Source organism: Scleropages formosus, chromosome 8 (assembly GCF_900964775.1).
Source record: "Scleropages formosus chromosome 8, fSclFor1.1, whole genome shotgun sequence".
NCBI lineage: Eukaryota > Metazoa > Chordata > Actinopteri > Osteoglossiformes > Osteoglossidae > Scleropages > Scleropages formosus.
In genome coordinates, this window is record NC_041813.1 from 2,504,159 (window position 1) to 2,646,991 (window position 142,833).

The 142,833-nt window shown below is 45.3% G+C and overlaps 3 protein-coding genes across 20 annotated transcripts; 2 read left to right on the forward strand and 1 right to left on the reverse strand.

The window, feature by feature from the left end:
- Positions 1–468: 468 nt before the first annotated feature.
- On the reverse strand, positions 469–7,983 carry nsmce4a (NSE4 homolog A, SMC5-SMC6 complex component). Of its 7 annotated transcripts, none has more exons than XM_018738112.2 (11): positions 7,865–7,983; positions 5,851–6,168; positions 4,938–5,018; positions 3,949–4,079; positions 3,413–3,561; positions 3,012–3,111; positions 2,697–2,787; positions 2,416–2,510; positions 2,039–2,105; positions 1,864–1,943; positions 469–1,321 (listed from the first exon to the last, which is right to left on the reverse strand). In XM_018738112.2, exons 2-11 carry the CDS (start codon positions 6,065–6,067, stop codon positions 1,244–1,246), a joined length of 1,089 nt encoding a protein of 362 aa, XP_018593628.1. In that variant the 5' UTR covers positions 6,068–6,168; positions 7,865–7,983; the 3' UTR covers positions 469–1,243. The 7 variants fall into 7 exon arrangements, with proteins under 7 accessions (XP_018593628.1, XP_018593633.1, XP_018593626.1 ...); XM_018738117.2 differs by lacking the exon at positions 7,865–7,983 and adding an exon at positions 7,081–7,164 and having other exon boundaries at positions 2,057–2,105; XM_018738110.2 differs by lacking the exon at positions 7,865–7,983 and adding an exon at positions 7,081–7,164.
- On the forward strand, positions 7,174–63,721 carry ate1 (arginyltransferase 1). Of its 5 annotated transcripts, none has more exons than XM_029253955.1 (12): positions 7,174–7,670; positions 11,402–11,465; positions 11,890–11,952; positions 13,018–13,121; positions 13,411–13,608; positions 20,103–20,308; positions 24,238–24,366; positions 32,225–32,257; positions 37,393–37,574; positions 40,051–40,150; positions 55,786–55,906; positions 62,261–63,721. In XM_029253955.1, the coding sequence occupies exons 1-12, from the start codon at positions 7,586–7,588 to the stop codon at positions 62,437–62,439; spliced, it is 1,464 nt and encodes a 487-aa protein (XP_029109788.1). In that variant the 5' UTR covers positions 7,174–7,585; the 3' UTR covers positions 62,440–63,721. The 5 variants fall into 5 exon arrangements, with proteins under 5 accessions (XP_029109788.1, XP_029109786.1, XP_029109784.1 ...); XM_029253953.1 differs by lacking the exon at positions 24,238–24,366 and adding an exon at positions 22,459–22,587 and having other exon boundaries at positions 7,176–7,670; XM_029253951.1 differs by lacking the exon at positions 7,174–7,670 and adding an exon at positions 8,026–8,209.
- A 35,978-nt stretch (positions 63,722–99,699) lies between these two features.
- On the forward strand, positions 99,700–141,467 carry fgfr2 (fibroblast growth factor receptor 2). 8 transcript variants are annotated; one of them, XM_018738121.2, is made up of 18 exons: positions 99,700–100,484; positions 103,890–104,147; positions 110,519–110,788; positions 111,682–111,756; positions 115,610–115,779; positions 118,708–118,831; positions 121,980–122,170; positions 122,775–122,913; positions 125,574–125,779; positions 126,901–127,040; positions 129,338–129,459; positions 130,934–131,044; positions 131,621–131,811; positions 132,442–132,564; positions 133,319–133,389; positions 136,474–136,611; positions 138,061–138,166; positions 140,293–141,467. In XM_018738121.2, exons 2-18 carry the CDS (start codon positions 103,967–103,969, stop codon positions 140,455–140,457), a joined length of 2,523 nt encoding a protein of 840 aa, XP_018593637.1. In that variant the 5' UTR covers positions 99,700–100,484; positions 103,890–103,966; the 3' UTR covers positions 140,458–141,467. The 8 variants fall into 8 exon arrangements, with proteins under 8 accessions (XP_018593637.1, XP_018593634.1, XP_018593636.1 ...); XM_018738118.2 differs by lacking the exon at positions 122,775–122,913 and adding an exon at positions 123,690–123,834; XM_018738120.2 differs by lacking the exon at positions 122,775–122,913 and adding an exon at positions 123,690–123,834 and having other exon boundaries at positions 125,574–125,773.
- The last annotated feature ends 1,366 nt before the right edge of the window (positions 141,468–142,833 follow it).

Below are 142,833 nucleotides of genomic sequence, written 5' to 3' on the forward strand. Positions count from 1 at the left end.
AGGAAACCAGAGCACCCAGAGGAAAACCATGCAGACATGGGAAATCACGCGAACTCCACGCAGACTGAGCAGGGATGGAACCCACATCCTTTCACACCACACAGGCGATGTCAGGAAGCTAAGATGTTTGTTATTTATCTCATACCTTACCTTAAGGCAACTTGCAGTGCTACATTTATTTAATTCTTATCACTGAATTACTAATTTTTTTTTTTTTTACCCATTCCTCCTGCTGGGTAATTTTTACTGGAGCTATTGTCAAATACAGTATTACTAGCAAAAGTTGCAACACAAGCTTTCCTCTACTGGACCACATGTTATAGACACACTGCTATAAGGGAATAAATAACCAAGGTTACAGAAAGGATGCCAGCAAAGCAATTTATATGGGATTTAAGAAAAATGCCAAAACAGACAGACCAGAAGAGGAGGAGGGGGGGAGGAAAAAAAAAAAAAAAACCCCACTAATGCTGTGAACATGCTCCAGGACCACTGGTGGTTTATTGAAGAGACTAAACAGCTTTATTCACACCCAGAAACATACATTACTTAAGACAACACATTGCATTGTAGAATGTACATCGCAAACAATACTGTTTGAAAAGAGTAGAAAAATAAGTATATACACACAGACCCCCACACCCAAGTGTACTCCTTTCGCAGTTATTAAAAAAAATATATTATATATGTATATATAAAACCATGTACTGTACATTGGCCCTTAAATCATCTGATATCACAAACACTGGAAAAAAACTACTGCAGACCCCCTACCTCCCAATACACAGCAGCACTGCCTACTAGTGGTCAAAAATTAAGTGAACAGTAAGTATATGCCCCAAGTTGATTATTGTTGTACTGTATTTAAAAGGATCAGAGCTAGGTGGAAAAAAAGGCAATTGCTGATTTGAGTGGTTATAAAATAATACCTTGGGGGAGAGACACACTGCTGTGTAAATTATTTTCTCCTGCCCAAGAAGCATACAAGTACAAGATGCTGGGCAGATCTGCAAGGCAGACAACACATTGAGATTACCTTTTTATTACAAACTGGAAAAAAGGAAAAATCCAGTTCATCCAATATGCTCTTTAAAAAAGAAAAATACAAAACAATAGTTTGGAATTGAAAGGAAAGTGTGCTTTTGCTCGACAGCCATTCTAAGGCACTTATAAAAGTAAGTCATTAAAACAATTTAATGGTAAATAAAATATACAGTAAAACTCCTCCATAACTTCTACAGTGTTACTGGCTACCAGCAAATGTAGCTGAATTGGGGGCACTTATCATGGGTTCCTTGATGCCAAAGACTTCAATAATTTCCTGCAGGAGGAGCAAAAAAGACAAAAGTTAAGTAAGTACAAGAAAGATATTTGTATTATTAGAATATATTAGCCTTATTACTAGTCTTATCACACTGATACATAAGCTTATAAAGCAGAAAGACTACTAGGAAACTAGCAAGTGCAGTGAGAAAGTGGGTCAGAAGAGTTGAAAATTTCTTTCTTTTCTAAATGAAGCGACACTGAGGGCTTAGATGGACAGCTGTGATTATCTAGACATTCTGGGAGCAGTGACAGTAAGAGAATGAATTTATTTAAATAAAAAATAAAAAAAGATGGGACAAGAGCTTACTGTGGAGGATATACAAGCAAGTATGGCATGAGGACTGTGCAGGTTGTATATTACAGTTTGGTAAGAGAAAGAAATGTGAAGCAAAGGGTTACATACGGAAGAAGTGACTGCTCAGGTGGCAGTTTTGTCAGGTTTCTCACCTTTTGGCTACAATCAAGGTGTAATAAGCAAAAGGAAGAAGGGTGAGTGGTCAGGTGAGAAGTCAAGGGAAAGTCAGTGCTCAGGCCTACCTTCCAGCTCCTTGGGCTGATAGAGATAACACACTGCTGACGGCTGGAAGAGCCTTCTGCTTCGCCTTCTGGCACAGGAGCTAATGTTCAAACACACAAACATGGACAATCTATCAATACTGACATTATGTTGTTCCCCATACAGGTTATTTAAGGTACTGTAAAGCTTCATTACAGGACATGTCCTTTGTACCAATGCAAGGTAACTTGTCTCTGTCCTGGTAAATCTTCGCCATGCCATCCTGAAACGGTAAAACAAAAAATGCACTTAACCAGCATCAGTTTTTTTACACTACATGATAGGCAATAAATGCATCCTATATTAGAAAAAGTTATCTATAAATACTATTAGCAATTATGCTGTAATTTTTCTCAAAAAGACAATGAGAATATGACTTCAAAGACCCTGTGGATAAAGAATCAGTCATGAAACTGAAAAACAAGATTTAAAACTCAGCTAAATGATACCAAAATGTGCAAAACACAGTCACCTATTCCTTTACAAGAATGGACTAGAAAGTGGTCTTAACAGCAAGTGGCATATATACTCACTCTGATTAAGAAGGACACATGAAAGATGTTTTCCACTGTCCTGGAAAAGGAGGTGGGGTCTGTGACAAACTCATAATAGGAAATTGGTGATGTGGCTGAGGAGGAAGCAAAGTAAATGCGGTGACAAATTAAGATATTAAATAAAACTCAGTGGATGAAAGACTAAAAATGACAAACAGAAAGAGCAGGTGAGAATCACGGAACATCACTTAGAAATACATGCAGCAGTTGGAACGGTTTACTGGAGATGAGTTGCAGTGGAGTAACAGGTGTGTACTCACGGTCATCTGTATGGTAACTCTGCAGGTAACCCAGAATTCTTTCCACTTCCTTTTCTGTTGCTTCTTGGTGAGATTCTTCCATTTTTTTCAACTTGAAATTAAGAAACCAAAATTAGTTTACCTATTTAAGCAGACATTATAACAGACACTGAGTAAGTCATACAAGTACCTTTCTTAAAGCACTACACAATTATTAAGAAGTAGTGTATATAGACTGAAAACTGGCATCAAGTCACTAGTTCTGAAACAGCCTAGAAAGTGAAACAACCTTTCAGCGGCAAAAAGCACATTCATCCTCCCACAAAGCGAGTGTACCTGAGTTGGCATGATCCTCTTTGCTTCTTTGACGGGTGCCCTCCTCTGTCTCTCCACACGTTGCCGCGGAGGTGGTGGCTCTGCTAGAAAGGAACCCAACCTGCAGAATAATAAAGTACAATATGAACTTCCACTAGACAAAGCAGAATTACATATCTATCTACCTTATCACTGTGTAACTTGCTCTACCATGACATAGACAATACATTACATCACATTTACAAAGTATTTACCATCACGCATAACTACAAGACACTACAAATATTTAAAAGATTAGACAATGCTTGTCGCATTAAGTTGAAAGGGGAGAGGGAAAAGGAAAAAAAAAAAAAAAAAAAAAAAAAAACTGTACTGGATTCAGAGAACTCATGGTGGTCAACAGAAGTCCAGCATAAACTCACATGAAGTGGAAGGAGGGGGTTGTTCTGAAGCAGTTCTCAGCCCTCTTGGCTAGCTTCCGCCAAGCATCCTGGGGCAGGTAGCCACTGGACGCTCCTTCCTCATCACTGTCTTCAGCCTCTTCTAGCCGATTCAAGCCCATGAAGGACAGCTGAAAGTATTCCAGAACAAGCGAGATCAAACGCTCATTGTTCTACAAAAAGGAGCAATTCTGTTAAATTTATTTTTAGTATAATCAATGGCTGAAGACATACCAAAGGATGCAGAGTTCTCCTCAAACAGTTCTGCTCTGCTAAAATGATCAAAAGCTCACTTTGGGAAGTTACACTACACTGATTTTGCTATACACACCTATTTCATATAAACTGGGGGATAAAAATTATAATTTGAGACTGTTTGCTCAGGATACTCCAAAGACAAGTCTATCAACAAACAGGTTATGAGGGGGTCATCTTGACTGGGGAAGGGTCTCCAGACAGATGAAAAGACAGCTAACCAATCTGAGTCAACGAAAACAAGATAAATCTGTTGCTTTTACCAGGTGCTCAGCATAAGCAGAGGGGTCAAAAGCAGAGCCATCTGCATGCAACTGGTTGGCCTTCTCCTTGCCCAGGTCTGTTGCCAAAACCAGGAACTGGGCGTCCAGTGCAGCCTCTCTGGTCTGCCGGACTGATCAGGAAAGAGAACACAGAGGAACTAGGATTGGAAATACAGATGCTCCTTGACTACGAAATGTGGTGTGATACTCTCTCGTGATGCTGGGCAGCGGCAGCGATCTGCATGTCCCAGTTTGCCAGACGGTCGCTATAGAGATACTCCCTCCGTATCTACGCTGCGTTTTGTGCATCCATAATGTCACAGAAACGCCCATCTCTGTCTCCTGCTACTGGTGAGAAGAGGAAGGCAATTACTCTAGAGAAGAAACTCAAAATAATTGCCCAGAATGAAGGCGGCAAGCTCATAATGGCCATCGCATGTATGCTAGACTATGATGTTCGGTGGGTTAGGTGTATTAAATGCATTTTGGACTTACGATGGGTTTCAAGAAACATAACCCCATCCTAAGTCAGGGACCACCTGTACAACGAAAAATGCATTAAAAAAATAAATACTATCTTGGGACAAAGATGAAGGGTAATTCAGGGGATAAAAGTGTTGCTCCAGAATTGCAAGTTGAATTCTGGCACTAGCTATACCTGTATCTAACCAGAGTTCTCTTGATTTTCTCCTGGTTACATTAGATTCTGCCATAAATTGTCTGAGTGTCTTATGATGGTTGTATCACACCCAACACTGTACATGTCAAGTGACAAACAAGATCACTTGACAGAATCAACTGAGATACACTGGACAAATAAAAGAGATACCTACAAATGTGTTGGACAATGTACGACACTGGAAAACAGGAAGTGAGAAACGCAGCAGAAAAGACACATACTGAAAAGCACAGACAACGCAAAGAGAATGACACAAGCAGAAAACAAGAACACAGCTGGGATATGGTGCAAGACAATATTCCAGCATTACCATTTACAAACAGTCTGTTGGCCTCTTCCAAAACCTCAGTCAGTTTATTGTTTGTAGGGCTCAGGATATCTTCTCTGTTCTCTGGGGAAAAAAGGAAGTGACATAATGAAGATAGAAATTAAAATGTTGCCGTCACAATATTGACAATATACTGTTGCCCCAATATAGGAGCCTAACATAGTGCTGAAAACAGTCTGTAAAGCATATTCTTATAAACTGGATCTTATATGAACATTCACTTCAATGAAAATTCACTGCATGATCAAAAATGATCATTTCATCCTCCCAGCATCTGTACGTTTTCAATCTGGATTTTCACTTTTCCACACTACAAATACGTATTACTACAGTGTTTTTCACCATACCAAAATCTGTGGTTTATACAGTCCAAGAAGAAGCACCCAGTCAATGTCAGTTACAACAAGTAAAAATTTCATACTGGCTTTCAAGGTGAATGCACTGCACAGAGTTGTACGAGTACTCATGTTGGCTCTGAAAGGTATCATGAAGAATACTTACCTGCTTTGTGGTCGAAAAGAAAGGTAACTTATGATGTATTCATGAATTATATAAAAAGTTACCTTGTAAACAAATACTGTGCAAAAAAAAGAACTTTCTTGTGCTTCAAAATACTCCCAACCACCTCATTCACTTTGCGTATAACACTAATATTATTATTATTTGTGTGGTATTGGATGTAAGAAAGAGACTTGCATGGTAACTTGATCTTGTGCTCACTGTACATATTACTTTGTGTAACTAAGGAGTGAGACGTGGTGGTTTCGAAGTTGCTCGCCGTCTTTGCATAGTCATCTACATAGTTTTAATCAAGTACACCTTGCATACCTGTACACAGCCTCGTCAAGTATGCAAGGACTTTTTAAAACCTCAAAATTCCTGGACTGCAACGTACGCTGCACAGAATTGATGAGTTCCCGGTACTGGTGTCGGAGTTGTCTCCTCTCTGCTGGGTCGTCATCGTCCTCCTCAGTCATCCCCGATGACCCAGCCGCACGTGGGGCGTCCTCGTCCTCGTCTCCCGTGTCTCCGCTGTGCCCAGCGACCCCATTACGCTGAGCTTCCGGATTCTCCAGAGGCCCACGGTTTGTTCTCCGCCGTGTCTCGGACATGGCCCTCTTCCCCGTCTTCTTCCTGAATGCTTCTCCTCCACTGCGTTACCTCCCAGCTCCGTCTTACTCTTCACTGTTAGGCGCTCAAAAAATACAGTGCCCTGCAGAACATAAATCATACATATAATACAATGAATCAGGCTCCTATCTATCTTGCCCGTTAGACAGAACTAATAAGGCTCCTAATAACTAATTACAAAACACACACACCAAGACAGTTTCTAAAATATACACACACAAGAACTGCAAATACTTCAATATATAAAACATTAAAAATACACTTTTAGATTAACCTACCATTCCAAAATGAGCATATTGCTGTTGTAAGTAAGGGGAACACAATGAAATGACAAATATTACAACAGCACTGACTGACTGACTGACTCAGAGTCTCAGTCTGAGGTAGACTGTTGTAACAGAACAACTGCTGTGTCCCGCACTCACGCCAGGTAAAAATAATTTATAAGTCACAAACACATCCTGTGTTGACAATGAGTAAGCAAATTAATTCGAGAACAAGCCACCTAATTCCACAAAGGTGTTTCGGTTAGGAGCAGAAGCAAGAACACATAGCGTTTCTTCCCGCTGCCTCGGTTTCTCCACATAATCGCTGTGGCGCCAATATTCCCCAGATGACGTCAGTGCCGCTGACCGGAAGTAGGTTCAGAGCAGCGAAAACGAGTTTTTTTTTTTTTTTTTTTTGCACAACACTTACTTACTGCGCGTGACACGAACGCGTGCGACGACAGATTTCATAACAAAAGTAGTGCGCAACCAGTCAAACTCCACCGAAGGCAAACTAGATACAAATAAATTTGTTACACTGTGACTGTAACGTTAGAGAGGCTGTTCAAAATCTCGCAAATAAGTATTGGCGCGGTACTGACACTCACAGTCTCCGTACAAAACACCGAATTAACCTCCTCCTCCTCATCATTATTATTATTATTATTATTATTATTATTATTATTATTATAAAAACCGCTGGCGTTGCGCTCTACGTTTTAACTCACCATAAACACGTTCTGTTCGTGTTACCCCAAGATTTGCGGACCGGAAGCGGTGCACCCGCCTGCGGTGTTACACATTTATCTTCCCCTTCCGGTTCGAGTTCCACACGCATTTTACTTCTCATGTAGGCGACGACACTTGTAATATCACATTTTTATTTATTATTAGCTCCGAAAGAACGTATAACTGTATAGATTGTACAATATAATCACAACACTAAGGAAAATTCCAAACAATTCCACAATACGGCTGGTTATCTTAAAATTAAGACAAACAGCTTGAGCTTCTGTTTGGTCATCATTTTTTTTTTTTTGTCAATTTGTTCACGACGAAGTGAGTAAAAGCCTTATTTGAGTAAATGTAAACAGTGACTTTCGTTTAAGCACGACACCTGCTACTGCTTCGTTATATCATCATGGATGTAACCAGCCAGGGAGTCGTGTGGTAGCAGCCGAAGAAGTTAGTTTCGGGATCAGACAGGTGTTGTTCAACATCACAACAGCCGGAATGCAGTCAATCTTGGAAATTAAAGGCCTGAAAGCGGGATACAGCTGTGGGTACTGCGGCAGGTCCTGGAGCAAAGTGTCCTACGGTGAGTCAAAAAAATAAACACCCTCCCACAGAACTGCAACTTGACCTGTCCGTCTGTCTCTGTCTGTCGTAGAAGCGCATCGCAGGTTTGGCTGCAGCCACGCTGCAAAACACCTTTCTAACACATCATGATGTTATAATTGAGAGATGATTATAATGAGATTATTATATGACATGAGTCACCGTCGCACTTACCTAAATGCTGGGAAAACAAAAGAGCTCAGATGCAGGAGAGGAGATGTAGTCCTTGTCCTCCAACACACAGGTCTAGTCTCAGACACCACCCTGTCCTGTCCTCCTCCGCGTGCGCTTCGTTGCGTAGCCGTGGTGTGCGCGCGCACTCGACTCGCGCGGTGCTCATTTAACTGAGCCGCCGCGCGGCACGCGCCCGTTCCCCTCCTTCCTTCCTTCCTCCCTCCCCGGACCGAGCGAACATGGCAGCCGCCGGCGCTTCCTCGTATTCCATCGTGGAGTATTTCGGCGGAGAGGACGGCTACCGCTGCGGATACTGCAAAAACGAGACGGGGAACTTCTCTCGCGGTGAGTGTGGCGCTTCTTCGGCGGCCCTCTTGCGTCCTCGGGACGTCCCCAGCAGGCGGCGAAGCAGCGACGCGGCGCCTCAGCGCTGCTCATCATACTAGACTAGGCTAGCTAGAGCTGTGAGGTGGAAGAGAACCTGTCCTGTCGTTCACTTATCTTACCTAAACGTGTCCGCCTTATCGTTTGGAGTTATTACAAGCGGCGGTGTTATCAATATCATGTCGACAGGCTAAAGGCTAACACAGCTGAGCTACACGGCTGCGCAGGAGTAAAACTGGTCTGGAGGGAAGGCAGTCACACAGTGTGACACTCAGACAGTCTGGCACTGAGAACTGCAGGAGCCGGACTCAGTTGAGTTGTTCTCTTGTTTTCTGAGCAGCTTCCCCACAAGCTCCCCTTCGCTTTATTGTTATGGCAAGTGGAGTCATACGTGGTTTTCATTCTTGTTATTGCCGCCGAATCGGTCAGTGCGGGAGCTGCCTGTCTTTCTCGGTCCTGAGGCCCCTGCCTGTCACCCTCTGTGTGTGTCTGTTTCTGTCTTCCCATGATCCTATAGCGGAGGAGCGCTCCCTCAGGACTGGGAAAGACATGTCCTCTTTCACACAAAGGTCAGAAGGCCAGGGCACACTTACAAAGACTCTTGTGCCTTCCAGCAGCGGCTCAGCACATAGATACTGTAGTGGTTTGCGCTGCTGCCCTTGGAATTGGATCTGAATACCCAGATTATAATCTTGGAAGTCCTGCCTCTTGCTGTTGTACCCTTGAGCAAAGTACTTACCCTCAGTTGCTACAGACAAATGACCTGGCTGTATTTACTGGTCAATATTTGTAAGCGGCGTAACTTTGGAAGTCGCTTTGGAGTGAAGTCAGTGTAATGGAATGAATGGAATGAAACCCATTCACTGACATAGAAGGGACTGAAAATATTTGGGTGGGGGAGACAAAGTTACTAATGGTCTTTAAGTTTCTGAAATAGTAATAGTGATGCTATCCCTCCAAGTCTTCTGCTACACCAAATGTTGGGAAGACCATCAATCAAAGACACACTGTTGCCTGAGTACCAGACTTTATCAGCTCCTTCTTCTTCTTTTGTCATCACCATGGTGTGGGCGCAACAGTCTAAATGATGCTCTAACAAATTTTGAGCATATGGGATTCCCAGCCCTTCTACCCAGTTTCCTGATGGGGTTCCTAATGTGATGGACAAGGACCTTTACATTGTGTGATATAAATGGCTCTCATCTGTAGACCAGAAGTTTCAGAGGGGTGTTAGCATAAATAGCTTTATAAGGAGATGGAATAAGACTTTCAGCAGGACAGGTTAAGGATGCAATGTGCTGTTCCCGCACAAGGTCTATTTAAAGGTACCAGCTTATTTCCGGTTCTGCTCTTCAGACATTGCAGTCAATGAATCTGTGGCTTACTCTGAGCACAATAATCCCCAGACAAGCGCATAATCGGACAGTAGTAAGGTGAAAGCGTGGTGTCTGACAGCCTGGCTAATCAATCCTTGGACTAGTGTGGAGGTGCAGATGTTGCAGATCAAAGTGAATGAGACTTTCCAGGAAACTGTTGGCTTTTTCCCTGCCGTTGCTCTCTTTAAAGATCTCTTGATTTGTAAAGCTCCAGAAAAATATTCCAACCAAAGGCACAGGGTTAAAGACATGGACCGTTTACATGTTGGAAGTATGCAACTTGGCATGAGAACACTATTGTAAGGCTGCAGGCAGTTGAGCAGTGTTTTTCATCATTAGCCCTGTGATTGTGGGTTTTTAGGACAGGAAGCTCCAGTGACTGTGAGCACAGGGAGGAGAAGTCTGTAGAGCACTTTTGGTTCTTTCCATGTAGGAAACAGATGATAAAAATCATATGTATTGTTCGTAGTCTTTGACCCACAAAACTCCATAATATAACCCTGTTATCTTCTATGTTACTGTGCTACAGAACACTGTTCTTTTGAACAGGCCTTCTGCAGCTCTTTTGTTAGCTAATTGTATTTGGGATGCACTGACACAAGCTGTCAACTCTGTAGCCAGAGCAACACCAGGAATGTGGCATAACAGGTGTGTAGGGGAAAATAATTTTTAACAAAGAGAAATTTTACTTTTTCACTACAAAAAAAAAAAGGTATTTGTTTGTTTTTGGTTTGGGTGGTACAGTGGGTTGGACCGGGTCCTGCTCTCCAGTGGGTCTGGGGTTCGAGTCCCACTTGGGGTGCCTTGCGACAGACTGGCATCCTGTCCTGGGTGTGTCCCCTCCCCCTCCAGCCTTACGCCCTGAGTTGCCGGGTTAGGCTTCAGTTCAGAAAGTGTGTGTGTGTGTGTGTGTGTGTGTGTGTGTGTGTGTGTGTGTGTGTGTTTGGTTCATGACGTTCATGTCCTGGATTAAGGAATGCTGCTCTATACAACTGCCCAGTGCCTTGTAGAAGGGCCTACCTGTCTGATGCAGTTAACATCACTTCAGAGAATAGACTGGTTGTTTTCCAGCACCTGTCATCACTGGACTGTCGAAGGTCAGAATGAAAAATTCCAAGATCCTCTCATTTCTAAAAGTAACAAAGTACGCTATTAGCGTTAGTGCTAGTTTATTTGTGCGTGGCGCTGTTCTCTAATGTCACAGGCTGTTCCCACACTAAAAGCTCTGGAATGCTGCCATGTATTTTGTCTTGGAGCAAGTTTTACAGAGCTTGTATTAAACTCCCACAGTTTCGCTCCCCCAAGACCTAAACATATGGTCCTTGTTTATGTAGCCAGGGCCAGAGCGTTATGAGCTGGTGCTGTGCACGTGCAGAAAGGCATTTGCAAGAGAGGGTAACTTTCAGCCGGTTGAGTCATTGCAGGTGTGTGTTGTCGTAAGTCAGGGTGTCTTACAGTTTGGAGCTCCTCTCAGAAGGAGTTCAACTTTCAAAGGTAATCAAGAGAAGTTTCCAGTTCCTACAGAACCTATGAACACACTTGCTCTAGACTTTTGGGAGATTCCCCCTTCCATTTATTTAAAAAAAAGGCCTAAGAAGATATGCTTTCGTCTTGATTCCTTCTCATGTGATATTTTGTATGGTTTAATGATGAGCTTATTTATTTATAAAGGACTAATACATCTGAAATACAAACAGATTGAATCAACTTCCAGTCTTGAGTTTAAATTCTCAAAAGGCTTTTAAGGTTATGTGACCTTGTGCCCCTCTGCCATCAGGGATGTGGTCCCATACCATGACAGTGCAGGACTACCAGGACCTCATAGATCGAGGCTGGAGAAGGTAATTCTTTGCTTTGATGTTCCTGTATTTTACTTTGTGTGTGTGTGTGTGTGTGTGTGTGTGTGTGTGTGTGTTCATATGTATATATTTTTTGTGTGCAGTGTCATGTTACAGGTAAGGTGCCTTTTTTTTTTTTTAAAAAAAAAGAGAACATATAATGAAAACAATGATCTTTTCCTTCACCTTGCATTCTTCGCTATATATCAAAATCAAATATCCACTGGTAATACTATAAGTGCTGTATGCTGTCAGGGTGTTACACATGGGGTGGGGGTGGGGGGTGACAGCAGAGAAAACATTGATCTGTGTGAGTGTTTAAGCAATGAGGAAAATTGTATTTATTTATCTACTTCTGCCTGTGCTTTAGCTGAAACACTATATGTAAGACTAGTAGTGAGTTTTCTGTGCTGTCTGCTCTTCACAGAAGTGGGAAGTATGTGTACAAGCCTATAATGAATAAAACCTGCTGTCCACAGTACACTATCAGGTAAGGTCTGTCTGATACAAAACAGCACGGACCACACATTATACTTAAATTTGATATGGTGAACTATTTTTTTTGTCTGAAATTATCTTGTCATTTGAATTGACAAGTTCTACAGATTGCAGTTCATTTTCAGTAAGTACCTGGTTTTCATGTGAAACATTAAATCGATGTACCACAACCAGTGCCAGTAAGTCATCCAGTTTTTTTTTTTTTGTGTCCAAAGTTTGTAAAGTAATTGCACTCTATGCTTGCTTACTCATTACCAATACTGTAGGCAGCTAACATTTAATCAGCGTACATTTAGTTGGTTGAATTCTGACAAATGTCAATTTAATTACCTTGGTTTAAATAGAAGGATTTCTGAAATGCATTTATTGACTGAAACACGTCACTAGAGCTTCGTCCTTCTTAAAGGACCTGTACCTTCTAATAGGACAGATTTTTAGGAAAAGGCTTATGTCAAATTTAACTATAAAATTAGTTGAACCAGAACCATCATAGGGTTATGTTAGGGTTACAAAGTATTTAGATAAGTTGAAAGAACTACCTTTGAAATTGCACATAATTTTTCTCAAATAACGTTGTCCTTGTACTTCATGTGGGATCTTAAGTAGTTTGACAAATAATCCAGTCTGATGTAGTTAAAGGTGATTAAATGCTTGATTGCATACCTACATTCGTGATCTGAACAGTCCATCTACTGTCAGAAATGGCATATCCAGTATAGGGTTGTCATGGTCCAGAGCTACTTTCAAAAAACATATGAAGTGGGGTGGATCCCAGATGGGGACAGCATACTATCACAGGGTGATCACACAAAGTCACTTGATGCATTCATACAGTAAGAGCATTTTAGAGTCACCATTTTTCCCAAAGCATGTTTTTAAACTGTGGGAGGAAGCCCATGTAAAAAAAGGGGAGATCAAGCAAACTCCACATAGACTGAGTCAGATGAAAACCCACATCTCAATACTGGAATAGAAAGCAAAAATCTGCAGATTTGTAAAAAGAGTTACTTGTGTTTTTTGTATGAATACACTTGTCACCCTAATAATGTGCTTGTAGGTGCCATGCGTTACGTTTTCAGCCATCAAAAACGCACAAGAAGATTCTGAAGAAAATGAACAAATTCTTATCCAAGGGAGAGATGCCTGCAGGACAGTGTGATGGTGAGTGTTTTTGTGAACACAAGTGATTTTCCTGGAACCTGGAGTCCTTGCTTTTCCAAGGTATAGACTGAATGCACCATACTTCTGTTTGTTGTCACCAGTTAGCAGGTGAAGCACATTATGTAAATTTGAACACCATATCAGTTTTTATGTTTGTAACTTAGAGAGAAATGTAAATATTTTAATGTTCACTGTATGGTTGACTTTGTTATGCCATCTTTTGGGATTTTCTTGATATTTAAGTAGTAGTTTTTATTTGCTGCTTAATACATTGGGTCTTCCTTTTCAGGAGAGCCAATGGACTTGCATTGTGGGGATGGAGCACCCCGTGATGGACCCAAAGCTCACAGCTTTGAAGTAGAGAGGCCTGTTTTCACTGAGACTTCAGTCCAGGAGGCAGCACCCAAAGCAGCAAAGTCAGAAACACCCTTACAGGAGCCAGCACCCTCCCCCTCTGTACGGGGTCCAACTGCCACACCTAAACCAGGTGAGGGTTTACCCAGGTGACAAGTAAGAAAAAATGTTTGGTCTCAAGTAGAGCTGGAGTTTAGGGCCTTATGCAAACCTATAGGCACTGAGGTTAAATAAGGAGGTAGTTTACTTTTATTGCATTGTTTCCTCATGTAACAAATATTCACGAAACAAATGTTTTCTTGTTTATTTTTAATACCAGTTTTTTGTCCCTACCATGCTATTTTTTAAAAATTTGTTGTTGTGTTTTTGCATTCAGAAAATTGGTCTCGGAATAGTAAGGTAGTAGGCGTGTGAGGCTGGGTTTATACAGCTTGCGTCTACAATGTTTATGTTGCTTACTGCTCACATCTAGTTGTTGGCGATCAATAACAAGATGAAGAAAATTATACGTGTTTTTGGAATGAATCGGTCAGTCAGTATTTGATAGGGAGCATGTGTATTTTCAGTATAATTCTAAATTAGTTTTAATGTGGCTCATACTTAATTTTCACATTTATATGAAGTGCTGGAAAGTATATATATTTTATCTAATTGTATCCATAATTTGTACAGATCCTTAACCATAAATAGAGGGACATCTGTTTTATTAAACTTTTTTAATTTCTGTAGAAAATAAAATGATAAGCCTGTTATTGTGATGCAGTGGCATCACATCACCTATACTCTGCGTCATGTTGCGTGCTTCCAGTATCCAGTAGACCAGGACCCTCTGTTAGACAAGGAATTGTTAGATGGATAAAAGCGTTTTTTTTTTTTTTTGTGTTTTTAAAAAAAAAAAAAAAAAAAAAAAAATCTAAATCATTAATTAGTGGAGGGATGTTTGTAGTATTCAGCTTTTTTTTTTTTTGGTGACATCTGATAAAGTAGCTTTGAGAAATGCCTGTGATGTAAACAATGGTCCCCAGTGATGAATCAAAAGGCACTGAAATCAAAACTGAGCGAACAATTATTCGACTGTCTTTTTACTTTTTCAAACATACTGATTTGGCGTACCTTAAGAGGAGACGGATGCATTTTCTATTTGATTTGGCACATTTGTCAATTACTGAAGTAGGTTAATTAGACAGCAGAGGGCAGCAGGCACCAAAGAAAGAAGTGTGGCAGTTGCTTTTGCAGAAGTGCAGTATTAGAGAGTGCAGGTTCCATGGCAGCTCTGTGTTGTGAGAGTGCATATGCCATTTATTTAAAATGGAACATGATATTAAAATTGAATGTCCTAAATTCAGTTAATCTTGTTGGATTGGAATCAATTTTAAGGCCAAAAATAGCTCCCTCTGTTTCTATGGTGTTAATGACTAGGATGTTTTCATCACAACACTCTAGTAGACTCTCTAACAGCACTTTCTCAGAATAAATTTGGGTAATTCTTGTTGGACAGTGGGGATAGTTGGGTGGAATCATGAGAATTTGAGTATATGTGGACTCGGTAGTCTTTGGTATACAACATAAATGGAAGCGGCAAACTGACAGTCTTGAGGAACTTCAGCATTAACGATTATGGGGCAGGATAGTGTCATGTTTACCTTCACCAACTGCACTCTTTGTGCACACTGATGTAGAAGAGGTTAAATAGTACAGATAAATTTGCTTTATAAATTATAGTAACACTACAATACTGTGTGCTGAGGCCCCCTTTCAAATACTATAAATGTGCGGGAGGATTTCATTCTAAGAAAAATAGTTTGAACTGTGCATGATGGAAAACACCTGGAGACTTGATATAGTGTTTTACTACATCTTTTTATCACTGCAAGCATGTTCCAACAATAAAGGAATAGTTTTTCACTCCTGGAGGGCAGAAGGGCAGCCCAAGAAAGACAGAGGATGTTTAGACAGAGAATAAGAATGTGGTCTCTATTTAATGTGTGTCTTGTCAAGATAACTGCTTTTCAGACTGTATATGGCTGGAATACTGATGCCTGTGGTTTTTACCTATTCTCCTTGGTTTAACCTGATTGGTTCTAACTTCTTAAACAGCATCACTTGCCTCTCTTGTGTATGTATTTGGAATATGAAAAGAACAAAAGGTAAACAAGGTTGGGGAAACCAAAATGACTCAGTTTTACAAAATAAGTGATTATTTGGGCATTTTTATTATATTGTTTACAAAGTTTGTAAAAGTCTTAAGGCATATGAAATGACTTGAGGTTTCATAGCTGCTTTGGAAGCTTTTAAGTTGTTCTTGGACTTATGCATTGAAGGACTTCACTGAACAGTCTTGTGCCTTTTCTGTGCTTTGGAAAGACTGAGAGTGCAGTCGATAGTTGTGACAGATGAGGGCGAGTTCCACAGCCAATGGTCCCTACGCACACCCACGGACTCCCATGCTGTTACTTCCTCCTCTTGTAAACAACTGTGTCAGAGATGGCCATAAAAACAGGGTGAGATGATACAGCCCAACTCCATCAACACGGATTCTGCCGTTGCTTCAGGGAACCGGGAGGAGGCTTTTAACGAGCAGTTTACTGCCACAGTGGGTGGATCTTGTGTTCCATAGGAAAGAATCCGTCAAGTTATTTATTTGTGTTGCTTGCCCCTTGTTTCACGGTGTTGAGAAATACCCACAGCTTGCGGTGAGATAATGTGAATGATGTTAGACTGCAGACGGGACAAGCTTTAAGGGAGGGGACAGACAATTCGAGGAACAGTTAAACAGGCCCGGAAGTAAGAGCGCTGCACCGTTTTGGAAAAGTGCCCTCTGACCCTCTGTTACTTGTACGCTGTTTATATTTACTCTCCGGAAATGTTGGGTTTCTTGAGTAACAGACTAGATTAAAGATTACTGGAAGGAGGAGGCAGAAGAAACTGTTTCCATCATCTAACTCATGACACTGAGGGAATCCCAGCCCTAGCCCTTCTGACAGTCAGAGAAAACAGTGGGCCTTGAGAAGCTTAGGTCATTGGGTTTAGTGAAGTCCCTTCCCTGTGTCAAACACTCTGTTCTGATGCTCTTACTCTTCTCTCAGCTGGTATTTGCCTGTAAGCGAACAGGCTATTTTGTATATCATTCATTTCTCAATGGATGTGGTGAACTTGGAATTTTTTTTTTTTTTTTTTGGTGACACCTCCTGGCTGTTGTAATGTTACAGAAGACCTTTGTAGATGTGTAAAAGGTGACTGCAACAAGCAGCACAGAGCTAGAGTCTTTGGAGACAGAATTCATGGTCTTAGGTGGCTGATCCAGTGGAGGTAGAGAGTGGTTGTTGCTTCTGCCTTCGGGTGGTGTCTGAGGGGTGTTGGTATGCTGGTTCAACCACAGGCTTTCTATGAGTCTTAGATGTTCCCAAGGGTGTAGTGATGCTCCAGGGGAAGTAGGAAGAGAGAACAACCTGTTCCTGTTTCCTTCCTTCCTTGTTTCCATGAGACATTTTCAAAATGGTTCACTCCACTGTACTGGGTACCACATCTCACACCCTGTGCTTGCAAGGTAGATTCCAGGCAACCATGGCTCTGCATGGAAAACTGGCTATTGATAATGAATAAAAAGTATAACATTGAAAGACAAGCTGCAAGTCAAAAATTTTTTGTTCTGGGTATATGGTAGTGTCACACATGGTTTTTAAACTCAATGTAGGGCACACATTTTTTTTTTTGGTCCACCAACAAATTTTCTTCAATAGAAATAATGTTAATTCCTTACCTAGAATTTGCCTAACAGGATGATTCCGTGGAACAAATTAACCGCATTTAGTAATCCTTTCTGATTAAGCCATACATAAATGGCCCTTGAACCCAGAGCGCAAGGCACACTGCCACTTGAATCGCTGAGTTCACGCATGTTTTTGTGGCTGGCAGTATGTCAGATGGGGAAATTGACCTTGTTTCCTTATTGCTCCAAACAGGATGCTGCTGTATGAGCTGCTGACATGGAATGTGTTTTGGGTCAGGATAACAAAGTCAGTGCTGTTGCATTGACTGAGGATAACAGAACAGCAACAGGTTACTCTTCCTGTCTCTCTGTAGCATTGGTCCCTGACACATGTCCTTTCAATGTATGCTTAAGACATGCAAAAAGAACCATGTCATTCAGCTGGGGGCAACAGGTAGTGTAGTGTTTACAGCTGCTGCCCTGCAATGAAAAGGTCTGGGTTCTAATCCCACCTCCTCCTGTAGTACGTTTGAGCAAGGTATTTAGAATTGCTCCACTAAAAATTGAATAGCTGGATAAATGGGTAAATAATTTTAAAATGTTCTAAGTAGTTTTGGAGAGAGGTGTCTGTTAAATAAATTGAAGGCAAATGTAAATCTGGTAGTGCTGTGCCTGAGCGGAACAAGGAACTACAGGGCATGTGCACCTGAGAACCACAAATGACGACCGCTGTATGCTCAGACCACGATGCGCAGTCAGTGAAGATTTCTGAATGTTTATGCTGCAAGCATCAGTTATCACTTCTTGCTTAGTTGTGAGGTCTATTGAGACTCAGAGTAGCTAGCTTTTTCTAGTTAGTCAGTCCATTTGTGATTTTATGTAACAGGTCTGAATGAACTTGTGCAAATATATGTGGGTTTGTCAGTATAACAAAATGGGTAAATTAAACACGGTTGTCTTGAATATAATTAAGGCTTTCATGGATTACAATATGACTGCTCCTCTTCTGTGTTTAGTTTCACATTTAATGAGTTGTGCTTTAATGTCCTGTTGTCTGTAGTTAGTCAACTTCTTGTGAGTACAAAAACACTTTCAGCATTGTATACATTCAGTATGAAACTTCTGAACACACATATTAGGACTGCAGGGGTTTTTCCTGACTCTACACCTCATTTTAAAGAAGTGAGATGTTGGCCTGTTGTCTCTCTTCCCAGATTGACTTAATTTGTTAATAGACAAAGATAGCACTGAAGGTCATGGCTCATCCCTGACAGTATGGGAGACCCACCCCATGTTTCCAGTCTAGCTGTCCACCAGAATAACTTGAAACAAATGGAGCCCATCTCCAGACAAATGCATAAACGACAAATGGTTTGGAGTCATCAACCAGGTTTATAGTTTCTGAGACTATGAAGTCATGCCGGGCTTGTAAAAATGGACGGGGAATGAAAACTGCTAATGTTTAGTCTGGAGTTAATTTTTTGAGAAATGGACAGGGGCTTTTGTGTGTGGTGCTATATATTGGCTGCCCTGCAGTCAGAGGCTGAACAGATGAATCCCCGTCTAGTGTGAGGAGTTCCCCATTCCAGTGTTTGGTCGCATTGACCCACCTCCATACAACGTCACCATGGATTTCACAGTAACTCTTTGCGTTACACTGCGTTCTAGTGAACCTTATTGTTACACCAGTGGTTTTCCATTGATGCTGCAGCACATTTTAAATTCAAGTCACTTAGTAAAGTCATGTTCTGTTACTGCTGAATATCATAGTATGTGTAATTAATTTGGTCCTTGTCAATACTGTCCATCCTAGCAAAGAGAGACACTTTCATTTTGGGGGAGAATGTAACCCTTTTATGAGTTTCAGAGATGTTTAAAGTTTTTATTTGCATTTGTGTGTATGTGCGCGTGCATGTCTCACTGTTTGTGCTCACAGCTGAAGGATGAGGAAAACATGAGTCATGTGTAATCTTCTCTGTCTTCTCCTTTGTTCTGTTCTGTTTGCTTCCCCAGGATCTTTAATCTGGTCATGCTGGGTCTTTTCTGTCATGCATTGTGTTTATGTTTGAACAGCCTCCATCTCACGATCTTTCTTTATCAACCTTTCTACAGAATTCAGCCGGTTGACCAAAGCTCTAATTATCTGAGTAAAATTGGCCAGTAGAAAGATGACCATGAAGTCTTCAATATAATTAGCAGTTCAGGGTAAATATCTTCATCAATGGTACTGTAACAGTGGGCAGATTACGATTTGAACCAGAACTCTCTAGGTTACTGGTCAACATCTCTAACGGTCATGTTGCCTCTTGCCATAAATGAATATCTGTGTATTTCCATTAGATAAGCAAACCCAGCTATCAAATGAGTAGTTATTTTCCTTTTTGTATTGGATGTTTATCATGTTCTAGGGTACTGAACAGTATGTTTGATTCGGTATAAATAAGTGCAAGTGCACCTATGCACTTTTTCCCTTCAATGACATATACACATTTTACTGGAACAACTATTTCTGCATATATATTAAGTGTAAAATCGAGCCCCCACCTGGAACTTGAAACCACAACTCTACAAAGTAATAAGTCAAGTCTTGCACTGTAATTTCGTTTGTTTAGATTGTCTTTGTTATTAGTTGTTAATTGACTTGAGTCCCCCCCTCTTCAATCTAGAATGCTCAGGAGGGGTGGGCAGCCACTGCCACTCAGACCCCCAGGGTTGTTTTTTTCTTTTTCTTCTTCCCTTAACTTTCGATTGGGAGTTTTTTGTTCCTTTCTTCTGTTGCCAGTAGGTGTACTTATAGCTTTAATAACTGCATGCATAATGTATTACTCTAGTATATAGTCAACTGTCTTATTTGTTTTTGCCTTATCCCTTTGTTCAGCGCTTTATAAAAATGAATTGAATTTTCTGTTTTGTATCAGGTGTGGGTGCGGACCCCAACCGTCCTCAGTGTCGCAAGGCCAAAGAATTGCGGAAAGAGCGACGACTACAGAAGGAGCAGCTGAAGAAGCAGGAGGGAGGAGCCCCCTCTGGCCCCACCCCAACCACAGCTCTGTCACCACAGGCCAAAACTTTGGAAGAATTTGTCGTTGAGTCCCTCCCTGACAATGCCATCCACAATCTGGAGGTGGGCTCAGGCTATGAGAATTGTGGTTGGCTAGATTGTCTCATCAGTTTGCTCTGTGAGCCCAGGTGCAGAAAGTGTCCTGCTGTACATTATGGAATCTGAATTTTTAGTTAGTCATTACTGAAAATATATCTGCGATGTTATCCACTAAATTGATTAGTTGTAACTTACGCTTACTTGTATACGGACTGAGATTTTTTTAAAATCTTTCATCTTGAAGATGACTGAGCACTGCCCATTGGAACTGAGCTGTTATTTTTGACATTGTAAGCATGTGACACTTTCTTCCTTTTGGCTCCCAAAGATAGATCATTGACAACTGTTCCCCACAACCTCTCCACTGGTGTCCCTGGAGACATGGCAGACAGACCCCCTCTCTTAATTATCTTCAGTATTGATTGGACTAGTAAATTAATTAGCTAAAATGATTATGCGTACAAGGTCAGCCATTGAAATGAAAGGTTAATTGGCTGTTTGTCAAATTAGTTGATGGATGGGTTGGTTTCTTACCAGCTGCTGACCAGTTTTGCTCAGTCCTGCAGGATTAAGCTAATGGAAGATATTCCACAAACAGGTTTTTGTTTCTTGAGACCTTATCTGTGTTGCTGTAGAATAGACTGGGTGCCTTCACTGTGTGGAGAGAGAGAGAGGCAAGTACTAGTGGTGCAGAGATTTATTAACATGCAGCTATTGCAGGACCCCAGTGGATGCAGCAGGGGGCAGTATCACTGCACCATTCGCACCCTTTTGTCAGTTTGTAGACTGCAGGAGTAGATAGTATTCTTTCTGTCTCATCTTATTGTCCATTTCATTTTTATAAATTTTCTTATCCTGTTTTCTTTGGACACATTTTCATTTTATTCTTTCATTTTCAAGTGTCAAAAGAAATGGGGTAGATTTGAAGGCCTGTTTTGATATGCTGCTGAAATGTTAGTTTGCTCTATTAGAACAAGCAAGTTATAATTTGTTGATTAATTATTCCTTCTAAAATCCTGCACATGGCCTTAAGGATGATGTATGCTGCAGTGCAATATGTGTACTGTGTGCTGAAAAAAATGAGGCACCTTTTAATTTTAGTAGTTTAGCTTGTGAAAATTTGTGGTGTAAAAAAACTGCTGCATCTTTTTTTTCAGGATGCCATATGTCCAGTGGTTTTTAGGTAATAAGAACTCAGCCTCACTGTTGATTAAAAGCTTCTGAGTTTTCAGTTTGTACTCACAATGAGCTTTGAGGAATCACACAGCACTATCACTGCTGGGAAGTTTTTCTCTGATGAGCTGTGTATTTCTAGTTAGTTCAATTTCAGATAAAGGTTTTATTAATTCCACTTTACAGAAAACAGATCAACAAGCATGTGATTCTTTACATGAGAACCGTATTGGTTCAACTTCAGCTCCTCAGTCGTTTCAATTTATTAGGGTCTGATGTTAAATGATATGTTTTAATCATGCCAGGGGTTAGGTTATAGTTGCATTATTGCTTATTTCTCCAAAATACCAAACGGTAAGTTAGAAGCATTTTGATTTAATTTGGAACCATCTGCTTAACCTTTTTCTATTTGCATGTTATTCACCTGGTCTCCAGGGAAACACGTGAACACCTCTGCGTTGCAGCCTCATCACCCTTTCAAACATAGTTCTTGTTTGGAGGCAAAGGTGGTTCAGGTGTGGCAAAGATGCTCTGTGCGTAAACATTCAGCTTTTTATTTTTAACGAGAAAACATGCTGCACAAAATGTTAAACTGTAAAAAGAATTTTTACAGGACCATTCAACTCTGTGAAGACAGACTAATGCAAGACTTGTCAATATTATTTGCAATATTAGTGTTGGTCCTGGATATGTAGAAAGGCTGAAGAACAAGGTCTGTTTGCTTTTACTGGCATTTTTCTTAGTATCTGAACCATGACGCATGAGAGTAGAGTGCATTTTCTTTACTTGCAATGCTTTTCGCTACAACGAGAGGTTTCTGGCCTGTTTTCCAGAGGGTTGTTTCTGTCTGTCTGTCCCTCATATATTATTGTTTATCTGTGTATGTGGAAAAAAGACAGATTTTCTTTGGTTTATAATATTCCTTGTTTCATCCTTTTGTTTTTATTTCTTTAATTTCATTGAATCTTCCTTAATGCTTTCCATGGTTCTGCACTCTGAAGGTGAGGCTAGTGCGCTCCAACCCTCCCAGCTCACAGTTCAAAGCCTCATTCGACGCCTCCTACCAGGTGTACAAACTGTACCAGATGGCCATTCACAAGGACCCGCCTGACAAGCCCAGCGAGAGCCAGGTCAGGGGTTGGCACGGGCCGTGAGAGGGCGGGTGGGGTCGAGCAGAAAGAGTAAGGAAATCCCTCTTGTCGCCATTGAAATGCAGCGCCTTGGGTTTGAGAGTCAGTTGAGCATTAATGCCGAGGTATCTCCTGATTTTCACAGTTTCTCTGGATCAACATCCCAAATGGCTCCTAAGTACAACCCAGAATTTCTCCTTTTTTTTACAGTAAACATTTCAGCGGCAAAGCAGAATTCTGTTATTTCACAGCACAGCAAGGGATGATGGGGACAGGCGTAAAGAACTTGTGGTCAGACAGGTGGGGACCGGATGTCCTGCAACTGGTGGAAAAGTCTGCGCAAAGAAAATCGGGACAAGAGAGCAAAATGCACGAGAGCAGTTGGGTCGGGCATCGGAGAAACGGGCTTGCGACTGTGTGGTTACTCAGTGTTTCTGCAGGTGCCTCTCTCAGCAGGCCAGACTGTTACCCGGGAACTGTTTGGTTTTGATTCAGGTATTCCATTCCACCCTCTGCCCTCCCAGTTCGTTTGCTTAAAGTTTAGCTTGGATCCAAGTGCAGGAGTACCCCTAGACTCCGCTGGGTCCTGTTACTGGCGAGCTCTTACCTGAGTGCTTTTTGGGCTCTCTCCCGGCCCAAAAGCTGCTACATAAACAAACATCCGACGTGTCGTAAATGGCCAGGACTATAAAAGATAAAATCCTATCAGAGAGCGCAATGTCTTTGGCCAGGTCACACAATGAGCAAGAAAACAAGTCTTAATGATGACGATACACAGTGTGTGGGAAGTTATTTCAGACACCGGCTGTCCTGCGGTCTCCTTTGGCGTTGCTGGAATCGCATATCTTAATCTCGTGCTGGTGTCCAACCCTCTTGAGTTTCTGAATCCCTTTCTGGTCCTTGACTCGTAGCGTTCCCTCTGTGCTTGGTTGTGTTGCTCATAACAGAGGCACTGGAGACCTTTCTAGACTCCTTCATTATCTTATTGTTCCCATGTGTCCCTGTCCTGCCACATTGTTGGGAGGGAGTCATGTCCACAAAATCACAATGCGCTAGCCTCACCTTCGAGCCCTCCACCCTTCAAGCACCCCACCCACATGCTCCCACCCTTTGGTCATTGTGTACTTACAAAACTATAGCTGGAATCAGACTCCTGTTGCCTGCTGTGAATATCTTAGGAACATGTACACCCTGGTTTGAGCCCTATTATGCTGCAGTCTTGGAATTTCCCTTGTCTCCTTTAAACTTCATTTTCTCAAAATATTTGCTCCACAGACACTTTTTGGGCTTAAATTGGACACTTGAAACTATGAAAATTAAGCGCTGAAAGTATTTTAACAGTCTTGTTTATAGAATTTAATGGCTGTAGCATTCTGTCCCAATATCTTAACTCTGTTCCTTGTAACAGCAGTTAAAAAAAAAAAAAAAAAAAACATGGTACAACAGGAATCTGACACTTGCTTTTTATTTCAGTGTGTTTGAGTTCCACACAGGGGCTTATGTGGCAGTGTGTAATTGTCTTCATAATTGTTGGTTTATTCCCCCATAATCTACCCAAATATTTAATTTTTTCCATGCCTCTGCCCCTCTTGACCTCCTCCTGCTTTTATTCCCCATTTTTTTGTTCATTTGACCTTCTTCAACCCGAAGGTGAGGCTAGTGCCTGTGAACTTTGAGGACCCTGAATTCATGGCATCCTTTGACGAGTCTGCTGCATTGTTTGCACGGTACCAGATGGCCATCCACGGTGACACCCCTTCCGAGTGTTCTGAGAGTGAGGTACAGTATCAGTGACCACAGGATCAGATGCCACTTAAGCCACCTCTTTACACATTAAAGTGGCTGGTGTTCTCGGCATCATTCGTCTCCATCCTTCGTTGCGTGAATATCATGGTATGTTTTAGTAAAACAAGTGAGCTCCTAATCTGGGTGACAGTGAGCTACTAGGGATTTTTTTTTTTTTTTTCTCTCTCGTTCAAAGTAGCATGGCTAATAGCAGTGTTTTATTGTATAAACCATAATATTCAGTTTGTATTAAATTAAATGTCAAGTCACAACTTTAAATGCCTTTTGAACATTAGGTACAAAGGGTAACTAAATGCTGCCTGTAGGTCATAGTTTCCAGTTTTTTTGGGTTGGTCCCTTTAGGCTCAGATCTTCCACGCGTTTTTGTCCGTGTGTGTATGTTATCCAGCAAATGTAGCTGGAGGAATGTCCTTCCTGATAGTAGTCTATACCTGTCAAAGTCAATAAGCAGGCGGTTCTCCAGTCAGTGAAGTCACTGTAATTAACTTGCTGGTGGGGACGTGTCACATGAGTATCGCTGTGGCACCACTGCAATGTCCTTAATCACGCTAATGTTCCTGTAAGAATTCCTCTAAGGGCAGTGTTATTGATTTATGCTGAATGACGCTGGTATCGGAAATATGATTAACAGTGGTACAGTTTCAGTTCAATGCAAAGGAAGTAATTTCCCTCAATGTTTAATTTATTCCTGGTGATGGAAGTAAATATTGTTCTGCTTAGAGTTGTACTCTTGAGGATTTAATACAGGTAATTTGTTTTTGAAAATCATAACTGACCTGTGCCAACTGTTACACTGCAGTTTTGATGACTGATGAAGGAAATAGCTGTTTGACCTGTGTGCCCTCTGCATGTGTGTAAATTACAGTTTTTTTACTATAATGGCAAACTTGAGCTGTGAAATCTTTCGTAAGAGATAGCAGGTGGTGTATGTGGGAGAGATTAGTGAATTGGACAGATAAAATTGAATTAAGTCAAGTTTGCATAAAGTGATTTGCTGTTGAAATTCCTGAGGGGGTGGGGGGAAGCAGCAAAAAGCTGGGAAATAAAACCCAGGCTCTTTCTGTTTCTGTTGCTTTTTTGTCTTGTGACCCGTGGTATTTCTGCAGTTTTCAACCATATGTTTAGAACTACAGTGTGTCTAAAGTAGTGTTCAGCCAGGAGGTTAAGGACATGAAGGAATCTTGAGTGGTAGGACTCAGGCCTTGTGACAGGTCAGAGAGGATGGCCTTCATGTTAAAGGAACAGGCCAATAGTCACTAAGAGACAGTGGGCAAAGATAGTAAGAGCAGAGTCTAGGAATGCACATGCATGTTATTCTGTGTTTTTGTGATGGGCTTATTTTTTAAAAAAACATTTATTCATTTAGTCGATGCTTTTTCCCAAAGCAACTTACAATGTTAAGATACTTATTTATGCAGCTGGGTAATTTTTACAGGAGCAATTTAGAGCAAGTACCTTACTCAAGCTAGAGGTGGGAATCGAACGTGCAACCTTTGGGTTCAAAGGCAGTTGCTCTAATCGCTATGCTACCTGCTGTCCAATTTTTAAATAAGGCTCGATAGCAGTGGCGATGAGGAGCAGACATGCATTTTTCTTGATGAACAAGCACAGGGTGTGCTTACACGCCATCTATAAAAATCACCACAGCTGAGATGTATTTGTGCTGAGATGTAGTGTTTGTTGTCTGTGGCCATGTACAAGTCTGACTGTTCTGTTTAGGTTTCAATAGCCTCTTGAGAGATGGAGAAAAAGAGAGAAATCGAGAAAGTCCGCTGTTGGAACGGCCAGGGATTCTGGCTCTTACCAGTAACCTGTGGAAGACTTTTGTCCCGAGGATTGGAAAACTCGCCATGGCTGCCAGCAGCACACAGTCAATTACTATGTTTGTGGGGTCATAAAACAAGAGAATAAATAATAAAATTCGCAGTCAGAGTCCCGGATTCTTTCCTTGTGCCATAATAAAGCCCCATTAATGCCCTATTAATAGATTTGTGTTTGGGCTTGCTGCGTTCAGGGCTTTTCTTTTACTGTCTCCTGTCCCTGCTGGGTTGTGGCCTTATGGGAAAATGGATTAGAAGATGTGGGGATGACGTACAGCTTCCAGGAAGACCAATGTCATGGGAGTTTCTTGTCTCTGTTACTGTGCCATCACTTTTCTACTAAACTGAGAACTAATTAGCTCAACATTTGTGACACTCATGCTGATGACTTTAGGAAGGTTAAGGACATCAAAAAAAATGCAGCATCTTGACCACCAGCTGGGGTTTAAATGGAGGAATTGCAAGTTAAAGACTGAGTCTAAGAAGTATTTAACTATTGGTTTACAAATCAAGTTCAGGGATTTTTTGGAAAGTTTCATGAGCTGGAGGGTTGAAGTGCTGAATGTGAAGCCCACTCTTCCTGCGTGGTGTGTTCAGCTTATGTTTGTCTAGGATTTCTCCTGCTTCTTCCCACATTCCAAAGACATGCTAGTCAGGTGAATCAGTGACTCTAGATTGTCATTAGTGAGCAACTCTGTTAATAGGGGGGAAAAAAAAGACATGTAATCTCAAACAAACCGATTCCATCTCTCATGGTTTGAGAGATGGAAGGTCTTTAGGTCTTATTAAAATTGCTTTTACTCAAGTGGCAGATCCTATATTGTAGCCTTACACACAGAGGAGGGTGGGGGTGGAGGTGTGCCCAGAGATGGACATGGAGAGGAGAGTGTGCACGGTTCTCTGCTGATGAGCCAGAAGAAAGACTGAGTGAACTTCACCCCGTTAGGGTCTGAGTGTGTTTGTCCGGGACAGCTGGTTGCTTCTGTTATCAGATACATGCAAGTGCTTTATTTCAGGTAGAACCAATCAGAGCAGAAGTGGCTGTTTTGAAGGTTTCTGTGTTGTGTTAAGTTGCTGACACATTATGAACACTGGACTCTGTTGTGTACTACCATTTTGGTGGAATTACAGTGCTGGTAACCTTCAGGATCCTGCAAAGTGTAGCCAGTTTTTTTTTTTTTTTTTTATTATAAAAAGGCTGCCCTCTAGTGGCTGTTTGCCCTGTACAGTCTTTGAGAGGTGACCTGTCCAGAAGCAGTGCTTGCCAGACTCCAGGAGGTTGGAGGCTTTGGACTAAGTGGGGGGGGGAAAAATGCAGTCATGTTTTGCTCCCTCGGTCAGGTTACCCAGTAGGCCACTGGAGATAGCGATCTAGTGTAGAGGATTGGACCAAGGAGCAGGGTGCCAGGTCTGGACTCAGATTTTACTTATGTGTTTTAATGAGATTTAAATATGTATGGTATTGGCAGTGCAACATTACTAATGCTGTAGTTATGAAGTGTGTGCGTGTTGTCTTGAAGAATTGCTGAAAGGAGGAGTACACACAGCAAGACCATACCAACCAACATAGGACACTCGTGCAGTGGGTTCAGACAGACAATGTATTATAGTCCTTATAGTAGGATACCGACTCAGTTTAGTAATCAGGGTAAAGACAGGATGTTTGACATTTTCCATTAAGCAAATGCCGTCAAGTAATATTTTTACTGTACTTTAGGAAGTCATTAGCTGTAGGAAGTCATTACATTCAAGCTGCTTGTTTAAAGTGGTTGATTCGTACCGTTTTTCTGTAACCTTGTGAAGATCAACGGTTTTATTTTTGTACAATTCCCTCCAAAGGGCTTTAACTTCTATTTAGGTGACACTTTCATGCAGGGCAGCTTACAGTTGTAGACCAAGCTACTTACAATTATCTGCATATTCACACAGAAAGCAAGGAAGCACAGAGTCATACAGTGCTGCTTGAAAGTATGTGAACCCCTTGTGTCCCTTAGTTTTGCACAAAATTATTTAATGAGAAGCAGTTTTTCCTTCATCTGACATAATAGGTGTGTAATGACAAATTCCATATGTTTAGAAAAAATCATTTTACATTTAGCTGAACTAGCTTTTCTCCAACGCTACTTACAATTCTTTACCCATTTATGTAGCTGGGTACTTTTACTGGAGCAATTTAGGGTAAGTACCTTGCTCAAAGGTATTGCAGCTGGAAGTGGGAATCAGACCTCTGACCTTTGGGTCCAAAAGCAGCAGGTCTAATCATTAAGCTACCAGTTGTCATGCATGCAATAGTAAAGTGGAAGTAGTGCAGATGCAAACTAAGCGAACTCCAACTTGCATTGGTTACACAAGTATGTAAGTAGAATCAGGTATGTAAATAATAATCATTTATAAAATTTAAAATACTTTTTAAAAAAGCTTATTTTCATATTTTATACAAGAATGACCATCCCTGTAGGGTTCACATACTTTCTAGTAGCACTGTATACTATGGCCTGTTTAGATTCAACAGTTAACCTGATACACATGCCTTTAGACTGTGGAAGGAAACCAGAGTACACAGAGGAAACCCCTGTGAACACAAAGAACTTGCAACTCCACACAGATTGTGCTGCACTGAGCTCTGATTTGAACCCTTGGAGACACCAGCAGTCCTTGCTGTGCCGCCATGCCACCAACTTTTTCCACAGTGTCAGCCTGTCTCTTTAGTGAGACCCACGTATGTCAGTAGGCTGTTGGCACTCTGGGGGCATCCAGGAGGGGGGGTGGGGTTTCCTGGCTCCGTGGATGCTTGCGTCAGAGCTCTCCTGGCTGGTGGCACTGGATGAGCCGTCTCTCTGGGAGTGGTTCAGGTTCAAGTTTGGGCCGGATGCAGTCTTGGTCCTGAAGGAGGTGGAGGGTATTTCGACGCTCCCTTCTGACTAATTTTCTCCAGCCTCCTGCTAGGTGAAGTTCGGGAAAAGACGCTTACTGATGCTGGAGCACTTAGCGCTGCGGGAGGGGACTGTTTTTTTTGTATTTCTAGATCATAAGCAGACTGTTTTGTGGTTTGAAAGTGATTGTTTCTCCTTTCTAGCATAACAGTAATGCTAAATTAGTCCCCCCCACTGAACCCATATTTACAGAAATGCCATTTAACATTGAGCTCTTGGCATGGGTGCTTGTGAGTAGACACACAGTCCTTCATACACACACACGCCAACCCCCACACACCTAGATTCCACTCTAAGTGACTCTGGGAGACAAACCATTTGTTTATGTCCAAAATGGGCCACAGAATGAGGTACACTGTTAGAGGTGCTTTTGCTGAAAACGGACTAGTGTAAACGATTGCAGAGTGCCGCTTGACCTTCCTGAAGGGTCATAATGCCCTGAGGATGCAGCGTGCAACAGTCCTTTGTTTCGCACTAAAGCATTATCCCATTTCTGGTCCTTGGCAGCAAGCCTGTGTCGCTTTCTTGGTTTTGTGATGTACTATGCTGTTTTCTCAGTGGTAAACGGCAGCATGCCCATCGCCATACTGTCATTGCTATGTGTTGATGTCTTTCTGTGGGTGTTGTTTGTTGAAAGGTAATCACATTCATTTACCTTAACCACGTTTGATCATGGGTCAGTAACTCAAGCCATCAAGAAGGCTGTTTTAAATGTACATTTTAATCAGTGTGTGCTTTACACCTAAAAGACCCAGTGATTTGATTTAATTTCAGGCTAATTGTGTTGGTAAAGCAATTAAGACCAGATGTGCAAATAAGTTGCATACTTTGTTGTTCTGGACTTGCTGACCTGTCACCTGTAGGAGTTGCCGTCTGAGGCATGGGATTATAGACTTGTGCACTGTGGCAGAAGTGGGGGTTTTCATTTGGGCAGCGGAGGGCCAGTGATGGAGTGTCTCTGCAGGACCTTTGATGGTGCAACCCACCCCATCTTCTCCTGCAATTTTCTTCTCAGCCCCCTGAGGAGTAATACCTTAGGATTAGTAACATACTCCAAAGCCCCACCATCTTCAGCATTTCCTTTATGAAACAGATAACTGGCACAGGACTGTGAAAAGGGGTGAGGATGGATGGAAGTGTGCTCCATCAAAAATGATCTGTAACAAACTTTAGTGTTCCCTAACAATAGTGAAGGTGAGGATAACAAAAGTAGTACAGAATATTGGTTGAGAGTTGTAAATATGCCCCTACTGACAGTTTGAAGCCTCTATCATGGTATCTTCATAGTGCACATGGCCAACACTCTAATGGAATCTGTCTTAAAAAATTTCCTTTATATAACTTAGTATACTTGCATAACCAATGGGCCCACAGTTGTGCTGTGAAATGTGACATCTCATCTCTTATATCCTCAGTTTTCAGAGGGATAGAGGTTTCTGCATCCTAAGGTTAACCCTCTTGACCAATGTGGAAACAACAACATAGAGAAATGGAAGAGCTGGCAGAAAAAAGCAGTTTGGTAGAGAGGCACAATTAATTCTGGCTGTCTTTTGTTTAACATTTTCAGAGGCATGGAGGGAGAGGGACTTGCTAATGGCCACAACATTTGGCTAGTAACCCTTTGCTGAACAGCAAATATAAATACTTCCTGTTCTATGGAATTGTGTTGCTCTATACCCTCTTCTGCTGACCTCCTGTTATGTTGTTTGTCTGGAACTAATTCCTCCTGTGTGTTTTAATGTTTTTATTTTGTTGCATTTCCCCATCCACAGTGAAAGCTAACAATACTCTAGGGGGTATGAGTGTACCTTGACCAGGGCTTCAACACTAGTCTCCTTAAATTGATGGTGAGGTTTATTCAATGTTGTTTACTTGTGTAATGCGAAATGGAGGTGAACCTTGTCTGGAACTCTCTGCAATGGTGTGTGTGCGTGCGTGTGTGTGCGCATGTGTGCGCGTGCATTAGTCAGGCACTAGTCAAAACCTGTTTCTCATTTTACTTTTTTAACACTACCTAAATATGGTACCACGGTACATTTATCTTCAAGCACTCAAGGTTTTCACGTCGGTAAACAAATCATATTAGTGAGCCGTAAGGAAATATAAAGCTGGAAGAGGGAGGAAGATGTTAATCTATGCAAAATCATTGGCCCTGACCTCTCCTTGTCATAAGTTCACAAGTGCCGACCTGTCCCAGCGTTCCTTTCAGCGGTATCTCTGTAGACAGTATTACATAAAGCAGTAGGAGCTGAGAATGTCAAAGGTGGTAATATTTAAAGAGAAGCTCACCTTTGTTCCCAGCTGTCTCGTGGCATCAGACACTCCTCCCCCAGGTTCCTGTCTGGGTTTCAGCCCAATGACTTTCACAGGGCGTGCGGGTGTCTTGATGCAGACCTTCTGGAAAGCAGGGTCCCCGCCAGCTCTAAGGTGGTGGCACATGATGTCGGGGCCCCGAAACACTAGGGGTGCTGTTCAGAATACTGTCACATGGGCGGTCTTTCAAACGGGAATTTGAAAAGCAGCACAAATTTTGTGCACATGTCAGGAGCAGAGTAAGAGTGTGGTTTTCCAGGAATGTGGAATGTCAGCGCCGATCGGTTGTCGTGAGGGAAAGTGGAGAGGAATGCTTGTACATCAGCTAGACTGCTGAAACAAATACACTCGCAATGATTTAGTCACACCATATGCAAGTAATTTTACTGTTAGGAGAGATTTTTATAAGAACATATCTTAATTACTTCCACATTACTGATTAATGGCCCTTTTTTTGAATTTGTCTTTCTGACATTTGACATCTTACGGAAGATCTTTTAAAGTAACTTTTTTTTAATAATTTTTATTCACTTGTTTCATCCATGAAGTGAATTGTCAATGCTTTTCAATTCATGTCCTATAAGCCCAAATACACAAAAATGTATCTGTAAAAAATGTTATGAATGCTGTCCAAAGAGAAAAGTCCTCTAGATGGCCACTTTTGTTAACACTCTATAATTGTTGATTTCCATACATTCATTGTTCTGGTTATTAATGCTGTTGTTGTCATTTTCCTGTCTTCCTTGGACATTATCCTGACAACAGTTCAGAAGATTTCTCTGCGATTCGCCACTAGAGGTAAGGTGGGTTTTTTTTTTTTTTTTTTTTTTTAATTACTGCTGCCCCCACTTTCACAGCTCTTTTTTTTTTTTTGTAATATCCCCCTATTGTTGTAAGTGTCATTTCTAATGCTGTACTTCTGTTCACTTTGCTGTTGTACTAGGGGTTTAAGGGCTTGGAAGTAGTCGTCATCTGTGGGAATTAGACCAGAAAACAAACAGGAAGAAACTTTTGGGTTTCGTGTGGATTTTTTTTTTTTTTTTTGTCCTTCTATTCAGGAGAAAATGCAGAAGCCTTTGACTTACAACGGAAAATTATAGCAAAGCAGTGCTAGTAAGTATTTTTTAAATCCATAACGGAACTTCATCTACTGGATCAATTAAGAAGTAATAGTTACTTCACCACCGAGCTGATGGATCTGGGTAGATTTATGATACAACTAAAGAAACTCAGAACAGCAGCTATGTGTGCAGTGGACACAGTATAAAGATGGCGAAGAGATGCCACCAGACCATAGCAGGCTGGCCATCAGCACAGCAAGGGTCTGTAATTAAATTTTCAGCCTGTACCAATTACACTGGCAATTTGGTGTGTAGGGATTTTTTTGCGTTGTTTGTTCAGAGCACAGCGGTGTGGCTGAGGGGCCCATGTGATCCCGTGAGCCTCCCCACAGGCCTGCAAGCCCTGGGTCTAATGAAGATCGTTAGCGTTTATAGGGAACAAGCTTTTATCACCTCGTCAAGGCTAGCAGCCAGACCTTCTCCGTTCCCGCTCTCTGTATTTGCACCCTGCTCCCCCTCTGCTCCAAGGTTCTTCTTTCTTGATCCTCTGCTCTGTGTCTCCTCTTACACCTGTCTCCGCCCCTTGTCGCCCTCTTCCCCCCCTAAAACATTGTGCTTTTTTCCAGGAAGGTGGTGTGCCTCTTCTCATTGCTGTCTGCTTCCAATTAGAGCAAACCGTTAAACACTCTCCTGTGCTTGCGCGCACACTCACGTGTGCCAATGCTGCTGCAGGAACTTGTGCTGAGTCCTTTGTGTTTATGTATCCTAAACTGAAGGACAACAATTAGCATTTCCTGCCAAATGGTTTTCTGTGCGTGTGTGCACATTTATGGAGGTGCAGTTTCGAAACACCGCAACCCTTTGACTCTAAACAGCAGACGGTGCCAGAGATAGGAGTTAAATTTCACTCTGTCTCATGTTTGCCTTTCTGCTTGCTTCTCTCTCTCTCTCTCTCTCTCTCTCTGTGTGTGTGTGAGTGTAGGAGAGAAAGAGACTGACAGGTTATGAGAATTACTCTAGTAAATGATCTCCATCTTTGTGAACCTTACAGCTGTAACTGAGTAAGACAGCAACTGAGAAACGTTATTGTTCCCAGCAGGCCTGAGCTGTTCTTTGTTTTGGGTAATTTCTTTTTTATTGCCCCTTGTTTTGTATGTATGTGTGTGCGTTTGCATGCACTCATTGACAGGCGCTAAGCTGCCTAACAAGGGTGTTGTGTAATTAGTAGTGGAGCTTTTTTTATGGACCCCAGGGCTCAGACACCCCCTTCACCCACTGTGGCTGACATCATAGCTGTGGGAGTCAGCAGGAGTAATGCAGATACACTGCGGCTGCCCAGATGCTAGGCCCTGCGGCTTTCTGGAAAATACTGGGTCCAGACACACAGGTTCCGGTCTGGTCCTGGACCAACCTAACACTCCTTATTCTGTGTGGTGCGCCAGTGTCTCGCATCCGATTGCCGTGATGAGTGCAGACAAATTTGTTCGAGAAAATGAACAAATTTAAGGGACTGTGTAATGACCGTGGTCCTGATAGCCTTGGAAGAGTAACGGTCCTTGGGGTGTTGTACTGTGACTGACCTGGAGTGCTCTGTAAAGGCTGCAACCTAAAGAGAAGTTGATAGAACTCCTTCCAAGTAAACACGCAACTGCCTGGGAGACTTTCTCATGTGTTTACTTCATGGATATTGCGTTATTTCCACGTCAGGACAAACAAACCATCACTGAGCACTTTAACCACCTGCCTGTGATGTTTTCTGTGTAATTGAGCACACATGGCTACCCCCAACAATAAGGCTTGCCCAAATCCTTGCACTCTGACCTAGCTGCCACCCATGTGTTTGTATGTGTTATTCAGCGCTAAGGTCAGTGCAGGCCTACAGCCCTCCTGTTCTGCCCACTCCTGTCCCTCTCTTCTTACCATCTACATCTGTTTGACGTTAATTCCCCGCAGGTCCCCCTCCCGGCCGCACTTGAGAGGTCCTCACGCCTGAGAAATCCGATACCGCGGCACGATTCTGTGGGACACACTTAGAGAGAAAACGTGGAGCAAGCGTTTTGAGGGAAGGGTGGGCTGCAGGATTAGAGAGAAGGGGAGCGAGGGAACGGTGCTTTTTGTGATCAACAGTCATATCCTGTTATGACAGTTCTGACAGCAGTAGCATGTTAGCTTTGCAAAGAGGCAGTCGTACAGGGAGAGGAGGGCAGCGGACGGTAATACGTATGGGCAGAAGTAGTAGCACAGATGAGTGGGGCCCCCAGTTTTTCGTACAGCTAACGCAGTAAAGTGACGCTAATACTTGCCCATTGCTCACAGAGACAGACGAGAATGACGTACAGGTAGGCGCTGGTGTGCTTCTGTTTTTGCGGAAAAGTTAGATGTGACGGCTCTGCCGTCAGTTCCTTTTCCATTATGCACTGCTACGCATGCAAGTGTGCATTTGCACACACTGTGTGCATGTTAACAGGATTGAAAAAAATGTCAGCTGACCACTGGCACAGTGGGTTGTACATAACTATGAGTCATGGTCTGGAGTGGGCAATCCATTTCTGTCACCCTGAGACCCACCTTATAAATGGTCAGGTGCTGTAGAGACTGTGGGGCTGGGGCAGTCTTGCAGTAATGGAGAGGAAGCAAATGGGGAATATGAGAGGCACACCTGGGAGTGTGTAACCTGGGGTTGTTTCAGTGAAGTGAGTTTTTAGGTTGGATTGCCACAGTGGCAAGGCTGTAATAGTTAGGCCTTCCTATTAGGTGACAATCAGACTGTCGGTTGCAGTTCAGATTCTAAAGGACACAAATGCCCTTTCTTTTTTCCTTGCATCATAGCTGTGCAATAATACATGCATTATGTGTATTGTCATGCTTTGAAATCACCAGGTAACGTAGAGGGTCAGGCTGTGGCTGTGTACTCGAAGGGCTCAGGTTCAAATGCCACTTCTGTTCTACCTTTGAGCTGAATACTTACTTAGCATAAACTGGTACAGTAAAAATTTCCCAGCAGTTTAAATGGGTGAAACTGTAAATTCTGGTATAGAAACCTCACATTCTAAGTCACTTTGGAGAAAAGTGGTAGTAACTAAATGCTTAATTATGTTTTCAACATAAAGGCGACTTCTGAGCTATACGCAAAGAAAGACAGAGTGATACTCCTATCTGAGTCACTTACTGTGTGCCTGGTATTGGTGGGCCTTGAGGAGTGGACAAATGCACTGAAATGGTAACCTCTGCAGAACTTGCAGAGACAGTGCTAGCAGCCTGTTAATGGTTGCCACCCACTCCAACAATAACAACAATGGATGTGCACTGCACCGCCCTTCTCAGGCTTATAGTGAGAAAAGAGAGTTGGCCGGTATTAAATGTCCTCCGAATTTAGCCTGTCTTAAATGGATTGTACACAAGTTAGTCGAGACTTGCAGAGCAGCATTGTTCCTGCTTCCAAATCAGCTATGTGTGGTGACCAAACGTGAAATTCGTTTGCGTCGCATAGCGAACCCCAAAGGTCAGAAACTTTAGGTTGGGCACAGGGGGATCGTATTCTGAGTGCAGAAGAGTCGCCAAGCAGGTGTTTCCAATCAAGCTGCCATTTAATTTGGCCAAGGTAACCCCTGTTGTTGGCTCATTTGGAAGGGGGTGGCACTCTCGGTTTTCACACCATGGATTACCAAGGTATTTGCGTGGTGTTGTGATAACCATCTGAATCCAAGGGTTTAACTGAGCCCAGATGTGACAGTCGGGGGGGGGGGGGCTTCCCTTCTTTATGCTGCTACCAAGCTTTTTGAAGTCACAGTGAATTGCCCCAACCCCTTCACTTACCTGACAGGAGGCTCTGGCCAGTCTCAATAAGTAAGCAAACCTATGGCAGAAGAAACCAATTTGAGACATATGCAGACTCCCACATAAAGAGAGGTGGGGTGGATGAAAAATCTGTTATAAAAACCTCCCTTCCTGTAAAAGTAGTGGGGCTATTTTGAGATTTACTGTTTTTGCTCATGCAGGGATCATTATTAAAATGGCTTCTTTCTCCCCCCTGCATGTTGGCTGAGTGGGTGAAGGGGCCTCTTCTAATGGCACTCCCACATTTGGGGCCCATTAGTTGAGTGGGCTACTGTACAGCCCTGGTTTGTTGTTTTGTAGCTGTGCTGAGGGGCTCTCTGAGAAGTCAGCTTAGCTCTCTTTTGCTCTGTTTGCTTTTTGGGCATGGTCTCTTAACCAGGGAGGGGCGACTCGCCTCGCCTGATCTGCTCCTGTACTTAGGTGTGGGGGAGTTTGGCGCAAGCGTGGCCCCTTGGAGCTGGAGCCACATTTTGTGGCTGAAACCACTTCTGTACACCTCGGCTCTTCCTGAGCAAAAACTACAGGAATCCCTGTGGAGTGGTGTGTGTATGCACCTGGCATAGACCAAACCCTTATAAGTGGTTCAACTGATCCTGCTTTTATTGCCTCATTGGTCTGCTGTGTTTCCTTAGGCACCACGAAGTGTAATGATTAAGGGCACAAATTTGCCAGTTCAGTCCTTGGATTATTTCTGTAATATATATTTTGAAGGATGGTCATGGCAGGTATTAGGGTTGATTCCATGGTGTCTAAAAGTCTTTGTCCTACCAAATGAGATTATTAGACTAGGCTTGTCGTCCAGCTGTCATGAGCCGTATCGTGTTTGGCTGTCCATTCCTTTGTTCATGTATTTATACTTTGTCTTTGCTTCTGTCCTCTGTCATCCCTCATCCTAGCTTTTGTGTTTCGTTTTGGTAACTGACCTCTCATTTACCCTAGTCTCTTTATCTGAACATGTCAGTGCTATCATGTCCTGCTCCCTCCCCACTCTACATTCTCTTATTGTGCTGCCCTGTCTCTTTATAACCTTTGCAGGCAGAAACGGCTCCTGATGGACCAGACTGTGGCTACGGCTCCTTCCACCAGCAGTACTGGTTGGATGGACACATCGTTGCAGTGGGGGTGATTGACATTCTGCCCAACTGTGTGTCCTCAGTTTATCTGTACTACCACCCAGACTTTGCTCGCCTCTCGCTGGGGTCCTACTCCGCACTCAGGTGAGCACGTGATTTGACCTTTGTGTGTGACACTCCCTTGTCCATTCCTCAGCAAGTTTGGACTTGGCTGCATTACTCTCTCTCTTCAACATTGTTTAGGGGCAAATCGCTTCACCTGGTGTTGAGCTAAACTAGGAAAGCATACAGGGATGCAGTTCTCGGTTGCTTGAAAGGCTAACCATTGCCTTGTAAAGATACCTCATCTTAACTCGTCTATCAAACAATTAATCTCTTGCGGTTCTCTGTGTCATCTAGTGGCACCATGCTTCATTCATCGCAAGTGTGCACTCCTGCTTTCAGTTTCCTGGTTTGTCTGGCTTTTTGGTCTGAATGTGGCAGAACTGTGATCAGGAACCCACTCAAATACAACCCACACACACTCCTTTTCATGTGTATATATATATATATATGTGTAGCCTCAGATGTGAACTATTCTGGCTGTTTGTGTGTACATATGTACATGTGAGTTTGCGCTGACTGCTTCCTCTGCCAGTCTGAGCTGTTCTCAGATGGAAGCCTCACCTCTTTGCTGCTGAAGACAATATAAGCATAGCGCTCTTCTCAGAACACCCCTGTCATCAGAAGTTTACTCCCACCTCCCCAGTATTTTATGATGTCTAGTCCAAGACCAACAACCGTGTGTGGATGTGTGTGTATATACAAGGCTCTATAAAAATCATGTATAAGAGATTAAATATTCTTATGAAACTGATGAGACCACAAATCCTTCTTGTTTGTTCTTGTTCTCCCAGAGACAGTTTTTGAATACCCCTTCACCTCCCCTCCAGTGTGCATTGTGTGGATGAGAGGGTTGTAACTGAACCCCTGCCCACATTCATAGGACACCTCTTGCTGTCATATCTGGATGTGTAAATGTGGCAGAAGTGTTTTAAACTGAAGTGTGCTTCCATATAAAGATGAAACATTCAGGTTTATCATGGTTGGACAAATGAATTGCCAGGTCAGAGATGCTTGATTCATGCTTTGTGTATGTGTGTCAGAGGTTTCTGTGTATGTCTGCGTGTTTAGATGTTTTAGGTTTGTGGTTGCTGTCCTGCTGTTAGGAGTGAGAAATTGTCAAAGTCAGACATTTCCTCGCCTTTTTTCCCCAGCCCTAACGTCTTCTGTTAAACTATCACAGAAACTGCTCTAGCAGTTGTGTGTTGTTATGGATTCAGTGCTCCTCAGTAATATTCTGAAGTAGTAAATGCAGGGATGACTTCTACATTATAAAATGTTTTTGTTTGTTACTTCCTGAGTTTAAAAAAAAAATTAACAAAAATCTGAGAAGACTCTTTAGACTATTCATTTGCTAAGCCTACAATTTGCCTGCTTTCTGCTGGTGCTTGGAGTGTGTCTTCTGCTAATGAGTGATGGAGATGGAAAGACAGGAGGGAGACCAGGGGTGTCCAGAAGGGTATCCTGTGTTCTCTGGCCATGGTTGCTACATTTCTGTCTGAATGGCAGAGGAGACGTTGCTACAGCAACTGTCCTTTCTCCCTGGGCTTTTGTAAGAAAGTTGGATAGTGCTGGGATTTGGGTATGGGAGGGTGTCCTCAAGTGGACATTGTGACTGCAGTGCTGTTGTCCTAAGAGCAGATGGTGTCAGGCGTGGTGTTGGTGAGGGGGGGTATGTGTGCTTCAGCATGCACGTATGTGTGCCCTTGTCAATACACTTATGTTTTCCAGGGTTCTTGTATCTATGTTCTGATATGAATTTGCAAAAATGACTTTCCTGCTGCCAATATATGTCTGTCCTTCCATTCATTTGTGTCTCATTTTTGTGCAAAGCCCAGAGAGACAGACGAACAGCAGTGGGCCACATTAACTTCAAGCAGAGGCCTGGAGAGTGAGGCTGAGGATAATTGGCCTGTGTTGGAGTGTCAGATCAGTGAAGAGGGGATAATGGGGTTGTGGGGTGGGGGGATGCCGGGTTTTTGTGAATGGGGCGCTCGCCTTGGCTCCCCCCACAGCACTCATTCATGCCCAGCCCGGGCCTTTGTGAAGAGGGGATGGGAACCAGGGAACCTGGCAGCACCGTCTGACCTTCCGCCTTCATTCTGCACACCCCCCAATACTCTCCCTCCGGTGCTTTCCTTTTTCTCTGTTTTAAGGCTGAGAAAAAGACCACCTCCCCCCCCCCCACCACAATCTCTACCCCATCTGAACCGGTTAAAAGCGGAAAAGATGGATAGAAGGAAAAATTAAACAAAAGGAGAGTGGAAGGACAGAATGACGGATCGATAATTAAAGTAGATGGACAAAAAGAACGAGAGGGAAAGCAAAGGCACTGAATAAAGCATTTTATATATATATCTAAAAAAGGCTGAATGTTGAATGTGTTGGATAGTTTGTTTAAATCACTGTCTGTCTTGGCGTATTTCTCTTCCTTTCTTAGCCTATTGGGGGTCTGCTTTGTTCAACTTTAACTGACTCTCTATTTTTCCCCATTTCCCACTGTCTGTATTTTATCCAGGGAGATTGCCTTCACGAGGCAGCTGCAGAAGCAGTCCACCAAGCTCTGCTTCTACTATCTGGGCTTTTACATCCACTCATGCCCCAAGATGCGCTATAAGGTATATCTATCTAGCTGTTATTCTGCCCTTGTCCTATTAGCCCTTTCTCCATGGGCGCTGATGCTTAATTGAAATGCCTGATTGCAAATTTTGATAAAACTTCATTAAATCCTACCACTTGCAAAATTAGTGACCACTCTTCTCTCCATATTCAGCACTTTTCTCAACAGTGACACACAGTACTGAAGAAAGAATCAGGAGACATAGCTAAACAAATATGTTTAGCTATACATAGTTACTGCAAGAACTATATTACATCTTTTCATTTAGCTGACGCTTTTCTTCAAAGCGACTTACAATGTTAATTTACCTACAGTTACTTATCTGTTTATACAGTTGAGTAATTTTTACCAGAGGAAAGTATGGCAAGTAACTTGCTCAAGGGTACTACAGGCCAGAGGTGAGATTCAAACCTGCGACCTTTGGGTCCAAAGGAAACAGCTCTAACCACTACGCCACCAGCTGTTCCCAGAACCTCAGATACTCAAGCTATGAGTAAGCCACCTGGCCTTGTAGGGGAAGAAAACGAAGAACTCCCAACCGAAAAGCAAGGGAGAAAAATAAACTTCTGAGGGTGCCAGTGGCTGTGAACTCCTCCAGGGCATTCTAAGTAGAGGGGGGAAAGAAAAAAAAATTAAACTTATACAGCTCTTTGCAAAATTATCGTAGTCACTAGAAGCTTATATGTTGATTAGTTGATATTCAGGTTCAAATATGCAGGTTTTGACCAGCGTGGAGTGCTGGTATCACAGCTGGTCTCATCATGGGGAACCAATACTCAGCAAAAAAAAAAAAAAGAGAGGGTCAGTAACTGACGATATAACGAGACTATAAAGTTTCATACTAACAGACAACACACTTTAGATAAAGTGAAAAGGAATCGCATCCATTATGATGAATGAGCCAAAGAGAAAAGGTTAGTCTTAAGCTTGGATTTAAAGGGTACAGTAAGTAGTTGTCCAGTGCTGGGACTCATTAGTCTAGAGTGGGTCTGTCCCAGAATCGCAGGATGTGATAGAGTACACTCTCAGCAGTGCGCCAGTCCATTTCATGGAATTACATATACACACATTGACTCAGATAAATAGCCCAGTTAACCTAACCATGTCTTTGGATCGAAGGAGGAAATAGGAACACTATACCCGAGGAAAACATGCAAGTTACACTAAGGTGTTGTGAGGCACCAGTAATATCTGCTGCAGCACCGTTTTGCTCGGTGTAAACTAGTCACACTTACAAAGTTAGTCACACTTCAGAGAGTGTAGTATATTTTTCCAGTTAGTTAAAAGATGTAACCAGAAGGTATGAGGTTACCTCAGTGGGTGAGTGAATAATATTTGCTTTGTGAATGAGAAATTGTAAACATATGTACAGAAATTCACAGGCTGAAATCATAAATGTGGTGCCCTCTTGTGATTTATATTTCTGTAAAAAATATGTGGCTAATTGTATTTGCTTTGGCTCTTATATAGTTTTTTCCAGCTGGATTAATGAACTAAGGTGATGAGTGGACACATTTCAACTGGTTCAGCAGGAAAGGCTCTTGTGGAAGGAAAATACATTTCACACCGCAAGTTCTTCAGTGTGAATTAGACGGACCACTCTAGCAAGCAGAGGGCACACTAAAAAACAGACTGAAACATGAGCCCCTATTCTGTAAGATATGCTGTTTGAAAACTGAATTTGCAGATACAAGTTTTGGTACAGAGCACTGTTGCTATTTTCTTGTGGAAGGTCCCTAACCCGAATAGCTTAAAGTATTCCGTTTTATAGATGGTGGACATTGTAAGCTAGGTGCAAGTCACATCTCCTGAGAAAAGAGCGGTAGTCATTTTCAGAGTGTAAATGTAATGTGTTTTGGTTTTACCTGTTTGAAAATGCAATGCAATGCAAGGCAGGTTTCCCATGAGTGAGTGGGAGCATCATGTTAACGGGGCCTAAGGGATTTCACTGGGATCAAAAAAGATTATTCAAGGAGTAATTTCCTCAAGGGTTGTGGTGGTTCAACATCACTGTGGTGTGTAACGCCCTGCTGCCCCTAGCAAGACACGCTTGTTTTAATCCTGGAGAAGAGTTCTGACACACTCCCTGGTGTTGTTTGATTTATGGTAACGCCTTTCATGTCAGCGTTTGCACAACTGCTGATCATTTCCCTTGCTGTTTGTTGTTTTAATCCCTGCATTGAATTCCATCATCGTTTCCTTTTTATTCACTTGTGTTTATGAGACGTAACTTTGGACACTCTTCACACTACTGCAGAATTTAAGTTTTATAGTCATCGAATAACATTGCATATTTTTCCATGCCGGAAAGTACTAACGGGAGCAGAGACACCTGCGAGAAGTGTTAATTCTCCCTCCCCTGGCTCCAACTTGTCTATTCACTAAGCCCCTCCACCTCCTGGTGCCCCTTCTACCACATAAGGGGTTGAGGCACCCACAGATACACATTTGGGAACAATTTTCCCTGCTCTAGCTTTGCTGTAGGGTCCACACTGAGCAAAACAGTAGACATGCTTCCAGCTAAGAGTTCCTCCTTCCAGGTTTCGCTGTCTGCAATAAATCTGCAGGAGCCGTGAAGCATTATGGTCCATCTTCGCTGGAGCTGAGCTTGTACTTTCTAGTATGCCATGAACCAGCAAAGCATTCTGAAGTCCTTAGCGCTCTGTTCATTTCTTGCTGTGGTCAATTAAGTAGGGCTTTGAGTAATCATAAAGAGACCATTGCTGGAGACATTATTCAAGAGTTAACATAATGGTTTTGGATGCTAGTTGAGGATGTGTTGTGAAAGTTTCCTCTGCAGGGCACTTAGAGCTATCATTTTTTTCTGTAGCTCTGGGGTAAAATGGAAAGTACTTCCAAGAGTAACCTTTTGAAAGCAAGCAGCACTTCTACCACTGTAGTATAGCTGCAGAATTGCAGCCGAAACTTGTGATTTGAATTTTTCCGCCTGCTCAAACGAGCGGTACATGATGTGGAGCGAAACAGGTCCTTGGAGTACAGCCGCAGCCATGCAAATGCAGAATGTAAACAACGTAACGTGAACACCGGAGGGGCAAAAATTAGGCCCAGGATACAGAGCGGGGGGGCTGAGAAGTGTGGCAAGACAATGCTTTGAGGGGGTAAGCTATCAATGGGCCAACCGGCTAAGTAGCGCACAGGACAAGACAGGCAGGGGGAGGGGGAAGGGGGATGTAAATATAACGGACGAACCAGGCTGTCCCAGAGCGGCGCTAGGGAGCGAGGAAGAGAAGGAACTGCAGAATGCATTAGCAGTTGAGGAAAAGGTCAGTGCTGAGGCAGCTTCTGTGCTGCTCCAGAACAAGATGGGGGGGGGGGGGGGGGTGTGTTTCAGTTGTAGCAAGGTACAGATCCATGCTGTTATTTCTACAAGCATTTTTCTTCTTGCTTTTTGCCTTTAATCACATATACACTATTTTAGGTTAGTTCACCGTTAAAATAATATTAATTTGGGCAGAAGTATTTGTCTCAATTTTACATCTTGTTTTCTACTTGAGTTCAGTACCTGGTTCATGTGTAATTCGGCAGTAGCAGGGAGTTGGGGCTTGAGCTGGCAACCCTCTGGTTACGAGTCCATGTCTTTTACTGCTCCAGTACCTGTAGGTACATTTAAATAAAAATAAACATATGGATATTCCACCTGTCTTAAGATGTACAGTAAGTCATCTAGAAGGAACACATTAAGTCTGAGCATTTATTGGCTGGGCCCAGGGCTGAGGTCCCTAGACAAGTACAGGGAGCTTTAAAATACAGCAACTGCTGACCTAGCATACACTCAGAGTTCCACACCCTCCCAGCTCTCACACATACACACACAGCGCAATGGAATAATGACATGAGCCAAGAACCACTCCATTCAGTCACTCTTTCATTCATTCATTTGTTTAATCCCCCCTTCATTCCCTATCTTCGCTGTGCCCCTGGTGAATCTTAATGCTCACTATGACAAGGAGTGAATGTGGGTTTTTTTTTTTTTTTTTTTTTTTTTTTTTTTCTGTCGTCCTCCCCCCCCCCCCCCCTTCCTCAATATTTAATTCTGTCTAAGGATGTCTTTCCCTGCTGTGTGTTTGGCAACTGTTTGGTCAGAATACCAGGCAGTGGCTGCTGCAGACACACCCAGAGGTTGCCAGTTCTTCAGATAAAGGCATTTATACCCCTCCAGTTGGTATAGAGTTGTGATTGAATACTTTGGTCCTTTCCTCCCCCTGCCCTCCGCAAGTTTCTCTGGGAGCCTGTGGTAGGGTGAGGAGGTCGCTATGTTCCCACCCACAGACATGCAGATTGTCCCATCACTATACATCTGCAGACTCACCAAGTACCTAATTAATGCCTGGCCCTTCAGGGCTATTGACTGCATTCCACTGCATCCATATTGAAATTCCCACCCGTGTATTAAAAGCTGGGTTGAAGGTTCTTCATTGGTTATGCTCTGCTACTGGTGTTTTTGTACAAACGCACTGAACTTTTTCTGGTTGTGATGAGCTTTTAGAAGCCTACTTATAGTTCACAGTTGCGTATTCTCGATTTACGGCTGACTGCAGTTGAATCCGCCTTCCGTGTCATCACATTTTATACTGGTGTATTATGTTGAGTAGTTGCAATGGTGGTAAACTTGTTTATGGAGTCTGTTCCCATATCAAAGTCATGCTGATGTTAGACCAGGTGTTGCTATTTTCACAAGTCATGTTGGATTTCACACTTCCTCTGATCTCATTTGCTGAACTGAGCTCATTTTTGGTGCAAAGTCATCTCACTTCAGTGGTACATCTCAACTTAGATACATTGTCTGAAAACAGCAGCACAGATTTTCTGTTGCCTTAGACCAGTACCCATAAGTTTTCAGTTTGACATGGGCCAAGGGACCCTCTAGGGGGCACACGTCCACCTTTAGCACCATGAGAAGGACTCCAAGCCTGGACCAAAAGTTAACTAACACTGTAAGCTAGTAACAGCCCATAAGCTGCCAAACCCAAGGCTCTGCTTCGATCCCCTCTCCGGCACCATCTGACAGCCTTTTGATTTTTCCAAGGCCAAAAATGTGTCCAATCAACTGGGTAATTAACCAGAGAGCTGGACCAGGCCTGGAGCTGCTCTTTATCTGAGCAAAGGCAGGCAGCCATTTGTTACTCCTTCTTGCACTCCACCCCCCTTTCTATGAAACACACGTTTCTCTGTGCCTTCTCAGCCAGGTGTTTTGACATTGCCCCTGCTTGTCGACAGAGCTAGTCCAAAATAAGCAAACTAATTCTTTCCCAGCTCCTGTTTCTGTGAACGGGATGGGACAAGGGTATGAAAATGTTCCATTGTCTGCGAGCGGGTATAGTACGACTAAGGCCCTTTGCACTCTTGACAACATCACCGCTGTAAGTAACCAGTAGTTTAGGCAGTGTGATGCTGTGTTAAGTACAGCTTACGAAGGGTGTAACACTCTCCTGTGCTAGAATGAAGAGTGAGGAGCCAGATCACCTAGTCTTGTGGCTAGAGCAGCCTGAGGGCTACTAGAATTCATTCATTGATCACTGGATTCAACATCAATAACTGCTTGTCTAATGTCGTAGTGCTCCAGGAGGAAGAGTACGCCCTGGATGTGAGGCCAGCCAATTGTAAAGAAATTGCACATTCATTCACAGATGCACATACAGTCTGGAGTCACCAGTTTTGGAGGAAACCCAGATGAACATGGGGAAAACACAAACTCCATAGAAACCAACCCAGATTCCATTCCACGTTTGAACCCTCAGTTCAGAAGCTGTGATGCACCAGTGCTAGTTGCTGTGCCACTAAGGCTACTGAAATGATCAGTACATTCTGACTGTCTAAGTGGATAACTTTGTGTTGTGTTATAATATAAGATGCAGTGGAGGGACAACTGTGAAGCACAATACAGCCTTGCATCCCCATATTCTTGCTTGTTTCTGAAATACCAGAAATTTCAAATGTAAAATTCAGAAAATACTGTGTCCATGTTTTAATCTGGTGAACAACTTTTTGTATACTTCTTTCCATGAAAGTTTTGAATGCGAGAACTCAAGGCACAAGACGGTGTTTAATTCCAGTGGCTTTGGAACTTGACCTCTTGTGGTGTCAGAAGGAATTACATCTTACTGATTTGTTCTGATACAGTAGAAACACGGTTTCTTCGTATACGATAAATGCTAGCTCATACTGCACCAGCTGCTTGTCGTTTATGAAAAAAAATTATTGCAGAAAATGAGACATTTCACAGTTTTAGTTATTGAAGTTGGAATATTTTCCTTCAAGAGGCTTGGAATTGGAGTGAATTGGAACCAGCTGAAATCAATATTTATATAATCTCCTGCAAGACCCTTTAGTTCTCAGTTTTGATTTTAGAATATTTTGCAGTCAGTATATTCAGTGTCCTTTTCTCCACATTCCATGTAGTAATGTGGAACAAAATGCCAGAATCTATATAGTAATGAAATGCATGCTACCTGAAGTAGCACATACCTTCCTGGGATCCATACCCCACATGTCACCGTTTGCAGTGTTTCTCTGAGCCATGACCCTTTTACCTGTGACTCAAATCACCCTTTATGAAACCCCCTTTGACTTTCCTGGTGCACCTCTGTGCCCCTACCATCTGAAACAAAACCCCAGTTTCCTTTGTGGGTTAAAGCACCAAATCTTCTGTTTCTACTCAAGATTTGTGTTCTTTTTCCAGTCATCCCTCCATTTTAATTCCCAGTTACCCAGTAAATGGTTGTAGTGGTCTGGACACCTATAGCATAAAGCTGGGTATAGCCTGGTTGGGATACCAGTCTTTCACAGGAGTATCACACTCATTCACGTAAACATACTTTTTGCAATTTAGACACCACCTGAAACTCATGTCTTTGGGACAGTGGAAGGAAACCAGAGCACCCAGAGGAAAGCCATGGGAATATGAGGAGATTATGTCCGTCCCATAGAGACTAAGCCAGATTTGAATCCTCGTCCAATCCCCCAGCACCCTGCTTCTTTTTCACATTGCTGTGAAAGCACTAAATGGGTAATATGGAGACGAAGGACCAGAGACCTTTTTCTGTTTAACTTTCTCGCAATTCCACTTTGCACTGTTGCTAACATAAATTTGACACACATTTTCATGCTGTGTTTTCATTGTTTCTTTTTGTCAGTTTTTATTTTATAGAACAAGCGGCTCTGAAAATATTGCAGTGTTTTTCAGACTGAACGCGATGGGAAGTGTGTGTGTGTGTGGGGGTTTTTTTTTTTTTTTTTTTTTTTTCTTTCCCCCCCCTCAAAAAAAAAAAAAAAAACCTCCCCCTTCCCTCCCCTAAGAAATATTCTTTAACGGGAGACTTGGATGGCGCAAAGAAGAAAATAAGTCCATAAAACAGTTAATGTAGCAGAAGAGGGACAAAACACTTGGTTGATTACAGGCATAAAAAAAGTAAAGTACATTTTCTTGCTCACAAACATTTTAACGCGCACACACCCTTTTTTTCTTGCAAGTTCATTTTGCCAAGCACCAAGTCAGTTGAATGATTAATATGAACTATTTCTTTGTTGTTGCCCATACAATATCCACAGAGAGGGGAGACATGGCAACAGAGGAGACAAGAAAGCAATGCTGCTGCTTTGTGAGCAGCCTGCAGTTGGCCTGCCCTCCAAAAGCCCCACTTGTGGAACAAGCCTCTATCGTTTCCTGTGTCCTTTGGCTCCCTAGGCCAAACCTCAATGTCTGTTACAAAATCTCGGATGCAGTTCGAAACCCTAAATTCATGGACTTCACAGCCATCCGTGCATGAACAACTGCTCACATTCAAGAACCTTTCTAAGCTGTGCCTCTGAATTAATGATGTTCGCTTCTGGAGCTCGATGGCCGATTAGGGGTCATTTGAGGAAGGAGGGCTTGAGTTTATTCTCTAGAACTTCCTGTTGTTTTTTTTTTTTTTTTTTTTTTTTTTTTTTTTTTGAATAATAAATGGTTGCATTGACCCCGTTTCATGAAGCACTCCTATGCTCGTTCGGCTGACATCCTCCATCCGTACGTATCACATGGACGCTTTCCACCCTGTCAGTTAGGCCCTAGGCACTGAGATATTATTGAGAAATGACAGTTGCAGTCATAGGAGTGTGAATTCCTGTTTTAATGCCCCGCTGGTATGGTTAGTACATTCTGCCCGATAGGGGTACCTTATCCCTGGTTTCTGTTAGTTTTCTGTATGGATGTTTATAGGTGTATATAGATGATGTTGGCATTGTAAAATCAGCTGAGTAGACAGGGGTGTGATTACGTAGCTTTTCTACCAGGCAAACGCGTCGGCCGGGACACATTCTTGCAGAGCAGCTCGGCAGTCTTGAATATAATTGATATGATAATCCCCCCTCGCAGCCCCATCTGCAGTCCTGTCTGTACAATCTACACCCCATTCGTCAAACTAACAGGAGAGGTTTGTCGGGGGGGGGGGGCGTGCGAGCTGGCGGTTTGTTTTCTCTAGCAGACCGGCTTGGAGCGTGCCGATTCACGCCACGAAGGCGCCACGGCGAAGCCCCTCGCTGCACTTCAGAGGAAGGGTCCTAGCATGCACACACGCCAACTGGCTGCGTACGCCGTCCCGTCTATCCGTCGCAGTTCCTCTTGGCTTCCCACCTCACCGTCTCCTTTGTGTGTCAAACGCACGCTCCGCTCTTGTGCCCAAGCCGTCTTCCTTGACTTCTGCTCTTGTTGCTTCCCTTCTCCTTCTCCCTCGTGTCTCTCGTGGAAGTGTTCAGGTATGCGTTGGCACATGTCAGGGCGTGCTCGCGAGAGGAACTACGGAGCTGGCATGCACCACGTTCCCGTCTTTCGCAGTGCACGCATGCGTGCGTCTACATGCATGTACGTGCAGCGTTGCCCCTCATCTGTGGTGAAACTTCACCGAAACTTGTGTTTAAATCTGGAGGATGGAGGCTATGAAATTTTAAGCGCATTTCTCTATATATCCGTAGTTGTGTAAGCGTACTCCTCCTCAGGTGTGACTGCATTTGGCAGCAGAAAGCATGTTTTGTGCGTGTGCGCGTACACACGCGGCTTCTGTCATGGCACCGATTCTGTTTACGGGGTGCCATGGCGCCCTGTCGTGTTTTGGCAGGTAGAGTGCACCGTACCATTTATTTGCTATCAGAGCAGGCTTCATCCCAGGCTTGGGGCGTATTCAGGCGCGAATGTTGCGTAAACAGTCCCGAGCACAGAAAAACCTTTCTTTCTCTGGACTCCCATTCTTCTCTAAGCTCCGCTGCGGAGAAACCGCAGGGACGCAGGCGATCGGCACGAAGGAAGGGATGAAAGGGGGTGGGAGGGTAGGGGAAGGTATTAAATGGGAATACTTAAGGAAGAAAGATAAACAATTACCGTGTGTTTTCTCTGGATAGTATTTTTCTTTCCCCTTCATCTGAATTTAACAGTGACGTCTTTTTGAAGAAATCACTTGCACCCCCCCCCCCATCCATTAATTTACATCCTTCTCAGTTATTTGGCACATGTGGGTTTACACGTTTGTGGCATCGCATTGGCACAGGGTTAGTGGTGCGAGCACAGACAGAACGGCGCTGGGAAGACTTTCGCACTTTCCTTTGGTTCCCCTCGCCTCGTACAGCCCCTTCGTCTCGCCCCGGCAACAGGGGCCCCATCTTTTCCATTTAGCGCTAATGAGCGATTGTCACAGCCCACCCTGTGCCTTAATTCCAGATGCCTCTGCATTTAAAAAAAAAAAAAAAAAAAAAAAGAGAGTACATTCAGCAAGATCAAACTGCTCAAAACCCGCTTTCACTTTTTCGGACGTAAAATAACTCTCCCACTTGGCTTCTCTGCTTCTCCAGTTTGAAGTTTTCTTGACAGAAATAGTTGTTTGATTTCCCTCAACTGGGACCACCTACAATGCTGCTTTTTACAGAAACATTTTGGATACATATTATATATATTTGCCCATTTCACATAAACCACGGGCCGCTGTGAAGTGGTTGGGAGCGGTCAGCGCCAGATGCCCTGGTGATGGGTGGGAGGGATGGAGGTCAGAGTTCAAGGGCTGTGTCAGAGACATGAGCCACACAGTGAGTACGTAAGAAGTGAAAGGGGAGGGGGCGGCAGCATGTGGGGCGTTGGGGTCACAGGCAGGGCGGGCTCGATGAAAGCGAAAGTTTGGCCCCGGTGTCACGATGAGGGGAGCCAGAGCTGGCCAGCTGCCACCCGAAGGTGTTTGCTTTGCGATTAACTCCGACGTGTTTATTTTTGGGTGCCTCGCAGCTGGACCTTACCTCACTTTTGAGCGCACTGGAGTGAGCGTCTCTTCTGGGCCTCTGTCTGCCAGTGTGTAGGATGGGCCAGGCCGCCGCTGGAGAGAATAAACAGAGACGACTCGACTAGTTATGCAGGCCGGCGCGGCAACGGGTGTAGCGGAGGAAGACCGCCGGAGCTCTCTAATAAAGCGCAGGATGGATAGATGCGTACGAGTTAATGGCTCTAAAATGCTGCTCCGGTCACAGGCCACTGAAACGCAATCTTGTTAAAATATTTTCCCATCATTAACCTGTCAGCCGTCCAGTTCGTGGTGCTGGGATTGCCTGGGGAGCGGGGGACCCGTGGATACGTGCGCGCGGACAGGTCCGAGCCAAGGGGTACGGCTGCCTCGCGGACGTCTCTGGCTTTATTTATTCCGAGGCCCTCCGGCAGAAGTGCGTCGAGTTAGCCGAAGCCCTCGTGGGCCCTCGTGTCCAAACAGCGCGCCGCACTATAAATCTCCCGGGGAATGTCTGAGACGCGTTCGGGGGACCGCCGTTCCGACTTGCGCCTGACGGCGTGACGCGTTGTGTATTTGAGTGTGTGCGCGCATGCGTGTGATGTACCCAGCCTGAATCTGACTGCTGTGTGTGCCTAATGTTGACTCTTGAGTTCAGAGGTCATCCCTCCAGGTGTTTAAATCCTGATGTGTGCACGCAAAAGTCTGTGCAAGGGTGTTGTCTCTGCATGCACAGGTGTGTGAATCCGTGAAGAACATTTGTCGGAGGCTGTGTGAGTTTATGTCGTACGAGCCAGTATGTTTGTCAGCTGTACGCAAGGCTGTGTTAGTGTGTCTAAATCGTTCAGTTTTTTTTCTTTTTTTGGTATCTTTGTTTTGCTTTGCTACTAATTACTCCTTTTGCTGTCCCTGTTTTGGTGTATAGTTGAACACAGATATACACAATTTTTCCACTCTGTTTTGAAAATGTATAACTTTTTTTTTTTTTTTTTTTTTTTTTAAACATTTGCACCGGTTTGCTGGGACAAGAGGACGAGGACACAAAGATGTACTTTCAATTATAATTTTATTCACACTGGATCGCATATTGAGGAGAAGGGATTCGGAACTGCGCGAGATCTGCGCTCTCGAACTGGGATCCCTGTTACTGCACACCTCCCAGCTCCGGGTGTAGATTCTAAAGGTCTGGTCGCTGCAGGCAGAAGGGGTTTAAATCGTGGAGTCACGGTTACAAGCAGTCATAGCCAATGGTGCTAGGACATATCAGTGTTGTTCGTTATCTGCCAGCTACAAGGGAGAAATAACTGAGCACAGGGAACTGGAAAATAATCACCGTCTTTGAATGTGTCTGTCACTGTAGGTATTAGGTCTGAGAGGCGGTGGCAACGCTCATGTTACAGCAACATTGCTTTCACTACAGGGCCCAGTAAATAAACTAACACATTTTGCAGAAGTTGGAAAATAACAGGTCCCCCCCCCTTCCCCACTTTGTTTCTGCTGGCTTCACCTGTCAGACCACTTACTTCAGTCTTGAAGGAAACAGGAACTTGAATCGGGCCGTAGATTTAACTCCGCTTAAAAATGGACCCACTGTACGTCTGCCTTCTGGAACAGATTGGATTCAGTTGAGCATGTAATGCTTTATATATTGATTCCCAGGAAACGTGTGTTATAGTGTATTAACCTTCAAAGAAGAAGGAGATGGATTTAAATCCACCTTTCTTTGGCTTACGCTGGGCTCGAAGGGTTGGCGACTTGCTTGTTTTGCCCTTTGAGTTTGCTTTGGCTAAGCTACCCTGGACAAGGGCATCTGCTAAATAGATAAATGATGAATCATAAAAGTGCAAATATTGGTGGAAAAGCTCTTGGGCTTAAGGATTGCAGTTTTCAGCATGTCGGTGAAACTGCAGGAGTAGTCTTCACTTGAGCACGAGTTGTGCCGAAATCCAAACCTTTAAGTAGTGCTGCAGGTGCAGGTTAGTAGATAATGTCAGTGGTGGTGAGAGCAGTTGTAACTGACTCCATCTCTCACCCCAAATCACAGTGCTCTACTCCTGCTGTATTTCCGTGTATTCTCCCTTCCGTACTCCTGTTCCATTCCTCCCTCCCCAAAATTCCTCCCACTGAGATTGTACGCATTTGCATATATTTTGCTGACAATCCTATCTTCTATAAAGCTCTCAGACGTACAGACGGAAGCTTGCGCTTGTTTGTTTTAGTCTTATATGTTAAGAACTGTTAAATTTGATTTGTCTCAATGCTAGAAGGAATGGATGGAGTTCAGTAGAAGACGGCCCGTCTTCTTGTCTAATTGCGTATATTAGTTTTTTCTTTCTGTCCTTCAGTTCTTACTCCTTTCAGGCAAAAATCCTCAGACATATTACTGGAGACTTTATTATAATTTTTCTCAAGCATCAATAGTTTCTGAATACCTTCCATGTTAAGTTTTTATGGCATCACAGATAGATTTTAGTATGTCTTGAGCTACTTCTGTGTTGAAAAGTGTCATGCCGTATTTGCACAAATGGCACTTTTTTTTTTTTTTTTTATGTCTTTGTCATTAACGAACAAGCACAGCAATAACCTCTTTCTGTATTAGAAGCTTTGTTATTCTTTTTCACACTTTCATTTCCTGACGTCTGGAACACTGCAGCTATGCCGACAGGAGATGGAAATACAGGAAGATGCCTTCTTCACAGTGCACTTCTTTTCATTGTAAGGGCTACAGGTCTCCTGGGCCAATGTAACACCCTAGAAGGAGATCCACCTTTTGGTCCTCTAGGTGCTTCATAAGTGGAGTAAAAGGGGGCAACCAGGAAAACAGGCTGATTTGTGCCTCCGTGTCTCAGAAGGCTGGTATTATGTGCCAGGCACCCACGCCCTCGCAGTAGAACGCATGGCAATGTTGTTTCAGCAGGGGGATTTACATCGTTATTTTGTCTTATTTGGTAATGGACTGGCATTTGTGAACCAGTTACCTTCTGCCACACACCTTTTAGAATATAAGGAGTCTTTTTCTTCGGCCTCTTGCTACCCACGTTTCGTTTTTTTTTTTTTTTTTATTTTTATATCCCACTCTTTGTAGGAGGCCCACAATCGTGGGTCTGTCTTCGCTCTATAATGGGCTTGTGAAAACAGCACATAGTTTCCAGCACCGGCTTCTGACAGACGGCCCGACAAATTCGATGGCGCTTCACTGCGAATGTGCTGTAACGTTGTAGAGACGTCACCCCTGTCAAAGAGCTGTGGGCACGTTGAGAGAAATGTTCTCGCCCCGCCGGACGCCCCTCCCCGGCCTTGCTGCAGGGGTACCTACTGCATGTCTGGACGAGACTTTCCCAGTTATCCGCTTGAGATCTGTGCTCAGCAGCTCGGAAACTCCTGCCCTCCATCTCTAGGTATTTTTCTTCCACATTCCAAGACCGCAGTGAATAACATTGTGGCCCTACAAAACTCTGCCTTTTGAACTTGCTTATGACTTTCTGCTCGTGTCTCGAATTGATAAATCCTTCATTGGTTCCTATCATTTGTGATAATGTTCCATCATATTTTACCAGTGAGATTTCTTATGCAGCTCCATGAAATCAGTGCGGTCCCAGAAGCTCCTCAATAGAGACTTGGGTGGGAGGATTTTTAGAGTCGTATTACTACCCTTCGCTTGTTTTGCAGTCCCCTTGTTTTGTGGTCGTCGAGAGGGGAGCGGACTTTGAAATGAGGCATTTGCGCTTTGTGGGGGTTTGTTGTTGGTCAAGATATGTTTCTTTAGCGAGCACTGTCTTCTGCATGGGTTTGTTTGTGGCCTGTGACTGAATCTCGTTTTTTTTTTTTTTTTTTACTTTCAAAAACAGTCTGTTCTAAATTGATTTTGTTTACTTTACCTCCCTCCTTTTTTCTTTATTTTCAACTTTGATTTCCAGTGCTCTTTCGCATGACATTTTTGGTCAAAGTACTTTTTTCAAACCTTCCAAAATGCCAGTGTTTTAAGGAGTTTATTCAATCAACATTTGATCCATTTCTGGCTGTTTAAAACGCCCATAACTAAGTTGTGATGGATAGAGGTTTAGAGCCGTAATGTGGTTGCTTGTTCGGTAACCTAATCTACGGACAGTCTCGACGCTTTAGGGCACCGTGGTTTTTTTTTTTTTTTTTTTTTTTGGCCTATCGTGCAGGATTCAATAACATTTGTGCAGTTTTACTGATTAGTGCCTTCTTACCACAGGCAAAATCTGATTTGTTGGAATCTGTGACAAATATTGCCTGTGTATTAATTCTACTGCGGCTTTTATAATCACTGTTTTTGAATAGTACGACAATGGAGCTGATATGTAAACACTAAGTTATCGACACTTGTTATACAGACTTTCACTGTGAGTGCAAATAATGTCCAAGTACAAGTGCACTCACAGTCAGTGTAGAAATAACATATCTGGAAAATGCATCTGTCTGCCCAGTCGCTGGTCTCCTTACCCCCAGCTCTGCTTCATTCAGACAAGCTCACACCAGGCTTCTTGGTGCCGGTCGGTGTTTGCTTTCAAACTTTTAAGTGTTCGGGCACATTAATGAGCTTGGAAGAAACATCCAAGAAAGACGTTTGCCAAGCAACGCATTTCTCTACTTCTGCCGTCCATACAGTGTGGTTAAATACAGGGGCGGGGAAGTGCTGCAGGTGTTACTTGTGGCGCTCAATGAAGTAATATCTCATGTGCACGTGGGTAACATTTTACATGCCTGGGAACTCAGTTTTCCCTGTTCAAATAAATGGAAATAGAAATTTTGTTGTTTAGAATTTCACCTTGGGTAGTTTTCCATGTAGGGGTTGCATCTGTATAAATGAATGGTTGTGTAAAATTCTATTTTTGTGTTGTACTCTTCCCAAAATGTTGCTCATGGTGCTTTGCAGTGAATAAGAACACAAAAGCACAGCAACATGCATCAGCAAGTGTAAGTATTGATAACCAAGATGCACCTTTAAAAATTGATGTGGGAGAAAAGCCAGGAGGCAGTGGAGGAAATGAAACAATTCAAAGCTCTTTTAATTTTTTGGGGGGTATTTTGTAATTTATTCCTTTTGAAACATCTGGCAATAGCTGAAAATTTCTTTTTGTACATTTATGCTTCTCATTTGCATTAATTTCCTCTCTTTCTAACTGCGGGGTATCCTGTCTCATTTGCATACATCTTAAAATGTTTTTTGTGTGTGTTTCTATTGTCTCCATCTCTGATCTTCTTTTTAGGTTTAGCCTGATAGATGGAGTCAAAGGATTGGAAGTTCCACGAGGTGGGAGCCGTTCGGTGTCTGTCTGACTATGGCGTGCAGAATAACCTGTATGTGTCTCTGCATTTGCCCCTTGACCCCCGCCCCCCCCAAACAATGCAGGGACAGTACCAGCCTTCTGACCTTTTGTGCCCAGAGACGTATACATGGGTTCCCCTTGAGCACTGCCTGCCGAAGCTAGAGAACAGCCCATACGCCCGCCTCAACCAGGACCCCAATGCAGGTAATGGAACGCTTCCTTTTCTGAAGGGCCTCAGGACCAAGGTACACGTACAATACCATGACTGGACCAGGCCATTCATTAGATATGTGTGGAGTTCATAAAGGAAATCCTTAAGTTGAGTCCCTGCTGTGTAAATGTAATTGTTTTTCCTGTTTGGGGTTTTTGAAAACATATGGAAACCAGAAAGAGTCTGGTTTTGAAATGCTGTGAACTGCTAGTTCAGAACTGTCTAGTGTTTTTGACCCTGAAGAAGCTCGAGGTATGGCCATAACACATGGACCCAGGATCCCGGGGCCTGAACGAGAGTCACGGTGTGCTGTTGCCAGGGTCCTCCATGTCAAAAGCTTTCAACTTGTCTGCCTGGCAGCAGCTTGCGTGCTATTAGATCACGGACTCGAGGTCTGTAAATGGAATATTCCTTTCAATCCAGATAACAAATGGTGTTTTTCGTAATGCTTATGATCAACAAACTGGACTGGAAAACTAGGATCAAACTGAGACCTAGTTGTACCAAATAAGGCTGTGCCTTGGCATAATGTTTTCTTTTCCTTGATGTGGACACTGCAGTGTTTCTTTGTCCTTAGTCTCTGTTTAATGTCTGAGTGTGGCACATGGGAGAGAACTTCTAGTTCCAGCCTGTTGCATCTCATTCGTCTTTCATGCTCTGTGTCTGGGTTAGGCCCTCCACATACGCCGGGTCAGCTCTGTGGGCAGAGCTAGAATAACAAATATAATGATGGTAGTAATAATAACACCAGCAGAGTGAGGCGCCACAGTCAGCATCGCTGCTTTGGCCTGAGAGATGCTTTCACAGCTCTGGTATGCATCGGTCCATCCCCGGAATTCACCTTTTCTCCTCCTTCTCACTCTCTCCTATTTGCTCTTTGGGTTTTTTTCCTCTTAAAACCCAGAAACGCATCTATCACTTAATCTGTGCCAAGCTGGGGTAATTAATAGTACATTAATATGTTTTGGTAAAACTAGTAACAATTTAATTTCCCCTAATGTGAATATTATACAGTTTATTGTTGTTACTCTTGCTGCTCCTGTTCTGAGTTACAGGACCCTCAGAGGCCAACTGTCACCCATAGATCTTTTCAGAAAGCATGGTCTGTAGTGGGACTGTTCTCCTGTACACCTCCCTTTCCCCCATACCCATGATAGCATGTAAAAATGTTGTTCCTGTAATCTATTAAAACCGACTAACTTCTTTCTCCCTTAATCTGCCCTGGGTCTCATTTCCCCGACTGCACATGTTGTTTTCCATCTCAGAGGCAGGCAGGTTTCAACTCGTCGCTCACTCAGCCGGCCAGCTTGTGCTTCTTTATGCCACTATTTCTCAGTGATGAAGTCAGCCTGCTGCTCTTGCTAAAATATCCCTGCTTGAAAATCATCACTCATGGAGTCATGTCTGGAAGGTGAAGTGCGATGGTGCCTAATGCTTCCTGTTTGCAGTTTCATCTCAATTCAGTAAGATTTCTGGACTTGCTCGTATCCCTGGATGATCGGTGAGGAGTGACCTCTTGCTTTAGCCTCAATTAATTTTCAGTCAACTACTGAGGCCTGTCTCAAAGGTATGGGGCCCTGGCATGTAACAAATGACTTTCCCAATATTTTTACCTGCGTCATTTCTGCAGGCCAACCTGCCTCTTGCCCTTCGCCATCCTTGACTCATAACGTTGTCACATTCGGGAGGAACAGGATGGACTGTGAGCAGATGGAGCAGTGGATGTGATCGGGAGGGGTGGGGGTACAAAGGCTTTTGATATAAGGGATAGAGGTTAGAGCCAAACAGGCACCCTTGCTTCGGCAGCAGATTTCATCTAAATGGAAGCATCCCAGAGTTTACTATCATTCTCTCAGTTCGGTGAGGTCATACTTGGAATGGCTGCCCTGCAGGGAGGTAAACTCTCAAGCAGGGAATCCAAGTTCTCTGACTGCTGCGCGACGGAAAAACTGGCCCCACGAAGACCGTCTGGCCTCTACCCTTCTGTTTGTATTTTTATTCTCTTTTCCCCTCCTCTTTAGGAAAATCTCTCCTTATTCTCCTTTGAATTTTTTCTACGATGATTGTTTTCAGTAGTCTCCTCCATAAAAATGTGCATGTGCTCAGACAGCCTGCTTTCATACTGACGACACCATTTTCTTATTTTCCTCCTCCTTTTGTTGCCCTTTGAATGTATAGCATTTTAGTGAAGTATAATGATAAGAATGTAACTATACTGTGGGACTTTTCAGTAGAAATGTTTGTCCCCCCAGATGTTCCGTTTCTTACTGGGTCACACAGTCCAAGAAGCACTTCAAGAGTCGCGCCTGTCTGAGCCTTGGCGCCCCTGACTTTAAGACTAAAGTGGTGCTTTGGTTCCTGTGCCATTTATTGTTCTTGGCTGGCTGCATTTATGGTTAAAAAAAAAAAAAAAGGGTGCCAGTGCCTTCTCAGAACATGATTTGTGTGTGTTGGGAGGGTTTCTGGTCAGAGGGAGGGAGTAAAGGTTGATAAAAGCATTGAGATTGGTGGACATCCAGACTAGAGACACCACTGTCAGATAACATCCATACTGTAGATTAAAAAGACAAAAAAAAAAAACACTGTTCCCTGCCAACCCTTGTAAGAGCAGTGCATTGTGGGAGATTACTTAATTTACTGGCCTCATGACAAGCTTACACGAGTGCCTGACTTAATTTATTTCTGTAAAGCTCCAGGTATTTCTTGGAGAAATGATATCAGCTGATTAGTGATGGTAAAATTGGTTGTTGTTGGACTGCCTAATTGTTTTAGCAGATTGAACGAAATTTCTTTGCTGGAATTGTGAAGTTCTGGAAGATGTTAGGTTTTAACCCACATCCCCTCCTTCAATGCCTTTGCCTCCGCTGTGGGTTCGTGGAAGTTCACCGCGATGTAGTGCTGGACAAAGAACAGGAGATGTTCCTGCTATTAGCAACCTGCCTGCAAGCACAGTTTGTCTAGCCTCAGTTGAGAGGGGTACGTGCTTAACGCTGTAGGCCTGCGCTGTGTTTAAACAGCACTCTTTATTCCTGTCCCTTTGTCCAGCAGTACGAGTCAGCGTCGTACATGGAGCACGCTCGTAAAACCTGCGGTGGCGTTCACCCCGTGAACCTCAGTGATTTGAGCGCCGTCTCTGATGCGCATCGCACGTACTCTGTCGTACATCTCGCACGAGAGGGCCTTGCTGGCCTTTCTGCAGTTCTTGTTTATTGGAACAGTGTGTTTAAATGGTGCGAGAAGGAATCACCGTGCCAGCCCACTAGTTGGAGAAAAGGGGAATCTCCCAACTCCCAAAACTTGGCATAACAGGCCAGAGAGCTTCTGAGAAGATGAACAGCCCACTTCTTCTTGTAAGCAAAGTTCCACCCCTGTCGCCATCTCCATCACAGATGCTCACTCTCCTTCTTACAAGCATCGCTGTTCATTTGCCTTAGCCTGTGCTCTGATCCAAAGTGGCTTGGAAAGATTGCTCATCCTTCATTATTCCCACAGACCCCTGATGCGTAAGTGGCGTCTGGGACCACCAGAGGTTGAAGACAATGGTATCCACCATCATAATGCTGGACCGCAGTCAATATATTCTACAAGCACATTCCAAGGCCTGTTTCAGGGACAAACTTATGAGTTAAGACCCCTAACACAGGTTTCACATCTAATACTTGAACCTTAAACTTTACGTAAACATTAACATGTATATTACAGCTTCTGGCATACTCAGAATTCTTTTAAGAAGGTTAACTTTAGATGAGTCATTACAAGGACAATAACAGCTGAAGCAGAGCACAATGGAGACGTCCACTGCTGTGCCCTCAGCTGCTGCACCCCATTTCTCAGCCTGTGGTCCCTGTTCGTGGCCAGAATGTGATAGGGTGTGTTAAAAGTGGAAAGGGAAAACAAAGAAAACACACCACCCAGGTTGTTATATCCCTATCTGCCCTCGAAAAGCTAAACCCTCCTCTGACCTTGACCTCTGCCCTCAAAGAGGGATTCACACAAGGACTGCAGTACCAGTGATTCCCCAGATCTGGTGAAAGAGGCAGAAAGGGGGTCTGGTGTTAGTCAGCTGCAGCCCCAAGGAGAGAGGCAGCCGGGAGCAAGAAGCCGCGTGTTTATATGCTGAGCGGATGTTTGGATTGCCCCGTTGGAGCCCTTTCTCGCTGGATGGCTCTGTTCTGTGTTATTGGTGAGGGTAATTGGGCAGCTAAAAGCTTTTCATAATCACTGTTTATTACACTTGTTTAATTTTTTTTCCCCCTCTCTCTTACGTGAAGTCATCAGTCTACGTTGTTAAAAAACATCCACAGTGATCTATTCCACGCTGCGATGCGAAGAAGCCCGTGCGTCACGTCACTCAGTTTTAATCTCTTCTTGCCTTTTCTGTGCTCAGACCTCGGCAGCATGAATGCAAATTTTCTTTTCAGAAGAGGTTTTTTTTTTTTTTTTTCCTGCTAAATTGTTGCATAACGTTTATTTTTGAATGTGTTAGTTAACTGCCGAAACTCTCACAAATTGCTGATTCAGATTTTTAAAAGTTGCATATAATTTAATTAAATGCAGTAATTTCAAATATCAGCTTCTGGGGAAGCACTGGCCAGGAAAAAAAAAAAAAAAAAGAAAATGTTTTAAGCGTGGAGTTCAGAAGCATGATGAAAATAAAGAAGCAAGGCCTAAATAAAACATGAGGCACAACTTGACAAAAAATTCACTTCGTTTTATCTCTAGGCTTTTCTTTCGAACATGCAGAAGCCTAAGGGTCTTCCTTTCCCAGAAAAATCAGTGGAAAAATTTATTGGAAGAAATGTTTAGCTGTTTGGGGGAAAATAGAAAAGAGAGAGAGAGAAAAAAAAAAAAAAGAGAATGTCCTCTTTTTGGTACCATATGTGTGTCTCGAGTCCCACTCTGTTCTGGTCTTTATTTTTCATAATTTGGTTTAATGTGTCTTTGATGGCTTTTTCTCTCTCCCCCCCCCCCCCACCCCTCCCGGTTGCTCACTCATCTGCTGCGTTGGAAAGTGAGGGCGGCAGCATTCCCTCCAATCATCCAGTGAAACAGGGCAACAGGAAGTAGAGGATTGGCGGGGGGGGGGGGAGTCTGAGCTCATATGTCTTCTTTGTCTTTCTCTTGTTCTCTATCTTTGTGTCATTTTTGGGGACTTGTGGCATTTTGGCAATGCTCGTGGTGGTGCTTTAGATAATATGGGTTGAGAAGAGTAATGTGTATCCTACGGCCACCCCGTGTACTCCTCACCCTCGAAATCTCACTCAGCTGGGCACCATATGAATGTGGTTCGGGGGGGGGGGGGGGGCATGCCTTGGAGTCTACTAATAACAATAACTGAGAAATGTCTCCTGTGCGATTTGCATGACACCGTAAGCAGTGCCAGTGACTTGGAGATTTTCGTGCAAATGGTGTAACGGCAGCTTCTTTCCTCATCCGGTTAAAGTATTACCATTTTCTTTTTACTGTAGAAAAGCTGTTCCTCAAGGCAAGAGAGCCCCTTCTTCAGCCCCTGATTGTTACCCCACGCTAAAGGGCTTGAGGGAGTGATTATGTCAGCACATATTGCTTTAGCTTGTACTTGAGCGTTGCCATCGTTCTCGGGAGCCCTTGGAGGTGAAGCCCGTTTCCCGAGTTGCCGTTGAGGTGCCGCTCAGGTGTGTCCTCAGCTCCAGCGTTCAGCCTGCATCCGCACTGCAGAGCTGAGTTTTTCGCGGTAGCCGTTCCATCTTCTAGTCTCTCCAGATTTCGGTAGGATTTTTTCCTGTTCTCTGTTGTTACGTTCTTCATAAACGTGCACTGGACTCAGACTCAGCATTTCTTTAGCGAGTCTCTAGGGAGTGTGGCAGGCAGTTTACAGACTGCGTAATGAGTGTTTGCAAGAGGCAGGTCAGCCAGGAATGAGCGCTTGTAAATTAAGCTGACCCCCCCCCCCGGCGCTTACACATTGTCCAGCTAAAATCGTTAGTCAGAGCCCCCCACCCCCCGCTCTGTACCCTGGAGTCTTGTATCCCATTGAAAGTGGGGGTGTTGCGAGGCAAGAGGAGCAAGAGAACTGCCGCTCGGTGCCATGTCCACTCGGCAACCAGTCCTGCATGAGGACGGAAGGGGACAAATTGGAGGTCAACTTATTTTATAGGACGAGCCAAGAATAGAGAAACAGAAGTGTTGAGTAACAATGAAATCGATTGTTTGTGCATGTGGAAACAATGTACCGGGGATAATTATTCGAGGTGCTGAGAAATGCTGGCAGGTAGTATTTTTTGGAGGGGGTGGGGGGAGATATGATATAATGCTCTATAGGATAGTATAATGAAGCATTTAACGGTGTGTTGGTATGTGTGTTCCAGGTGAGGTGAATGTTCTGAAGAACTTGGGCCAGGTTCTGGTGCTGCACCGGCGCAGCGTTATGCCCTACGCCATCTACGCCCGTAAGCGCAAGGGCTCCGGCGACGAGCAGGAGGTGCAGCAGTACGCCGGGCTCGTGGGCCAGTCCTGCGCAGAGAGGATGCTTCTGTACCGCGCATGAACTAAAGAGGAGAGCTGCTGTGACCTCCATGCCTATCTGTGTAATGTTTGTAATTACAGTTTTGCTTATTTCACTGTGTGTTTCATGTCTGTCAGCATGTCATGCTCACGGCATTGTACTGTTTTAGCTTGTTGGGATGTAAACAAATGTTTTAAACCACTGTGTAGCTCATCATATGTGCTTGCAAGCATCTTTTGTTCAACTTTTTTTTTTTTTAATTATTTAGCAAGCATACCAGGGTTGACCTTTGTAGTCCTGGGCCATTTATTTAACTTTTTACTCCAAATAGCACTCTGCTAGAAATGCAGTTTACATTGCAGTTCTTTTTCCTTATGCACTGATTCCAGTTGATGAATTGGGTTTCAATATTATAGCAAAAAATCCCCTAAACCTACTTCTGTTAATATGGGTTTTCAGCTGATCTCTCACTTCCAGCTCTCTTATCATTGGTCACCAAACAGTGCATAATAATGAATAATTTCATACCTAATTTGAGTACTGATCGAGGATCAGTATTTCCCATGCAAGTGAGTGAGCAAATAACAGGTCTCTGGCCAGGAGATGCCCAACAAGGCAGCGGGGGCCGCTTTCTTGCAGAAAGCACTCATGTTGTAACGGGTCACCATGCTGCAGCTTGTCCAAACTGGTGCTATGCCACAAAATGCCCAAGACATCGTAGGTGGGCAGTTGCTCATTTAACTGTACACAGGATCTTATCTGAGGCCACTGTTTTTAAAGCAGAAACACAGTGGGACAATCCCATCAGGCTGGAACAAGGCGGGTCGGTGGGCGGTTCTATGTAATTGCCGTCTTGGAATTAATGTGTCCTTGCAAAAGTTAATGAGCTACAAAGGGCCACTGGGGAAAGCAGGAAAGGAGTGTAGGAGCCAGTGGATGTCTTGCTATAGCTTAACAACACTGATCTGTGGTCTGTGTGTCAAGTGTGAAGGGAGCACCGACTGATGTGGGCGCTGCTCTTCGTCGATTCCGGATCAGAGACCTCGATTGCTGTGTTCGGTGAGCAGCGTAGATATTTCTGACAAGCTGCCCTCAACTCTGCTGCTGCGGCCAAGGCCATCCAGGGCTTTGGTTAAGGAGGAGGAGGGTGTCTCTGACTCAGTCCGTTGCTATGAAATGAAACGAACCCTAATTTATATTGCTTTGAACAAACTAGGCTTTGTTTTTCTCTCTTTGAAATATGTAGCTACATTGGATCTTATTTTGCCTCTTTTATTATTTCTCTTCCTACAAAAAAATAAATGTGAAATTTTGCTTTGAAACATCTAAACATTTTATGGTTGATTTTTATATAGCAGCCTCTTTGTGTTTGGAATTTTCTTTTTTGATTCCAGAATCCATGAGGTCTTGCTGTATTAAGAGAAGCAGAGGACTGTTGCAAATGTATGAAAGTCTTGACGCAACGCACGCACACAGTTTAAGCTTAGCCTCATCATCCAGGCACAAGCTTGGATCTGAAGCATTGTGTTCTGTCAGAGAGGGCAGTAACATCTCGCCGCGCCACTGCGGAATGCTTCACAGACGCTTTCCATCTGTAGATCGGTTTAATATTGACATTGGAAGAATTCAGATTTTCATGGTTGTAACTCGCTCACGCGAGGCTGAGGGACATGGATGTTTCCCTTGTTTGTTGTCCAGTAGAAAACTTGAACCGATAGTCGCACCCACCACCCCTGCAGCTGGTGGTTACTCCTAAATGGATAATGGGTAAAGGAGGCATTTGAGTTCAAGCTGTTGCTCGGTGTCTGCGGCAACACGTGCGGATGAGGTAACGAGAACGTTACCGTTGAGCTTCGAGGCCCCGCCGGCCCGGGCTGTGTCACTGACCTGCCGTTTAGTCCGAAGGCCACCCGAGGCTGACCGATGTGTTCGTGGGACGCTGCTCGGTCATATTGCCTGGGCTGCAAGTTACCCGGCAAAGCGAAGCGCCCGCTACGGTACCGCTCGGCCGGCAGGCGTAACCGGGCAAGGGATGTGACGTTTGGAAAGCTCTCGTGCGAAGGGGGAAGCAAAGTATGCCGAAGCTCCATCTGTGGGCCAACTCTCAGCAAGCTAAGATAATTGGAGGAAAACTTTTAACGAAGGGAGCGAATTTATCGCAGTCGTTTCAGGACGGCGAAATGCCCTCCAACGTGTTCCGGCTGGAGCCAGAAGCACGGGAAAATGTCATCCTCAACTCGGAGGCCGTCGTCGTATCTGTGCCTCTCCTCCCTATGTTGTAAGCGCTTCGTAGACGAAGAGAGGCACCAACCCATTGTTGGTTTTGCTGGAAGCGTAGTTTTTATTGCCGCACAGCGCGGAGGAGAATATAAAACTTGTGTTGACTTCAGCGCGGAACCTGTCTGCCCCTGGACGGTACGCCGTCTCACTGGCTCGCCCTGTAATTGTGGTCAAAGCTGGAATTCTTGCCACGGTCACAGACTGACTGTCTAGCAACCACCCCCAAAACAAGCACGCAGCCCCCTCCGCCACCCCTGCGCACAGAAGGTGGGAATGCGGAGCTCCTAAGCGTCGGAGCCAGAGCCGCAGAGCGGGGTGGTCGTCTGGGGTTACGTAAGCGCGACGGGCGAATAATTGCGGAAGGGAGCTGTGGTGACGTGCTGGTGAGACCCGGCTGACGCTCGTTCCCCCGTCCGCACCCTCGTCTCCGCGGCCGCCCCACGGTACCTCGCTCGACCCGTCCCGTAGCGCTCGCGATGGATCGGGGCGGTTCTGCTGGAACTCGGCTCTGAAAGCGGTTTTAAACGTCACCCTATACGCAGAAAATGCACTCGCTTCAAAAATTCTCTTCCGCCGGCGAACTTTCGTCTTCGATTGTTCGAGTTTTCGTTACGACGCGTCGTCCTCGGGGACGTGAGTAAAGCGGGCGATGGCGCGTTTCTCGCGGGAGCGCGAGGAGCGGGACCTGCATCTCCAGCTGGGGAAATGCTGAGCGACGCTGCCTCGACGATCCCGGGCGGGATACGACGAGGCCCGGAGGCAAGGAGCCGGAGAGCCGAACGAAGCACGCGTTTGCACGTGACTCGCGGTTGTTCAAGTGCTGCTATCATCTCTCTCTGCGGGATTTATGGCCCCTTTTCCACATGGATATGGAAAGGCCAGCTGGTTAGAGAAAATGGTCCAGAAAGGGAATAAAGTGGAAACATGCAAGAACAAGGAACAGCGAGAAGCTAATATTTCATTATTTTACTTCTTGGAACTATAGATGGATCCTTTCTGCAGCCGCGAATGATCCTAGAACTTTGTTCTCAATGCTTTGTGCCTCTACGGCTCACGTGATTTGACGTAATTCCTCCTCGGCTACCCGTGCGCGAGCCGCGTTAAGAAGCCTCTTTTATTTTTAATGTTTACAAACGGGGAAAATGTTGCAGGAGTCGCCCGGAGCGTTCCGCAACAGCCATGCGCCGAAAGCCGAAAGGCGGGCTTTCCTTCGGGGCCGTTCCCATGTGATCCCGGAGATCCTTCTGCAGTCGGCGCAGACAAAAAGAATTGTTTGGATGGACCGGGGGCGCCATGCTTTCTTGGAAGTTTTACTTGAGACTTCCAGCTCCGGTCCAAATTGTGCTGGAATGGAAACTTTTGGCATAGACTGGCACATGCGCACGCTGACATGTAAATAATGGCAGAATGAATGGAAATTAATGTAACGCTACCTGAAGATGGAAAGTTTTTGGTTTTGGATTGAGCCGTTCCCCCCACCCCCCCCCCCCCAACCCATCTTTGTTTACTAAAGCGCTGCGAGATAAAACCGCAGGGTCTCCGTTTACGTACCGCTTCCACGATCGCCCCCGGCGACCACCGAGCACGTACTCGCATCTGCGGTCGGCCCGTTTACTTTGCGCAGTTGGCCGCCGGTCGCCCTCTCTCCGAAGCACCTCCCGTACCGGTTGGCTGCCGCGCGAATACCCGAAAGTTCGAATCCCCACGGCTGTCGGAAGCGGTTTTCCCCCCTCGCTGCCGGCGATGCTGCGATCACAATGCCGCTTTCTGAACGGGCACGCAGACGCCGTGAGAATGCGAAAGACTGGCCGGCTTGGGCATTTCTCGCTGCTCTGATGCGGAGAGGAGGCCTGCTGTCCTCCATCCTAATCTCTTTGCGGAATCGGGTTTTGAACGTGATCCACGGCTCAAACTGGGCCGCGGACAAAGTCCTCGTCGGCGGAGCGGCGAGCGCCTGGGGAAAAAAAAAAGAAACTGCGGACCCGAAAGGAGCGGAGAGGCCGCGGAGCAGCAGGTGAAAGACGGAGGCGGTCGCTTTCCCGCTTTCCCTTCCTCCTGCTCCCGCAGTAACGCAGAGCCTCGGTCGGGGTGCACGTTTCCCTTAGCTGCTAGGGTAACAATGTGGCGCAGGTGAGCGTCGGCGTGGATGACTGACCGGCTGCCTGGCTAGAACACCGGCAGCGGGCGCTGCGTGAGGAGCTGGGCATTTAGTGGGTCGGTACTCACGGTAGGCCCCCCCCCCCCCCAGGGGAACCCGGCGGAAGCTCCGCGGCTACAGGAAGTGCTCATCTCTTTTGTGAGCGAGGCCCCCGAGGATTAAGCGGGGCGCGACCAAAATGCGGGGCCTTTCTGCCGGGGGGGGGGGGGATCAGTGGAAGGGCGAGGGGGACGCTCACTCCCACGGAGTGCTGTCACAGTGATTCATCTCGCCCCGGTCTCCTCGGTCTCCCTCTCGACCCCGCTCCTCGGGCGCTCTTGGGGGCGGCTTTCTTCTCCAGCCAAAGGCCTTCTTTTCAAAAGGGTCGGGCTCAGGTACGGCCGGCGGCGTCAGGAGTAAGCGAGGCTTCTCGGTATCCTGGAGGGTCTCGCATTTTACATTTGTTCATTTAGCTGATGCTTTTCTCCAAAGTGACTTACGGTGTTCAGGTTACAGTTATTTACCCATCTATACAGCCGGGTAATTTCACTGGAGAAATTTAGGGTAAGTACCTTGCACAAGGGTACTACAGCTGGAGATGGAACCCATGACCTTCGGAGCTTATGCCAACAGCTCTTACCTCTACGTGTCCCGTGGCAGGCCGTGCTCACCCAAGATGCAACACGCAACAGTGCTCTCGGATTATGAAAATATGAAAATGACTTTATGAAAATGTCTCGTCTGTGACGAGTGCTCTTGCGCTGCTTATTTTGGCCAAGAGAGAACAAGGGCAGAGAGTTAATTCCACAAATGGCGAAGCGTAAAGAACAAATGAATCTGCGAAGCTGTCAGAAACTATTTCCATAAATGCAGTACGTGTTATGTCCGGTGATTAATTTCTGTTCAGTTGTTGTCTACAGAAACGGTCCTTGATAAATTAGTACAGCTTGATTTCCCCATGGTTCTCTGTTCTTGGATGATGTACTTTGGTCTTGAGCAGTTTGTGCGCTTCCATGTGTCATGAATGCAGAGAAGATATCACACTCTGCTGTGTATCCTTGGTTACGTTTACTCATTTTTCTGACACTTTTTTCCCCAAAGCAACTTCCAGTGAGCACTATGCAGTGTTATGAGCCCACACACCTTATTCACCATGGTGACTTACACTGCTAGATACACTACTTACACTGGCTCACTCATCCATACATCTGTGGAACACACACGCTCTCTCTGTCACTCACACACTACGGGTGAACCTGAAGAGCATGTCGTTGGAGTGTGGGAGGAAACCAGAGCACTCCAAGAACACGCAAACTCCACACAGACTGAGTGGGGCTTGAACCCACATCCTCTCGCACCACCCAGGCGCTACGAGACAGTAGTGCTACTCACTGTGCCACCATTGTTCCTGTGAAGGGCAACTGTAGCCCCTGAGGATCTTCCCTCTCTCCTTGTCCCCAGGTCCTCATGTCTCCCCATGGCAGCACACACACCGCTTTTTACATCCCCAACCACACATATTAGGAGCGGAATTAGAATATTAATGTTCTGTGAACTGAAAGGGAACTGAAGAAGGGGACACTGTCTTCTGCAGAAGTGCCTTGTGCTTTTTCCACGGTATCTGGAGAAGAGTCTTGGCATCCAAGCTGACCTCCAAACTCCAAACCGCTGCGCTTCTCTCTTTGCATCCAGAACCAACTTTTCCCGATGCTTCTTCGGCCGTGTACAAAATAAAATTTAACAGCAGAATTTCAGGTACGAGTGAACGTTCACGACGCGCATCCCTTCTTACGGCGTCGACTGTGTTTTAAATAGCTGTAAATCTCTTCCCCGATGAATGCATCATTTGCGCTCCGAGTGCTTGGCATCGCCACGGTAACCTGCTGCGTTTGAGCGGGAGCCACAAGTTTACGGCCGAAGGACGGAATAGAGCTGGATAAGTGAACTGATTAAGAAAAAAAATGTTTTGTACAACTTTTGATGGGAAAAATTTATTTGCACTTCTGATTCCTCAGAGCTGCTTGAGTTTTGAAACACGTTCGATAATCCAAGTATCGTTTTTACATCTACATTGACGTTTATTCATTTCTCAGACACTTTTCTCCAAAGCGACGAGCATCTCGTAGGAAATACAATGTGTTCATTACATTAGCAGGAAGAGACACTTAGATGCAGATTCTTAAGCACAGTTAGTTTCTTTCCACCATATAAACCATGTTCATCACACGAGTAGCTGCATAAAACTTTATCAGAATATCAACGATTCCTCATCACCTTCTTAGTAAAATATGTACTTGAGATATATATAGCATATATACGTATATAAACATTCAGATTGCGTTACAAGAGTTGCTGTATAAAGGGTTAATGAGGCATGATCTAAAAGTTATAGAGCATGAACGCTTTCTGATTTTTTTTTCATTTTTTAGGATCTGCCCCCCCCCAGCCCACATCCAAAGTAGAATCGCTTTTGCTAAACTGTCATACTTTCAGTGCGGATGTGTGTTACAGGAATTCAGGATAATTGCCCATGTTGGTTGAAAAACAACAGCGTTACCACTGCGGTCTCTTATTACAATTTCCTTTCTTCGAAAAACACACCTCGCTTCCCCCCGTTCTGGTACAAGGGGCTTCGTTTCCTTTGGCTTTTGTGTTTCTGAGAAAAGCTGCGTGTGTGTTTTCCTCCAACAGCCCTGACTTTGCCCTCTGGGCCAGAACTGCCGTGTTTGCACTTAAAAGTTGTTCATTTCTTTCATGCTAATTGTAAATTCGGACGAATATGCCAAATTGATTGTTTTATTCGAGAAAAAAATGCCCCGTTTTAGAAAATCCACTCGCAAAAACAAGAAGTCGCGATTAACGCCAGTGTGCAGACGTTATTTCATTTATTTCCGTGCGTTAATTTAGTAAAGGAACCTCCTATAAATAAAGCATTGCTCCTCCTTCCTTGATTGCACTTCCGTTTTTAGGGTTTTGTATAATGAACCTCTCGAATCGTGTGAAATCGGTGGAAACGTCACGAAGCGATAATTTCGCTCTTTGCTGGGACGCTAACCCTCGCGAACGCACCGACTTTCAGCGTCGAGCCAGATCGCGGATGCTTCGCAACGCAAAGGTGACGCGTGGGTACCGGGGTAACTTCGCGAGGCCGATCTTCCGGCGCCTGCCGCGGCGGTTTTACCGCTGGGTCAGTCGCTCGCGGGCGGCGTGATCCTGCGCTGCGTTCGGAGGCCTACGAGGGGCCCTGTCTTGGGCCGTGCCGCTCTTTCCCCGTGCGTTGCCGTCCACGGTGAGACGGCTCACGCGTCCGTCGATCTGTTGGGGGAAAAAAAAGGAGAAAAAACTGAAAAGCGTCAATATGTCGCTGAACTGGTGGGCTGGAAGGAGACAACATGGGTAGATCCTGTGCAAGATGGTACGGTTGTACTGAGGATGGAGCCAAAGATGGGGCAGAGGGGTTCACTCCAGGATGGAAGGGGCTCAGAGACTCTTGAAAAGGAAGCTGGGAGGGGGGATACCTCTAGAAAAGCCACATTACTAATAACTCGGCTCCTTTCTTGCACCCCAAGCCGGTCGTCCGCAAGACACTCGGACGCACTGATTTGCATAGCAACGTGCACCATGGTAACTTTTATCCTTTGTAGAGAAAACACGGTGGTCGCCTTTCTTGATGAGCCACATTCGGGCCTTCGAGGCTTTTCTTGGAAATCCCTACCTGTCTTTCCTCCGATTCTCGAAAATTTCCGAACCAGGACTTGAACGAGATGGAGGCTTTATTGCATCGAAAAGGGTTTTATTGTGCCCGCTGTGCGGTGGGTCTGGGGTTTGAGTCCCGCTCGGGGTGTGCCCCCTCCCCCTCCGTCCTTGCGCCCTGCGTTGCCGGGTTAGGCTCCGATTCGCCACGACCCCTCTCGGGACAAGTGGTTCTTGACGTTGCTTGGTTGGGTTTTATTGGATTTACGGTGTTTGGGGAAGGTCGTAGCGCTGGGTACAGCGTGTTCATACTCTCGAGTGGGAAAAGCCAGAGGAACGGATCATTTGTAAGGTCGCAGAGTGCGGGGCTCCCAGATTACCTTTTTTCTCCCTTGTCGAAGAGACAGGAACAATTTGAGAGCCTTGGTGGTTCCTTGCCAGTTATGAGCTGTTTTAGATTTGCTTGTTTGAGCTGATGAAGAGACTGAGAATCCCAGGTTTCCACCGCAGGATCCATAAATCAAGGCAAATACGGACTGCGTCTGTGTCAGAATTTCACCCCCCCCTGCCCCCACCCCCGCCAAATTTTGGCTTCCAGACCACATTTAAAGGGACAAATTCGCTCGCATCGGCATCCCGACCACACCGATCCTGGACAGACCGATCATCTTTTAATCGCTGTGGGTTTTGGACCAGAGCTGTCCCGTGACTTTGAAACTGTATACTACTCCCCCCTGCCCACAATTTAACTTCAGTCAGCCTTTGAGGCTCGAAGGGGACAACGCACCGAAGCCGTGTTTGCGAGCAACAAGAGTCAAGGCCGACTCAAAGAGTCTGACTCGGTTGCCAGTCCCAGCTTGAAAGACCTCATAGCTCCACCCTGCTTGTTGTTTTTCGTTTGGCGGCCGGACCTTCTTCGACTCATATTTTCGACTTGTTTATTTGTGATTTATCTTTCGCAGGTGGGTGTCGGTTCGCCTTCGCTCTCTGTCTCAGCTTCAGGCACCGGCTGTGAAAATGTAGGAAAACCCCGACCCCACCTTCCGCTGAACACAGTGGACCTTTCTTTGTGGACAGAGTAAAGGTCATGGAGTTTCAGCGGCTCGTACGGAAAGCCAAAGACGCGGGAGACTTTTTCCATTCGCACTCCTAATAACAAGCTGGGAAAATTGTTTAGAAGCAGGTTGCCATGGAATAAAAGTGGAGGTCACTTTTAAATATAGAAAGAGCATTACTAGAGCTGTCCAGATAATTGTATAGAGCGACGGTGGAATTTGCCCTGCGTGGCTTGAAATCTTTTGCACGGACTACAGTTTTGTGTGATGCTGTGTGTTTTTTATGCTATTATTTCTTCAGCAGACGCTTCTTCCAAAGCGACTTCCAATGAACTCTACGTAGTGTTATCTGCCCACGCAACTTATCCACCGCGGTGACTTACACTGCTAGAGACACTCCTTACACCGGGTCACTCATCCACACATCAGTGGAACACGCACACTCTCTCTGTGTCACTCACACATTATGGGAGAACCTGAACAGCATCTCTTTGGAGTGTGGGAGGAAACCAGAGCACCTGGAGGAAACTCACACAGATACAGGGAGAACATGCAAACTCGACACAGGCTGAGCGAAGATCGAACCCACATCCTTTCGCACCACCCAGGTGCTGTGAGACAGCAGCGCTACTCGCCGTGCCACCGTCCCGAGCGATGTAGAGATTCTTTGTCTCCATCATTGAGGAGCAAAGAGCAGCCAGAATGTGAAAGGAGATGGCTGCTGGCAGGGGACTTGTCTCGGGAATATTCTCCGTTCTCTCTGTAGAGTAACACCAGCCACAAATCCGTCACTTGGCCCGACTACTTGCTGAATGTGCAAGAAATAGAGTCTGGTCGGGGGGGCGACTAGAGCAGCCAATTGTGGAGCTTCCATGCAAATTGAATGCAGATTCTGTATATATGACTCTTTTTTATGTTGCAAAAAAAAAAAAAAAGATGAAAAATTGAAAGAAATAAACACGGAGGGATTGGCAGGGACCCTTGTTTCGTTTGGCGGAAAACCACTCGGAACGGTTAAGGCCCAATCATTACACAGGAATCCAGGGTACAGCCCTGAACGCCATGGCCGCTGCGCACTTCCAGGGTTTGGGGAACGTAAAGGCAGCTTTCGTTCTCTTACGGACCGTATTAGACCCACGGCGTATCCAAGGCTGTCTGAGCCGGTGGTGTGATGCGGGACACTTTGAGGTTAAGCGCACCACTCTAATGCAGAGCAGAAGTTCAGCTTGATGTTTACCAAGGCCGTCAGCCGCCGTGGTTAAAAAAAAAATTAAGAACAATACTAAAAATTCAAGCTTTATGGACCTTTTCTGGAAGAAACTGCCGGCGCCTTGTGTCTTGTTCTTTCTCCGTAGGGGTTCTTCGTGAGAAGAAAGGATGGTGGGTGGGAAGCTTGTGTGATGTTTTCGGTACAATTGTGCACATCCATAATTGAGGAAACCTTGCAGAGAAAAAAATGTGAGAAGTCATAACAGCAACGTGGTGGAAGCCTCAGGTTCGAGCTTCACAACGCTCTCTGGGCTACGTTACTCCGCGTCATAAGACTTCCAGCTGGAAGTCCATCTTCGCCCAAGGCCGAGATGTCTGAGATGTCTCGAGTACTTGTTGGCGTTTCTGTAGCGGTGTGGGTTTTTTACGGGATGGGGTCGCTACCCCCGTGCCCAACCCTCCTCCTTTATCCGGGCTTGGGACCGGCAGGGGACCCCGAAGGAATCCCTCGGCGGAGTTAGGGGCTACGTTACTACTCCTTATATAGTTCTAAGGATAGTTTTGTGCTTCAGAGCATTGATAGGGTCTGATGGTTCACGCTCATCGGCAACAGCAACCGTGAACTACCGATGGTCCAACAAATGTCTTCTGAAGGAAGAGCGCGAATCGTGTGTCTTAGAGATAATGCACATGGCTCAAAGTTAAAGGAGGTCTACCTGGGGGGCGATGCAGATTCTAATGGGAAAAGCAAGAAGATCTTGAGGAAGCCCATTTAGACAAAGCGAGATGGGCGGAGGGGGAGCAGCTGCATCTCGGCTTCGGTCGCCTCCACCTTCCTTCCTTTCGTTCAGATGGTCTGGAAACCAAGTGAACTCACACTGCTTACAAGCTCAAAGTCACATGCGTCCATCCCTGGTTTAACGGCAGCACCCCACTTTAGACTTGAATTTAACTTTAAAGTAGGTGCCGTTGAGTTAAAACGCCACATTAACGCGGCTCAAGAGGTGCCCGATGATGCCTGCCGTCCGAGGAAGGTGTCCGATGGGGCCGTGAGAACCTACCCCTCCGCACACTAACCCCGATCATCTTCTCGTCTCGCTTGGTGCCGGATGCGACGCGCGCGAGACGCCGACTCCGAGATCTTTGCTGCAGTCCAACCCTGGTTTCTGAAGGAACGCGCTCCCTCCAGCCCCCTCTCTCCTCGTGCCGCCCGCCGGGGTAGGACCGTGTCCCGCTGGAACGCCTGAGAAAAACAAATCTCCATGTTTGATGCAAACAGGAAGAGTCGTGCTTGTGGGCAGGACAGCTGGTGACAGGGCACCAGTTTACATGTTCTATGGACACGTACCATCCTTTCAACAGTCGACTGACTTTGTGACACTGGAAGGTTATGGGTTTGGTGCCCTGCCAGGACATAGCAGCGATTGAAATGATGGCTCTTGCAGGCATTTGGCTTGGTGCGTAAGCCGCGGGAGCAAATTCTGGGTAGAGGTCCTGTGACGCCTTGGCGGTCCTCGCGGGGGCCGCGTTGCGCGTCGAGTTCCTTGGGTCAACGGGATCCCGGACGGACTTGGACCGCATGGGTCAGAGAGGATCGGACGAGCCTTTCAGCGTTTCTCTTCCCGCTTGCTGACTGGCACGCTACTCCCCCGTCTCGCCCAAGCCAGCGTGCTGCCGTGGGCAGAAGAAAGCCGCGCAGGACACATGGCTTCCTCGCTCTCTCACGCACTTTGGCCCCAGGACTCGCCAACCCCCAGGCACGTCTCCGCAGCCCTCGTCCAGAGAACCTCAATCGAGCTCTTCAATGGCAGCTTTTATTTTTCCCACAGCGGCACTTTCCGTCATGTTCCTTTTTTTAATGAGCTAAACTGAGAGCTGCCTGACCTAAAACATCATATTTTCATTGAAAACAAACATTTATTTGTTTCAAAAGTTTTTCAAATAATTCTTTGAAGCAGAGCTGTAAATCTTTCAGGGGTCCAGGTAAACAGAACAGTAAGGGCCTTTAAAACAAGCAACGTTGTGCTTTGTGACTGTTATTACATATCCAGTTATTGTTTAAATCTGTGGAAAATCATTATGTTTATCTTTAACCCATTGCAGGTCACGGCAGGTATAGCCCGCTTTAGTACATGAGACATTTTCAGCAAAACACATATGTTGATTTTTGCAAAATGTGGACGTGGGTTCGATCTCCGCTCAGTCTGTGTGGAGTTTGCATGTTCTCGGGGTGCTCTGGTTTCCTCCCACACTCCAAAGACATGCTGTTCAGGTTCCCCCATAGTGTGTGAGTGAGTGACAGAGAGAGTGTGTGTGTGTTCCACAGATGTATGGATGAGTGACCCAGTGTAAGTAGTGTATCTAGCAGTGTAAGTCACCACGGTGAATAAGGTGTGTAGGCTGAGAGTAACACTACATAGAGTTCGTTGGAAGTCTCTTTAGAGAAAAGTGTCTGCTGAATAAACAAATGTGAATCGTAATGCAAAATCCATACATTTAAAGTCATCGAGTTACCGACATATTTCTCCTTTTTACATGAATTTCCTTGTAAATATTGGCCCACTTGCTCTTCGCCAGCTATCTGCGATGGTTCCGCCACCTGCCTGTACGTACGTTAGTCAATCTAATATCAGTCTAAGTGAGGACTTGACATAATCTCTTGGTTAAGGCATAATGGATTCCTCCAGATCCTCATGGTTTAACACCCCCCCACCCCCACCCCACCCAGCCCCCTACGCACAAACAAGCCACCGCTGCCGTTGGACGTCCACAGCGCGGTGATTGACAGCTTCACTCACCTCCGTGACCTTGGTCCTCCGGCTCTCGTGGTGGAGCACAATACCAGGCTGAGCCTTGACCAATAGGGCGAGAGCCAGTCGAGCGCTCGTCTCCTCTGGCCGGCCCGTAGCCCCATTTGATCACCCCCGGATTCTCCCCCTTCTCATCCCCCTCATTCAGCACTGAATGGCGAGGATGGAGACGGAGGGGGATTAGTGTGCGCGTACCCAGACCTCTCTGGGTGAACCTTGGCCGGCCGCTCTGCCTCCGATTGGCGTTTTTTGTGGCTGGCGGCACCGACGCGGCCGGTGCGGTCCGCTGGACCTCATGTCCAGACTCCCACGTTTACAAAAAGAGCACTCGTCCTACTGCGCTGTTCCCCTCGGTCGGTATCTGGGACCGATGGGCCGACATCGGCGGACAGAAGTGCGTTTCCGCGCATGTGGCAAAGTCACGCCCGGGCGGGGCGGCGGGGACGGCCGCTGGGACGAATGCCCACCCCGACCGCTCCGCTGATGGGCTGTCATCTCCGGGACGGTTCGGGGCGACCGACAGGCTCGCGGGCTGTGGGAACCAACGGGCCGGGGCAGCAAGGGGGCTTCACGCTGTATTTCTAGGGCTTTATGTGTTTATCAAAGTGCTGACCCCGTGAGCCCCGCAGACAGGAAACACGCTGGCAGCTCAATGGAGAGATCAACTCTTTGTGAGGGTGAGGAGGAGAGGGGCCGTCCCCGAATAATCCCTCGAAACTTTATCCGCTCATTAATAACCGCATCAGATCGGTGTAGCGTAGACGCGGAACCGAGGAGAAAGGCAGAAATTAGAAAGCGGGAGAAAAACAGGAAGGGGGGGGAGGGGGGTGAAGACGCAAGAAGAAAAAAGATCTCGTCAGAAGGCACGTTTGCGTTGAGCTGAAACGTTGCCGAGATGTTGCGATAACTTTGAAAATCGAAATTCCTATCTTGCTCCGGGAGCATGTAAACTGTAAACGCTCCACAAACGGGCCGTTAACAGTTTATACAACTCCCGCCTTGTGTTCCTTTCCGATCGACCGGAACACACGTCGCCGCTTTGAGCTCGGGATCGACGCGCCGATAACCGGAGACGGCCGCACAATGGACAATAGCTATTGTTTTTCCTAGGAGAGAACGATTGCCTAAAATGAAAAGCGGAAGGCGAACGCTCCAGCAAAGCTGTGCTCGATCTCACGTTCCTTATGCGTTAGGCGCTAACGGCGCGCGGCAGAGGAGTCGGTTTTTAGCGCACTTTCTCCAGTTGACGCGTGCGTCCAAGGGAACTTGGAGGGTTATATTTGTACCCCGGCGAGTGACTGAAAATTACAGACGGTCCCCGATGTACGATGGTGTTGCGTTCCGATAAACCCATCGGGAGTCGAAAATGCATTTAATGCACCTACCCTACCGAACATCGACGCTTCTTATCCTTTAAGATGGTCGAGATGGTCGATTGCGAAATCCCAAGTTCTCGTGCGACGGCCGTTACGGGCCTGCGGCCTTCGTGCTGGGTAATTATCTCGAGTTTCTGCTCGAGAGTAACTGCCTTCCTCTTCTTCTCGCCAGTAGCAGGAGACACGGATGGGAGTTTCGCACACATGACGGATGCACGGAACACAAGGTAGACGCAGTATGGCGACCGTGTGACGGACCGGGAGATGCGGATCGCCGCCGATGCCGGGCATCACGAGAGAGTATCGTACCGCATATCGCTTGTTCAGAAAAAAAAATCAAAATTCAAAATCTGAAGCACGGTTTCTACTGAATGCGTATCGCTGTCGTAAAGTCGAAAAATCGTAAGACCATCGTAACTCGGGGACCTTCTGCATTTGCACTTCTGCGTAGCAGGATTTTCATGCTCTTGTAGTCAAGAGTAAGTGTCTTGCAGCTGGAGGGGACCTGAAGCGGAGGACCTTCACATTGCCGGGCCGCGGCCCCAAGCGCTACGAAACCTGCCGTAGATGAACGTTCGTGTCGAGTCGCATCTACATTTTCGAGCTTCTGCGCGTGGATCTGCGTATTAATGAAGTTGCCGAAAGGGTTTGAATACTCCGTGTGTGTTTTACCACAATCTTTGCCATGGATTAATTTGCACAAATCTCTACAGTAAGGATCCAGATACATTACCTGAGATCTTATACAAGTGTGTGAACATGACAGTGAAATATAAACCTTCCTCTCCAGTGAAACAGTGCTGTAGGACTCGTGTGGCTGTTTCCCATGGGATCTTCTCGGAGCGGCACGACCTGCAGGGACACAGCTTCCAAATTCAGGTCTATTCAGCTTGGTCGCTTCACTTTCTTGGCAGCCGCTGTTGCCCTGAGCAACGTCGGTCAAGACGTGAGTCCTGCTCATGGGCGTAACTTGACTTTCCTCCTCCGGTTTGAAGCAGCAAATCTGAGGTCAAAAACCTCGCCGGGTCTTCTTCTCATCGCAGTTAATTTTATTTCATTGCCCGATCATCTGATCTCTTTGTTACTCATGACGTTGCGTCGGTCGCGATTCGGGTCCTTCAGCTGGACTATCGGTGACTCCATATTTTGTGAGAGAACTTCTGTTTGAGTTGGAATGGGTGTCCACTTTATGTTTTGTGTCTGAGACTTTCCCTAATGCCAGCCAGCAGTATGTGGGTATCTGGTAGTGTAGTGGTGAAAGGTGCTGCCTTTAGTCCCAAAGGTCACAGGTTCAGTCTCCAGCTATTGTAGCCTTGAGCAAGGTACTTACTCTCAAAATTACCCAGCTGTATAAATAGGTAAATAATTGTAAGTAGACTAACATTCTAAGTTTCTTCAGAGAAAAGTTACAGCACGGCGCTACAGCGAGTAGCGCTGCTGTCTCACAGCACCTGGGTGGCGCAAGAGGATGTGGGTTCAATCCCCTCTCAGTCTGTGTGGAGTTTACATGTTCTCCCTGTCTCTGTGTGGGTTTTTCCCAGGTGCTCTGGTTTCCTCCCACACTCCAGACATGCTGTTCATCCATAGTGTGTGAGTGACAGAGAGAGTGTGTGTGTCATCCACTGGTGTATGGATGAGTGACCCAATGTAAGTAGTGTATCTAGCAGTGTAAGTCACCGTGGTGAATAAGGTGTGTGGGCTCATAACACTACAGAGAGTTCATTGGGAGTCGCTTTGGAGAAAAGCATTTGCTAAAATAAATAAATATAAAAGCATCAGTGAAATGAATAGATATAAGATGAGTCCCAGCTTTTTGACAATCTTAAAAATGAAAATCAGCTGAACCATAAATGATGGCAGTGAAGTCCAAACAGCACTCTGGATTGGTGGGCAAGGTCTCCCGCGTATTTGTATGCTCTCCTTCGGCACATGTACCCGTACACACAGCCACTGCTATACATAGTTATTAGTCATTTTTAATTTCCCCCAAAGTGAGTCCCAGGGCACGTTTTTCTTGGAACCGGAGTTTGAAAGCCCTCCATTTATAGTTATTATTCTTCTGACTTCACAGAGATTGTATCGCTTCTTGATATCGTAACATGACAAACGGACCCTTCCTCGCCATTTAATAACCCTGATTTAGGCATCTTGGATAAAATTAAGACACGAGCATGGATATCCGTTTCCAACGCAATGTTGTATCTCCAACCTGGATTGAGTTACTCTCTAAGAGCCTCATTTGTTTGGTCGCGGGTCTTGTGCAAACACTCGGCTCAACCCATTTATCCCGCGCTAATTGCGTTTGAAGTGCGAAATAAATTCACGTGACTGCAGTGTGAAATATGGTCAGAATAATAATTACATGGGGAGAACGAACGGATAACGATTGCGTCTCGACGCCGTGGAGCGGGACTAAATCTCACGGACTCTTATCTCCGCGGCGAGAACCGGGATTCCTGGATGGAAATGTTTGCCTAGGATGGATGCGCTATTGTACGCCGTAGGAGTCGTCGGGATTAACCCACGGAAGGCCAAACTAAAACAGCTCCTCGTCCCTCTCGTGCGGTTTTTACTCTGTTTTTTTCGGGCCTCTTAACCGTGCGGCGTTGGGTCTCTTGGGTCCGTTTGTCTCAGGTGGCTGTTGCTTTCTTCCGGCGATAAATGTGGCGCCAGCGTCTACAGCGGACAACTTTCCGGCGCTGTAAATGTGCGTGTGTGTGCGTGTCCGTCCCCGTCCTGGTCGTGTTCTACTCTTGCATCCGAGCACTACTTAGATCCCCGGCAGGCCGCTATGGACTGCCCCGTGAGCGAGCGTCCTCGGTTAGGGATGGGGGGACACACACACCAGGGCCCCACCTTGCAAGTCCTGTGCTACGTGTGTGTGAGACAGGCCTCGAGGAGCCCGCCCGCACATTCCTCCGCTGGGCTGATAAGAGACCTGTGGAAAGATCTTATTCCTCCTAAAGGGGTTTTATTTCAGACCCGAATCAAACACAGAGCGCCTGACGCTCCTTTTCCACAAAGCGCTACGTGTCGCTTGCGATGTACCGGAACAGCATCTCCGCATCGTTACACGCAGGCGTTTAAAGCCGTGCCGTGCCACCAAATGTCATTTTCGCCCTGCTTCTTGTACTCATGTAATCAAAGTATCCGTCGCTTCGCGTGCATATTAATTGACAGAATTTCAGTTTGAACAACATGACTTCAAGAATCCCGCATTTACATTTTTTGCAGCCTCCGAAACAATTGTACCGAAATTTTATTTGATGTTTGTCGCGTAGCCCGGTTATTGAGCTTGTTTGTCGTGTGGGGTTACCGTGGTAACACTTGCTTATTTTCTGTGTAAACACACCGGAGAACTCAGCTTGTGGTGTAACTGCGCTAAGGCCGCGTTTGATCGGATGTTACTTTTTCGCTGACTCACCACCAAACACGCTGATCGCTGTTTTACGTGTGAGTGAAATAATATAGACAATATACGGAAAACTACACCATTATTTTAAGCAGCAGTTAAGAAACACATGCTCAGTCTGCGTGGGTTTCCTCCGGGCGCTCTGGTTTCCTCCCACACTCCTAAAGAAATAAATAAATAGATGTAACTGTAAAGCGGACTGTGGGATACCGAACGGCCGAACGGCCGCACAGCCGATCTCACATAAGCAGGATTTAAAGTCACACTCAGCTGTCCTGCCCCCCGAATCGCTGCTGGACTGGGGGTCTCTCTCCGTGGGTCAGAGTTTTCTATGAGCCCGTACACACCTGTTACCTTTGCCCTGTTCCAGATCTCGCGTTCAGAGGGCAAACTTTGCACCATGTCCAGGATGCCTCCATGCCTAACAGCACAATGGGTCCCTAACGCAGGGTTTAGAGGCAGAAACTACCATCTGCCATCTGGTGTCCCTCAGCCAGTAGGTTTCCAAGAAAAAGGTACCATGGCTCCACTGAATACATTTATGGTAAGAAAAAGACGGTGGGGGCATAAATCTAAATTCATACATAAGGTCAAAGTGGGAGAAGGCAACAGGCTGCGCTGCGGATCACTCCTGGACAACAGCCGTACTACGGGGGTTGTACTCTGGTTCACCACAAAGCATTTTAGTCATTAATAGCAGTGATGTTGCTAGTGCTGTGAAATGGCAAATCGTTGGAGGCTGAGTTGAAAAGCAGCTCATAGCCAAGTTTTGTCACACAATCAGAACATCTTACTTTAATGAAGAGAGCTGCTTCTGGTAACAGTGAAAGTACATTTGCCTTTTCTCCAAAGTGACTTATAGTATTAACGTTAGAGTTATTTACCCATTTATACAGGTGGGTAATTTTAACAGAGCAATTTAGAGTAAGTACCTCGCTCAGGGGTACAACAGCCAGAGGTGGGAATCGAACCTGCAACCTTTTGGGTCCGACCACTACGCTACCGCCTGTCCCCCGTCCGGTCTTTCGGCGGATGCTTTTCTCGAGATCTCGGAAAATAGTCGAGGAGGTTCGTTACACCGACAGACAGAACCAGGAGGGGAAACAAAAATGCTGTTTACGGGCTGTGGCTGTGAGAGGTGCGATGTGCGAAGTCGGGTGGGAATTTGCACCTCTCGCTTCCCTCTGTTAGTTCTGTAAAGTTAAATTCTGCGGAAAATCAGCCGGCACAGCAAACGAGCGAGAGTTGTTTTTTTCCCGGGCGGAGTGTCGACGGGGCACATTCCTCAGTAGATCCGTGTTAATCCCCCCATTGATTAGGGACGAATGCCCTCTGACCCTGGAATACATTAACAGATTAGCTGTTTGCGGCGCTATTCACTCGCTGAGCCGGTGCCATCGGTGGTGCCATCGCGGCCATGTAGCGCTAATGAGAAAATCCAGCAAGTCCTGCTTTTTCAGGTTTTTGAGTCGGCTGACAGCGGCGAGGCTAAGATCACCGGTTCTGGACACGTGCTTCGTACGTGTGGAATGCCTCTTCTCGAAATGAACCCGAGTTTGACGAGAAGGTCGATGAAAGCGGGGCTCGTTAAACACGCGGAGGGAAACGGGTTTTCGGAATCGAAGGGCCCGTCTCGCGTTCGAAGGGCTCCCCGAGGAAGTGCTGAACTGGGTTTGTAGTTGCCCGTCTTCCCAGTCAACCCTCCTGGGATCTATCTAGGCAGCTACCGTTTCCCAAGGCTATTAAAGGTTCTGCCGGACCAGCGTTTCGGGCGCACATTCAGGACTTGCTGCAGGTTTCTTGTTGCAGGTATCAGCAAAGCGGGGGAAGCGAATTCCCGCATGGGCTCGTTGTCACATTAAATGAGGCCTATTTTTACACCGACTTGTCAAGACCGAGGAGAAACGCGTAAACGTCATCCAGCGACGCTCTCCATTAACGGTCCTAGAGCAATACGTCTGTAAAGTGCCTGGTTTAGAGAGTTACCGAGCGTAGATGTGTCTCGGAGGATACGGAGCAGGGACCCGAGAAACCGTTTGAGTCACTTTGGACGTGCGTGTCTCCTGGCAGCCGGACAATAAAATGTAAACCCTGCTTCTCTGTAAAATGAAACTAAAGAAACGCATCAGCTGATGGAGAACGTGTTGAGGGGATGTATTTATTCCCTCGGCTGATGCTTTTCTCCAAAGCGACTTCCAGCGTTGATGCAAACACGCGACTAATTTCCAGTAGAGTCCCATTCCCTGATGGCAGCTCACTTCTTCTTTAGCAGCTTTATTCGGTGCCTTAGGCTCTGACGAGATGGCCGAGTGATGAAGATGATGGACGACTGACCCGTTGTGATCTGCACCGATGGGTTCAAATACCGTCCTTATTGTTGTTTGCTCGAAGCGCCAGATGTGTGTCTTGTCCTTCTGAAATACTTCACCTGCAGGTACTGACACAGTTGGTGGTACCTTTTCATTGACAATTTAGTGTAAAGAAGAAGTTTGATAAAACCTGTTTTGGGGAAAGAAGCAGCGTAGGGGTTAGAGCTGTTGATCTGAAGCGGAGATCCAGGTTTGAATCCCGCCTCCTCCTTGTCACGTCCACGCCCACAACTCAACCGACGACAGAGCCTCCTCGGCTCCCATACCTTTGCGGAGTCTCGTCAGGGACAACCGCCCTTCCTTGCGACTCCTCGCTCGTACGCATCTCCAGCTCTCGGTTCACCCTCTCCGGTTTTGACCCCTAGCTTTGTTTCTCGACCACGTCCGCGGATCTTCGTTTCAACTTCGACCGACTCTTCGCCTCCTGACCTCGCCCATGGATTCCCGCTTTGACCCCGACCGCCGATCGACCGACCCTCCGCCCGTCCCCGATACCGAGAACTTGCCCGATCCTCTGACTCCGGACGAACGACTCCGCACTTGGGTCTTTCCGTCCCGGTTCTCTCGGCCTGTCGTGACACTGCTTTAGTACTGCTGAACAAAACACTGAACCGGAATTTCTCCGGTTGAGAAAAAAAAATAGAGCTCCCCAATTTTATAAATGGGTAATTGCATCTCGATTGATAAACAAACCTCATATCGCGAGTGGCTTTGTATAAAAGTGTCAGCTAAAAAATAAATAATAATATTCCAAGGGGCAAGGTGCTGCGATTTTCGTGCTGGGAGGAGTGGGCTAAAGGTGGAAGGCCGTGACCCGCGAGACCTTCTTGACCCCCCTGCTTCACCACTGCAGAGAACACATGGCATCACCTCCCGTGACAGATTGGAACCCGGTGGGGGCACCTCACCCGCCGACACATCAACCTGGCACCCAGATGGGCTGTCGGGAGGGGAGGTGTACGCGCTAACTGTACACAAAGCCCCCGGACCCCTGACCCTACATACCACCAAAACTCACACATCTAAACACAGTGCAAGACAAAAGGGCTTTTTCCTGCACTTGAGTCTTTTTTGCAAAGCGCTTGTTTACACAGCTTTATGTATTGTGTGTACAAGAAGAACTCTGCGCTCAGATGTTTTTCCAGGAGTCCAACTTCTCAAGTTCTCTAAGAGAAGAGAGAAGTTCGGAATCTGTTTCGGAACTTCCCATAATGCATCAGCAGTAATTATACGCGGTGATTGGAAGATGTTTAGCTTAATTCTGCTGTATAGGGAACCACTCCTGAATCCATGAAGCTTTATTCAGAACAGAGGATGGACACGATCGCATAGAATGACCTTCATCCGCTAAAGATCTCCTAGTTGAAAAGCTGGTCATTGGCCAGTTGGGCTGCAGGTGTCATTTAACTTTCCACACAAACCCTTCTGGATATGAGAGAAAAAGCTGAAAATGACTTGGGTTCGATCCCCGTTGAGTCTGTGTGGAGTTTGCATGTTCTCCCCGTGTCTGCGTGGGTTTCCTCTGGGTGCTCTGGTTTCCTCCCACACTCCAAAGACATGCTGTTCAGGTTCACCCGTAGTGTGTGAGTGACAGAGAGTGGGTGTGTGTGTTCCACTGATGTATGGATGAGTGACCCAGTGTAAGTAGTGTATCTAGCAGTGTAAGTCACCGTGGTGAATAAGGTGTGTGGGCTCATAACACTACAGAGAGCTTGTTGGAAGTCACTTTGGAGAAAAGGGTCTGCTAAATAAATAAATGTGCTGTGATTTTTCTCGAGACTGGGACAAAACGAACACCCAGGAGTTGATTGACTACCGTGGAAATTTTTAAGACTGTTTGTTTAGGATTTTTAGCAGCCCCCCTGTTCAATGTCAGTCTATTCTTATCCTTTGAGGCTCATACCTGATTTTCAATTCTGTAGCAGTTTTTCCTTGTTTGGAAAATTTTGTCATCATCTGAAAATGTTACCGTCGTAACATTTACATAATTTTGCATTTTTTGTGACCCGCAGTTCAGACATTGACTACGCCGCCTCTTCTGAGCTCTGTGAGTCGTCTCCTGTTGCGATAAACTCACACACCGAAGGGCTGATTGTCAGGTCTCGTTCGTAGCGGAAACGCGGCAGTACCTTGTTTTACCCTCCACGTGTTCCTGCCTTTGTAACTGTGATTTACTTCCTTCAAACACTGAGATCCTTTTCCTGCGCTGTCCTCATTACATATGGTAATTCTGTTTATTAATAGCAGTTTTGCTGCCCATGAGACATTTTTACCCAACATTTTTTGCCCAATTTTTTGCTCTCCCAGCCATAGCGGGACCGACGTCTGATACGTGCCTTCCGAGAGGTTTCTTAGTTCAGTATGTGCAGAATTCACAATTACTACTTTTGCATGACAGTCCAAATATATATGTTTATACATCTAAAAAAAATAGTAGGAAGGTGGATATTCTGAATTTTATGCAGCCGCTTGAGTGATGAACATTGGTCCATATGGTGGAACATGAACACGGGCCTCAGATGGATACCCTAACCCAAGCCACGTGAGCATCGTTCACTAATGTATCCATGTGATCTACATATCAGGTGGTTTTCACTATATTTGCGTGTTTGTTTCTTTGTTTATTAATTGCAATGTGACTTTTCGGGGGGGGGGGAGGCATTACATGCCCCGCGATCGAGGATTTTCCCGTGACTTTCAGCGATTGCTTTCCGACCCAAAGATGAAACGCTCCCTGCTCGTCCGCGTTCGACTTCATTAAACGCTTCGCTTAAGAAAGAAAAACACTGGTTAATGTTTACCTTTTCACCCGACTGATCTGGGCAGCGTTGAGAAAACAAGAGATGTGTATCGCTGGTGTATCACACAGCAGCAGCCATTCGACCTGGTGGGGGGGGGGGGGGCAATTTGGCCCTTTGATTTCAAAACAGAACAGTTGGGAAATGGGGGGGAGGGGGGGACCTCGCATTTTTAAATGAGTTTCCTTGTCTTGTCTCATAGTGCCCCCCCCCCCCCCACTCCCTGCTCTCCATCCCCTACAAGTCCCCCTCTCTCCCAGGGATGAAAAACACACTTCACACCGAAAGAGAAACAAAGCGAAGGCCTCCACTGGAGAAAGTGCGTGAAACCTTCATCATTTAATCACCCCCCCGACACCTCCTCCCTACTTTCCTTGGAGGTCAAGGGGCTACGGTTACGTCCTCTTGGTTCCCCGTCGCAAACCCCCCCCCTTCAGGTAATAATAACAATCTTCATAGAAGTATATTTTGGCATGCGGGGGTTGTACTGCGTTGCCAAAGAATTTACGAGAAGGACGTTTGCCAAGGGTTCAACGCAACGCAGTGCAACGAACGGAATAAAATATTAAAGTATATCTTGTGCTGATTTTGACGGACAGAAGCGGGATGTAAGAATAACAACATAGCCGCCCTTTTGGCGCTGTCCCGTTCGCAGCCTTTCTGCCTTCTTTGTCGGCCCTCTCTCTTTATTCGGCGAGCCCCTGTCGCCCCCAACGACCCGTCGACCCGTCGACCCATCTCGCTTTCTCGGTGCGGTGCGAAGAGTCACGGACACCCCTCCCCGTCCCCCTTCCCATGCTGTGACCAGTTGTTTGTTGTCACAGTGAATTACACCGACACACAGAAGGAGTGACAGGTCCTGCTGGGATGGAAAGGGGGTGGGGTTGGGGGGGTGTGGCCAGGGGCGGAGTCAGGGGCACAGGATCCCAACTATATAGAACAAGGAAAGTGTATGTGTGTTTGTGTGTATGTATGTGTGTATACACACACACACACATATATATATATATATATATACATATATACGTATATATACACACTGTATATATATATATATATATAAAATCCAATACATAACGTATAATGTTACATATAATCCAAGGACCCGAGCTTGAGGAAGACACATACACAAGACTATATATATAGTCTTACCCCACTTTAATTGAAATTAAAATTCTGCAGACATTTTAATTTGACATTATGGGGTATTGTGTGTAGATTGATGAAAAACAAGAATGAATACGATCCTTTCTGCAATAAGTAGGTCGGAATACTTTCCGACAAGAACTCCGCATATAGGCTTTATACTGTATACACACGCATATACGCACTGCACGTTTCCTACGTATTTATTGCTTTGTGTATATCCAGCTATATCTGCGCTCGTAAATTAAACGTCAGAGCTTCGGCCCGTTACGACTACTCTCTCGGGACAACATGATAAGTGTTTCAATTTTGTTTATCTGTGGTTAAGAGGAACAATCTGGAAAAACCAATTGTTCATACAAATTAAAGAATTGCAAAAGATCTTTTGTACAAACAAGGGAGACAAACATAAACATTAAACAGTGTTTTCTGAAGACCAAATATAAATATAAACATTTGACGATTTCCCGAGGCCCAGCGAGAGTTCACGCACCAGTCGGATACTGAAATGTCGTGCATTGGCTTACGAGGGGAAAAAAAGAAAATCATATTTTCCACAATGACTGAAGGTCAGCAGACATTCGTACATTCAACTGAATAAAAGTTGGCTTCAAGTTTTGCACAAGCCTTGCTGCCGCTCGCTTTATTCATGCATCAGTACTAATGCTGAATGGCTGAAATACGGCAATATATTGATTATCACCGGATGAATAGTTGCGGAAAGACAACGGGAAAGATATTTGGGAAGGTCGATATGCTGGAAGACCGAGCTGCTGCTGGACTCCACCCTGGATGCTCTGAGCAGAAGGGCAGATGTGGAGAGGAAAGTGGCAACAAGGGAGAGTGTGTGTGTGTGTGTGTGTGTGTGTGTGTGTGTGTGTGTAACCAGGCCTTCACAAATGTTTCACGTAACCTCAGCGCATCCTCTCTATCTGCCCGCACTCCTGGGGTGAGCGTGGGGGGGACTTGTGGTCAGCCACGAGGTCTGGCGTGTCGCCCATAGCGGCTCCGATGTGGGAGGACGTTGGGGAGGACTGCAGTGGCCCCTCTTTGCTGGGACTCTACCCTCCATCCCCCATTCCCCTTCTGCACACACACCTCATTTCTATTTACTTTAAGTGCTCACAGAAGTGTGTATCTCAGCTCTACCCACCCGCTTACTCATCCACAAGTGGTTTGGTAGAGGGCCAAGTAAGTCATTCACTCATCTTTTTATTTCTAATGACACCGGAGAACAGGGCCTCTTCACTCTGTCACTCTCCCGTTCATTTATTCATTTTACCGTGGTGAAAAACATGGCCCGTTTACTCATTTGCTGTCAGCGGAGAACAGGTTCAGCTCACTCATTCATTCACTCGTTCATGCCTACTGCGGAAAGCAATTGTAACGCACACTAATTCCTGCGCTCGCTCCTTTACAGCACCTAAAATATGTTAAATGTACTGCATTTATACATTTAACTGATGCTTCTCTCTGAAACAGCTTACAGTGTTAAGCTACTTATAAGTATTTTCCCATCTAAACCATTGAGTAATTTTACTGGAGCAATTTAGCTTGAGTACTCACATCCATCCATCCATCCATCCATCCATCCATCCATTTTCTCGACCGCTTGTTCTTCTAGGGTCGTGGTGGCAATAGGGAGAGCAGAGAAGCCCAGATGCCCCTGTCCCCCCGCAACTGCCTCCAGCTCAACCCAGGGATCCCCAGCCGCTCCCAGTTGGCTGTGCCTGGTGTAGCCTCAACGGGCTCCTCTCAATGCGCACGAGTAGCGGCTCTGCCCCGGGTTCCTCCCGGATGGCCGAACTTATATCCACACGAACGCAAAAACTATGGTATGAAAGCTGGGCAAGAACCGCTTGCTTTTCGGGCTTCACGAGTTATTTGTTTTTACTTTGAATCCAGTTCTAAGTACTAAGTAGAGCACGAAAAGACTGAAGTACGGCACAAGACGTGTGTGTGTATTCTTTGTCTTCGGTGAACTTCGGAGAAGAACAGCTCTCCTTCCTGACCTTGAATGGATTTGTGTGTTTCTTTAATACGCACAACTAACTATCTGTTGCGAGCAAAGACTCAACTTGTAACCACCGATCTCCTAGTCCCTCAGTCTACTGACCCCTTAAAACTCATACTTTCCTCCATCTCAGAAGAGATGAGGGGTAAAGCTCAGCTGCGCAGCCAAGGCCAGCAAATTCCAGCAAATCTGGAAGCAAAATGATCAATGCATGGTGATAATAAATAACAGAAATAACAGAGTAAAACCAGATTGGTAGAGTCTGGAAGCAGTATTTCCCCAGGAGGTAGGGCATATTGCTGTACTTATCTGAAGTTACTCAGCCATGATTGATGCAATATTTTCTCAAAAGGGACCCCTGTGGACTCTGATGATACTGGAAGCTTGCGATACTGAACTTGATTAATCTATTTGTACAGTGGATTTATTAAGCCGGGCATCATTCGAACGTCAAAATCACGGTTCACATTATACCTCTGTTTGCACAGTAAAGGTCGGGAATTTCATGCTCAAGATGTGTTGAGGCCTCTTTATCTGAATTAAAATTGTTACCTGTGCAAATTTGGGCTTTATTTCACTTCTGTCTGGTCTTGAAAAGTATTTGATGTGCGTATTGCTTTGGAGTATTTCAAGTACTGATTAAATGCATAAATATCTCCTACTCTTTCTTCATACAGGACCATCCTGTAAAATCACGTCTTCAGTCCTTCAGCCGATTCAGAGAATTGAGCAAAAAGACTGCTCAGCTCTCCGAACACCTCGCTAAGAGATGATTTGGATCATCTAGGTCACATATACCCCTAGACCTAATATTGTGAGCCGGATTGAGCGGAGTAGCTTTGACCCCCCCGGTCCCACGTTTCTAGCTGCATACACTTCACTGGAATGGAGCACTTGACCAAAGCTGTCACGTCACCTCTTTCTTAAAGAATTGATTGCTTTGAAGAGGTAAAAACTGGCACCGTCGTCTACCTCCAGAGCCACCCACCCCACGCGAGCGACGAGAACCCCAGGGCAAATAGACTAACGGGACGAATATCGCTTCTGCTCTGCCTTGGTCCGCTGATGACGACAGAGATATCCCTGGGTTTTGTGGTGAGTAATGCATCTTTTCTCAATATGAGAATAAATTGCATTTTGATGTTCGGGTGGCCTCTGGGGAGAGTCTTCATCTGGCTGCTGGATGCTGTTCTGCAGAAAAATTAGGGGAACGCTGGAGTCCTCGGTATGGGGGGAGGGGTTTGAGAGCGACACGGCCTGTCGATAAATCTTTCATATCATTCGCATTGATTCCTTTGAGGCGGGAAGATAACCCCCCCATTACACACTCTCACCCGCAGGCCTCTTTCAAGTACATGAATGAGCTCCCACCGCATATTTCTGCAACGAACTTCAATCGCTTTCTCAGACCGAGCTGCTGCAGCCCCACTAACGCTCCACTTTGCTTTTATTCGCTTTATCACATGTGCGAGAAGGCATTAAAGCTCCAGCGGCTCGTGCTTTGCCCCGATCCGTTTGCCAGGCGGACGCGCTTGCGGGAAGTTTCGAGGACGGCGATACCACACGGCTTGCGCATGTTTTGGTCTTCCTGCTGCGGAACGCAGATCGTTCTTGTCTAAGAGTGGGAATGAGATAACGCACACTTTTCCATTTTCTTCTGAGAAGCTCACTCTAATGCAGGAACACACACACACACACACACACACACACGGCCTGAAACCACTTGTCCCCAGCCGGGTCGCGAGGAGCCGGAGCCTAACACGGCAACGCAGGGCGCAAGGCTGGAGGGGGAGGGGACACGCCCAGGACGGGACGCCAGTCCATCGCAAGGCATGACTCCCGAGCGAGACTCGAACCCCAGACCTGCCGGAGAGCGGGATCCGTCCGAACCCGCCGGCCCTCCCGTAAATGCAGGAACAACAGGTAACAATTTCCCCTTCTCTCCTGTCGGACCCCTGCGCTCTCCCTTTCTCACTGCTGCCACGTTGAGACACGGTGCAGCAAGGTGCTCTGGAAAGTTCTTGGCCACAAAGAATAAGACTCGCTGCTCATATCCCACACAGAATAAGTGTACATACTCTCCCGTGGTCAGAATGTGGCCGAGTATTTAAACTTCAACGGCTCCTCACGTCTCGGTCGTCTCAAAGGGACAGCTGCTAGTGTAGCGGAGGGCTACCGCCTCTGGGCGTAAAAGGTTGCCGATTCGATCTCCAGCTTTAGTACCCTCGAGCAAAGTACCTAAGAAGACCCTAAATTACTCCAGTAAAATCACCCAGATGGGTAAATAACTGTAACCCTAACACCGTAAGTCGCTTTGGAGAAAAGTGTCAGCTAAATGAATAAATGTCACCTCCTCTCTCTCAACAAAGCATGTTCCAGGAGCACATGCACTCACTGAGCTGGGCTGCCTCTTCATTTATCTGACATTTTTCTCCAAAGCAGCTTACACTGTTGATCTAGTTACCCATTTATACAGCTGGGTAATTTTACAGTAAGTACCTTACTCAAGGGTACTACAGCCAGAGGTGGGGATCAAACCTGCAACCGGTGCATCCAAAGGCAGTAGCTCTAACCACTATGTCACCACCTGTCCCGTTTGCCTCTTCATTTATAATGAATAATTGCCTTAATTTGCATAGTAAAGGCTATTTCTGGAGAAGAGCCGAATATTTTCATCTGGTCTAAATGACTCACTACCCCTCACCGCTCCGAAAATATTTTTCTTGCTCCTGTACAAATCGCACAAAGGAAAGTTAAATTCTCAAAAGCGGGACTTCCGACTTATTCCGTCTCACACGACCTCTTTGGAGGGTGTCGTTACTGAGCGAACCCCCTACGTAACGTCATCGTCGACGGGACTAATGAAAATGCCATCAGAATCCAATGACATAAAGACAAAAACACACAAGCGTGAGTGCATGTTGCTCAGTGCGAGTGATTACTAACACATGTCTTCATCTGCATTCGTTCCAAACCGGCTATGAATATTTCACTCTCATGGAAACTGTTAACTATGATCATTCTATTGCTCAAAGACGCCCATCACTATGCAAGCGTGCTGGATAATTACCTCTTTTTCTTTATTAATTTGCCATTCCCGTGTTGACCCCGCCATTTGGATGCATCAGCAATGTGAAGAGACCAAGATCTGTGTGCTGCACGAGTATTGTCGAAAATCTCACATTTCATGCTTTTAAATTATACCGCCAAAGAAATGTAACACATCTGAATCCGAGCGAATTGGGTTAAGTGGAACCAGTCTCATATAGCATAACACCTTCAGAATAACTGCTGTGAGATTATGTGTTTTAATTGTGCTAAAGCTGTGCAGTAAGTAGAGGAGTAAAAAAAAAACTGCTGAATATGAAAAATGTCTACGAACTGTAGGAGAGCTAGTGTGAAATGCACATATTCGGTTCGCCGAGACGCTTATTGCACACATGAAAGGAACGGTTCTGAAGAACCAGTTTCATCTTTTCAACCTCCATGATCATCTATGGGACGGTCTGGGTGCAGAGAGGTTGGAGCCGTTGCCTTGCACTCGGAGGACCACACGCCCTGGTTCTGCCGTGGTACCTGTGAGAAAGGTACCCACCCTGACTTGCTCCAGCAAAAATTACCCAGCTGTGTATGTGAGTAAATTACTAAGTAGCTTCGTATAGAAACATGACATTGTAAGTTGCTCTGATGAAAAGCATCAGCTAATTAAGAAAGAGCTCTCTACTGGTAGATGTTACCAAATTCTTGAAGCTTAACGTGTTTGGCAGGTAGACAAAGGAAAAGAAGACCTTGACTATTTGCAGTAATTATCCAGTCTTGTCGTACTTGACCCTGGTTATGACCTACAGACGCATCAGCGGAACTGCTCCCGGATATCTACAAGACGTGATCATCTGCTACACCCCAACCAGACTGCTACGATCCTCCATATCTGCCCACTCGCTGGTCCCGCAACAAAAGGTAAAGCACGGAGGTTCTCGGTTCTGGCTGCGCTGTGGTGGAACGAGCTCCCCCTCTCACTCAGAACTGCTGAATCTCTGTCCACATTTAAAAAGGGTCTTAAAACTCACCTCTTCCAGACTCACTTCGCCCATCATCTCTTAAGTTCACGTAAATGTTCATGCACCATAACTGTAAGATGATGGCCGGGTAAACCTTTACACAGCTACTCCTGTAATGTAACGTAAATGTTTAAATTTATCTATATACACAGTATATGTATATATTACTAGGAAGGTGATTTGGAATCGTGGACATGTATCGAGATGTACGTCGCTTTGGAGAAAAGCGTCTGCGAAATGAATACATGTCAATGTAAATGTACTGTTGGACTTCCATCTATGTCGAGTGACAAACTCAAAAGTAATCAGGTGCAGGTTCTCCAAGGATGTTTTTCAGCCTCCTAAACTCGTGCTGACTTGAAGAAGGGGCTTGGAGATATCGAGGGAAATGTGACTTTCGCTGACTCGGAGGTGGGGAGTAAGAGGAGAAAGATCGTATCGTGCCGAGGGAGTATGGACACCGGGGAGTCAATGGGGCAACAATTTAGGTGACGGGGAGAATTGAGACTTAATGGGGCTTGGGGGTGGGGGTGGGGGTGGCAGGGCTCTAGCATTAATGAGATGCTGGTGGCTTCGAGACACTGGGCAAATGTGCTGCACCCAAAGGTTGAAGGTCAGACAGCACATTTAGCAGCCTTAAGATTTACGCTCGGTCATTATACGCACCCAAGACACAATGGAGGCAGTGTGATAGAACCGGTCCAAACTCACGCTGGCCCTGCGACTCCGCTGGTTCTCGCTGCCGTCTTAAAAAGAGATTTTTTCACCAGCCATAACACTCACATGGCTCTTTCAACGCAGGCTTTGCCGACATAAAGCCCCTCAAAGCTACATCCATCACACATACGCTACATATGCAATAAATATTTACATTCCCTAATCCCTAATTCATACTCTACATTTTTAGTATTTCAAAAGCAATAAAATAAGTGCAGATACTCATATCCAGAGAGGCAGTCGCAGGATAGGAAAGTAAAATAAAGTGGAGCTTTTTTGTTACCATGGTAACCAAATTAAGAAGAACCTGAGAGGCGCCTTGAGAGGAGAGTTAGTAAATTCAGATTTTGGTGGAAAGTCTTGTTTCATCTTAGGCACAATCATCTCATGCAAAGTGGAAACAGGAAAGACTTTAGTGAACGGGGGATGAATTATTAATGAATAAACAGCAAATGTTGTCGAAGGAAAGAGTGAAATTATTGCCGTGATATCTGGGGAGCTGCGCTCCGTAATGTTTAATTCCACTTCCTGCTTATCCAGGCAGAACGGCTCTCCAAAGCGCTGCAGATCCTCACTCTCCGTACCAGCGGGGACACAGGTGCGGCTACTTATTAGCACCATTACATTTATTTATTTAGCAGACATTTTTCTCCAAAGCAACTTCTAATGAACTCTATGTAGTGTTATCAGGCCACACACCTTATTCACCGCAGTGACTTACACCGCTAGATACACTATTTACACTGGGTCACTCTTCCATACATCAGCGGAGCACTCACACACTATGGGTGAACCTGAACAGCATGTATTCGGAGTGTGGGAGGAAACCAGAGCACCCGGAGGAAACCCACACAGACACAGGGAGAACATGCAAACTCTACACAGCTTGAGTGGGGATCGAACCCACGCCCTTTTGCACCACCCAGGTGCTGTGAGACAGCAGCGTTACTTGCTGTGGCACCGTGCTGCCCGTAGATGTGGTGGTGTGTGTGTGAGTGTGTGTGAGAACATGGACACGGCGCAAATTGATTTGAAAACTTAGGGGCTTGAAAAACTCCAGTAAGACTTTTAAATTAAAAATTTTGTGGTGGGACCGCGGAGGGGATTCGAAGCCTTTGAAGATGACGGCTTTTGTATTATTTAAACCTTTTGCTCGTACAGGAGAAACGAGGGAGAAGAGGGAGAAAAGGGGACGGATTTCCAATGCATCACATATTCCTTCCCTCACAAAGCCAAAGGAGGGGGCACCGAACGTCTATTCCTGAGAATTGAACCATCACTAAACGGGCGCAGGGCGGTGGGGGCTGTGGAAAGCAGCAGTGGTGGGGGGGAGGTGCAAATTGCACTGAGTGGCAGTTATTAGCACCTAGCAGAAGGAGAAGGAGGAGGAGGAGGAGGAGGAGAGAAAGAAGGTCCCGAGTTTTTCAAGCGGACCCCGGCCGCCGCCGCCGCCGCCACCGCGGACGCGCCAGGAGAAAGGCTCTTTTCATGGCTCTCGCAACCCCCTGCATGTGAAGACGAAGGGTGGTCTTTTCACCCGGAGAACAGAAAAGCCCATGCGATCCGCGCTAAGTGGGGCAGCGATGAGGCAGCTGGACAGTGCGGAATTCACCCAAAGCTCCTGTACACGGGAATATTCACGTGTGCTTTGGCTAAACTATCTCAACGCCTTAGTTGGGGCATCATGCAGCTTTTCCGCAGGGCATTCGAACCTCGAGTCTCTGTATCTATCGCTCTCTCTCCCTCCATCCGTCCCTCCCTCCCTCCCTCCCTCCCCATCTGCTTCTCCTTCCACTCTGTGTCCTGACTGTAGCCTTATTCTGGAAAGGGAGCCGATGTCGCTTCCTCTTCTTCCCTTGCGTGGCCGACTGAAAATGAAGACGAAGGCACGCAAGTTATTCCAGGCACTTGAGACAGAGCTGTAAACATCTGAGGAATCTGGAACTTTCACCCAGACAGCGACACAGAGTTGTCAATCATTAATGGGGAGAGGGGGCGCGGAGGTGCGGGTGAAGGGCCGCTGATGTCGCACGGGGGCAGGACGGCAGCCCTGTGCCGGGTTAGACTCCGGCTCGCCGGGACAAGCTGTTGTTGACGATGGATGGATGGATGGATGGATGGATGGATGGATGAATCTTCCACCTGTTGTCCCAGAGATGCCCTAACCTGTAGATTTCCACAGCAGCTTAATCTACAGAGCTGGAGAGAATGGCTGTATGGTTCAAATTAAACTTCCAGACATATACCACTTACCCCCCAAACACCCTGCCCCCAACTCCTGTAGCCCCTTGAGCATTTGTTTCAGATTTAATGCAGGAAATGAGTCACTGACGTCTGATGTTTTAATTATAACATGACAAAAAATATATCTTGGGGGGAAGAAATTCCTCGGGAATATGGCAGGCGATCTGGTTGTCCGCAAATCCCGTGGATTTCCCTCACCCTTTGTGCTCAGCCCTCTGTTTTAAGTCTGCAGACACTGTGTTTTTGTTCCTAAACCAAACATCACGAACCATGATGACTCTGACCCTGGATCACAGACCACCTTGCCCATGTGCCCCCCCCCCCACCCCCAAAAAAAGAAAAATCAATTGTTTCGTTGTCTCTTCATGCCATAAACATTTATTGAGAGTCCTCGTGCATCTCCAGCCCTCTAAGGTCATTTGAACATAGACGTTCCTCTTGAAAATGGACCCAAATATATTACAGCTCGTACGAGGTGCGCACTAGGTCTCACAGCACGTGGGTGGTGCGAGAGGACGTGGGTTCGATCCCCACTCAAGCTGTGTGGAGTTTGCATGTTCTTCTCGTGTCTGCGTGGGTTTCCTCCGGGTGCTCTGGTTTCCTCCCACACTCCAGACATGCTGTTCATCCATAGTGTGTGAGTGACAGAGAGAGTGTGTGTGTGTTCCACAGATGTATGGATGAGTGACCCAGTGTAAGTAGTGTATCTAGCAGTGTAAGTCACCACGGTGAATAAGGTGTGTAGGCTGAGAGTAACACTACATAGAGTTCATTGGAAGTTGCTTTGGAGAAAAGTGTCTGATAAATCCCGTCCTGGGTGTGTCCCCTCCCCCTCCGGCCTTACGCCCTGTGTTGCCGGGTAGGCTCCGGTTCCCCGTGACCCCGTATGGGACAAGCGGTTCTGAAAATGTGTGTGTGTGTGTGTGTGTGTCTGATAAATGAGTAAATGTAAATGATGGAGTTATTATATTTTTTAATTTGATACCACTGCAGCTCTCAGATCTCTGGGTGCAAATATATGTCAAACTTCACCACAGCCTCATGTCCCCAAAAGAGACAAAGAGAATTTTTCTGCGTTTCAAAGCAGAGCTGCTGCTGGGATGGTTGTGAGCAAAAGGCAGTAGTTTTGTTAAAGAGAAGAACACACACACACACACACACACACACACACACACACACACACACCGTGTTACAATTACACGATTATTTTGTAAGCAAAATATAAAAGTGACAATTACCTCACCGTGTTTGTTTTCAGATATTTAAGGTCACAATTACCATGTTGTCACACAACACCTTGTATTTTTGCAAGAATTAAAACAACGATTCATGGTGCAGGTTTTCACCTTCGCCCTTTAAATACCTATTTAAGCCACTCAGCCTCAGAGTGTTTCAACACCCTCCCTTAATAGCGGTCGCAGAGCACAAAGCAAAATGAGACGCCTCAGTAATTATCATTATGTTGACCTTTTTCAGACAAGTAATTTAAAATACATTTTTCTATTCACTAAGAAAAACAGAATATTATTTTTTTAAATATATGTATACATTTGTCAGGGGTCAAAAGTAATGCATATGTAATGTTTAAAGAGAAATTTAAATACATAGATATGGAACATGTTATATATTTGAGAATGCCACGTATGAGATATTTTCAAATCGAAATATTTAAATACTTTTCTGTGTTTAATGTGCTGCATGGCTTTGAACGGGTTTTACTTTACTTTCTCAGCATGCATACTTTTAGTGCTGTTGTTGCTTACATCATAAATATAATGGTATACGATTTTATAACATTTTATTTCAGATACATTTATAGTAATATCCTGAACTCATTAATTCACCTTTAGTTAACTACATGCATACAATTTTTGAAGTACCTTTCTAAGAAAAAAAATAATGTAACAGGAATTATTAAACAAACGAGAGTGAATAGAGACAAATCATATAAATCATTAAACTTGTTTGTATGGAATGAAGGGTCCCACCTGGCAGTTAACTAACTCACATAAATAGTGGCACATATGAATAATAATAATAATAATAATAATAATAATAATAATAAGAAGAAGAAGAAGAATAATGTGTTTCTTTCAAAATGTTACTGAGCCCATTTATTTGAATTAACATTCTAAACGTTCAGTGTTTCAGGCACACTTTTTTTTTTTTTTACAAGATTCACGTTGTCCTTTTCACAACAACAGTACGTCGTAAGTAAAGTTTATTTAGGTAAGTTACTGCTTGTGTCTTTTGCCAGATTTTGGAGAGTTAAGATCTGACCGCAGGTGAGCAGAGCTGAGAACGATGGAGAGGCGGACAGTGAAAAGCAATCAGAGCAGACAGAGGATCAACTACCATAGTATGAACTTTATACAGCAGAAGGCTAATCTTCCAGAAGACTCCACGGTCTCTTTATCTCTCTTCTATGCAGTTCATAGGGGGGTGACAATGGTTTGCAGGAAAAAAAGGTGGGGGTTGGGACTGGGGAATCCTGAGGTAAAGAAAGGCAGGGGGGCGAGAGGTGAGAGGGAGCCTGTGAAAGGAGACCTTGTCCTTCTTTTTTATTTGTACAGGACAAGCAGCAGTTATGTGCCACCCTCCCTCTCTCTCAGGGCCCAAAGTGTCACCTCTTGGGCCCTGATGGCTTCACTGCAGCGGAGTGGAAGAAGAAAGGAGGGGAGCAGCCTATTCACACACCCCTGGCTTCATTACCAGGCTTATTAGAAGCCCCTTTCACTGTCAATGAGGCTGCCGCTACCCACTCTGAGAGGGGCAAAATAAAAGCGGTGAAAAGATTAGCTGCCCCCCACCCCTCCCCGGTCCCTCCTCAGTCCCTCCTCGCTGTGTTCCGAAAAGCCTGGTCCAATGAGGGAGACAGCTTGGACTGGTATGGGGAAGGGTACAGAGGCCCCCTCCCCCCCGTATTACCGAGTTTTTTGGTGCTGGGGGGTTAGCGGTTGGCAGCTTTGGGGGTGGGGGGGGGGGGTTGTGAAAACGGTGCTGGGGAGTTGCACAGGCTGATTTGTCGGAGAAAGCATTGCTCAAGTGCGGAGCTCGGCCCCACGTCCTCGGGGTGGGAGGAATTGGACAGCAAGGCTCCTCTCCACATCGGCTGTCAGTGTTCGGAGGTTAATAAAACGCCACTTTGATTGTTCCATCATTTTCAGTATGTGCTTCACGAGACAAATGTAATTCTATCCTAGAAGACAGAGGCATATGGCAAAAACATGGAACATAAATGGACCAACGCAACAGGACAGGGGCTCTAGTCTATGAACTGTGTCAAAATCACACTATTTATATCCAGGCTATTGTATGTTACAAGAAATGACATTTAAATAAAGAACCAAGGAATGACACATAAGTCAGTAGGGAGTATTATTGGGTTCTGTGCAATGCATTTACACAACTCACATGCACACACACACACACACACACACACACACACACAACAATTGCATTAAGCTATTAAAGTATCCAGTGAGTTTCACCAAATCCTGGCCCTAGTGCACATCAGAAAAGTTTTCTGCATCGATATTCAGTTACACTATTTATACTGCATGTCCTCCCACATTAAAGCGTTCAATTTTCACAATGTGTAGTACGACGGCCACCTCTTCATACAGGAATTCCTTTATTCTCACATTAAATCAGCATCATACATAACAGCAGCAGCAAAAGGCGGCGGGTTGGGGGGGGTGGGGGGGTCTCCCGGTGCCCAAATAAGCTTTTATTCGCCCCCCCTAACAGCTACGTATGACTTTTGAGCACCATTGCTAATATTTGACTCCCCCTCCCATTATGACAAGCCCATACGCCCCCAATAATAACTGTCCTTCTCCAGAGCGCTCCTGCCGCTGATAATTGCAGTTGCCACCGTGTCCGCTGGGTGGCGCTGTCACTACAAGCAGCGCGCGCGGGGGACGGGGGGGGGGGGGGGGTGCATCTAGGCAGGGAGAAGTTCGCTGTGGGACCCGAAAGTCGAGCAATCCAAGTGTGCCGAGCGGGGAGAACGCATAGCTGAGGAGCAGCTCCTCCGGCCGAGTGGAGAAGCGGCAGCCGGGACGGGGCTGCGCACACGGGCTCGGGTTTCAGGGGGAGTGACACCCACCGGGGCCACGGGAGGAGGAGGAGGAGGAGGAGGGGGGTGCAGTCACAGTGTGCGGGGACGCGCAGGAGGGGGAAGCAGCCCTTTGTAAACCCGACAAAGCGCTCGCGATCAGAACGAGGAGAGACGCGCGGCCCCGGGGAGCTGCTCCACACTTCATGGATCGCGCGTCTTTGTGAGCGCGCAGAGACGCGCTCCTGCGCCGTTTTCCAGCCGCTCCGCGTCGACATGGTGCACCGTGCGCTGCTCGCGAGGGACGAGCGCTGAGCCAAGAGTCCCTCACAGAAAAAGAAGAAGAAGAAGAAGAAGAAGAAAAAAAGTTCTGCTGCTGGACTTGTTTTTCTGGAACCTCCGCCGATTTGTCTGGATGTACAGTGGGAGCCACTTCTGAGCGCCGATGTCGGATTTCGGATGGTGCTTTTGGAGCTGAAGGGTTTTTAAGATCGTCGGAAGAGCAGCTCGCTGGATTTGGGGGGCGGCGGTGGCGGTGGCGGAGGCGGGGGGGGGACAACTGAAGAAATCCGTGCGTTTCACTCCTGCACCGCGGACAGGAGAACTTGGCTCGTCCGCCCGACCGACCGACCGACCGATCGGGAGTACAAACCTCAGCGCGCGGCCCATGCGCCCGCGTGCCAACTTCGTGCATCCGCGCATCGAGGTAACTTGTGCTGGCCTTTCGATCACCTTCTCTTCTGCTGGTGTTCCGGAGCACCACTGCATCTCAGGGAGACCTCTGTCATGCCATCTCCTCCGGAGCCCCCATAAGGTCACTTGTCGAAGCATCCTTTGCCTGCTACTGGAAGAGTTGCTCCTGTCGCTGCACGCAGGGCTCCTATTCCTCCACAAGATCATATTTTAATTATTGACATTGTGTAGCTCACATGTAGCACTTAGTTAATGGCAGTGATTTTTTTTCCCTCTCTTTTTTGGGCGGTAGTTCAAATGTTTATCCAGTTCTTTACAATGTATCTCAATGTCCACAATAATTAAAATGTATCCTTGGTACAGAAAAAAAGTTTCAAAATAATTTATTATTAGACTTGTGTAGGCTGTAGCCTAGTGAGTGGCCTTTTGGGGAGGGGGGAGAGTTTTAACATTACTACGGATAGTTTGAGAAATCAGTTCATATTCATTTCATACAACACAGCCATACCGTTATTTTTTTTGTCACATCTGAACTGAAAACAATTCAAAGGATTGGATCAATTATCTTAATTAGCGTCAATTAGCGCTCATTGCAAATTGACCTCGTCACCTGCGTTTTAATGTGTTTTACTCCTGTTTGCTGTGTTTACAGCCTCGGTTTTCGAGGGCTGATGCCCCCCATTGTCACAGAAACACATTTGAATGTCAATGAGAGCTCAGTTCGCTTCGGGAAAACGGCGTGATTTGTACAAATCCACATTTTAATGACTACCATTCTTCCAAGGTGTCTATAATACACGGCGTGAGAAGCTTAGATTTATTAACCTTTACTTAATGCAATTTACAGTGTTATGGCCAACTGTCAACAGTTTAGCCGTTCGCATAGAAGGATATTCTTCTTGCAGCGTCGATTCAGGAAGGGCACCGCAATCACAGCAGCAGCGGGTTTCGAACCAGCAACATTCTGGTTTCAAGACACCAGCCCTGCCACGGTACCTTTACAGTACACAACAGGGTATTCTTCTACAATAGTACTTCAGGATAAGTGCCTCCTTGCCTGGTACACAAGCAGAATATTGCTGTGCAGAGTAAAATAAAATATCGCGCCAAAGAAACGTGGGTCTCGATCTCTGACGCAACGACGGTTAACCGTAACTGCGCTTTAGATGGTTAAGAAGCGCGACTTTTTCCTGTTAAACTCTGGGATCACGAACTAGTTCGTGACGTGTGTGGAGGAGGAGGAGGAGACGCCGCGGCGAAGGGGGAGAGGGGTTCGGCGCCCGGATGCCGCTGTCCGCGCGCAGCGTCTCCAGGAGCTCGCGGGGCGTCTTGAGGGCGGACGGGCGCGCTGACTTGTAGAGTCCGCGGCCGGAAAGCTGAACTGGGGGAAGCCGATGTAGCTTCGCGGCCCAAACTCAGAGAATCAAGACGCATTTTTTACCGAGAACATGTGCTGTTAGTGCGGTTGTGACGCGGTCGGCGGCGGACAGCCGGTGCTCAGGCAGGGCCTCTCCCCCGGGGAGCGTCTGTAAAGAGCCCGCAACACGGCAAAAACGTTACAAGGCAACCTCTCGCAGCACACCCACTCGGGATCCTCCAGACACACACCAAACAACTCTTATCCCTCGTTGCAGCGAAGTGTGCGGTATCACCCCGATTAAATCCAATTCTGAATTGCTCACTTTAAGGCACACGCATTTGAAGAAGCAGTTACAGCATCAGACGGACCCTCATTTCAGCCGCAGAACTCATTTAACTCGCGACTGATGAGAGAGATGTGCTTCAGGGGCGTCTTCGCCCCCCCCGGCAAAACACAACCAGGGACCAGAATATTTAATTCATACAACATATACGATTTTTTTTTTTTTTGTTGAATATCCCTGTTGACTGAATCCATTAATAATTAACAGGTAGTGTGTGGACTGTTATGTAATCTGTTTGCAGTCACGTAGACTCGGAAAAGTTCTCTTCTCTTCAGAGCTCCGAGTTTGTTCTGCGCCTCAGGACTTGAGGTTGTGTTGCTTGTAGCACGAAAAGTCATGGAAAAGGGCTAACTTCCCTGTGTCGTGCAAACTGGTCGTGAAATTGAAAATAAGGCCAAAATTGCAAAAACAGGACGGTTGTGTTCGTTCTGCCTGTCGACCAGCGATGAATCCCACAAAATGGGATTCCCACAAAAATCTCCCTGGTCACACTGTTAAGCTGCTGCTCGTAACATTTTTTTCCCCCATTACATGATACTGTTTTAATTTCCTTTATACATCCAAATGTTTTCTGTAGTGAGTTAATCTCTTCCTGCAACTTTTTACCTCAAAATTCCAGTAGGTTACCTACTGGTCCCATTCATAAGATATTTATCTGACACTTCTCACCAAAGTAACTTACCATGTTAAGCTACTTACAATAATTTACCCATGTGGATAATTTTACCAGAGCAATTTAAGGTAAGTATGCTGCTCAAGGGTACTATAGTCAGAGGGGGGATTCAAACCTACAATCTTCAGGGCCAAAGGCAGCAGCTCTAACCACTAGGGTACCAGCCATCCCTTCTTAAATAGCTCTTCGTCATGTCATGTGAAGCGTGAAAGAATATAGCGGAACATTTATGCGTTCATAAAGTGTCTCAACCTTGCTGCTGTTTTTGCAATTTGACTTTCTCCAATAAATCAATCCAGTAGCATGCTGTGGACACAGGAGATCAGTGAGCTGTTATATAAACGTGTGTCAGATGTTTTAATTGCTTAGAGGAGAGTGCGGGACAGTGAAAGTGGAAGAGGCGTCTTCTTCTCCACAATGTATTTTCATGTACTAGTGTAACAGTACCCTGAAAATGACCACGATGCTCACAGTAGTGTGGGTCTGGAGAAGAAGGAGGGCCCTGCTGTGTTGTATGTAAGTTGAAGCTGGGACGTTGAGCTTGCCGAAGCGCTGGGCCCAGGTACAGTGCGGTGTGCAGTGAGATGGACTGCATCACCACTCTGGTATGTTTGTGGTAAGGCTTGTTCTGCAGCATTTCAGAACATCCCCCCCCATTGCCTCAACCTCACTGTCTTTCTTGGAGAGAGTCAGAGTTCAGTGTGACACGTGTGGGTTCCTCAAGTTCGTCCGCTATTGGTGGTTGGGACAGCACAGAAGTGCTGCAGTGTTTAAATAAGTACAGAATACGCGTCTAATGAGCAAGTAATACCACATTGTGGTGTGGTTGTGTGTGGTTGTAGGGCATTGTCAGCTAATTCTGCTTTGTTTTTTTTTTCTCTCTCATTTCCACCCTTCTTTGGCTGTCTACTTTTTACATTCCATACATCCTATACCTACTCATCCTTGATCATCCCTCTCCTTTGTCCATTTTTTCTTGACCCCCTCTCCTGCTACTTTTTCTTGTCCTATTATCACCTGTCCAATCCCCCCCTCTTCCCAGGTTAGGTGGCCAGGGGTGTTCCTGTGAGTGACAGGCCTCACATAGCCTGCAGTTCATGGTCGGGCGGAGCTCCTCAGATGGGATCTGTGTCCAGGGGGAGGCCGAGGACAGGGGGATGGGGACACCCAGCCCCCAGTAGCAGGATGACTGCATGGCTCTGGCTGCTGGCTGCAGTCCTGCTTTCCCTGGCAGCTGCTTCGGTGGCACGGCCACCCTTCATTGCTGGGGAAGATGACGACGTCACGCTAGGGCCTGAAGGTAAGGAGGACTGAACTGCAGCATGTCTGATAAGTGTGAATTGAGGGATCGGAGAGGACCAGGGAATGTCTTCTTCCCTGACTCCCCCAGTCCCTTCTTTTATTTATTCTTATGATGCGGAGAGTTTGTGCTGAGGAAACCTTTTGCAGTGGATGAAAGTACTGCAAATGAGTACACTACTTTCTTAACTCCTTTTCCCAAAAATCTGGTACATAAAGGCTGACCATCCATGGCCAGTCTGTCAGTCTAGATTACATGATGCGGTGTGAGTGTGGCAAGGAGCAGATGCATGGTGTTAACTACAGAAGCTGTTACATGCTTGTTCTTCATCCATTGGCCTAAACTAAGGTTCCTGCAGCATCCTGTGTCTTATTCTGGCATATTACAAAAATCTGATTAATTTACCTCAGGCAGGTAAAAGATATGAAAAATAGGCTCTCATGGCTGCATTAATTGTTTAGGCTTAATCATTTCTGGATCAGACAATTAATAAAAACATTGCAAAGATCAAAATTGCGGTGTGAGAAAGTTTGTATTCTTATTATGTCTGCTTGACTGGCTCACCTAAGTGTTGAGGAAAGCTTGTTTTCCCCATTTGCCCCAACTCTGTGTTGCTTCGTTGCAGTCATGGCTGCAGAGTTATTCCTTAACTTTGACCCTTGTTGTAAACTTTCCAAAATGCTGTGAAAATGCACGTTTTAATTGAAAATTGCGTTACAGAAATTTCCTAATGCTTTATTTGTCTCACCAGGCTGGTCAGTGTCAAATTATGTTATGAAAAACTAACAGCTGGTGAGAAACTGTCTCCACAGAACAACACTAGTGATGTCTCTGACTGCTGGGGTCCTTGTAGCCTTTGCCAGCTGCCATTTGTCCCAGTGATTTTTTCCACGATTAAATCCACTCAGTAAATTAAAGTTACTGTGGGAGATAAGAATTCTGAATATCCAGCTTTTGTTCCTTGGGTTTAATCTCTGGATGGTGTGATGTGGAATGTTAGCGGCCCGGGTCCTCGCTATTCGGGGACGGGGGCTGGATGGTAACCTGGCAGAAGTGCAGTCGGGCGCAGGTAGGACTCGTATTGTACATGTGTTGCCGAGCCTTTGACAGCTAGACCAGCAGACCTACATCGTATTGCATAGAATGAGAAAAGCTTACGTCAAATTTCTTCCTGTGGATTTCTACTTTAAATGGGCTGGGGGATAGGGGGTGTTTCCATGTCATTTAATACCAAAGTTATGAGACTCTTAAGAGGATTAAAGGGAAGTACTAGGATCATGCGGTGGGGTATTAAGAGCTTGGAGCTGTTGGTCATACTATGAGGCATTTGATGCTGACCATTCCCTTTCAGCAGTCACAAAGAAAACAGTTAGGAATAATACTGCCTCCTAGGTGAGATCCAAAGCTTTGTTACTATTTAAACTGTTATTCTTAATTTGGTTTAGTGCAACTTTGCATATTTTGTTCATTACAAATGAGATATTTGGCATAGAATGCTCTGGAAGAGGGAGTGCCATGTGATAGGGGATTACGAGGAAGAAATTGGTATGCTGTGAGTGTCAGATCCCACCCCCCGAGTCACGTGATGAAGGTATGTGCACTAGCGATATCCCGTCACCTGAACAAGTTGTAACAATGCGGCAGAAATTGATGCTGTTAGCTATAATTGCCCCCAAATGTATTGAGTAATGGCCTCCGCTTCGGTTACCCTTTGGCAGTAGGCGGTGTCCACAGAGGGACTCATTGCTCTAGATTGCATATCAGTTTGATGTGGTTCTGGGCCTCTACTGAACCAGCACTGATCGTACAGATTTGGAAATGATGGAATAATGACACAACAACCAAAGGAAACATTTTTCCTGCTGATTTATATACGGTGGAAAAATGAACTATGTACTGTACCTCGGTCTTTTGTACAAGTTAAAACACAGTTGAGTAAGCACCCATAAATAAAGGTGATGTTCAGTTTACAATGAGAATACAAAAGGATATATTGATAACATGGTCCTCCATAGCCTGTATGCTCCAGTTTGTCATCATTGTTTTCTATCAGTAAATAAAATTCTGTGTAATGAAGAGGATTGAATTGTTCTGTTCAAAGTAGGACTTTTCATCATGCGGTCCACCTTCATTTTCCACTTCCCCTTGTCTTCCTTAGCTCACATTCATCGTTTCATGTGGTCACCCAGGAAGAGGCCCTGGGCTCTGAAATGTAAAAGAGCACCCGTGAAACTCAGTGTGCTCAGAATGTGATATGGCGCTAAGGTGGAATGTTCCAGGGCCTTGTATGCAGAGAGCTTCTCCGCTGCGGAGTGGGTTCTTCTGGAGTCTATGTTTCTGTGTGTGCAGGCTTGGGGGGCATTCATGAATCCAAACAGTGGTACACATAAAAGATAAAGGAAGTGTGTGCAAAGCCAACAGGCTGCGGATAGGTTTGATGATGAGTTCTTATGGGGCAGTCTGCTCATGTTAACATTCTCTTTGGGTAGTTTGTGTTGGGCAGCTGCAGAAAAGCTAATATGATTCCCTCCCCTGCAATCTATTAGATCCTTATGGTTCCCCTCTTCATAATCTTTCTAGTTTCACACCTTACTGGTTTATAAAGTGCCATAAATGCAGCTCTTTCAGGGTGCTGGGTGGATGCCCTCTAATCTCATACCATCCAAATGAAGCCTGTGGAATTTGAATGGTACCTCACAGCATGGTGACTAAAGCTGAGCTTACCTGAGGGTTGTGGGTTTGATGCCCTGGAGGACATTGCTGTTGAATACTGGCTTGTGCTACAGCCTTTATGTCATGCTTTATGAATGAGTAAGCTCACATCAGAGAAGGCTGAGCAGCTTTCAGATGCACACTGTGTCAGATGGCCGGGGATAACACGGGGCTCGCACACATTCACATGGATAGTGGGCAAGCAAGATTAACTCGGAGCAAGGCTGCTGAGACTTAGAAAAAAGCTCTTATTGTTTTTGCTTGGGCACTGTATTGTCATGCCAATAAAGCCTTTAGGAATTTGATTTTGAATTTGAAAGGAGAGGAGATTAAACTGAAAAATGCGGAGAGATTAAAAAGTGTGTGTACGTAATGGGATGGGCAAAAGTGATGAGGGAAGGAAAAACAATAATGTGAAAGGCTGCCTTACCGCTGGAGGGATGGGGCTGGTGGGGAACGTGAGAGAGCAGGGCATAGCGAGCAAGACTGGAACAGACACGTGCCCCTCATACCTCCCGGGGCGCTCCGATCCACCTGCGACAAGAAAAGGTGGAAAGTGGGGCTGGAGCGGTTGCAGTTGCTGCGTGGATTCCCTCTGATGCTGCAATATGACTCGAATATTGTTTTTGTGGCTCTGCTGTTTGTGGGGGTGGGATTATAGAAAGTGCTAATTGATGGCAACAGTTTAAAAATGCTTAGAATTTTAATGAGGTCCAGATGCTGAGCTGCGTTTAGCTGCTTTTTCATATCTTAAAAAATGCCATCCATTTTACATTCATTTTATTTAGCTGCTGTTCTCCAGAACACTTCACAGTGCTAAGATACTTATAATTATTTACCCATTTATACAGATTGGCAAATTTAACTGGAACAGTTCAAGGTAAGTACCTTGTTCAAGGGTACTGCGGCAAGGAGTAGGATTCGAACTTGCAACCTTAGAGTACAAATGCTGCAGCTGTATGCAGCATGCAACCTATTTACAATTTGTGGGTCCTGTATGCCCTGCTTTACATAAGTTAATGACCATCTTTCTTTTTTTTACTAAATTAACTTGTAATAGTAGAGCATCAGCTGAGGCAAAATACAGCAGTGAAAGGTGCAAATTTGGTGCCAGTACACCTGCGGTGAAGGCAGGATGTCCAGTGTCCTGAGACGAGACAGGTGTGTGAACAAGCACTGAACTGTGCCGGAGCTCACGGGTGATGCGGCGCTGACCGTCCGCCCAGAGAGGAGAGAATTGAGATTGCAAGGGACCTGTTTAGTGGGAGATCAGTTAGTTCTGCATGGCTTGGGTGTCAGCGTTTGGGAGTTCCTGCTGGCTTCTTTCACAGTTCCTGCTGTTTTTTTTTCCATTCCCTGGAGAGCACTGAGAAAAAGGCTAAAACAGTTTCCTAAAACCATTTCTTTCTAGAAATTTTTGTCCTTTGATATCTATTTACAAAAACTAATTGAACTTAGCGTATTTTTTATTTGTGCAATTGCAAAGGCTCAGCATAGAATATCTCAGGAAGAAGGTGTTACCGTCTGGAGCATGTTCTCCCGGATGGTCAGCTCTTTCCCGTGAATAATTGGGCCTCCCAGGGGTGACAGGGGTCACTCTGGGGTCGGGGTAGCTCCCGGTCTTCATGATGGATCAGAGGGTGGGAGTTGAAGCTGATGAGAAGGAAGTGTGCAGGTGGGACAGGACTAGTGAGAAACACTGGGGTTCAGGTCTTCGTTCATGGAAGCAGCACATGCAGGTGCTCCTTTGCCTGTTTGGTCTGGCATTAGGGCTAGTAATTCTTCTTTTTTAAAACTTTAACATTGCTCTTCTATTTAATTTGCTATTTTCTAAACTTTTTTTCCAGAAGCTGTTTTTGACTTAGTTTCATTTTTCTACAATTTTGTTGAAGCTATTTTGGTTATTTTGCTGAATGCTACATGAACATACAGCTTGTTGGTCATAAGTGTAGTTCCTTCACTATACTTCTACATTTTGTTTGAAGATGGGGGGAAAAGGCCCGTGTTTGGCCGCCTATAGTACTCTTTATATTGAGATTCCCCTACTCATGCCCCTCACGAGTTTCCTTTGTTAGCTCTTGGCCAAGGGCAAACCCCCGGTGCTCTGCTAAGGGTGGCACTTGCTCCCCAGTGCCTTTGTGGAAAAGGTAGCCGTGCGCTTGTCTCCAAGCATTCTTCCTCTGCTTAATGGACGTAAACCTGCAAAGTTCTTTAATGGTGCAAAGAATGAAGTCACACCGGCTATAACACAAGTACAGTAAAATTAAAGGCAAAGGCATTCCGGTAGTGGAAAGCACTGCCTGTTGAAAGAGAGCAAAGAAAACTAAGAGTCCCATCAATCAACGGCGCGTCCCTCGTGAAGACCACACATTCAAATGGAGAAAAGGAGCTTAATGATTTCCGGAGTCCCGGGAGGAACAAAAGTGCCGGAACTGTACCTGTGTGGGGCATTGTGCCCAGGGGGAGCACTTGAATCTTCATGCAGCCAGGGCTGCGTCTCCACTACGCGAGTATATTGGCTTTCCCCTTCCTGCTCACTGCACACAATGGGGTGGAATGCAGTTCGGGGGAGGTGTGTTGGAACAGGAAAGCTTGGGAGCGCCTCTGTGCCATTTCTTTCATTTCTCAGCCAAAAACGACAGGCCCCAAACATACTTTTTCCACACAACCTTTTTTTTCCCTTATGTTCGTTAGCTCCCCCTTTTCACCGTAATTTTTTTCATCGCTCTACTTGCCCCACCCACAAGTTTACTTACTTTTTCTTTTATTTTTATTTTTTTGTGGTCAGTAAAGGGCTTGAACCATTGCTGGAGTTTTGTCGAGCAGTGGGCCTTGAGCTGATTCACAGAGACATGTTTCATCGTGTATTTGTTAGAGTCACTGTACACATATAATAGTTCTTTTTGCAATTGTCTGAAAATGTGACAAACCTTATGAATATGTGTCGGTGCACAAAGGTGTGTTTTTGTGTGCGAGCCTGCTGCTCCGGTCTCAGCCAGGCTGATTGGAGGGAAAAATTGTGCGTAATTTGTTTTTGCCTTGTGAGCCAAAGCACCCCAGTGCTGCATCTCCCACGTGTGGATCTAAGCATAGACTTCATGCCAATCTGGCCCTCATTCTGAGCTCAACTGCAGATGGAGCAGTCAGAGTTGTGATCTATCATCCAGGATTTATTTTCACTGTCTTAAGTTTATTGTCCAACACATCCCATCCGTCGCAATCCATCCATCGAACCAAACGGTCGTTCCTGGTACGGCACACCTGCTCTGCTCGCTTGGGCACCTTTGAGCTCTGCCGGGGCACAGTAAAGGGTTAACTTGGGTCTGAGGAGCATCTGTTTGCTAGTAATTGCTGAAGCTTGGTTTTTAACTGCATGCTTTGATGTGAAGGAGCATCCCAGCTTATTTCAGGCAGGGGACAAACTGGGTGGTGCGCAGCAAGGGCTTTTCGTTGGCTGACTGCAACTGTCATCGTTTGCAGTGGTATTTTCCTTTTGTTGTGATTGATTGTTGGTGCCGCTTTCTCTATATAATCTAACTCAGGGCATCAGTGGGGGTTCTGTGGTGCTCATTGCTTGTTCCTCTCCTTCCCTCCTTTTTCTCCTTTGTTTTTCCCGTGCGCCCTGTCAACCGTCTCCCCCCCACCCTCCCACCCTCCAGCAGAGCCGCCAACAAAATTCCAAATGTCTAAGCCCATGGTGTGCTCCGTGCACCCGGGGGATGTGCTGAAGCTGAACTGTCCCCTGCCTGGGGCTGCGGCCATCACTTGGACGAAGGACGGCTCTTCTCTGGGGCCCAACAACCGCACAGTCATAGAACAGGAGTCGCTGCAGATCCGCGACGCCAACCCCAGGGACTCGGGCCTGTACGCCTGCAGCGCCGTCGGGCCCCCCGGCAGCCACACGCTCTGCTTCATTGTCAACGTTACAGGTGAGCCGCTCGCCCCAGCGGGCTAGCCGGCTGGTCTCGGGAGGGGGGAGGTTTGGCGGCCGGCAGGGCTCCCGAGGCTTCTCTTTAGATTTCCTGCACTGTGCTGAGCTTTTGCAGCCGGTCTGAGGATGCTGGTTCAGATAGTGTAGATACAGAATAGAAAACAGATAAGCAATCTAATATTCTGGCGATAAAATGGGTACAAGAAATTTAATGAGACACCCAAACCCCCCACTTCATTTGACATTGCCCATTCATCAGACCAACCATACAACATGTGGAACTGTTTTCACTGCAAATGGGCAAAGAGAGGTGCAGTTGCAGTGATGTTTCTCACAGGTTCTCAGTGCGCACATTTTTTCCTTCGAGAGAGTGCGCAGAGGCCGGGAAGTTGTTTTGCTGTTGTTGCCTGGGTAAAGAGCACTCTTGATGAACTTTGAAGAGGGAGGCTGAAGTGACAGCCATTGGAGGTTTGAGTCCGCTTCATCTCTTGGCCCAGCTGCTTTCACTGTATCATGTATGCACGATGTGAACAACTTAACACTAACAAAAATGTGTCTAAATGTTAGTGTTTATAGAAGGCAGCAGACTATCACTTAATGCTGGTCTCGCAGACAACTGGACGGAGAGAGGTCCCTTCATGGTGGAGAGTTTTTCCTCGTATAGTCCGTTAAATTTTCCCTGCATGAAGGAGTGAACCGGTCTCTCTGTGACAGGAAGTGAAGTGGGAGGAATTTGAAAAAGTTGATGGCTCTGGCATATCAATGATGTTGAAACGTTTCAAAGGCGCATGTTAGTGTTTGTGTGGAAGCAGCCAGCGTCACAAGGAAGAGCACTTCGTCTTCCTCCTGCCAACAAGGTGTGGCAGGGGGTAACCATGTCCTTCTCTTCAGATGCCATCTCATCTGGGGACGACGAGGATGACACAGAGCGGTCGGAGGACGCACCTGCTGATGGAGAACAGATGCGTGAGTATTCGTGGGAAGGATGGGGTGGGGCTTTGGCCCCTTTCTTTCCTTACTGGCTGATTGTAGCTATTGCATGCCCATAGTGAGTCAGTAGTGGGTTCAGTTCTCACCTCGTCTTGTTGTAGTGAAGTCACATTTAACTGTGTGGGTACTTGTTTCTATTTAAGTATTATACTTTAGCATAGGGGGTGCGGTGGTACAGTGGGCTTGGCCTGGTCCTGCTCTCTGGTGGGTCTGGGGTTCGAGTCCCGCTTGGGGTGCCTTGCAATGGACTGGTGTCTAGTCCTGGGTGTGTCCCCTCCCCCTCCAGCCCTGTGCCCTGTGTTGCCAGGTTAGGCTCCGGTTTGCTGCGACCCCACTTGGGACGAATGGCTTGTGTGTGTGTGTGTGTCTGTGTGTGTGTGTGTGTGTGTGTGTGTGTGTGTGTGTGTGTGTGTGTGTGTGTGTTTGTATTTTAGCATCTTACAAGCTAACTTGCCTCCCAGGACAAAAGACTCTGGGTATGTTGCTCCGTATGTATGTTGTACGTTTAGAGTGTTACGTGAAATGGTGAAAAGCTGAATTTTTCTTCTGTTTTATATTCCATGTTGGGTCTTAATCATCATTCTTTTTCTGTAGTTGCTGCATATCTGTAAATTTATTTCACCTTGTACCTTACATTTTGTGGAGTTTCTGTTTATTTTTGTTATTTTCCAGCTGTTTGTATTTTAAATGGCATGTATTTTTCATGCTTAAGTGCTTTCATTGCCCTCATTGTGGTGGACAAATACCAGTGGGTAGCTGAGCATTCAGGTATCTCTGCATTAATGTGGCTTATAGGCTCTGGTGGATTCCATGCATTCTCTAAAGAGAATGTGCAGAGAAGGTCCCAAAGCCAGCAGTCAGCTGGGCCCATTTATTATTAAAGCTGTCCATATGGTATTTATTAGACACCTGATGTCAGAAATGTTTTACCTTCAGCTTTGATAATTTCTTAAGGTTTAAGAAATTATCAAGAAAGGGTTGGGTGACTGGTGGGAAGTTCTCAGAGAAAGTGTATAGTTTCCCTGACAACTCTGCTCCTCTGAAGATGGACTGTAATTGCTTAAAATGCATTAACGGTGAAGAGGGGTGAAAGTACTTAAAACTTTCTGGTGGCAATAAGCTTTCTGAAAATAATGTAAAGTGGCTTCTTGCAGCCATATTTAGTCTTTTCCTCATCTTTTTAAATTCAAAATCCAAGTATTAAGAAGGAAAAAAGGTGGTGCGGAGTCTAACTAGACAGGTCTGGTTTGAATCAGAGCCGCACTCTGTGTATGCACTGTAGTGTTCTGGCCTGGGGCCAAGGGTAGCGCTTGGTGGGGGTTGGGGGCCAGTATTGTGCTCGGAGCCCCTTTGGGCCCACTGGGCTGGGATTCTGTCTGGGCTGCCCAGAACTCTTTGATATTGCTTTCAGAAAGAGCTTGATCAACAACAACAGCAAAAATATAAGTAGGAGGAAAAACAAGGCCAGTTCCCCTCCCCCCCGCTGTACCACTTATTGGAGGAGACAGCCAAGGCCCTATTAAGAGACGATCAACAAGATTTTGGCAGGAGGGACTCAGTGTTGCATTTAGAGAATGCAAAGCTACACTGTTTTTGGTTCCTTTAATAGTTTAACTCTCCATGGGAGAAGATTTGAAATTGTCTTTTAATTTAGTGGTTTCTATCCATCATTTAGGTGTTGGATGGATGTGACCATGTGTTTATTGGTTGTAGGTTCAGAACCTGGGATAATCATTTCTAGCCAGGACCAAGCATGTCTGTAAAAAGTACTTGTTGATATATGATGTATATACAATACTTGCAAAATACCTTCAGAGGGATACATTTGTGGTTATTTTTCTGTACAGATTATACAGGTTAAAGCCAAGTTGTAAGGTGTTTGGTACATGTAACCATGCAATATTCATGGGTTTCTTCTTCAAATGCCTCTTGACTTCTTCAGGAGAATGTTGGCGAACATGTTAAAAAGACCAGGAAAAACTGGTGAGATTAGATGATCTGTCCCTTGTTCCCTTGAGCAGAAGAACAAAATGAAGTGGGCGGTAGTCACAGGTTGTTGGGTCATTCCTGAAGGAGCGGGAGGCAAATGGAACAACTCCACACATCTGGACTGGGGGCAGACGAGGGTAGGAAGCCTTTGAAGGCCCTTACCTCTGGAGGGATCCCCATGGAAAGATCTCTGTGGTGTTGACCTGAGGTCTTTCACTGTAGCTGCCCTTCTGGTGTCAAAGTGCAGTGGAAATGTCCAGAAGGGGTGGCTATGTGATGACGGACAGGCGAGGTGCGGGAAAGGCAAAAGTTTGGTTGATTTTCACTGAAATCATAGCACGTTACTGGTAACACTGGAAAATGACAGCTGTTTTACATTTGCCATCTCACCATGAGGACTTTCCAACATGGCTGCTTATGTAGATCGGAAATCTGTTATAAGCAAAACAGTTAGCAGAAGTCAAAGTGAAGGGATGAAAAAATAGGAAGTACAGGAAAGCATGGCCAAGAAATGATGCTGGAAGGTAAAGGGAGAGTGTGAAGGTCCAGACATCTGGTTTTAGGTAGTTGAGGTCATTGCTGCCAAGTGCCACCCTAACACAGATGTTTGTTTTTGTGTGTGTGTGTGTGTGTGTGTGTGTGTGTGTGTGTGTGTGTGTGTGCGTGTTGCTGTGATGTCTCTTGGCACTGACGATAAACTAACTTTGACCTGAGGCACCAACGTTCTTGGAGGTCTAGTCTTCGTACCCCATTACCATTGTTAACCATGTTCACAGTGAATTTTACTGTTTTCAGTGTGGTGAGCATGTACTGGGCTCTTCACCAATGCCTCCTTCCCCTCCTCCCACTCATCTGCTTATGCCAGTGGAGGTCATTCTCGCAGGTGTGGAGCGGATTTGGGGAAGGGGTCTGAGAACAACAGCTGAGAGAAACTGATACAGAACTGGTTTCAATCCAAAAGCATTAAAGTTGTTTTTTTCTTTTTTTCCTTTTGCAGGGTCATTGTATCTATTTATATTGATTATGCTAGAATGAAGCTGATTTGATATGAAGCGAACCTAGTGCCTAGGTGTTCCAGGGTAAATGAGAGAGATTATGGTGGGAAAGTATGAGTGCAAGCCGAGCCAATGGCAGTTTTTACAAATAACATACAAAAATAACAAGTGATCCGTGGACATAGATTGATACTGGGAAACAATAGCATTGCATGGCTTTTTCCCACTCCGAACCTGATAAGTAAACGGGTTGAAGTGCTGAATCCGTTTCCGCGTCTGGCGAGCGGCCCTGCGAGTGGAGATAAGAATCTCTCCAGGCACAGATTACCATATCATTGAAACCAAACAGAATGTAATGCAGCCAAATTAAATTAGTTGTGATGGTCTAGTTAGCCCTTCTTGGCATGGCTCCGTGAATTCTCCCGAACCGAGAAGAAAGCAAACGCGCTGCTATTCCAGTGCCCCCAGCCTCCTCCACCAGTTCTCAGTCAGACCTTGGACGGGCAGTGTTTGGAGGCACTCCTTGCCAGTGTTTACATCAGCAATTTTCATCACGCCTTTTTTCCTTTGGCCAGTTTGTTGATCCCGTTCTCTCTTATCCGTGTGAAGCCTTTTGGGGGTCTTGGGAGGGGAGGGATGCCTATGTTTGCTGTTTGTGTGAAGTTTTATTTTCATTTTCCTCTTGCCACTTCTGTGCCTTTGGTGTTCACTTATTTTAGATCTGCTGTGAAATGACCTCCCAGATGGTGTACGGTGAAATGAAACATAATGGACATTCTGTTTGTGTCGATGTTCATTCTGAGTTAAGGTGTTTCACTATGGCACTATTGGCCTTCCACTTGCAGGGGCGCCATATTGGACAATGCCAGAGAAGATGGAGAAAAAACTGCATGCGGTACCAGCGGCCAACACGGTGAAGTTCCGTTGTGCTGCTGGTGGGAACCCAAGGCCCAAGATGCGCTGGTTGAAGAACGGCAGGCCTTTTCGACAGGAGGATCGCATGGGAGGCTACAAGGTGAGAGTTCTTTGGTGATGAATGGTGGGAGCGCTGCAGAGTGCTGCTAGATACAGCAATACTGAATAGAATGGTTTGTTTTATTCATCCTGTCCTTGTGCACCTTGGGTAGAGCAGTGCTGAAGCAGCTGGACTTGAACTGGGAAAGGTCGTGGATTCAAGTCACAGCTAGGTCGCTGCTGTTGCTACACCCTGTAGCAATGTACTTGTCCGAAATGTGGCTGTGTGAGTGGGTACAGTGTCAGCTTTTTAAACAGTATCTGCTATACAGTACTCTTAAAAATCTTAGGTCATAATTGCAAATAATGATGCTTGTTGATCATTTACAGTGCAGATCTGAGTGTGCTAACAGGCCCCTTTCTTATGCCATCACCCCCCGCTTGGTTGTGACAGTGCAGGGGTTGGTCTTCTGCAATCATGGTCTAAACCAAGTGTGGACAGGTTTTTATGGGATCCCTTCCCTGACTGCTCAGTATGGGGGTCTTCTCAGCTACCTTGCTCCTCAGTTTTGAGATCGGTACAATTTCAGGCTGCACAGGTCAGATAACAAACAAAATAAAGCTGCCAGAGGTGGGAAACGGGCAAGACGGTGGAGGAGGGAGTAAAAGAAAGGAAAGGAAGAACTGAAAAATGATAAAAGCTATTTTAATTTGGGGAAAATGAGTCAAAGCCCATGGGATGCTGGAATTACCAGACTGAAATGCTGCATAAGAAAGTATGCAATCCCAGCCTAAACTTGTTATGAGGGTGCAAGGCTGATACAAACCATGAAAAACAAAAAAGTAACGGGAAATGGGTGCTGCACGCGATGAAAGCCTATTTAATATGGCTTGGGCTGGAAAGAGAGGGAAATGCGCCATCGACTGCAGAACCAGTGTGGTACTGAATGGAACCACTGTTTAATGCTAAGTCGTGAAAGTTTGACTGCGAGTTAAAGTTTAACTTTATCCCGTGTGTTCTACAGATGGACACCCCTCCCAAGTCTTGTTTGTGCATTATCGACCTTAGACAAAAAAAAAACTCAATGGGCTGACTTTTTTCTCAGGTATGCCAGCCGTCCCATTTGGGTGTTTACCAACTTTATCTGCAAAAGAGATTTTCAAGCACTAATTGCCCTGTTTTTCAGTTATCTTCAAGTGAACGGGCATGCAACAGCTTTTCTCATGCGCTTATAATATGTCTGTAACACAAGGTCTGTTTTTGTTATTTCAGTTGTTAAATTTCTTATATAAGCATTCTTGGTATGAACACATCCCAGTGAAATGGAAAGTGTGAGAAATAAGATTACAATTTCAGTATGAAATCTTATGTTAAGAAGGTAAGTACAATATTTTTCCAGTTTAGCTGGTTTTCAAAGTCTTTGTTTTCTTTCTTTTTAACGATTTATTTCGTGTCTTTTTGAAATACTTGAGAGCAGGAGCCATGTGGCAATACTGAGCCTATAGTACATTATTTTTGTTAGAACATAAACTGGCTCTTGGAGTGGCAGTTCATCTTAAAATCAAAGTGTGTTAATTCTAAATGTGTTTACGTTTTTGCTACTTCATAAATGGCTGCATAAGCACATTAATTTTAGGGGATTTTCCAGTTCCATTATTTCTCCAGTGTTTTTCTGGGTAAGAGGGGAATGTGTCTCTCGTGCGTGCGTGTGTGTTTGTGCATGTGTGCATAGGGCATTAGAATCGGTGATTTTATTATACTCAACCAAGTGGCATATTTGGCTGCTTTTTTGAAAAACTCAAACAAATGTAGGAAGCTATTGTCCTAATGATAATTTCCTATGAGGAAGTCAGCATGGGGCACTTAGAACATGTTGTCAGCAATGTTTTTTTTCAGTGGAAAACACCCTCTACTTTTTTCTGGTGTTTTCTGTTCTTAGTCTTACTCATGTTGTACATAATTGGACCACTGAGAATAATGAAAAACAATATTTAATTAACTGTCTTAGGAACTCCAGACAACTGCGTTCATGTGGCCTGATTAACATTGTACTCAAAGACACTTGGTCACTGCACTGAAGTGAACCCGTGGGGCTTGAAGAGTCTTGAGGAGAAGGTGGTGTATCACTCAGCAGACCCTCATTTTAAGACTTAACCCCCCTCCCCATACCCCAGTACTTACTCCTCACCCCTGGAATTCTGGTGCTCTCCTACCTGCCTCTACAGGGTCCTTCTCCACCACTTTTTTTGACCGGTGCTGTCACAAAGTACCCATAGTTCCCCATCTCGAGAGTTCACAAGTGGCTGCCTGAAATATAACGTGCTGGAGAGTTATCAACTTTTTTTTCCCTTCTTTAACATGTACTCATAAATTAAATCTGAGATCCAAAATCTCCAAACCATGTTTGGCATCTGTCGTTTCCCACACCCCCAGTTGTAATGTGGTGTTTGAAATGATTCAAAAATAAAATAGATGAAGGATAAAGAAATGAGTGGGCTAAAATAGTTAAGATATACATTTTCACAACTTACCACAAACCATAAGGATGTGAGTATGTGTAGTTTTTATTGCAGTTTCTTTCCCATTGGATCATTAAAAAAAAATTGTATGTTTAATATTGTAGACTTTATAATTAAATGTTTTCCTGGCTAAGTATAATGGACAAGGTGGTGTTATGCTTAAAGTTTTTTCTTAATTTTTTGTTGGCATCCCAGAATGTTTACTTCCACAAAATAAATTGGCTATGTAGACATGTGACAGCTTAAGATTACGAGCGATTCAGAATGAATGTGTAATACTTGTATTGTCCTGTAGGCATGGCTGTTCATAATTGTGGTTTTCTTTGTCTTTGAGCTGGGTTCAGTGGCCTGATGCGTCATGCATTGAGTCAGGCATATGAACCTCTGCTTCTCTGTCTGCTCCGTGGCCTCCCGGTGTGGTTTGGGCAGCCTGTGGCCGTGTGTTCTGACCTGTGGTGTGTTTCTACAGGTGAGACACCAGCACTGGACCCTCATCATGGAGAGCGTGGTACCTTCAGACAAGGGCAACTACACCTGCCTGGTGGAGAACCAGTACGGCTCCATCAACCACACCTATACGCTGGACGTAGTGGGTGAGTTCCAAGGGGATCTGGAGTATGGTTAGGAATGGGAGCGAGTGCCCACTGCTTTGGATTGGTCAGTGCGGTCAAGCTGCGGTCACTGCTGCAGGAGATACACTCAACTCTGCTTTTTTCAAGTCGTGCTACACGGCCTGGAATTGACTGTCTGCAAGCCATTGCCTCAGCACATCTGTGTTTAATGACTCTCATTGTTGGAGCAAAAAAATGCAAAGAGTTGCATCTCTGCGACTACAACACAGTATTTCGGTTTAACCGTTACTCAGCTGACATTTATGCAGCTTTGCTAGAACTCCACTTAATGTCTGTGAGTCAGAGTGGCTGAGACTAGAGAAAGCTGTGCTGAAACCAAGAGGGTTTCACTGGTTCCCTCTTTCTACGCTAGCTTGCCCGCTCACCTCCGCCAGCTCCCTGTGGTGCCAAATTAAGAAAGCCCCCCCTTACTGGCTCCCCTCCCCAAAAGACAAACACGGGACCTGCTGAGTTCACACTGAGCTAATCATCAGCGACCGTGATCTGCTGGCCTTGCACAAAGAGCACGAGGGACAGGGCAGGGGGCCAGCGGTGTGGGGGGTCCACACACACACACACACACACACACACACACACACACACACACTCTCAGGGATCAGCAAAAGTGGTCTCCCTTTAACTTTTTTGCTTTTGCTATTTGTTCCTTCATTTTTATTACACAGCAGCTAACGCTGTCTAGTTCCAGACAGAGTACTGCTGCACCCTCCCTCCCTCTATCCTCTCCCTCCCCCAGTCCCCATCTCTTCCATCTCAGTGTATGAGACAGGCTGGGAAGATTGTGTAATTAACACTTAACAGAGAAAAACAATGCCAGTTTTATAGCTCAACGTGACCGTTTACCTCATCAGGCCCAAATTCTGGACTGACCTGCGCGCTTGCTGTTTTGGTAGTGTATACTTTCTGTAACTGGGGTGCTTCTGTTATGAGAAACCATAGAAATGGCTCAGAGACGAATATCGTTCGTACTTGTGTACGCACACAGGCGCACGCTTTCATTGGCCTTCGTCTCACGCCTGTTGCGTTAAATCTTCTCGAATTTCCTTTTCACTTCCTGGCTCCCTCACCATATTTTGCTAGGCCAGAAGCAGCACATAAACCACCCCAGAAGCCCCATTTAGCCCTCTCTTCCTCCTCCCTTGTCAGATCCTTCTGGTGCCAGGCTGCCAGGTTACCCAGAGTTCATCAATTCCATTGGGGACACCCTGGTTACTCTTCCTGGCCCTGTCCCACCAGCTTGAAATATTTCACTAATGACTTAATTGATAGATTGGTTTTGAGTTGATATGGGTGAATGGATTCTGGTCGCTGCAGTCCACAAATAACTTTCCTTTGATTTCCAGATAATGGGAAAATGAAAACAGAGCTCTCTCTGCTTCAGTAGGCAAGCATGGGGAGTGACCAGTTTGTTGTCAAAAGGCCCTTGTGGTTGTACCTAAAAGCAAGAGGCAAAGTACTTCTCCCCGATTGACCTAGGAACCCAGAACTTAGACCTCCAGCTTAGCTCAAGTGATGGAAGTTTAGCACTTTTGAGCTGTGTTCATAAGGAGTCTACAAAGCAGAGTGTTATACTGCATAGAAATCTGTCAGGGGAGGGTAAGGCAGAGAAAGATATTATAGAAACTGTGTGTGTGTGTGTGTTGATAGACACCAAGCAGGCGTACCAGACTCCCAGCCAGCAGAGGGGGTCCTTCTAATGCTCTCCCCACCCCAGCCACCTTTCACTTTCATTCATTCTGGCTTCCTTTTCTATCTCCATCTGTTACTTTTCCCCAGCTCTGTTCAACTCCCCCCCATTGCTCTTGCCCTTTTTCTTCCCTTTCTCATGAGCTGTTTATACTTCACCTCCCCCTCTATCCCCCGGAAAAACAATCTTTTTGCACCAAACACCTCTATTTTGCCTGGCTATAGTCACACCGAATGTGTGGGCTCCCAAGAAGGGGGGGGGGGGGGTGCCTGGAAGGCCTAGGGGCTGCTGGTGTGTGACTGTGAGGAAGGCACACGAGTGTGTGAAAGAGCGTATTGTTGAGTGAGCCCCGCTGTGTTTGGATTTTTGGGCTGAGATGTTTGCTTGTGAAAGTGCGAGCTCGCTTTGGGGGTAAAACCAAGTGGGGCCGTTCCTTGGAGCACGCCACTTTTTTGAACCGAGGAAGTGTCTTCAGGTCCTGGTTCTCCCCTGATTACGAACATCAAACACATATTATAAAAGCTGGCAAGGCAAACAAAAACTGACAGTAAAATGATATTCCTTTCTCTTTTTGTATGGATTTGAATGAGAGCGTTTAGTTGCACCTTGTGATGCCCCGAGACTCCAGTGCAGTAGAAAATAAGTCACATTGAGGTGTAACTCACAGTTCACTATTTCAGACACACACACACATTTTCTGAACCGCTTGTCCCATACGGGGTCGCGGGGAACCGGAGCCTACCCGGCAACACAGAGCGTAAGGCCGGAGGGGGAGGGGACACACCCAGGACGGGACGCCAGTCCGTCGCAAGGCACCCCAAGTGGGACTCGAACCCCACACCCACCGGAGAGCAGGACCCGGTCCAACCCACTGTGCCACCGCGCCCCCCTATTTCAGGCACCTGATGTTAATTTCAAGAAAAGAGACACCCTTTCTGGAATAGAATGACAATGGAGAGACACAGGGCAGGATGTGTGGTCACTCAAATGTGGGTCAGTGTCTCCACCATCCTGTAAGAAGAAGGTGACAAGAAAAAGTTATGATGTGTGACTTGAAGGTCATGTTGAACTCCAAAGACAACCTGGGTCTCTAATTTATTATAACTTTAGTATTTAGCTATCTGCTACTTTTCTTCAAAGTCAATTAAAGTATTAAGCTACTTACAATTTTCCTCCTGTTTATTTAGCGGGGTTGTTTCTGAGCAATTTGAGGTAAGTAACTTGATATTACAAGCTATTACAGCTGGAGGTTGGATTCAAACTTGTGTTCTTTGATCGCTTTGATCACTGTGCTACCTGCTGTCTCCCTTTTTGTATAGTGACATGAAGTGCCTAAATGGACAATATTCCACTTATATGTAGACCTGGAAAGGGACACAAGTTGGACAACTTGTTTAACAAGGTGGTTTCTCTGCATTCTTACAGAACGGTCACCCCACCGGCCAATTCTGCAGGCTGGCCTGCCAGCCAACACTACAGTGCGGGTTGGAGAGGATGCCCGCTTTGTCTGCAAAGTATATAGTGATGCCCAGCCTCACATCCAGTGGCTGCAGCACATCCAGAAGAATGGCAGCCGCTACGGCCCTGACGGGCACCCCTATGTGCGCGTACTGAAGGTATGTCTCTGCCTGTTTCAAGTTCTTGGCCCCTGTTGATCATCATAGATTCCCTTCCATTCATTCCCCTGCCAGGACACATTTGGGCCAACAGCCTTCTGGGAGCATTTACCTAGTGAGGATGCTGAAATGACCACATCTGATATGAACTACTGGTTATTCCTTCTGAGCTTCCCTAGTTGCATTGAAAGCTCAGTATTTTTATTTCCCTTGGTATCTAATAAAATATTGAGCATGCATTCTTACCTTTCTACTCTTTTTATGATATTAAAACAAAAAAATTTATTTTCACTTTAGTTTGTCCTCCTTTGCGTGACTAATTCAATTTCTCTAATAGGAATTCTCGGTTCAGGTTTTAAAAGTAAATGAACTGTATTTGGATTCATGCGGACATTGGAACTATTTTTATGTCTGCACAAGAAACTGATAAGGTCTTGTCCTGTTTTTTTCAAGAATTGCTTTTTGGTGGCGGTACTCTTCCTTTTTCCATCAGACAATAATAATTGAGTGACAGAAAGAGAAGACCCATTGTAACACAATTGTCCTTTCCCCCCCTGTTGGTTTTTTGTTCTTGTGGGTTTGTTTTTTGGTTCTCGGTGTCCAGCGGTCTGGCATTAACAGCTCTGACGTAGAAGTTCTCACCTTGTACAACGTCACCGAGGAAGATGCTGGCGAGTATATTTGTAAAGTCTCCAATTATATTGGAGAGGTCAGCCAATCCGGGTGGCTGACGGTGATCTCAGGTAAACAGTGTTGCCCCTCCCCCTTGACCTTTGACTTGGCCTGGTGTTTGGTTTTTTTATTATTGTGGGGGCCCGTGACTGGCTGGTACTGCTGTGGTGGATCCTGGTTCCTGGGCCTGTATCTGCTCTCCCTGATACCAGCGAGGCTCCAGCTGGTCATGCTGACGGCAGTCATGGAAAAACCCTGTGGCCTCTCATCCATCTCCCCTCGCCTGCCCTCCCAGCTGATGCATCTCCCTCCACTCTCTCTTTCCTCTCGTATGTCACCTACTCACCCCTCCAAAGTTCCCAAGAAGCAGGCAGGCCAGGGCAAGGTGGGGCTGGATCCCACAGGATGGTCTTTTCCATGCTTTGTGTCCCTCTGTGGTTTTGAATGCATGAGGGAGCCTGTTGTGGACTAGGGGGCTGCTGGGACTGGTTGGTGGGTGAAGGGACCTGGCAGTGTGGTGTGCTGTTGTTGTTGTTTTTTCCACTTGTTTCATGTGTTCCCTTTACAACCTGGTGGCACTGGGACTGTTTTTGTGGGGGGGTATCCCCACTCCAACCTTCTCTCTCCCTATGCGCTCCCATCTATGCTATAGATGAGATGTCGACCCCCCGCCCCCCCCCGATTGATGGACATCCTTCCTACTCTTCTGGTTTTATGGGTCTTGTTGTCTCATTGTTTATCTGTCCTCTTTCCCCTGCCCCCTTTCTGTTTCCTTATTCCCTTTTTCTCCTTGCCGTTCTTCCCGTCCCGCTATCCTCTGCTCTCCCTCCTACCGTCCCTCTCCCAGACCGCAGGTGTTAACACCACGGACAAGGAGATAGAAGTTCTCACCTTGCCCAATGTTACTTTCGAGGATGCTGGGGAATATACGTGCTTGGCGGGTAATTCTATTGGGATCTCCTTTCACTCTGCTTGGTTGACGGTGCTTCCAGGTATATATTCTTATATACTGCCATTTTTTCTTTGTGGTATTTCCTCTAACCTAATGCCTTTTGTTGACAGTATGATTAGCCTTTATTGGAATTTGTCCATTTATTTCAGTCAAATGCTATCTCCAGGAGACAAAATCACCTGAAACCTTTAAGAAATGGCATTTTTTCCATTATATTCTAAATGGACACATGTCAATTAGCCATAGAAATTACTGCAGCTTACATCTTTCAGTGTAAATGGGGCAGCAGGCAGCATAGTAGTTAGTGTTGTCACCATGCACTCATAGAACACAGATTCAAATCACGCCTCCTCCTGTAGTACCCTTGATCAAGGTACTTGGCCTCAACTGATAGTTAAAATGATCTAGCTGTATAAATATGACACATTGGAAACAAGCATCAGCTAAGAAAATGTAAATGAAAATTCTACAGCATTCAGGTGTCTTTGTTCTGGAGTGTGCAGGTTGTCTGTTCTGAGTGACATCTTTGTCTGGTGTTTTATGTGTTGGATTTGCATGCATGAAACTGTGGCAAGCTGGACACACTCTCCTCCTGCCAGCTTGTCCAGTTGAGAGCATGGTCCCGCACCATGTTCCAAGAGGCAAAGTCATTCTTCTCGTCCACTAGAAGAATGATCGAGTCCTTGAGGCACTCGAAAACACTCCTCAGAGAAGTGTAGCTATGGAAAGATGTCGGTGGGTCTACTCTGTGTGGAGGAGGCCGAGTGCTGTGTCATGACCAGACTCTGTTGTAACGTTGATCAGCCTGGCTTCACTTCATAGGCTAGCTGAAAGTTTTGTAGGGAAAGATATTATATGGGTGTCAAGTGCACAGTGTTAACAATGTATACATAAGCAATAGACTTTTTGAGGTTAAACAATGCAGAACAATGGCATTCTTTAGAGTCAGAGGAGTAACCAAGCAAGTTAGAAACACAGTGTGAGGTTTCTACAGGTAGCTGAGGTCACTGAAGATCAAGCTGCTTGTACTTGTTCATAACAGTGGAGTTTAATTGGTTTTGGTGTCTGTATCTGAAAGCAGGCATCAGGTGAGGAGTACAACATTCCTCTCATCCTCATGGACCATTCTCTGTTAAAAGATACTTTAATTTGGTATGATGTATTTGCTGAATCAGCACCGGTGGCGCCTGGCTGACTCTCTGCCTGTATGCATTGCGGTCAAAATAAAACAAGAGGGGGATTCATGCACTTACTTCCCCACAATTTCTTTGCACAAGAGGCTGATTTTGTGGATAAGACTGAATGCAATGTCTTAGAGATGAGTTCTACAGTCATGCTTCAAATGGTCTTCCTGCATAGTGGAACATTTACCACTAATTACACCATCTGCTTCTTAGGTAGATGCAAAGAGTGTATTCCTATTTTTGTGTGTATGGCTCCAGGAAAGAGCACCACTTGATGCGACAGGGATACTTGGCCTCCACACACAGACAAAACCACCCCACATATGTGATTTTCCACTGTTGTCAAATGAAGTTTATGTCCAGTTTGCGTATGTGGTCACAGTAATAGTTTGGGCTGGGGGGGTGAGGATTGGATCTGAAGGAACAGAAGACATTTTGTTCTGTTGTGATTCTGCTGTGTCTTATCTGTCTTATGTGCACTGTGTTCATTGGAGCATATGTGTATCAGTGCATCTGTGACTGGTCTCTTGTTTGAAAGGGTCTGCATATGCCATATACTATATCAGATATTGTCTGCTCACCTGGCACCTTACAGCGGAGCTTGAGGAGCGGCATAAGGGCTTGACCTCTCCTGACTATGTGGAGATCGCCATCTATTGCATCGGTGTCTTCCTCATTGCCTGCATGGTGGTCATCGTGGTGGTCTGCCGTATGAGGACCACGGCCAAGAAGCCCAACTTCGGCAGCCAGCCTGCTGTGCACAAGCTGAGCAAGCAGATCCCCCTGCGCCGCCAGGTAACAGAAAGTAGATAAAGAGTTCCAGAACCCTATAAACATGAGAGCAGGGCACACGCACACACGCACACACGCACACACACACGCACACACACACACACACAGATGCACACGGCATCTGTGAAACCCAATGTAAGGTACAAATTCAATGGTAAATTTTGATTTCAGTATTAAAATTTCTTCCTGTGTGACATAATGAAGTGCATATACTATTACTGGAAAAGAGAACTACAGGCAATCCTTACAAGCTAAGTTATTCAGGAGGAGAACTGAAAGCCAAGGCTGATTTTGGTAGTGACCCATGAGCTGATAAACTGTGTAGTCGGAGCTCTGAAACCCATTTGGAAAGGGATGCTTTCCCACAATTTAAGGCAAAACAAAAAAGCCCTAAAACCAGCTGTAACTTTGTGGGGCTGCGGCTGAGCCTTGCAGCATGTTGGGTTATTACATGCCGATCTTATGTAATTAACACTCTACTTTGAGGCATAAAAGGTCAAATGTTAAGTTACAAGACGGGGGCCATGACAGATTCCTCTAACAAGGTAAGGGCTGAATCCCCTGGGAGAGAATCAAAGGTTTTATTCTCCAGACCATACAGGACAACTGAGACATCAGTTACACTGAGGAACTTTACTTTAACTGTGAAATATGTTTAGTATATCCATTAATGTAAGAATGGGACACCATAGGGACACGGTGGTTAAGTCCTTGCACTCGTCCACTTGTCCTTCAAGTTTTGATTTTTTTGGTCCCAGGACGGGTCCTTCCATCGTACTTTTGAAAAGTTCATGTGAATAGCATTCCTGTAATTTTTTTCCAGTATTTTAAGTAGGTAAACCTATAAGTTATTTAAATTCTTTCAGATAACGTGTCTGGTAAGCAATTTCATTATAAAAATGAATGGGCATGGCAGTAACATAAAAATGTCTACGATGCCTTAATTTTACAAATCAGTTCATATTTTATATATTCCTTTTCATTTCACTATGTAGACAAAGACCACTGAACAAATCACTTTTTTTGGAAATTTTGCTTCCTGCCAGCAGTGATAGCATTGCTAGCTGTGTTCTCTCTCAGCTCAGACTCCTAGATCCAAGGAGATTAGCCTCTTCCCTCTTGTCTCATAGGTATCAGCGGACTCAGGCTCCTCCCTGAACTCCAGCACCCCCCTGGTGCGCATCACCACCAGACGCTCCTCAGCTCATGACGACCCTATCCCAGAGTACGACCTGCCCGAAGACCCGCGCTGGGAATTCTCCCGGGAGAAGTGAGTGAGCCGGGGTGACCAAGGCCTCCCACCGGGTCTGCATGTTACTATCGGCATCAGCTGCCAACTGTTCGACCTCCTTGGCCTGAAACCTCACAGTGATCTTGCAATATCCCTACGATGTTGTAGCAGGTTTTCGCTTTTGCTGGGTGCTGGGTGTTGCCGTGCAAACTGGTGATTTTGGTTTTGAAAGCCTTCCAGGTTTTTAGAGGATTCCAATTGCACAGTGTCTATTGTAGCCTTTTAGCTGACTTAACAAGGCACGCAGATCTCCAGTATCATACCTAGCTGGTGTTGCTTGGACAAAACAATGCTTTCCTTGTGTACTTTCACTGAGTAATTTCATGCAAAAATTAATCCTTCATGCCATGATAACGGGGCATTCATCATTTATCAGTACAGTATCACAGTAGGTTGTTGATTCTTTCTTTCTTTTCAAGTCATTAAACGCTCATAATCTGTGGGGGAGGAGCTGAAGGACAATAAAAAAGAATTCCTAATTAATGGAAAATCTTAGGTTTAAACTCTTGTAAGTATGTGTCTGCCACACATTGTTTTTCTACTCTTGGCTAAGTGGTGACTCACTTTGCAAACTGCGAGTAAAGCCTGGGGTTGAGTGATGGCTGCAGATTATTTTTGCAGTTTGAAGTCCACTTTTGAAATGGAGAAGGAAGGGCGTGATGCGTAATTGTCAATTATTTAGCTGTTTGCACATTCCAGACACTTCGTAGCAAAGAGGAGGGAAAACACAGGGCATGCGATTATGTGTGGGTGTGTCTGTCTGTACTTTTTCCATTTGTCATTTTTACAGTTTACTTGCTGTAATTCTCCTTTGGGGGCAGACAGTCTCAGTTCTTAGTTGGCTATAGGAACGAAAGGCCCCGAACGGGTGGAGCCTTTGAACTGCCTCAATGTATGCAAAGGCCTGGAGGTCAGTTTGGATAAAATTTGATTGTAATTCTTGTTCAGACTGAAATGTAATTATTCAGCCTTTATGCACACTGATGTAAATTTTAGGAACGTCGAGCTCTTATGCCCTTTGAGAGTCCTGTCTTTCATTGCATAGTTCCATATGTGTCACTTAATCTTTCAAGCATTCACATTCTAACTATGGCTGTGTATATTTTGAGTTTCCTTGATGTGTTGAATCAGGATCTTTGTGTTCAAACTTCTTTTCCCCTCTCTCACTTGCTTCCTCTCTCTCCCCCAATTTTAAGTCGTCACTCTTGCCTGCCTCCAGGGCTTTGCTGTAAATGTGGAAAACTCTGGAATGCTAACGCCGGCTGCGGGTGCTGGAAAAAAATGAAAAGGGGCAGAAATAACATTGATTATCTTCGGTTGGTCCCAGAGAAAGGGCTCTATTGAAGCGGGGGGAGTGGGGGCAACGCGTGGACAGAGTGAGGATTGTGTTACCGCGGTGAGCCTGGTGCGAATGTTTACACAGTCCAGACACAGGGCCTGAGGAGGGTGGGGCTGCTGCCTGCCTATCCAGCGCAGGCCAGGGACCGACAAAGTTCAGGGGTCAGCGTATTAGTGTTAGCATGACTGATAACCATTGGTGGGGACAAGGGGGTTGAGGGCACTGTTTGCGAGTTGCTGTGCATGAGTTTGCACTCTATGACCCACTTTTCTAACAGCACACAGAAAAAGCCTTTAAGACCCTCCCAAAGTAGTAATTCATGGGTTTAAGCCAGAGGTTGCCTGTTTCATTGCCTTCCCAGTCCACAGAGTTGGTAGGAGTCTGCATGTTGGCTCTTGCACATACATTACAGCATGAACACATAGACACTGTATGGAAGCAAGTACAAATGCATAAATAAAACTTGGGAACGGAGGGAAAGACTAATGTGCATGGCTTAGGCCCCGTATCAGGAAGGAGTCGTGGTTGTTTGAGGTAGGGTCTGGGGCCAGATGTTTTCAGAACGAGTTCCCAGCTGGGTAATATAAGCTGTCTCTACTCTCCTGTTGAAGGTTCTGTGGCTGAACATCAGGGCTACTCAGAGAAACCTCTCGCTGCTGCTGGAATTCTGTAATTGGGTGATAATTGTCATTACTGCCTTGGCAGGTCCATCTGGCACAATGTGCCAACAAAGTGCAGTGAGACTGTGACTGAGGCATGCAATGCAGCCAGCAGGTTTCACTAACCTATTGATGCCTGTATTGTAACATGTGGGTTGGTTTTGATTGGGTAGGGCATGGGGTCTTCTGTTCACTGTTCATAACCTATCCTTTGCAGGTGGTGAGGGATAGAGAGACATTTTTTAAACAATTCTGTTTCCCTGCCCGCTCCTTTACAGGTTAACCCTGGGCAAGCCCCTCGGAGAAGGCTGCTTTGGACAGGTGGTCATGGGCGAAGCTTTGGGCATCGACAAGGACAAGCCAAAAGAAGCCGTGACTGTGGCCGTGAAGATGCTCAAAGGTAACTCAAACAAGCGACTCGCTGCCATTTACTAATGCACTGCCATTTACTAGTGTGTAGCGCTGCTGTTTTACAGCGCCTGGGTGGTGCGAGAGGACGTGGGCTCAATCTTTGCTCAGTCTGTGTGAAGTTTGTATGTTCTCCCCATGTCTGCATGGGTTTCTTCCGGATACTCTGGTTTCCTCCCACAGTCCAAAGACATGCTGTTCAGGTGGAGTGGTGACTCTTAACTCACCCATAATCTGTGAGTGACAGAGAGAGTCTGTTTAGCTGCTCAACAGGGACTTCATCCTATAATCACCAGTGCATCTTACTACGTTTTAACTTGGGGCAGAACATAACGTAGGATAGGACAGCACAAGTCATAGTGGCTGCACTCGTCATGCTGTAGTATCCTAGAACAAAGTAATGAACCTCTAAAAATGTCCAACTGCATAAATGACTGAATTTATTAGTCATTTTGCATTAAAGCACAAGCAGCAAAATTATACCAGTTCCAGGGAGACAGAACAATTCCTAATAAGAACTGACTGATGTTTAGCAAACAAACTGTCGTTTTGGCTAAACTGCATGTGTACACACTTGACTGAATTTTGATGGATCTGTAGGTGTTCCCTTTGCGAGCGACAGCGTGTGTTTGTACAGACATTTAAGGCCAACCCAGTAAACACCCTGATAATGTGGTCAGGGTTCAAACAAGATCCCTTGTACTGCTCAGTTTTCACATGACTTCATTAGCAGGGGCCCAAATCGACAGATCTTGTCTTAAGGGACTGCCATGTGTTTGGTCCCTCCCACGGTCTTGACCCTGCATCACCCCTGGGACCCTGACAAGTGGGGGGGGGGGGGGGGTTCAGGTGCAGCCATGGGACCTGAAGATTGGCACTGTGTCCTTGTGGGGGCTGAAGTCTACAGAGGATCAGGATAAGGGTTGGGGTCTTGAGAAAGGTGGGGGGTTAGCCACATTCCAGACCCTGACCACTCCATCTGGAAAGGTCTTCCTCAGCACCTGTGAAAAATGCTTAGGGGTGGTTAAAAAAGCGCAAATTAAACAAAGAGTAGTTTAGGCTTGAGTGGGGTCTCAGATAAAAAGAGGGGGGTAGGACGTAGAGAAAGACATTAAAAAACAAAGGAAAGCTCAGTTGAAGGGTAATTGTAGAGAAGAATTTGGGTGAGGCAATCACAGACCGGCCGGTGGGGATCAGTCAGTGAGTGTTAATGAAAAAGGAGCCTGTGCTTCAGGTAATTACTCCAAATTGAAGAAACGCCTTTAATTTGCCTGAGCTGAAAGGAGACTCCTGTAGTCTGCCTGTCTGTTTTGCCAGAAAATGGGATGAGATGGAAAAGGGGGGGGGGCAAGACCTGCAGTGAGCGTCATGCTGCACTGCATTGTTGCGGTCTGGAGAACCGCTATCTGCGTTTGAGGAGCCCTAGAGTCAAATGAAGTTTCGTCCTCTTTTACCATGTCTCTCAGACGATGCCACGGAGAAGGACCTGTCCGACCTGGTGTCCGAGATGGAGATGATGAAGATGATTGGGAAGCACAAGAACATCATCAACCTGCTGGGGGCGTGTACACAGGACGGTAAGCGAGGGGCTCTGGTTGCGCCGAGGGCAGGGTGTTTTTGCTCTTCAGGGTTCATCTGCTATAGAGGCCTCAGCCGCAGAGGGAGAAGGGGCACTTCTGCAGATAAGCTGGTTTTCACCATCTCGTTGGAGTCCTCATGGCATAGAGGTTTCTTATTCATGAGCTCACAGCAACACTGAGAAGAGCTTTGTTGGCTGGGACATTTAGAAGAGCAGCACTGGAAACTATTCCATTTCTTCAACTTCCTGCAAAATACAAATACGGAATATAAATTGTGACAAAATGCCAAAAAACAAAAATAAATAAAATAAACAGTGGCACCAAATATAAGTATAGGTTTACACCAATGTTTATTCAGTAAATGTCTTCCCAGCTCTTCTGCAGCAGTTCCCAGAGATGCAGGTCAACGGCGCATTGCTTCGCTTTCACTCTTCTGCCGACTTTGTCCCTTACAAGTATTGCTGTATTTACCAAAACCAACCCAGGACCCTTTTCCTAAGCTAATGCTTGTAATGTGAAGACTGTGATTGTGGAATGTGGGGTACTGACACTGTTCTCCTGCCCTGTGGACAGGCCCTCTGTATGTCATTGTGGAGTATGCCTCCAAGGGTAACCTACGCGAGTACCTGCGTGCCCGTCGGCCACCTGGTATGGAGTACTCGTACGACATTGCCCGTGTGTCTGATGAGCAGCTCACATTCAAGGACCTGGTTTCCTGCACCTACCAGGTTGCCAGGGGCATGGAATATCTGGCCTCTCAGAAGGTAGGTGATTCCAGATGTACAGTCACAATGACACTGCACCACTACACAATGGGGGGGCATAATGGCACATATGGGTGATCAGCAGAGCTTGGCTGGTCCGCCTGCATTTGTCCTGCATGTGTGTGAGCAGGCGGCATGGTTCGGAGACAGCTGACCTTGAGCTGATGGTGGGAATATTGTCCTTCAGCCCCCCCTGCCCTGACTGAAAGATGGCTGTTTAGGAGATGAGCACAGTTAGAGGCACACTGACCACACAAGGGCCAAATGCTGTGTCTGCTATCAGGAATGTCTCTCTCACTCACACACAGACACACACATACACACACACTCACACTGTGTGAGTTAATTTGTTGTCTCAACAACTGGAGAATGTTCACACACTCACACTGTGTGAGTTAATTTGCTGTCTCAACAACTGGAGAATGTTCATTCCAGTCTCTGTTTTTCTGTTTGCACTATTAATTGCCTCTTGTCATAAGTGTTTGATAGTATCTTTTGCACTTGTTGTGTGCGCAATGCGTGTTTGTGTCCATCTGGACATCTATATGTTTATCTTTTTAGTGCCTAAGTTCTGTCTGCACAATCTGCCGTTTCTGCCAGTCTTACACCCAACACTTTGTCCTCCCCAAGTGTATCCACAGAGACCTAGCTGCCAGAAACGTACTGGTCACAGAAAGCAACGTCATGAAGATTGCAGACTTTGGCTTGGCTAGGGACGTCCACAACATTGATTACTACAAAAAGACGACAAATGTAAGCACTGACCCACACATTTCTTCTGTGCAAGTTAAGCCAGGCTCAGCGAACGTCTTATGTTCCCCATGCTGATCTTGTGAACTCCCTGTCCAGTTCAGCTTGACACCAGGAAATCACAGCTGCAGTATATGATAGCTGTGTCCAACTGCTCTGTATCTTAACTCAAATGTTTGCTTCCAATGAGAAGGAGGAGGAGGGTGACGTTTCAGGCGAAGCATCTTCGCCGAATGCTGAGACATGTTCTAATTATCAGCATTTTTTTAATGAGACACCTGCGTTACAACAGAAGTGAGTGTATTCTCCTGGGATATAGTTTATTTCACTCAGAGAAAGTATAATTTCTTTAATTTTTCTCACGCTTCATCAACATCTGTAATTCCACTATTATAAATGCCCTTCTTAATTGTTAGATGCAGTCTGTTTTAATGTACCATGTCTTTTTCCCCCTCCCCTGTTTTTATTCAGAAGCAGAGCCTAGTTTGTGTTTTTCTTTGTGATCCAGTGTATTTCTTTTTGATGAAATGCTTTCAAAAGTATATAAAGGAGCCACTTATCATGGGATTAATTAATATTTCTTAGAATGAATTGAAATTTTCCAATGAAATTCTTGCTCCATTATGTAGAAATGGAAAGATGCTGATTAAATCAAGGTATTGATGGTGGTTTCAGAAAGCAACGCAGCTCAAGGGACTCTTTAATGTGTCTTATTATTTGAATTTCTGACCTCTGACCTTTGTGGGTGTGTCTTCAGGGTCGACTCCCGGTGAAGTGGATGGCCCCAGAGGCTCTGTTTGACCGGGTGTACACACACCAGAGTGACGTGTAAGCGTGTCCTTGTTCTCTCTAACACACACAGTTTGAATTTCCCTGCAATTCACTGGTTTTTGCAGAACCTGTATTCACTTTGAGGATTTTTTCCCCCTTTGAAACAGTTCAGTATATTTGTTTGTATCGCACCTCCCAAAGAGGCTCCTTTGAGTGGATGAAGAACGGTGACAAAATGCTCAAGATGCAGCACTGTGGCCTTGTTGCTCTAACTAAACTGAGAGTGCCAAAGAAATGGAGCATCACACACATTCTTCTAGTCATAATCGGTGTTTCCGGCAATCTGGATGAAGGGACTTGGCTGAACTTCAGTGGCCAGAGTTGCGTACCCGCAACAGGCTCGCATCTTGTCGTTTCTGCAGGAGAGGGAGGATAGGCTAGGAAGGCGAAGGTTGCTGGGACGTGCGGGTGACCTGCGCCGAAAGTACGGATTTCACGCTAGACTTGCGGCCAGTGCTGTGTTACTAATCTGCACAGCTTCAAAGGCTCAGTGCCCACGCGGAAGTCTGCTCTCCTTCAGGTTCTTTACACATGTCTGAGTACAACAGTGACCGGCCTCCAAGTCTGTGCCCCCTAATTCAGCACATGTAGCATGTTGTGTTTGTCGCCCTTAAACATTCATCCCCTTTTCTTGTTGCCTGTTCACATGCTGTATGAAAGGTGGACTGTCTTTGTTTTCTTTTTAGTGCATGTTTCTCACTGTGTCTCACTACCTCAGGTGGCGTGTAGTATCGCTGTTCGGCGTGAGGATTTAGTGTCATACGGTGCTTACTTTTGCAGCTCGGTGAAAGAGCAATTAGATAAGTGCATTGCATGCTGACCTAAAAGGGAGGATGGTTTTCTGAAAGTGTGTATATTTCGGCACACAGAGCTTAGTGGGTGCTTGATATGCACTTTTTTGCTCGTGTCAGCTTTGTCTACAGAGGGTGTGTATGTACTTGTGTCACTGCTGTTTGCGTGTGTGATGTGAGGGTGCATAATCATCTACTGTGTGTGTGTGTGTGTGTGTGTGTGTGTGTGTGCGCGCGCCATGTGTGTCTTGAAGGCTGATCAATGCTGAGGCTATGCGCTGAGATTATTGCTGGTTACTGTATACACACACACACTAAAAAAAAACCCTCCTTGTTTTGCTTCCCAGTAATTACATTTCATCACTCACTTTAGTAATTGGTTTTTCTATAAAAGCTCTCTGGGGGACAGATTTGCATTAAAATATCAGTGAAGCAGAGGGGATCTATAAATGAAATCAGATTAAATGAATAACTAAGTTTGAAAGAGATTCTTACAACAGTGGCTGGACAAACAGGCGGTCAAGCGGCTCCTCAGACTTTGAAGGGGGCTACTAAAGACTCTTGTTGTGAAGATCCTGCTGAGGAATCCCTTTAACCGGGTCAGAAATAAAGCATGCTAACCCCGAGTGATGGCACCATGGTGACGCTGTATGTGAGGCTGGGGGGTCTGGTCCTTTTCATTCTCTGCATGAGGCCCTCTTTAGTGTCAGATGGAGAACCAGCTGACCTCTTCTATACTTGTTACTTACATTTTGCTAAGGAGAAATTACTTTATTTAAGTAATGCATTTTTAGAAGCTGGAGAACTAATTTCAGACGGTTATCTTTCATTGGGGGGCACAGTGGCGTGGTGGGTTTGGCCGGGTCCCACTCTCTGGCGGGTCTGGGCTTCGAGTCCTGCTTGGGGTGCCTTGTGACTGACTGGCGTCCTGTCCTGAGTCTGTTCCCTCCAGCCTTGTGCCCTCTGTTGCCAGGTTAGGCTCAGGTTGGCCACGACCCTGCTTGGGATAAGCGGTTTCAGCCTGTGTATGTATGTGTGTATTTTTCATTATTAAATGAAAAGGGAGGTGTAACAGTTAAGTTTTTGGTTAATAATAAAGGAATTTGTCCAACTATGACGCACCAGTAGGAACAATAGCCATGTTTTTGTATGACTGGTATGTTGCCTTGGTGCAAGTGTTTACCGTCTCCAGCGTCACCAAATGGTGAAAATTGTTACTAATTAGGCATAAACAGGGAATGAAAGAACATAATAGCTGAATGCACACCTAGATTAGCATAGCAATTGGCAGGCCATCTAGTTTTTTGAATAGCTGAGTAATTCCAGAAAGACCGGCATATGAAATTGTAACCTTTAGTTGCCTTTTACTTTTGTTGTAGGGCTGGAATTTTTAATAAAGTGTTAACCTATATAAAGGTCAGCACAGATGTCTTGGGTGTGTGCATGTGTGGGTGTGAGTGAGATTGATGGTGAGACAGAGAGACATACAGTATTTCTCTAAGTAACCCTGTTAAAGCCTATGTTCTCTGTCTGTCTGTCTGTCTGTCTGTCTAAGACTCTTGTAGTGTTTGACTGTTGGTTAGCTCATGGTACAAACATGGAGCCAGTATCTACCTTGGTGCTCATACCTTTTGCCTCTACCCTGCCCCCAAGAGAGGGCTCAGTTTCCTGCAGTGTGCGCCGCTCATGCGTTTGTTTGTTTTGGTATGGACAATGGGGGGCACTGTGTCAGTCTGCATGGAGACAAAAGGCAGCTTTGAGAGAGTGCCTGAAGCGATGCCGTGGACAGCTCCCTGGGGGGGTGGGGTGTTGGTATCATGGGAGACTGAGAGTGCTGCAAAAGGCTACATTGACCTGCCGTAGGCACTTGGCTGTTATCCACTGACCAGCCAGCCTGCTTGGACCCCACCAAACTGTAGTGCCCTGAATTCTGGGAGATGAACATTTATGATCTTGTGAACGGCCTAGCACTGGAACAATGGTGTGACAAACACCAGCGGACAGTTGTTCTGTCGTGATGCGTTGGCTACAGAGATCAAACTAAGGGTTCGGGTTAGTGCTTCATACCTCTAATTTCATGCTATTTACCTGCACGCTCACAAAGATTGTGCCCTGGGCAGGGGCATTGCTGAAGACCCTAGGAAGACTAAATCATCTGTATAGCAGGTTGCAATGTGCTGAACATTAGATGCAGGTATGTTTGGATGTACTTGGATGTACAATGCAGATTGTAACTAATCAGCAACCTTTGGATGATTGCTGACTCTGTGCTGCCTTGGCTGTCCCACAGATGGTCATTCGGTGTACTGATGTGGGAGATCTTCACGCTGGGGGGTTCTCCATACCCTGGCATCCCAGTTGAGGAGCTCTTCAAGCTGCTGAAAGAGGGCCACCGGATGGACAAGCCAGGAAACTGCACCAATGAACTGTAAGGATTTAATCCCCCCCTTTTAGTTGTTCAGTAAAACATGCCTCTGTGTGGCTCCTGCCTTCATAGTTGGCCCCACCCATACAGTGGCTTTCCGCATAAACGAACTCTCATCACTAGTCTCCAACAACTTAGTTATGGAAAGAAAAACATATAATACACTATTATCTCAGTTTCTTTATTAAATATAAATAGATTTTAGAGTTGACCAACAATGATGTATTTTCATAAAGCAGAGTTATAAGTGCTCCAGGAAGTGAGGAAAGAGCTATTTGTGAGTCCTACTGGAAGTGCAACAAACAACTTAACTATATTAACCAGTTAGAATTCAGGGAGAATCACGTGATGGGTGCCAAGACTTTGGCTGCAGCACCAAAAATCAGTCAGATCCGTTACGCTTCCACTCCAGAGCCCAGGACCCATTCATCGGGTCCCATTTCTGAGCAGATGTGTGAGGGGCAGACAACTGTGCTGAGAACATTCCTCAATGCGGCTATTCATGGCGTCTTCCCCATTCTCTGGACAACAGTGTTTTCAGATCAGATGATTGGCTTGGTACTGTAAGAGCAAGAGTTTCTTTTTTATATGCCATGGCACTAATGTAAAGTGAAGACCACAGTGAGTTTGTGAAAAACCTTGGGGTTACATGATTACATGATCATTGCTGGTGGATAATGACAGCAGACCGTGAAGTCAGGCTAACAACATGTTTAAGTGGGCCAGAAATGCCACTGGGTACCAGGAAAAAGATGTTACTGTACTTGTTTTTAAAACAGCTGAGAACAGGTTTGCTGTGGAGTTTTTCTTTTGTGACTTTTCTCGAGAAAATGCAGGCGGTGCACCTTACACACAGCATCACTGTAATTATTGTTAGTCTGCAAGACACTGTACATAACATCAACTTAATCAACATACGATTTTGTATTTAAGGCTAAAATTGCTTGGTTTTTAAGAACAATGAGTTGAAGCAAATAACATCCTTTTTGAAATTGCTCCATATTCATACATCAACTTATTTATCTTATGCAGTGGTCTGGAGCTGATATAGGTTGGGACACACAGGGTGTGAAACATGGTACACTGTGGATGGGACACCTGCCCATCGCAGGGCAGTTACAGATATTTTATATACACACACACACACACACACACACACACACACACACACAGTAACTTAGAGTCACATATAAATGCTTCTTTGGACTGTGGAAGGAGACAGGAGCACCTAGAAACCTGTGCAACCTCTACACAGACCAACTCAGATTTGATCTTCTTAGGCACAGTCCAGAAGCTGTAAGAAACTAGTGTTGCCTCCTTCACCACTGTGTCACCCTCACTGTCACCATGACTTTTCCAAAATATCTTGTGCATTTTACAGGTCAGTCATGGGGTGTTTCCATGAAACAGCTGTGTGATGTTCTTCATCTATACCATTTCTCTGTGCTTCAGGTACATGATGATGAAAGACTGTTGGCACGCCATCTCCTCCCAGAGGCCCACCTTCAAGCAGCTGGTGGAGGACTTGGACCGCATCCTCACCCTGGCCACCAATGAGGTGAATGCATGTGTTTGAACCGCATTGTACTCCATTTGTATGCTCACACTTCATCATGTTGGGAACCCATGAGAAGTCCCATGCTTCAGTCAGATAGAACTCACTAAGAATACAAATTGTGGTGTGAAAGTTTTAAACTGATGAGAATGTAGCTGAATTTGCAGTATTTGCCTTTTGTGCTTTTTTTCTGAAGTTCTGGTATCATAAGTCTAATGGGTTGGATGTGTCCCTAAGTTTTCAAGTAAGCCAAAGTTGTACCCCCCAGCATTTCTGTATAACTCCTCTGAGTACCACTACTAATATTTTGGTCCCTTAATACATGACAGGTAATGCAAAGAGTATCATTTGTTTCTCTCTGTGTGTAGATAGCTGTGCAAGTTTGCCAAACCTTAATCTTGGAGTAGGATCTACTGATACTAGTTCATCTCCACTTATCTCTCTGGTTCTTATCACATTTGTCAAGGTCTCCCTAGGTCAACTCAAGTACGTATTTAAAGGTAGCATAGCATATGGCCCTTTCCATTTACACAGTACTTTATTCAGTATTTCACATCAGCGACACTGTTATACAGTCTATCATTATAGCTGAAATTGTTCTCGCTGTACAGTAAATGGCCTTTTCCTTAATCTCTTCCTTTTCTGCTACTATATCTTTCTGTAGCTTGCAGGTATTAACTACCTTCGGCGTGTTTTGACATAGACATTTCCTGTGCCTGGCTTTAAGCAAGAGTAAATATTTTTTTTTCTCCACTCTCTTATGTTAAATTCATGTGTGCAGGAAATGTTTTACAAAGCAATACAGGTTCCAACACGTACCTTTCTATAGCCAGAGACCTTGGAACAGTAAAACCCCTAAAATGTACTTACACAGGTATATCACAGTTTATGGCTGAAAGAAGATATGGAAAACAAAGTCCACTGCAGAGAGAGCTCTTGTTCTGCAGAGTGATATGTTTTTAACACCAAAAAGTATACATATGTTTTCAAGTATGCTCCATCTGACCAGCAAGATGTTGTCTAAGACTGAGATGGCCATTGTGAAGACACCCCACATCATCACCATCGTCATAATCATCATCATCATCATCATCATTGTTGTCATTGTACAACCTTGAGAGTCTTGCATTCTTCCTAAACAAGACTTCACCTGATTGTTGGAAAAATAGCTCTTTCTTGGCTGTGTTGACTGATGGCTTCGGGCATTACTTCATAGTAATAATTTGTGTTTCTTTCCGTTCCTAAACTATTACGCATGATATCTGCCCGACGGGTGAATGCAACGCTTAGAACAGAAACCAATAAGAACATGTTGGGGTTTAACTGGAGTTCTATAGATGATTGCATTTCAAAAGTTCACATTTAAGTTAGATGCGAGTATAAAGTATTTCCCCCCCAAACTGCTCACAGATGTAGAGGTCGTCAGTAATGTGAGCTTTGTTGTGTTGAGTTGGAGAATGGAAGCCAGAAGTCATTTTAGAAACCAAAGACTTTCTTCATCCACAGAAATATTTCAATAACTGGTATGAAGAAAATCAAATGGATAAAAACTGTGAACGCAGCACGCTAGTTAAGTTAAAACTAATGAAGTTTTTTCTTCTGCAAAATTTTTTTTTCATCTCCCCCTTCTTTCCACCACCAGGAAAAGGTCGCCGGAGTGGTGTTATTTTTACAGTGATTTTCCAGCTGTCTTAGTGGGCTGAAATTCTCGAGTCCAATTTCAGATGTCAAGTTTATTTTCATTCCTCACAATACTGACACAAACTGTACCAGCATGGAGCCAAGAGCCCCTGCCAGTGCCCACTGTCTCCCACTCTCTTTTGCGTGCCATTCCACCGTGGGCGTCAGTCCACCCCCCAACATATTGAAACACTTTGTGCGAACCCACGGCAAGTAGGTTAGCACTAGCAGAAGTGGACTGTGGCATTGGTTTCCGTGCTCTTATTCATACACGTGGTTTTGAGGATGTTTGCTTGGATCCTGTACCAGTGCTTATCCCACATCCGCTATTATAGATAAATAATAGAAATGCCATCTCTGTCCTGCCTCACTCACCTCTGATGGATTTTGTGATCATTTCTGTGATATAACACCACCTCCTTTTCTGTGCCCCCATCTCCTCCTTCCAGGAGTACTTGGACCTGTGTGCCCCCACCGAGCAGTACTCGCCTAGCTTCCCGGACACGCGTAGCTCCTGTTCCTCTGGTGATGACTCTGTGTTCTCCCACGAGCCCCTCCCGGATGAACCTTGCCTGCCAAAATACCAACACATCAACGGCGGGGTCAAAACATGAGGTGTGGGGGACACGGTTGGCTCTGTACCCTTTGCCCCTGCCTTCCATAACACTCCCTTAAACCACATCAGAAAAGGAGTAATGGAGTAAAGGACAGACCCTTGCCCCCTGGTCTTTCTACTTTTTTCTGGTCCCTTCACCCTCCCTAGATCCCGGTGGACTTGTTGGACCTGGGTGGTGTTGGGCCATAGCAGTGCTGCTGTCAGATCTGAACTGAGCTGTGTGGTGTATATAAACACACACACACACACACACACACACACACACACACACACACACGCGCGCACGCGCGCGCACGTGAGTGCACACTTGTGTGCCCACATGTCAATCCAAGCTCTTAAGGAGAGGACGGATCCCACTAGTGTTTTTTGGACAGACTGAGTGACCAATCCCTGGGGTTTGTGTCTCACCATTCATTATTTTTAATTTTTTTTTTTTTAAAATTGTGTATTTTTTTCCAGAGTTCTGAAATAGTTTTAATCCATGATTTCATTCTGCTGGTTGCCATTCCAAGACTATTCCTGACGGAAGCATGGACCACACTGTCCTGAAGCCAAGGACTTAAGGACGAATCCATAGGAAACAAAAAATTAAAAGGAAAAAAAAAATTAACGAAAGAGTTTAGGAGGAGAGAGACACTGCCTCATGTTTATTTTGTAATATGGTTTCTTTTCTCCTTTTGATAAGCCCACACCATTATTATTATGGAGCTGATTACACGGTATATAGTGCTGGGTATATGTGTAAATATATTCAAATATGTATAAATATATATTATATATTTACAGTGAATTATTTTTTGTATGGATTCCAGAATAACTTTCCCCTTGAGTCCCCACCCTCTTTTGGATTGCTTGGAGGTGGAGACTGTTGAGGTTCTGCCCAAATGCTGTTGATCTCATCGTGTCTTATGAACACCTGTCTCATGTTTGCTGAAATACGATGGAGTATTGGCTGAGAATGAGGTAGCATGTTAATTTATTGAGTTGTTTTTAAAAAGAGTTAAAAAAAAAAAAAAAACTTAAAGGAAAAAGATAAAGAAATATTAATGATGATAAATAATCCATTATGTTTAATGTAATTTAAAATGATCTTTCAGTGGAGGTAAATTTTACTGGGTATTTGGAAGAGTTTATTTTTTTTACTTTTATATATAAAATATTAATGTTGGAATACTGAACATTTGTATAGTCTGCTAATCCTTTTTCTGACATAGGGTAGAAAAGGTTTTTCTTACAGTATAAGAGAATGCTGGATGACAGTGATGAATAAAATGGCTCTGCAAATACCCACTAAAACTGTTACTTCATTTAGACTAAATATAGATTCTACAAAATTCACCTTTGTTTTAAACAGAAGTATTAAAAATCAAGTGTTTCCAGTTAAAATATTTTTTCTGCAAGTGTTGATTTTTCAGACACTTAATGCAAAATTAAAGATGAGAAAACTGACTTTTGTGTTTTTTGTGTACTGAGTGTTTTTTGAAAGGAGCTGAATGACACCTAGCCCTCTCCGGGTGATTTCAGTATTTCGGCTGCATCTGCAGCGTAAGCAGTCTCTTGATTGTGTTTGTAAGCCAATGTCTGATTTGTCAAATGATTTCAATAAAATCTTAACTAATGTTCAGGAACACAGACCTGAGGCAGTGCTTGGGCTGTTTGGGGTGTAGGTTTAAATGCAACTCAGTCTGAATGTTCTCCCTGTGTCTGCATGGGTTTACCCTCTGGGTGCTCTGGTTTCTTCCCACATTCCAAAGACATCCAGTTCAGGTATACTGAACACTCTCAGTTGCCTGTCGTGCAGAAACATGTGTTTGTGGCTTCCCTGCCAAAAATGCCATCCTCTCCAGGGTTCCTCCCTCCTGACCCAACCTCGGGTCCAGTGATTGGTACTGGACTGCTGTGAACCTATCCAGGACAAGAGCTTCATGAAAGTGAGTTTGTGAGAACTTTGTGACCTGTGGCACCTGGTAGCACAGTAGTTAGTGTTGCTGCCTTTTGACCCAAAGGCCACACGTTCTAATCTCCCCTCTAACAGTGGTACCCTTGAGTAAAGGATGTGCTAAGTGGTTCCAGTAAAATTGTCCAGCTGTGTAAATAGTTGTAGGTGGCATAACATTATTAGTTGCTTTGGAGAAAAGCATCAGTGAAATGAATAAATGTAACCTGCTTTAGTTCCCTTAAGCAGAACTCCTTCATTTTTCTCTAGCAGGAATTCGAGATGTACCAAATTGGTTGTTGCTTTAAAATTGTTGTAAGTGGCTTTGGATAAAAGTGCCAACTAAGCAGTTAAATAATTATATTTTGACTTGCATGCCTTTTAATAATTCCATATGTACTGATACATTTTTTGTCATTCAATTATATATCACTTTAA

Excerpts from the sequence above, each read along its gene's own strand:
- ate1 (XM_029253951.1), top strand. The coding sequence starts at position 8,104 with ATGGCAGCCGCCGGCGCTTCCTCGTATTCCATCGTGGAGTATTTCGGC. Across the intron at positions 24,367-32,224 it reads CCGAGTGTTCTGAGAGTGAG|TTCAGAAGATTTCTCTGCGA; the intron begins GTACAGTATCAG and ends TCCTGACAACAG. Across the intron at positions 37,575-40,050 it reads GGGTCCTACTCCGCACTCAG|GGAGATTGCCTTCACGAGGC; the intron begins GTGAGCACGTGA and ends TATTTTATCCAG.
- fgfr2 (XM_018738118.2), top strand. The coding sequence starts at position 103,967 with ATGGGATCTGTGTCCAGGGGGAGGCCGAGGACAGGGGGATGGGGACAC. Across the intron at positions 104,148-110,518 it reads CGTCACGCTAGGGCCTGAAG|CAGAGCCGCCAACAAAATTC; the intron begins GTAAGGAGGACT and ends CCCACCCTCCAG. Across the intron at positions 118,832-121,979 it reads CTATACGCTGGACGTAGTGG|AACGGTCACCCCACCGGCCA; the intron begins GTGAGTTCCAAG and ends GCATTCTTACAG.
- nsmce4a (XM_018738112.2), bottom strand. The coding sequence starts at position 6,067 with ATGTCCGAGACACGGCGGAGAACAAACCGTGGGCCTCTGGAGAATCCG. Across the intron at positions 5,019-5,850 it reads ACTCATCAATTCTGTGCAGC|AGAACAGAGAAGATATCCTG; the intron begins GTACGTTGCAGT and ends TTTTTTCCCCAG. Across the intron at positions 4,080-4,937 it reads CAACAGACTGTTTGTAAATG|TCCGGCAGACCAGAGAGGCT; the intron begins GTAATGCTGGAA and ends TTTCCTGATCAG.